The sequence below is a fragment of the Lepidochelys olivacea genome (genome assembly GCF_965140295.1).
Source record: "Lepidochelys olivacea isolate rLepOli2 genome assembly, chromosome: 1".
Lineage (NCBI taxonomy): Eukaryota > Metazoa > Chordata > Testudines > Cheloniidae > Lepidochelys > Lepidochelys olivacea.
The window spans coordinates 29,166,642-29,310,820 of record NC_140411.1 but is presented as its reverse complement, the minus strand read 5'-3'; the positions used below and the strand labels follow the sequence as shown (position 1 = coordinate 29,310,820).

General features: G+C 43.2%; 2 protein-coding genes across 6 annotated transcripts; both read right to left on the bottom strand.

Annotated features, from left to right (window-relative positions):
- Window positions 1–22,817: 22,817 nt before the first annotated feature.
- PANX1 (pannexin 1) lies at window positions 22,818–74,399 on the bottom strand. Of its 3 annotated transcripts, none has more exons than XM_084637033.1 (6): window positions 74,314–74,399; window positions 52,534–52,673; window positions 46,487–46,670; window positions 35,111–35,334; window positions 33,327–33,994; window positions 22,818–29,845 (listed from the first exon to the last, which is right to left on the bottom strand). In XM_084637033.1, the coding sequence occupies exons 2-6, from the start codon at window positions 52,617–52,619 to the stop codon at window positions 29,757–29,759; spliced, it is 1,251 nt and encodes a 416-aa protein (XP_084493159.1). In that variant the 5' UTR covers window positions 52,620–52,673; window positions 74,314–74,399; the 3' UTR covers window positions 22,818–29,756. The 3 variants fall into 3 exon arrangements, with proteins under 3 accessions (XP_084493159.1, XP_084493158.1, XP_084493157.1); XM_084637032.1 differs by lacking the exon at window positions 74,314–74,399 and adding an exon at window positions 68,235–68,360; XM_084637031.1 differs by lacking the exons at window positions 46,487–46,670; window positions 74,314–74,399 and adding an exon at window positions 68,235–68,634.
- HEPHL1 (hephaestin like 1) lies at window positions 71,329–137,862 on the bottom strand. 3 transcript variants are annotated; one of them, XM_084637008.1, is made up of 20 exons: window positions 137,641–137,862; window positions 120,888–121,132; window positions 116,374–116,586; window positions 114,552–114,731; window positions 112,717–112,971; window positions 111,378–111,546; window positions 105,540–105,679; window positions 105,226–105,357; window positions 102,709–102,920; window positions 101,863–102,013; window positions 100,476–100,688; window positions 96,797–96,995; window positions 94,238–94,377; window positions 91,739–91,879; window positions 84,873–84,979; window positions 81,071–81,293; window positions 79,556–79,695; window positions 78,578–78,737; window positions 74,557–74,637; window positions 71,329–74,473 (listed from the first exon to the last, which is right to left on the bottom strand). In XM_084637008.1, exons 1-20 carry the CDS (start codon window positions 137,808–137,810, stop codon window positions 74,271–74,273), a joined length of 3,474 nt encoding a protein of 1,157 aa, XP_084493134.1. In that variant the 5' UTR covers window positions 137,811–137,862; the 3' UTR covers window positions 71,329–74,270. The 3 variants fall into 3 exon arrangements, 1 of the variants encoding a protein (XP_084493134.1); XR_014712699.1 differs by lacking the exon at window positions 74,557–74,637 and having other exon boundaries at window positions 74,348–74,473; window positions 78,578–78,733; XR_014712700.1 differs by lacking the exon at window positions 71,329–74,473 and having other exon boundaries at window positions 78,578–78,733.
- Between the last annotated feature and the right edge of the window lie 6,317 nt (window positions 137,863–144,179).

The following is a 144,179-nucleotide window of genomic DNA, read 5'->3' as shown; positions in this document are numbered from 1 at the left end:
GGGTAACATGTTTTTATTTAGCCAGTTTTATCCAAGTGCAAAAATTAATGATTCATAATGTATAACAGTGGAAACACAGGACCCCTCTTCCATTCCGTACCCAGGAATGATATGCTGTGGGATGAATCAGCATTGTGTAGTGTGGGAGGCTTGTCTGTAGGACCCCTTCCTCATTCGCTGTAGAAGTTGGAAGGTGTATAATGAATGAAGCAGGGGATTGCCGGTACCGAATGGATGGTCTCATGGTAAATGCAATTCATTGCTATCCTGGAGAACTGGATTCTGTTCCTGCCTGCACCATAGAGTTCCTAGGTGATGCTTTTTACAGAAGGTCCCTAACTGCATGTTCCTCATTTTCTGGATGTCTGACTTGAGACCATAGACTATAATTTGCAGAAATGCTGAGCACTCACAGCTGCAAGTGAACTTAGCTGGAGCTGCGCTTTGAATATGTGACATGCTATATGCAGATCCTAGGTGTCTCAAAGTGGGCACTCAGAATTAGCAGATACTTTTGACCTCAATCTCTGTGCCTCAATTCCCCCCTCTGTAAAATGTGAATAATATCATCGTGACACTTCCTGGGGGTACTCAAGCTGTGAGGCACCTTGCTACCACCTGCCCTCAGTGTAGAGAAGCCTTGTCTGTGCCTGCAGTGGGTCAGCACCCTGGCCCTAGGCAACACAAGCACTGCAGTCCTCCACAGGCCCTGATGTCACTCTACAGATTAGCTTGAGCCCTCTGAGCCCTCCCTGGAGTGTTTCAGCCCCTGGTCCACTGGACACTTGCTGTGTTCACAGATTTGCTGCCTCCAAAGAATCAGGGCAACGCAGCTCACTGCTTCACTTACCTCAGTGCACATATACTTGATTTCACTGTAATCAAATCACAGTTTACTGAACAAAGCAGGTTCAAGTAGTAACAAGTAGAAGCACCGGAAACAAACCGTTCCATATAAAATAAAATCATAACACACATTCTAGAGCCTAGACCTAATTAAAGGGTACTCTCATGCCTAGTAGAGTGTTGCTCACCCAAAATCTTTGCAGAGCTTTACAGCCAGGCTACTTGTGACCCTCTTTTTACGAGACACTCACAGAGTCAGTTTGTGTCCTAGGTGAAGGATTCCATGTGTCACTCTGTACTTCAAGAGTTACTAGAACAATCTTTTGCCTTTATTCATAAACAGGACACCTCTGCCTCCTCCCCCAGCTGTTTTTTAATGCCTGTAGATTTCCTTTCTTGTAGATTTCACAATCTCTCAAAAGCCAAGACCTTAAGAACAAAAATTTTAGTATAAATACATATATCCTTAAATATTATCCATCCATACATTTTGCAATGATTATGATGACTGGTGGGCTATGGGCTCTCAGTAAAGACCTCACATGCCACCTTGGGTATGCATATATCTGACTCAAGGGCTCCCTGTAAAATCCTATGCACCCCCTGTGTCCTCTGCCTGTTGGCATCAAGGGCATCTGTGGGCCACAACCATTTCATCTCACAAGGCTGTTGTGAAAATAAATTCATTCATGTTTATGAAGCATTCAGCTACTAGAGTGATGAGCCCCAAAGAAAAGCCCATAAGGAAGTTATTCTGTCTTCAGAGCACACTTTGAATACTGTGCATTAAATAAGCCCTAGGGCCACACACTGACCCACAAGGAAGACAAATAGTGAATAGCTGACCATTAAGTGAGCACTGTTCATCCTGTGCACTGAATGGAGGTGGGCCTCTGTGGAAAAATAATTAAATAATTAAATATTCATGTAATTAAAGACTGTAGCATAAAGGGCAAAGGAGCTGAATTAAGGATGCACAGGCAACCTTAATTCAGGCATGTCTGAACTTTTGAATGCTTGACTCGCAACATTAATTCTTTAATGTAGTTTTCACTATGTACTAGTATTGTATTTAAAAGAGGAGTTATGTCTCATGATAAGGCTAATTTCTTCCTTCTCAAGTTCCTCATAAAATGTTCTTTTGGATGCTGGACCACTGAAAATTAAGTTACAGCTCCAGAATTCAGCTGCTCTTGCTCCTAATGGGTATTCATTCCCTATCTTAAAACCTATATCCTGAGAGTTTTGTTCATCTTCATACAGAATTATATGGCAAACAAAGGAACAAAGACTGTGGTAGCAACTGGCTGATGCGGGTTGTGAGTGGCAGCTCGCTCTAGCCTGAATGCTCAACAAGAAAAAAAATAGTGTCTTCGAAATGTCTCCTTAGTGCCTGTCAGGCTTGTTGTTTAAAAAGTGCAAAAGTTAATCAAACCAGGAGTGGAAATGTGTTCATTTCAATGGGTAAAAGCAGCAAATGTTGAAATGGGAGGCGTAATGGCTGAGGTGTTAGTGAAAGACATGACTGGTGCTGTGCTAAGGATGCTGCCTTCTTCTGAAGGGTGAGGCCTCGTAAAGGACAGGCAAGTCTTTACTAATAAGCACATGGATTAATGCTCTTCGTCACTCTGGCAACGCCTTTCAAGTGGCTGGTTTTGGGCCGCCCAACCCGAGACACTCAGGGGCCTGACTTTCAGAGGGCGGGTGCTCAGCACTTCTTAAAAAATCAGGCCCTTTGAGGTGTCTCAGGGTGAGCAAACAAAAATGGAAGCATCCAAAAATCACTTCTTTCCCTTGAAAATTTTGAGCCAGCTGCATTTTCCCCGGCCTCAATCTCTTCCATTCACTCTACATAATTCAATTAAAAGTAAAGTAAATCTGGTATGTAAAGTTTTTCCATCAGTATCCCTGATGTCTTTCTATAATGAGCACTTTTAACATTGCTCGGCCATAACTTTCTTAAATTATACCAATTTAGCTCTAGCTTCACGTGGGCCGTGGTATCCTCTGATTCTAGGATCTTCCCTTTTTTGATAGATCTGCTACATCTTTCATTTTCTTAGTATTATTTTTCTATGCAACCGTTCAGTCAAGTTACTACCAAAGATAAGGAACACACCTATGCCTAAGAACCTTGACGAATCAAATGTTCTTTTCAAATGCCAGATAAGCCTCAGTTAAGACACAACAACAGTGGTAGCAGGATGTGGCATAATTGGCCCATATTGAGCCAATGCACAGAGACTACAGTGTTTCTCAGCAATAGGAGAAAGTTACAAATATAGCTGTCTCATTGCGATAGTTAAAGCAAAGGAATAGGCCTTACTGACAATGTTTTCCCAACCCATTCTAGCTGTCTCATTAAAAGGAAGGTATAAAAGAGTTTCTGCTAGGGTGGGCTCCACGAAGAATCTTAGGTGCCTAAGTCCAGTTTTTAGGTACCACTGTGATCCACAGAACTCCTGCTCAGCTGTCTCCTAACCCTGTAGACATTAAACTTGCTCAGCACCTACTTTTCCCCTCTGGGCTCATGCATGGCAGCATCACGCCAGGCGCCTGGATGCCTATCTCCCACCTAAGCCCCACAGTGGGTCACAAACCAGGGAAGATAGGTTGTGGCGCTCTAAGTCACGGCCTCTGAGCATGCCTATGGGGATTGGGCCCCTCAGACAAGTTCACACAGATCAATTGTTGGGGAGAGGAGAAGTTGATGGCCTTTCCTTATAATTTTCAGCGTAGTGGATAGGAGGATGTGGGAGACTGCTGGGTTCAAGTCCCCCTTCCTCCTGAGGCAGAGAAGGGGTTTGAACAGGGATCTGCAACTGCCGCAAAAGAGGGATTTGGTGTTGCTAAACTGTGTGACAGCTCCCTGTCAGCCAAACGGACTCCACCAGTTAACTTTGCCTTGCAGGTTAACCCTGGGTGTAGTTCAGTTCCCAAACTTTCCAGCAGCATCTCCCTGCAACATATGGCCCCTGTCACAGGACACTCACAGCAATTACCAAGTCTGGTGTCTCCACAGAGACAATGTACACACCAGCCTGTTGGTTCAGCTGTGTGGTCACACCCTATTTTAACATGACAGCCCTGAGATGAATTTATAATAAATCAAGAATAAGTTTATTAAGAAAGAACAGAGATGTAAGTGACAGAAATGGTTACCAATAAAACAAAAGTATACCATATATCTAAGAGACGACATATAACCTGAGCACACTCCAAGCTTTGTCTACAGCCTACAGCCACTTCTCCGCATCACCAACCCATGCGGTTGGGGATCCACTATTCATAGATGCAAAAAGCGCTGACTTCTTTGTTCCCTCGGCGACGGATAACAAAGGGATGCTCTTCCCCTCTTCGTATAGTCCAGTAACCCTTTGACGTGTATTCTTTTGAAGTGTGTCCCCAGATAAAGCTTTTCCCCTCCGCTGTTTGTGCTCCAGTGTGCTGGCACCACGCTGTTTTCTCGTTCCCCTGAAAACTTGCTTTTCCTGTTGACTTAAAATGCAGATGCTGCATCCTTTGTGTTGGTTTTACAGTACTTGATTCACAGTGGGTACTTAGGCAGGCAAGTAACTCAACATCACTTTGTCTGGGGCAGAATTGTTTGTCAACCCAGTTTGGTTACATGGTTTTAAACATTTCCAGTATACACCTACCACTTTTTAATTAACATACATACACACATCACACAATACCTGTGATGACCAGTACAATATACATTTTCATTTGACACCTTGCATGACATTCTTTATAAATACCCTGACTGTGATATGTTAGGTGCAGTGAGTTTGTCAGGCTTAACAGGAGGTGCTGTGACATGGCAGAGAACCCTTTGTCAGTGGGCATTGAGGGCCACTTAGGGTTACAGCCCCACTTAGCTGAGTGCCCTAATCACTAGGCTATACAGTCTTTCTAACTCTTTCTCTGGCCCAAGTAACATTTAAGTATTCCATTGTTTAATTCAAGTGGAACAACTTCAACAGGAGAGCTTGAGGGAGCCCCAAATCAGACTATTCCCTAGCCTAGTGGTTAAGGCACTTACCACAGAGATGGCAGAGCCCTTTTCAAATCCCTTCTTTTCCTCTCAGGAGGAAGGGGAATTTGAGCTGGGGGAAGGTCTCCCACACCCTGGGTAAGTATTCTGCCTAGTAGGATAAATGTTATATGGGAGCTCCCCCTCCCTGATTGGTGGTTTCTTTGTGGGGGGGGTCCTGCACACAACTTTGGCAGCCAACCACCTATCTTCCCTCAGTTTGTGGATGACTATCAGAGCTAGAGACCTCTGTGCAGCTTGGACTTAGATGCCTGTCTCCAACAGAGGGGCCGGGCTTAGCACACATCCTTCTGGTCAGTGTCTCCCATTGGCTAGTTTAGGTGGCTGTCCGCCTAGTGCGCTGGCTTTGTGGATTGCAATCTGTAAGGTGCTCATCTCTTCCCATTCATTGTGTAGGGAGCCTCGGTGTCTAGTTCAGATTTTGTGGATTGCTGTGTTGTTCCTGTGATTTTCTAAGTGCCTATAAGTTATGTACTGTGATGCTCAGTGTTGCAATGCTTAAGTCCCTTTGCTGAGCCCACGTTTGTCCCAGTGGTTGGCAGCTCAGATGAAATGAGCCCTGGATATAAACAACCTCTGGATTTGCAAAAAGAAAAGGAGGACTTGTGGCACCTTAGAGACTAACCAATTTGTCTGAGCATGAGCTTTTGTGAGCTACAGCTCACTTCATCGGAGGCATGCTGTAGCTCACGAAAGCTTATGCCCAAATAAATTGGTTAGTCTCTAAGGTGCCACAAGGACTCCTTTTCTTTTTGTCGATACAGACTAACACGGCTGCTACTCTGAAACCTCCGGATTTGGTTTCACTGGCTCATCTCCATTTATATTAAAATAATACTTTGTACTTCTATTGCTCATTTCATCTGAGGGTCTAAGGCCTTTAACAAAATTAATACTTAATCCTGTGAAAAGTGCCAGGAGGCCTTTAACAACAGCGCTCAAGACTTATAGTTTGTCTCATTCAAATGATGTCTGCACAGCAGCTGGAGCATTATAGCTGCATCTAATGGAGACTGGGATATCTAATAGTGTAGACCAGATGTGGGCAAACTATGGCCTGTGGGACCATCCTGCCCGGCCCCTGAGCTCCTGGCCGGGGAGGCTAGCCCCCAGCCCTTCCCCTGCTGGCCCCTCCTCCGCAGCCTCAGCTCACCGTACCACCAGTGCTCTGGCCCACCGCTCCTGTCGGGCAGCACAACAGTGTGACTGGCTCTGGATGGGTGGCAGGGCTGCGAGCTCCTGCTGCTCTGACCGGTGTGGTAAGGGAGCGGGGAGCGGGGGGGTTGGATAAGGGGCAGGGGATGCTAGGGGGGCAGTCAGGGGACAGGGAGAAGGGGGCGGTTGGATGGGATGAAGGTTCTGGAAGGGGGGCAGTTGGGACGGGGAGCAGGGGGTGGTTGGATAGGTGTGGGAGTCCCGGGGAGCCCTGTCAGGTGGTGGGGGTATATATAGGGGTCAGGGCAGTCAGTGGACAGGGAGCGGGGGGGATTGGATAGAGAGTGGAGTCCAGGGGGGCAGTTAGGGGCAGGGGGTCCTGGGAGGGGACAGTCAGGGGACAAGGAGTGGGGCGGGGGTTGGATGGGTTGGTGATTCTGAGGGGGGCAGTCAGGGGGCAGGAAGTTGGGAGGAGGCAGATAGGGGGCAGGGGCCAGGCTGTTTGGGGAAGCACAGCCTTCCCTACCTGCCCTCCATACAGTTTCGCAACTCCAATGTGACCCTTGGGCCAAAAAAGTTTTCCCACCCCTGGTGTAGACAAAACTGACAATGCATACTATGTAATGATCATACTATAATAATACTGAAGACAGACAAAACCTACATGGGCCACCCTGAGGAATATCCACTAATCGAAGGGGGTATAATTTACCTAGACAGACCAGAGAAAGAAATGAGAATGACATCACATATTTTTTTACATTCAATTTGGCTGCGTGAGATTAAACTCACTCTCAATACATTCCTTGCCCAGCCCAGGGAAACAAGGCCAATGTCTCTGCAATATGGAGAATTAACTATTAGGGCAGAGAAATGGCCTGGATTGCCCAGATTTAAAATATATGAAATTTCACATCATTTTTCAGTGGAATGTAAGTGTCCTGGATATTTAATGTGTGGGAATCACTGAGGGCCAGATTGTGATTCCCTGACTATCTAAGGGCTTCATACTGCCACCCATCACCACAGTATGTGTGCACTTTCAACGTAAAAATCAATAGCAATAGCAAATCCTTAGTGTACTTCATGGAATCTCTGACACTTCTCCCTTACTGACACCAAGTAGCACCTTTCTCCTCAAGTAGTTCCATTGAAGATTGGCCTTAAAAACAGTAAAAAGAAGCAAGCAGGTGCTGAAAACTGGCAGGTATAGAAATGAGATGCAAGAAGCAGGAAATCTTCTCAAACAACATGTATCCATTCTCCCTATACTCAAAGGCTTGCCTGCATTCTGAGTTCAGGGCATTCTCTTATCAAGAAATTCTGGATTCCCAAAGGGAATCTCGACCCAAGACTTGGAATCCCACCCAAACACTTCTTGGCTTGTCGAAAGGTTATGAGCAATTGGTGCCACTCCTGATCTGAAATAGCCAATGCTTTAGTCAGAGACAGAATCTTCCTTTCCACCTTCAAAACACACAACAGTCCAACCAACACTGAAGAAACCTACCCTGGATAAAACTGGTTCTTGCCGTTCCCCCACGTCAGATAGCTTGAGAAGCACTGGTCTAGGAGATTCCACCCCTTCCAGATAGATGACCTGGCCTCAGTTATTCACACTACAGCAATGTGATATACCTGGGTAAGAAGCCTTCAACACTTGGGAAACTCTAACTAGTACAGAACATTGCAGCACATCTCAGCAACACAGGGAATTGCGGAAACATCAGACCTGACCTATGCTCGCTGGCTTTTCGTAGAATGAGTCAAGTTCAGGGTATCAGACCTTATTTTCAAGGCGCTCCATGACCTGAGCTCTGGATATCTAAAAGATAGCCTAAAACTCTGGGATGAAGACCGTGCTTGACAATTTTGCTCCTCAGGCCCAATGGAACTCCTCTATAATAAGGGTAAAGTTCATCTGTGGTGGAGACAGAACTTTCTGGGGGCCAGTAAGAGTGTGAAATGAACACTCACAGGAACTAAGGACCATCACAAACCTCACTGCCTTCTTCTCCAAGTGCAAGGCGCAGTTCTTCGACCAGCCTTCTCCAACATAAGTACATAGAAACAAGTACAACAAAACCTAACACACCTACCAAGACAAGACACTCCAGTGCTTGTGCCTCCCCCTGAGGAGAGGATGAGAAAACAAACACCACATGACAGATGTCAGTCATGTTGCTTAATGCGCGACTGGCAGGTGCTCAGATACTACAGCGCTGAGCACAATATAAGAAATTATATAGAGCAGAAAGAGCTTCAAGGACATTTTACTCTTCCAAATAGGTTGTCCTGTGCCCAGTGACCTGATAGAGCACTAACATGATTGTCCTAGTCTTCTGGAAAAGATGGAAACTACATCATTATTCAGCAACCCCTGGATCTGGCTAGAACGTGAATTTTTATGCCAAATCCTCTGCTGGTGTAAACTGGTAGCATTCCACTGAAGTCAATGGAACTATGACAAATTTCACCAGCTGAGGATCTGGCACAATTCAGTAGGACTCAAAGGTCTGGCTGAAGGAACCACAATCACAATCCAGCACACTTAGTACTATTTTCAAAGCCACATTTAATTGGCATGTGTTTTTTTCAGCTGTTCCTTTCCCCTTGCTAAGGGCTAGATTCTGCCTTGCCCTTATGCAGGTGGCTAGTTGGAGACAGGTAGGTGAGTAAGACTTCTCCCCCTGCTTGCACACTGCATGTAAGAGCCAAGCAGAATGGTAGTCCTTGACCACAGAAGAGTTCAGGGATTGATCCCTCACTACTTCCATGGGAGTACAGGGGTCCCAAAGAGGCTGGGAGGGGTGTAAAGTAGCTGGAGCCATAGCTCTGTGCCCCCTGCAGCCAGCTGTGCTGGCTGTCCTCACTGGAACATATTTATCATAGGCTGTATCCCATTAAGGGGTGTAACATTGTGTTGTACGGGGAGACTTTGGCAAACCAGTAAAATGCCTGAAACCACTATGACTTATTGCTAAAAGCAGGTAAGTCAGCAGGCTGTAAATTGGCCAAGTCAGCAGGCTTAGCTTAACCAAGGCAGGAAGGGAGAGGGGTCTTTGGGTGCCACAGAGAGGGCAGCTTGACCCCATATCCTTCCTGATAAGAATTGTGTTGAAGTGGCTGATACCTGCATTTTCGAAGAGCAAGATGTGCCCCAGAAATATCTATTGGAGCCTCAAGGCTGCAAACTCTGGAAAAAAAACACACCTGGTTAATTGATAATCAGAAGGAACTTCTTGCTTGACTATTGAAACTGCTTACTTAACAAGTTTTCTTTAAGGGACATGTCATTCTGTTACTAAAGTATAAATAAGGGGGGAAAGTTTGAGGTAGTAGGACTCTTTTTGGACTCTCCCTCTGGATACATCTCGAGTCCCCACTGGCAGACGGAAGATTTGGCCACCGGAAGCCTGCCACTGTGTCACTTGAGAGCCACACTCAGCTTTGGTAATTATCAAGGGTTGGGGTGTTTTACTAACCTTTTGCCAACGTGCCTAAGTGCTTGAGACTAAGTAAAGTTTAGCTTTAAGTGAAAGCACTCTTGTGTTGTCCTGCTTGTGCCCGCCACCTATCGGTCTGATGGCCGTGTCTCCCCCGATTTATTTCTGACACCACCTCGCACAGAGTAAAAGTTACCAGCGGCTTTGGGTTGAAAGAACCCCGGGTAACAGCGTGTGCTCCTCCTCCATGTACTGATGGGCTCCAAGAGAAATTCTGTCCCTTTGAGACAGAAGGACTCTGGTGCCTTGCCGTAGGCAGTGAAGCTGCACATTTTCCCAACACGGCTGAGTCTATCTCAGTGGGTTTTAACCTTTTTTCATTTGCAAACCCCTAAAAAATGTCTAATGCAGGTGCAGACCCCTTTGGAAATCTTAGGCATAGTTTGTAGACCCCATTGGTCCATGGACTAGAGGTTGAAAATCACTGTTCTATGGTAACAGCAATCTTTCGTGGACCTATTAGCAGGGCTTAAATTCAGTCGGATCTGTCCGGAACGGCGACCTAAATCTTCTGACTCCCAGTCCTGCGGCCTACATTGCCTGAATCACTGCTGATTAGTTTAGAAGATAGAATAGTTCTATGTAAATAGGAATGTTCAAGTAATCCACTGTGATGGAATACAAAACTGCATGCATTTTGCTTTAAGTTTTTCAGACGGGGCCTTCTGCTTCTGGGATGCAGAGGACAGGGTGTGGCTGGAAAAGGAACAGCTGTACACAGAGTCTACAGATTTCAGAGTAACAGCAAAAAGAAAAGGAGTACTTGTGGCACCTTAGAGACTAACCAATTTATTTGAGCATGAGCTTTCGTGAGCTACAGCTCACTTCATAGGATGCATGCTGTGGAAACTGCAGAAGACATTATATACACAGAGACCATGAAACAATACCCCCTCCCACCCCACTCTCCTGCTGGTAACTCCAGTGACCCCAAAGCACCCCTCACCATGGAAACACTTGGAATTTGCTCTGTACATTGATGTAGCTACAGTAGATGCTAAAAGTTGGCCTTTGGGGTTGTAGAAGTATTGATGTGAAAAATCAATCGTCAGCACTGTGAGGAGGGGGCTCATAGGCAGGGATAGATTTTTACAGTTCACGTGGTTAGAATTTAGGCAAAGGTTGATTCATTTAACCCATCAGCCAAAGTAGCAAAATAATCAGAATTCAGAGTCCGTTGTGTGCAAAGTCATGGGCACCTCCAAGGTTCTGAGAGCTCTTAACACCCCCCCTTACCACCCTAACTCCCTTTAAGAGCGCACAGTCGTCCCCCCCCGCCAAAAGAGGGGGAGCTCCCCCCACAGCTCCTCCTCCTCCATTTGGCATAGTGAGAGCTCTCAATCTGCTTTAACCATTGCTATTTACTGTGACTTTGGGCCCAACTCTCATCCCTGCTCTGGCTCCGTTGTCCCAGTCTGTTGACTCTCAACTGGCAAAAGACACAGCAGCCCCCACACTGCTCTATGCCAAGACCCAGCAGATAAATCAGCCCACAGAATCAGAAAGCCATAACCAGCTCCTGACAGCTTTCCCTGCCCCTTCAATCCATTCTCCTGTGTACAGGTGCTAATTTTCCCCAAGGGTGTTCAGCCCCTGTTCATCCCCAGGCCCCTCTGCCACTCTACCTGTTCCCCCAACCTCCCGCCCCTGCCCAGCTCTTCCTGCCCCCGCTCCACCCCCACCCCCCACTCCACCTCTTCCCCCAAGGCCCCACCCTCACCCCACCTCTTCCTGCCCCAACCCTGCCTCTTCCTCACCTCTTTCTGCCCCCTCCCCAAGCCACCCCATCCCTGCTCCATGTGGGGTGGCAAGCTGTGTGTGTATTGTTTCTAGTATTGTATTAAAGTTATTGTCCAGGAAAGGGCTGGGCAGTACACGCCATGAATTTCTGGGGGCGAAATCTAGGACTAGGAGCATGTGGAGGTCACCCTGAATATAACCACGGCCAGTAAGAACCAAGGTGTGGCTGGCTGGCTGCAGCACAAACACAGACATAACTGGGAGTGACTTACATGCTGGAGGCTGTTTGTGAGCAGAGCAGGCTGGGGGCTATGGCAGCAAAGCATTGCAAAGGGCATGCCATGCACGAGGGATCCACTTGGATCCATCGTTATTTTTAATGCTTTTCATACATACGTAATTTGGATGATATCCTCAGCTGATGTAAGACATAACTCCAATGAAAAGCTGACCCTTCTACTGTTATATTATTTGTAATTGTGGATTGCTTTATTTCTACATTCATAACATTGTCAATAAGTTTTAAACATTAAAAAAAAAGCAAAAACCTGAAAGAGAATCTTTCCAGATACGCCCTCGTATGCAGGCTAAGCATATAATATAATAGCTACTTATAGGAAATGAAGTTGGAACCTGATAGAAATTATGAACCCTGAGGATTAAACCTCTGGTCTCTCCTGTACATTAAGGTGCAGGGAAATCAATGATTCTGAAAGAACTTGTATAAAGTGCCCACTGGTATTAAAAAGCTAAGCATTCCCTTGTCTCAACTGAGAGTTTTTGCAAAGAACAAAAGACCCTTTTCATGTAGAAATGGAATAATGCATCCTGCATTAAGGTTCCTTCCTTTAATACTGAATTCTCCATAATACATACCTGATCTAATTAATTTTTAAAAAGCCTACATAAAATTCTCAGGGTCTCCCCTAATTCAGTTTTTGGTCTAGCCTTTTTGTTGCTCATACTTTAAATTCTGTTATGTTGACCAGAGCCTCTTCAGTGGGCACAGTGAGTCATGCTACACTGCTCTGCTGAGTACAATTAAATTCCCATCCATCAATCTGAAAGACAGATAAACACAAAAGCTGTTTTCTGATTAAAATTCTCCACCTTGAGTCACTGCTGAATGCAAAAAGGAATTAGATTGGCTTGCTTGTTTTCCCACAGTGTCTCCTGCCCTCATACAACTCCATATAAAAGCCTTTGAATGACAACTGGCACGTCTGCTGAGAAGGTGCAGATTTTCTTTCACTGAAGTTGCACTAGATCGATTTCAGGGGGTTACTTTACTGTGGGACAGTAACATTGGGGAATTGCTACATTACTGTGCTGCTGATGGCAAAGACTTACTCTTCCTGTTTTCCTTTGGGGAGTGATGTTTATTTTGTGGAGAAACTTTTAGGCAATAGCAGGCTGAGCAAAATAAAAAGAATGGCTTTAAAATCCAGTTTCCTTTAAAGAACCTGGTCACAGTTCAGAGCAACTACACCCATATTTCCCCTCAGTGGTCCAGCAAGGGCACGCACTCACAGCCTCCCAGTTCCCCTGCCGGTACCCCTGTTGGGTGGAGATCTTTGTCTCTCTCCCTCCTGACTGGGGTATTTCCAGGCTCCCCAGCAAAGTCAAACTGCCTAAGCCAGCATGCTTTACTTTTTCTTCACAGATGGTACATGTCAAGTCAAGTCAAGTTACCACCCAGCTCTTTCTAAGCACATTTATTCTTAACATAAATGCTCTACAGAAAACACATATAAAATACAACAAAAGAACCTACATGCATGTTAATAAGCTTACCAGAGATAACCCCCACCTCCAGCATGGGCTCTGGCTGGCGAACAGTCCTTCATATCCCACCCAGGGGTTGTCCAGTGGCCACAAGTCCACCACAGCTTCAGCTCCAAATAAGCACCCCTGTCTTATTGGGCCTCAGTAGGCCAAACTCTTTCCAACCCTTCCCTAAGGATGGTGGCCCCCCCTTTGGACCTGAGGTGCTGTCCATTTGCTGGATCTGAAAGAAGGCCCTGAGTCCGTTTGCATTCAGGCATTAATGTGCTGCACTGGACTGTGCTCTGGGCCTGACGGTTTGGGTGCTGCTAAGAATTCAGCAGTGCTTGGTGGATAGCTATAATAATTCCCCGTCTCTGGGTTGTACTGAACCTGTGAATTCTGTGGTGCTTGCTCACATGCACACACACAACTGGGTGTTTTCTTGAACCTGTGAGTTCCAGGGTGCTGTACATTTACAAGCACGGGATGCTCTGCGTACTGCTAGGCATGCTGCAGTATGTGTGGTGAACTAATAAAGATAATGTATCACTGGATTTACAGTCAAAATGGAAAGAGAAAGAGAAGTTTCCAAACTCCCTTCCCTTAGTCCCATAAAATGTTTAGTAAGACATGCTTACGGGTATTTCAGCTTTGGCGCATGTCTACACAGTACTGCTCTTGAGCCCCAGCCATGGTGAGTATGGCCCACCAGGGGGGTGGGGTGGGGTGGGAGCAAAAGGGCGTTAAGACTTCTGGTTGCATAAAACAAAATTTTGGTCCCTATTTCCATGGGTAGAAGCATGGGGCAGGGGCACTAAATACTGGCACCATTTTCCACAGGCGGTGGTGAGGTTAGCGGATGTCTCACTCCTGAGGGTAGCAGCCATAGAAAGCACAGCTGCTCCTCCCTGCTATGCCTGCCGCAATTCCTTCGCTTTTACGTGGCACTGCTGCTAATCCCCGTCTTCCCTCTGTGCAACTTTTTCTGAGATGTCCACATTTCTATAGCTGGTCCAGAGCTGTGTTTGCACAGCCTCCGCTCCCCACAGGCCCCGCACAGCCGGGTCTGTCTACTCCAGGCAGGAGTGCAGCTACAGCATGTTGTCAGTGGCGTGCAAGTCTTTTCTTTCCATATGCTGTACCAGCCCTTACCGACAGCCAGCCTAGCAGACCTCAAGAGTACTACCCAGAAAGACCACAGCTTTGGTTCCGTGGCAAAGGCCCTCGGTCAGGTATTGCCGACGAAGCACGGTCCTAGCACCCCATAGGAGCTACAGGTAACTAACACATGTATTCCTGTGACAGTGGCTTCAGCTCAGTCAACAGCAGGACTTTCTGCTGCCCCCCCTAGGCTGGACAAAGGTGCTCCTCCTATGAGCTCTCTTTTATACAGCGATTAAAAACAAGTTACGCATTACACTCCTGACATAATTCCCAAACCTATGGACCTACTGGTTCAAACAAAACATCTCCATCCATCATCCTGTCCTCCCCTCCTTGTCTTACTTGGTGTCAGTGTGTTCCTGTACCATCTCCCAGGGTTGTGTTTATGCCATAACTCTATGCTGGGGTGTACCTGGAATAGCCTTCTGGAATGTGTTTACATGAATACCCAGTATCTAGTACTTCTTAGAGTGCTTGTGTTTTAGCAATGCTAACCATGCTTTTGCCAAGTTCATGCACTGGACAGTGACGTTGTAAGCAAGCATCTCTTTCATGACAGGGCCTGAATTTTGCTCATAGCATGGCTTTTGCTGATTTTGGTTCAAGCCTTGCACCAGGCCCCATGTTCCGGGCTCTCTCTCTACTACAGAGAGTGCAGCCAGAATGGTAAGTTGAGCAGCTGCAGAGAACAAGGGAGAGCTCTTAGGTGTGCTCACCAAGCTGGGTAGTCAGAGTAAGGCATTTCAGAAATACACAGTGTTTTTTAAGGGTGGGATAGCTTCCACTTTCCATGACTCCTGGGCAAGGGGCTTAACAACAATGTGACCAGAGCGGTCACTGTTGCCAGAAACAGGACGTTGTGTTGGACAGCAGTTGGAGGACTGAGTCAACATAGATCACACTCACACTGTGTCAACCTCAGTAGCTTGACAATGCCTCCATGCTGTTCGGGAAGGTGACGTTGCTGTAACAGGATGCTCCCATTGCTTAGAGACAAATTTAAGTGTAGACACATGCACAAACAGGTCAACGCAAGGTGACCGAAATCAACATAATTTTGCAGTGTAGACCAGGCCAAAGTCACAGGAGTAGCCTTACTGACTTCATTGGGACTCTTTCTCTGAGAAAATGCTCACATTGTGAGTAAGGCTTTTATAATCTAGCATTCTAGCCCTTACTGAATATACAAAGAGTAAGAATCTATAACTTTTGCACATACCCTTTGCAAGACTGGCCAGAGGATCGGCTCATTAATCCAATAACCTGCCTCTGGGAGCAACCTGTGACTGATTCTTCATAAAAGGGTAAGATTCCCCCCATTCTTAATGCACTAAGACAAGTGTGCACAGCTGACTAAACACAGGACAGATTTCCAAAAGTATTTAGGAGCTTAAGGATGCTGATAGGTACCAAAAGCATCTAGATGTTTATCTGCATCATTAGGCTCCTAAATACCTTTGAAATCCTGGCAAAGCTCATTTGTAGTCTATCGACATGTACCTTATGTAATGTCATGCTGAAAGAGCAATTACATTTATTAGAAGGAACATGGCTTTCAAACTCTATTCCCAGAACATAAGGCTACCTAGATAACTAAAATATGCACTCTGATCCTAATATTGAAGTTCTTCTCTTTTAAAATGTTCTGATTTGTTTTATATTCTTTGAAATCTGTTTGGCCATTTCCCCTATGTATGAATTAAGATGTAGCCTGTCTTACAGGTTTTATTTTTTATGCCTGTGCGGAAAATACAGCACTTTTCATTCATTATGCAGCTGACAAACCATGATTTCTCTGTAATTTATGTTATTTTCTCCAGCGTTTTTGTTTAATCAAGAGATGCCAGACGGGAACACACACACACACACAAAAATCTAAGAAAGTGCATGTGTATGAATAATGAGCCGCAAATGTCCTGCTGCTGTAATTAATTTTGTTTTGGAACCCAAATGCCAGAGGCACTTTAATTTCACACTATTCATACCCACCCTCCTACATCATCCCTTCAACTCTCTCCCCTTGCCATGCAATCTCTCCCAGACTTCCAGCCAGCTCCCACTCTGTGATCCTTCCAATCCCAGCAACCCCATGCCCAGCCCCTCCACCCCGCAGATTTTCGGGGAACTCTCCTCAAGCTTCTGGAAATACCCTTCTGTGATGTGGTTTCCCCTCTCCTCTTGCTGCCAGCATAGCCTTGGCACTTCAGTGGGAGATGAGGATACTCAGCACCACTCAACACCCTGAAGAATCAGGGCCATAGGGAGTGGCATTTGAAAAAAAAAAGAGAGAGAGAGAGAGAGAGAGAGAGAAATGGGGGTGAAATTCTGGCTCCAGTGAAGTAGCAAACCTCCCATTGACTTTAATGGTGCCAGGATTTCACTCATGAGATCACGAGTAGGATATTCACTTTGGTGTCCCAAATTTCACAAGGTCCTATAAGTAAAATATACTTGGACTACACAATGTAAAATTGCCTCCCCCACCCCAGTTTCATTTCATTTGGTACCAGAATTGCACTGCATAATCCAGAAAAAGAAAACGTTTGGAAAGTCTCTTTTTGTAACCTTAGGATGTAGCTCACAAATTCCACTTTAGCTCAGTGGTTTGAGCATTGGCCTGCTAAACCCAGAGTCGTGAGCTCAATCCTTGAGGGGGCCATTTAGGGATCTGGGCCAAAAATTGGGGATTGGTCCTGCTTTGAGCAGGGGGGGTGGACTAGATGACCTCCTGAGGTCCTTTCCAACCCTATGATTCTATGAACACTTGCTCTGAAATCTCTGTTACCAGGCAATTGCATGAAATTACTTCTCATCTCTTAAAGAACGACAAGTGTGCACTCAGGGCTATACAGACTGTTCAGTCCTGTCCATGAGTCTAAAGTTATCTGAAAGTTTCCACGTGAGTATTCCATCATTGCACCGTACTTCGGCTATGTAGTAAGATTTAGCTAAACTTCTACAATTGCAGGATGCAGACTCTTCCCAAACTCTCCCAGACTCTTCCCTCTCACAAAACCAAAAAATAAAAGCTTAGTACATACTAAGGTCCACATTTTCAAGAGTGATCTTTAATTTTTGCTGCCTCAAATTTTACACCATTTTATGGCCTGATTTTCAGAGGTGTTGAGCCCCCAGATTTTGAAGAAAGGGAGGTGAGATTGAGGTGGAGTAAAGAAGAAATGAAAAGAACATGGGGAAGAGCAGAGTGACCACAACTAAGAGAAAGAAAGAGGGAACTGGTGGGGATTGGAGATGAGGAACACAGCAAAACAATCACATTTTGTCAAGTAGTAGCCTATTCCATATCAAATTTTAATAATCCGATTTGGGTTTGGAAGGAGTTTCAGGAGATTAACACCTATGAAAATGAGATTCTAGGGCCCAGGTCCAGGAAGGTATTTAGGCTTCTAACTTCTCTATGAAAGAAAGAGAAGAAAGAGTGAGAACAGCATACACATTAACATGTTCCTTTTTGAAAGGGTGTTAAATGTCAGTCTTCTAGCTGAGACCTCAGATGTCAGGTAAGTACTCTTGAGATAACAATGGGCACTTCTGCACTCTGGTCATCTGGCAAATTATATGGCCAGTGTTATGCGGGAGGTCAGACTGGGTGGTCACAATGGTCCCTTCTGACCTGAGATATTTTCGTTGATTTTTTTTTTAAACATCCAAAGTAATTTGATACAGGTATATAATTTTCTATCAAAGTCTATAGGATGGCTTAAAAAACCCTTGCAAAGGGAATCATTCTGTATTCAATTCTGTAGGACTCTTCCATAAGGGTAAAATCTTATTTAGAACTTAGAGGCGAAAGGAAGCGAGTACTTGTTTGCTTTATAATCAAAACTGGTTTATATAATTAAATCTATGTACTCTACTCCTTTGCACTGTTCATTGAAAATGTGGATGCCATATAATGTGTACTAACATCTGCTTTCTCATTTGGGAATTGTGCTCTTTGAGATCAGCTTGCTATTTCCCACTGTCTGATGTTGCAACTGAGGAGAGAGGCCACATTCCTGACCCTGAAAAAACCTTTCGAATTTCCTCTCTCTTCAGGGAAGCACGCATCTTTCGGACGAGACCTCAAATATGAGGTGATGGACAGTAAAGATCCCATGACTACAGTCTGTGAATGTATCAATTTGCCATGGTATCATTGCCCCAAATTTCCTCCCTTCTACTCTTAGATTCCTGGCCACAGTCCTGTCACTCCAGAGGCAGCTGGTAGATGATGGTGGGGGGAGACACAAGGCAGGGGGAACAGGGGAAATTACAATGGGGTCATAGGAGCGACAAAAGGGAAATTAGAGGGGGAATCAGCTCAACCTCTTAGATGGATATACACAAATGCAAGTACTATGGTGAATAAACAAGGAGAATTGGAAATATTAGTATGTAAGCTAAACTGTGAGTTAATTGGCATTGCAGAGTCTTGGTGGGATAAGTCTCATGACTGGAATATTGCTATAGAAGGATATAGCATGTTCAGGAAGGGCAGGTAAGATGAAAAGGGGGGTGGTGTTGCATTATACTTCAAGAATATATACTCTTGTTCTGAGGTCCGGAAGGAGGCAGGAGGAGACCAATTGAAAGTCTGTGGGTAAAGATAACTGGGGTAAAAAAATAGGGATGATGTCATAGTAGGGGTCTTCTGTAGACTACTAAATCAGGAAGAGGAGGTAGATGAGACACTTCTAGAACAAATAACAGAACTACCCAAAATATGAGATCTGATAGTAATGGGGGATTTTAACCATCCAGACATCTGTTGGAAAAGTAATACAGCAAAGCACAAAACTTCCAATAAGTTCTTGGAATGTACTGAGGACAACTTTTTGTTTCAGAAAGTGGAACGTAACCGGGGGTGAGGAAGGGTGAGGGAGAAAGCCATTTTAGACTTAATTCTTTCCAAGAGGGAGGAATTAGTAGCGAATGTGGAGGTGAAAGGAAGCCATTTTAGACTTAATTCTTTCCAAGAGGGAGGAATTAGTAGCGAATGTGGAGGTGAAAGGCAAGTTTGGTGAAAGTGATCATGAGATGGTAGATTTCATGATTCTAAAGAAAGGAAGGAATGATAGCAGCAGAATAAGGACTGTGCACTTCAAAAATAGCAGACTTCAACAAACTCAGAATTTGTAGAGAAGAAAATAGCGTGGGGGAAATCTAAGAGAAAGTGGGTGTTCAGGAGCGCTGAAGGTTTCTCAAGGAGACAGTATTAAAGGCACAATGGTAAACTATCCTGACACACACAACGCACAGTCAACCTGTGGAACTCTTTGCTAGAGGATGTTGTGAAGGCCAAGACTATAACAGGGTTCAAAAAAGACCTAGATAAATTCATGGAGAATAGGTCCATCAATGGCTATTAGCCAGGATGGGCAGGGATGGTGTCCCTAGCCTTTGTTTGCCAGAAGCTGGGAATGGGTGACAGGGGATGGATCACTTGATGATTACCCGTTCTGTTCATTCCCTCTGGGGCACCACGCCTTGGCCACTGTCGGAAGACAGGATACTGGGCTAGATGGACCTTTGGTCTGACCCAGTGTGGCCACTCTTATGTTCTTATGATACTAAAACACTGTGTGATTTAATTATTAACCAATCAGGATGCTTTTACTATGTTGTTAACTAATTGTAGAATACTTAGTCAGCCATTTTGCTGTGAGGATAATATATTTATAAATAGTAAACATGGAGGTTTGATCATTATTGTGCTTTCTTCCCTGGGAGTCAATGGGAATTTTGTCATTTCCTGACTTCAGCAGGAGCAGGATCTGTCCCAGGAGTGTAACCTCCTTTTTATCTCTCATGCTGGTACTAAAGAACGAGACTCTGTTTCTGAAAGACAGATTGCCTAGCAACCATCAGCTAATCAGCCCCCACCACAATCACTATAAATATCTTCTTTGATAAGAGTCCAAATAAGACAGTCAGGGATCAGCAACCTTTGGCATGTGGCCAGTCAGGGAAATCCGCTGGGAGGCCAGGACAGTTTGTTTACCTGCAGCGTCCGCAGGTTCGGCCAATCACAGCTTCCACTGGCGGCTGGCCCGTGCTGCTTCCCGCAGCCCCCATTGACCTGGAACGGCGAACCGCAGTGGAATTGGCCTGGGGCTCCCCACAGTGCCCGGAGCCCTTTAAATCGCCCCTGAGCCCCGGGGTTCCCAGCCGCCTCTGTAGCTGGTAGCTCTGGGGGTGATTTAAAGGCCCCAGGCCTCTCAGAGGCAGCCAGAGCCCTGCGGCCTTTAAATCTTGATTTAAAGGCCTGGGTATTTAAAGGCCCCACCTCTTCCAGTTGAGGCCATGCCGCCCTGCTCAGTACTCTGGAATACTGGTAAGTCCTTTAAGTTACTTTCACCCTGTACAATTGGTCTGATGATCCCGGACCTCAATTGACCTGATGATCAATTGGAATTGATGACATCCCTGACATCAGTTGACAGATGGAGCAAGCAGAGTGCAAATATGCTACAGTTATTTTTGTTCTGAGCCCATTACGTTTTTCATTCCCCAATTTTTGTGTTTAAATTCATAACCTTATATTTGCACTAACATAGTTCTAGGCATTTTGAATTTTCTTTCTTTCTTACATTTTCTTTGTTTGACGGAAAGAGGCCAACATTTTCCAACCTCTGGTGTAAAGCTAGGCCCCTAAATCCATAGTTCAGTTCTTGACTAAAAATGGCCTGATTTTGATTTGATTACATGGCCATTGACAGCTGGATTCTGCCACTCTTATTCATGTTGTATAAATCCTTCCTCTGTGAGCAGCCCCACCCATTTCAGTAGGAGTACTATGCAGCATAAGATACTAATCAACTTGAATACGGTGGCAGAATACAGCTCTAAACAGCCTTTTAAGCCCTAATAGTCAATCTTATTGCAGTACCGGAAGGGTGCTGAATTCACACCTCTGCTCTTGCTATTGTTTCAATTAAGGGAGTTTTCTGTAAAACCAGTTTAAGAGCATGATAGCAAATGTACACTCGGCCACAATACTGTCACAAGAGAAAAAAATTAAATGTACTTAGAACAAAATTATAGCAGTTCTTAGGCCTGGTCTACACTAGCAAATTAGGTCGTTTTAACTATATCGGTCAGGAGTCTGAAAAATCCACATACGTGACTGACACGTTTAAGATGATCTAAGTCCCTGTGCAGACCATGCTAGGTTGATGGAAGAATTCTTCCATAGGGTAGATTAGTTCTAACTATTTACATATGACAGGTTTCAGAGTAACAGCCGTGTTAGTCTGTATTCGCAAAAAGAAAAGGAGTACTTGTGGCACCTTAGAGACTAACCAATTTATTAGAGCATAAGCTTTCGTGAGCTACAGCTCTAATAGCTCTGTCCACTCAGAGATATCCTTGGTGTTGTGGCTGAGTAACTGATTATCCTCTCCAGGAAAGGATCAGCCCACTGCTCAAGGCTGATAGGGGTGCATGTAAGTTTCATGCTGAGGCACTTACACAGGTGGGTTGGGTAGGAGAGATCACCTAAATAAAACTTTCCAGTTCCTCATAGGGTCTCTGAACCTTGCCCTTGGTCCTCCTCCTCCATCTTTAACTGAACAACCCATAGGCTTGTGGTCAGCCAAACTCTGCTCACATGCCAACAGGTGCTTCCAGATTTCCCATTGTCATGTGTGGAGTGCTTATATAGTGAACTCACCAACTGGTGATGCTGCTGGTACTGAAATTTAATAGCGAAGGACAATTCAACCTTTCCATGTATACAGTGACTGATTGCTCTAAAAAGGACATATCAGTTATAAATTGTTAACATATTTTTGGTGATGTTTTGGGTTTCCAGAAGGACTTTACACCATATTCATCCAAAGAACAGAAAAGATCACTGCCCGTGACTGTAACGAGGCTTGTTGATCCAGCTAACAAAAGCAACTTGTGTGTCTGATGTATTGTGGGGAACGTGTCTTTCAAGATTACAGTCAAGTAAGTCTGACAGCATTGTAACGGAGTTAATCTCTCTGTGCATTTCAGTATATAACGTATTCACCCATGCCCATCCTGCCATGAAAATAAATCACATAAAAACAGTGATATTCATGTAATTAAAATGACAAAGGCCAAAGACTTTCCTTTTTCCAGACAGCACATTTTAATTTGGACTGACATTGAAGGAGTGCAATATACATCACTACTTTATCTTGCTGTTTGTACATTTAGCAACTGTTAATTTCCAGCCTCCATGTGCTAGTGATGTTTTAATGGCAGCCAATATGATTGCAATACACAGACTAGCCAATTTGTTTAGGGCCCAGTCCTGAAGTCAAGTTTACATGTTTACAAGTAAATGGATGAACAGGTCTGGGTTCTTAATTTAGAAATCAATTGAGAAACTACATCAGTAACATCAAAATATGGAGCATTTGTTGTTTTCAGAAGAACATTTTCAAGTATTATCACATGTTTGGGGACTTTTATTGTTTTTACTTGTGTGTAAGAGGGTGTATTTTTTTGAGCTTAAAATTTGGAAGGTCAACTGAATGCTCAGAGGTTTCAGAGTGGTAGCCGTGTTAGTCTGTATCAGCAGAAAAAATGAGGAGGACTTGTGGCACTTTAGAGACTAACAAATTTATTTGATCATAAGCTTTCGTGGGCTAAAGCCCACTTCATCAGATGCATGCAGTGGAAAATACAGTAGGAATTATATATACATACACATATACACTCACATATATACAGAGAACATGAAAAAATGGGGGTTGCCATACCAACTCTGAATGAAACCAATCAATTAAGGTAGGCTATTATCAGCAAGAGAAAAAAAAACTTTTGTAGTGATAATCAGGATGGCCTATTTCAAACAGTTGACAAGAAGGTGTGAGGAACAGTAGGGGGAAAATTAGCAAGGGGAAATAGTTTTTAGTTAGTGTAATGACTCATCCACTCCCAGTCTTTAGTCAAGCCTAATTTAATGGTGTCCAGTTTGCAGATTAATTCCAGTTCTGCTGTTTCTCATTGGAGTCTGTTTTTGAAGTTTTTCTGTTGAAGAATTGCCACTTTTAGGTCTGTAATTGAGTGTCCAGGGAGGCTGAAGTGTTCTCCGACTGGTTTTTGAATGTTATAATTCTTGATGTCTGATTTGTATCCATTTATTCTTTTGCATAGAGACTGTCCGGTTTGGCCAATGTACATGGCAGAGGGGCATTGCTGGCACATTGGTAGATGTGCAGGTGAATGAGCCTCTGATAGTGTGGCTGATGTGATTAGGTCTCATGATGGTGTCCCTTGAATAGATATGTGGACAGAGTTGGCAACGGGCTTTGTTGCAAGGATAGGTTCCTGGGTTAGTGTTTTTGTTGTGTGGTATGTGGTTGCTGGTGAGTTTTTGCTTCAGATTGGGGGATGAGTCATTACACTGCCTGTAAGCGACGACTGTCCTGTCTCCCAAGATCTGGGAGAGTGAGGGATCGTCCTTCAGGATAGGTTGTAGATCTTTGATGATGCACTGGAGAGGTTTTAGTTGGGGACTGAAGGTGATGGCTAGTGGCGTTCTGTTACTTTCTTTGTTGCCCAGTTGCAGAGTGACTGTCCCCTGAATCATCACCAAAATATCTCATGAAGCTATTCCAGTCTGCAAAATTGTGTTTAAATCAACCTGGAAGTGTCCCTTTAAAGAACCACTGCACTGTACCATTCAGTTTAAAAACAAACATCCACAAGCATCTCTCCAATCATGCTTTCACAAACAAAGACTTTTACTACACTGCACTAATACTCATGTTGCTAAAGAAATGGACACAAAGTTATACACCACAAAAATACTTGACTTTCGTGAGTTTCAAGTTTTAAGGAATAAAAACCTACTAACTATTCCATCCAATGCTAATACATTACAAGATCTTACATCTCATTACTTTGGAAGTAAATATGCAACACACAATTTTAACATTTGACATGCTTCATTTAAATACACTATTCATAGATTCTAAGGCCAGAAGGAACCACTATGCTAATCTAGTCTGACTTCCTGTAAAACACAAATAATTCCTACAGCAGAGCTTTTAGAAAAAAACATCCAATCTTAGTTTAAAAATGGTCAATGATGGATCGTCCACCATGGACCTTGGTAAATTGTTGCAATGGCTATTTCCTGTGTGAATTTGTCTAGCTTCAGCTTCCAGCCATTGGGTCGTGTTCTACCTTTCTTTGCTGGATTGAAGAGCCCATTATTAAATATTTGTTCCCCATGTAGGTATTTATAGACTGTAAAGAAGTCATCCCTTGATCTTCTCTTTGTTAAGCTAAATAGAAAGACTCAAGGAGCTCAATCACTACAAGGCATATTTCTAATCCTTTAATCAGTCTTGTGGCTTTTCTCTGAATTCTCTCCAATTTATCAACATCCTTCCTGAATTGTGGGTACCAGAACTGGACACAGCATTCCAGCAGTGGTTGCACCAGTACCAAATACAGAGGTAAAATAACCTCTCTGCTGCTACTTGAGATTTGCATTTATACGTCCCAGTATCACATTAGCTCTTGTGGCCACAGTGTCACATTGGGAGCTCTGCTGATCATCCATCATGAGCCGCCAATCTTTGTTTAGAGTCACTGCTTCCTAGTATAAGGATCCTCTAAGTATTGCCTACATTCTGTTCCTAGATCAATATTTACATTTAGCTGTATTAAATGCACATTGTTTGCTTGTGCTCAGTTTACCAACTGATCCTGATCATTCTGAATCAGGGACCTGTCCTCGTCTAGGTACATTAAGTCAACGCTATTACGTCTGTTGTTGTACCTCTTCAATAGGGATTTGGAGGGCCTCAGCCATCCTTTTCAGTAGTTTTTGAAATCCCTTATAGTTGCCCATCTGTGGGGCCATCAGCCTCACAGCCCCTCATCAGCCTCTTTGTCCTCTGCTTGAGGCTGTGTTGGAACCAGGAAGGGTTACTGGGGTGTTCATCTGTGCGGTGCCGTGGAGGAGACAGTCTTCTGCTCCCTCAGCTCACAGTTGCTCTGAGCTGACCATAGTCCCCAACAAGGGCACCATGGGCAGTGGTGAGTAAGAATCTGGTAGCCGGGGATTAGAGAACCATTAGTTTGGGTTCAGTGGATCCCAATATCATTCTTATAGGGAGTTCTGACACTCCTCACAAGATGTAAAGGGCTGTGGTGAGAAGCTGGGTGAGTCAAGATGATGCTGGTACAGATATTCCTTGACCGCCAGTTTCGAAGATCAAGCTGAGGAGAATGTGCATGCTGGATCCACGGGCAATGCAGTGGACCCATGGTGCTGCACGAGTGGATAGTCGGTGCCGAATGAAATGCTTATAGCTGACCAGGGGAAGATTGGGGTTCTGCAGAGCCATCAGTGCTAAGAATCTGAATGGTGCCGTGTGAGGTGGCATAGACAGGTGACCTGGAACCAGGTTTTCCCACAGCGGTATTGCAGTCTCCACTAGAGTCATGGTACAGGTGCCCTGATCAGCCTGGTTCTGGTGCCAAGAGAGTCTGTGCCATGGCCACTGAGGTAGACAACATTGGGGTTTCATGCCAAACTTTTTCCCAAAATCCTGGATTTTGGTGCTGGGCATTACAATACCGTATGGTCAGACTCAGCTCAAGACTGAGCTTCAATAGGAACCATTCCAGACTGTGGAGTCTCAGATAATTATTGGTATCATGGGAAGCTTTCTTTAGAAGAAACCATGGTAGGCAATCTACCTCTGGGACTTCTGGCTCCCTGCTGTCTGTTGGAGGACAATGTTGTGGTTCTAGTCAGACAATAAGCCTGCATTTATGATCTGGGGCTCTGAAGATCCTCATGTGGAGGGGGGTGGGGGGTGTCTAATGAGCCTGGTTTGGAAGCGTATATCATGGGCGTAGTCATTAGGAAGACCTGATGGCGGGCCTCCCTGTTCTTTCTAGCCTGACAGCTGAAGGTCTCACAAAGGGTGTATTTACTGGGACTGTGATTCTCCCAGACAGGGGCATGACAATTATCCATCAGAGGCTGGGATAGCTTCCTTGCATGAGGGGCAGCATTTGAATTCGGTAGAACTGGATGACACCATACTGGTGATGAATAAGATTCTAACAACTAAAAAGGGTCGCAACAGTCACCCTAATGACTAAAACACTAACACTATAAACACTATGAGCTATAAATAATAAGAGAGAGGCTGGCCATCTCTGAGAGTCAGGCTCCATCTCTAAGCCCTGAGATGGTGAGAAGAACTGAATAGTGGATAGCGTGCCTCAACCTTGAAACATGAAGACTGAGGAGTGCATGTGCGTTCTAAGGGTACTGTAGGCCGAAAGACTCCAATCTCTGGCAGATGCACACCATCAGAGGAATGTACATATGGATGATCAGTGGCTTTTACGGTTTTTTACAGAGGGGTTGTTTAATTAAAGAGGGTCAGATGGCCATTTAGAAAAATCTCAGCTCCAATTTAAGAACAAACAAGGAGTACCGATTTCAGAGTTAAATAGACATATTTCTGGATAAAACTATTTTAGAAATAGCCTTTTAAGGCTTATCTTGGCCATAAGGTATAAAATACCCAAGTAGTTCTTATTGTACTATCCTAGCACCTAGGTTGTTCATTAATAATTTTGAGTGAAAGGTTTAACACTAATTACTTACTGGTTATCCCATTCATACTATCAACAAATCTTTTTTGCAGTGTTGATTCTACATATGTTAAAAGGAACCCAGTGAATAAGCTAAATGGGAAAGCAAATGTTAAGACTTATTTAGATACTGCTAGGCACTGTCACTAATGTTCTGTTTAAGTGTTTTTTAAACTGCATTTTTGGACAAAAGTTATAGCTGACACTAATCAGTTAAAAGGTCATTCTCATGCCAGACCATATGATAAAACCAGTGACTATTTAAAAGCTGTGAAAGATATGCATTACTATTCTGGTAATTAAGAAAAAAATCTCTTCCCTCTACAGTAGAACGTCAGAGTTACAAACACCCAAGTTACGAACTGATCGGTCAACCACAGTGGCGGATTAAAGATTTTGCTGCCCCTAGGCCCTGAAATAATTGCCGCCCCAGCTCACCTCCACTCCGCCTCCTCCCCTGAGCACGCTGCCGGGTCCTGCTTCTCCCCGCTCCCTGCCAGTGCTAGTGCGCGAAACAGCTTCGCGAAGAAGGGGGGGGAATGCAGCTCGCTTAGGAGAGGAGGCGGGGCCGGGGCGGGGATTTGGGGAAGGGGACCAATAGGGGCAGGGAGGGGACGGGGACTGGGTGGAGTTGGGGCGGGGCCAGGGGTGGAGGGCGTGAACCAGCGCCAGGGGAAGCAGCCTCTGGCTGCTATTATAAATTTGCCGCCCCTGCAAATTTGTCGGCCTAGGCGTTAATACGCCGCTGGTCAACCACACACCTCATTTGGAACAGGAAGTGTGCAATCAGGCAGCAGAGACAAAAAAAAAAAAAAAAAAAGAAGCAAATACTGTACAGTACTGTGTTAAATGTAAACTAGTAACACAAAGGGAAAGTTAAAAAAAAGATTTGACAAAGTCAGGAAACTGTTTCTGTGCTTGTTTCATTTAAATTAGGATGGTTAAAACCAGAATTTCTCTTCTGCACAGTAAAGTTTCAAAGCTGTATTAAGTCAATGTTCAGTTGTAAACTTTTGAAAGAACAACCATAATGTTTTGTTCAGAGTTACGAATAACCTCCATTCCCAAGGTGTTCGTAACTCTGAGGTTCTACTGTATATTCAAGAGTTCCATGGTAATTAGGCTTAATTTGCCATTTGAAAGAAATGCCAGGATGCTGACATGAACCCCCATTTGGAACATTGTTACAAATTGAATGAAATGCCCCCACAGCAATTAAAAAAACACACCACATGAACGAATTATGGCAGTACCTTTCTGAATTACAAAATGCCTCTGTGGATCAATGATTTTGCCACAAAATATGTCCATATTTCTATCACCACATCATCGTCCTCTTCTGTTCGGTTTGTTTCAATTACCCTTTGTATCAGATCTTTAACTAAGATTGCAAATTCTGAGGCAGGGACTGTCTTCTTCTGTATCCTGCCTAGCCCAGTGGGCCCTGACCTGAGGCCTGTAGTTGTTACTGTAATATAACTGAGAATGTCATGCATGCTTTTCTTATAAGGCGTGTCATGGAAGATGTGCGTTCTATACTGTATTTGAGACCCAATAAATGTTAAAAAGTGGCTACTTTAAACACAATGGATATAAAATACAGGTTCTTGACATCAGCATAGACAAGACAAACCCCTGTAATAGGGGTTATCACTGTTGTTCAGCCCCTAGTCTTTAGAATCCATTATTCAGAGGGACAAGTTAATATCAGTTAAGAAATAGAATTAAGGATTGAAATCTTGCAGTCCATACTCAAATAAAACTCCCATTAACTTTACAGGCTAGGGAGCCAAGAACACTTTAGTTCTAAACCCAGATCTAACACATCTCCTTTGATACCCACTGCAATGAATGGGATATTTTACCTTAACATAGTGTGATACAGGAGGGCCAAGGAACAGTGAGGGAGTGCTAGAGGGGAAATATATAAGCTCAAGGCTAATGTGGTTCCCTGTAGACTAGGGAAGGTGGCTTCAGGTTAATTGGAGCACCTGTGTCAGTTAAGGCCCTTTTAGGAACCTAATAAAACCCCCTGTGTCAGGCAGACAAGGGAGGAGGAGGAAGGACTGGAGCTTGGAGTGTGTTGAAAGATTTGGAAGACCTGAGAATTGAAGTAAGGGAGACCCTGCCCAGCAGGACAGGTAGACTCCCTCCCCCACCAGCATCTAAGGACTGAGCGTAATCCCACCTAAGGGGGACGAGGGTGAGAAACCCACAGGGGTTGAGAGGGGCTGGGACTCAGAGCGAGGAGCAAACCCAGATCCCTCCCCTGCTTCCCTCCTCTACCACCTTCCCAGGCTAGTAGCGGGGCTCTCGGCACCCAAGAGTAGGGGCAAAGGGGGGCATCTTAGCTCCCCGCCAAGAAAAGCACAGGACCCACCAGACTAAAATCGGCCATCTTGCCACAATAGATGGAGTAAGAACTGCAGAACTGGACTCTAGGTGGCAAGTAACAAAGTCTGGCATTTCCAGCACTCTGTTACACACACCTCAATACCATGCCATCTCAGGATGGAATCTGTCCATCTGTTTCTAGTGTCTATACAATTCAGTGTTTTGTCGCTGTAAGCACACTTCTACTGTTTAAATGGTCTCAGCTTCAACTGCTGCTTCTGGTAATTCATTCTGCATGCTAATTACCCGATGGATTTCACTTTTCCATAATTCATATTTAAGTGGTTTTGTAAATAGTCAAACTCTAGATGATGCCTTTTGTGATACGAGGTTAACTGTACAATACATAAACAGTCTGCAAACTGGTTTATCCTCTCTTGTGAACTGCTAGGACCCCAAATCCAGTCTATTCGTTGAGAAAGGCAGTGCCCTGTGTTCGGCGTGGCTTGTGTTGGAGGTAGGGAGAGAGGGCAGTTGTCCTGTGCTATAACCCTCAAAAGAGGAGCGTGCAGGAGCCATCAGCATGAAGAATCTATAAGTCTTTGACGAACCTTCTTATCTTCGTTGCTTGAGCTTGTATCACAACTTGGGAGCAGATCTGTTAAAACTAAACAAAAGCAAACGCTTGTTACAATGAAAATCCATCACACCATTTCGTCATAAGCAAATATTCCTGCTTTCCTTACAACAAAATACCAGCCTCAGAGATTTAAAAAACACAAACCCGCAACCTATTTTCACCTTTGCTTTGTACTATAGCGAGGCTAGTGTGTGGCTTTGTACAGGGACATACTCAAAGGGCACCCTCCTAGTGGCACTACCTGTCAAATGCTGAGCCTGAGGAGCACCTTACAGCTTCCTTTTGGAAATGCAGAACCCAGAGCTGGTGTAGAACCACGAGCTGGTGCATGGGGTTCTGGAGCCATCCCCCAGGCCTATCTCCACTTCTAGGATGGTCCATAGTGCTAGGATTCTGGCTGTTCCTGTCCTCTGAGGTGTGGGAAAGAAGTCTTCTTGGCGCCCCCTTTTTGTTCTTGTGCAAAGGAACTAGAATCAGTACCTCGGTTTGTAAAATCTTTTATTAAATCCTGCTAATATCACTATAGGCAGGAGAAAATGTGGGGGCAGTTAAATGCGACCCTTAGTCCTCCTAGTGCAGATCAAAGACCACAATCATCATACTCAACCTTCATACAAAACCTATAAAAATGAGAGCTGACTGGTGAACCATACATCCATTTCATGACACCTTTTGAGTTTCAACATTTGTTTTCATTCCACATCGGAACACAACAAAAACCTCTTGAACACTTTCACAAAACAGAATCAAGTTGAAAGATCAGTTTTCAGATTCAAAAAGGTCAGGTTTTCAATAAGTTACTCCCTCTCAGCGACTGGAGAATCCACCATGAACCTCAGAAACTTTCCTGTTGATATCGATACATTTTAGCTTTGACAAAACAGCACATGCCAGCAACAAACAGTCACCAGTGTTCTGACCAACTCTAATAAAAACATTCCTGTCATTAGGGCATCTTGGATTTTTTATTTTATTTTGCAAGTGTTTATATGGGGGAGGGGAGTGACTTAGAATACTACATCATGAACATTTCTCTTAAGCTGATGCTTCCTCCATTATATTAGGCAGAAGAGACAGTATCACTACTGTGCTGAAAAATTATTTAAGTATCCCCTGCCTTGGACACTGTTCTTTGACTTAATCTCAGTGTTCTCCAGTGCTAACATAGTATCTTTCATGAACTTCTTATGCAGGCTAACGATGAGTTGTCACTGATGAACATTTTACAAAGAATTCCTAAAAATGTTAGCGCATGCTTCTAAAACATATTGGTTAAGGGGATATTGGCAGCAGGTTCCTGATGTTTCCATTATTGTTCCACAGCTGCATCTGCAGTTCCCTCCTATCTGAGCTAAATATGGTCAGAGTTCCCAGCCATTCCCGCCACTGCAGGAAGAGGCTCTCTCTCTCTCTCTCTCTCCATGTACAACATGACTGGTAATTTCCTTCAAACAGCGATTTGGAATCACAATCAACACCATAAGTGGAAAGAGCATTATCTGAAGCCAGGTTATGTTTCTGTAGAAAGAGCAGGATCTGAGTGAGTGCTCTGTAATATAAAATATGCTACCCTCATTACCATAGTATCTGAACACTTATTCTCGTATTATCATGATTGCTCAATAGAATTAACCAGGTCTGGGCAGGGGATGGACTATTATGGTTTAAGTGCTCTATTCTGGATTCTGACACCCTATGATCCTGGTGAAATCACTTAGGGACAGATTTTCCCCTCTCCTCTGTGACCAAGTAAGGCCCCACTGCAGTAGAACTGGAGTGGTCCCTCTGCATGTGGCAATGGTCATGAAGGAGTTGTAGACATAGCTGCTGGAGCTAGGGATGGGGTGGGGGTGCTGCCACACCCCCAGGCTTGAAGTGGTTTCCATTATATACAAGGTTTACAGTTTGGTTCAATGACTCTCAGCACCCCCACTCTACAAATTGTTCCTGCATTCCAGCTTGTAGATCACAAACCAAGAAGGGACTGCTGTGACCATCTAGTCTGACTGACTGTTTAACTCAGGCCACAGAACCACCCTGAATTAATTCCTATTTGAACTAGAGTATATCCTTTAGAAGCATATCCAATTGTGATTTAACAAATGCCAGTCATATGATCCTTGGTAAATTGTTCCAACTAGGTTCTCTGATAAAAATGTGTGCCTTATTTCCTGTGTGAGGCCCTGCGTACATTACAGGGCCTTTGGCAGCATAGCTATGCCTGTGTAGCCCCCTAGCATAGATGCAGTGTATAGCGACAGAAGGAGGAGATCTGACAGTACAGGAATCCCACCTCCCCTACTGATGTTAGCTATGCTGACAGAATCCCTCTAACTGTATCTACACTGGGGGATTTGTCAGCATACCTATGTCGGTCAGAAATGTGGGTTTTTTTCATATTCCTGGCTGTCATAACCATGTTGCTGTAAGTTTTAACTGTAGATCAAGCCTTAGGAATCCTTTGGTGCAGAGTACTACCCCCCTTAATGGGCTCCCTCCACCCCTGGACAGGGGAGGTTTGGACAGGGAGCATGAGAGAAGTCTAGCTGGCTTAGTGGCTTATACATAAATAGTTTCCCTTGCCACACAGAGTAGACAGCCAGCAATAATGGGGCTCTGCTGCTACCCTGGCACTAAAAGGAGTCCCTTCCCCAACACCACCCCATCGGATCTCGCGTGTGTGTGAGAGAGAAGAGGGAGGATTAACTTCTATGCATCTTTGTTCCTGTAGCCTGAAGAATACCAGCCTTTCACACCGTCTTTAAAACAAAATCATGACACCACTAACTTCCCCATCTTATCTTAGTTCTATCTCTAAATGCAAACACATTGTACAGTGACTGTACACTTTACTACTTTGTTCTTAGTCCTTTGGATCAATCACTCAGTAACCAACAGCTGCTACCACCACTTCTGCTAGGCTTAAAGCTGATGAGACCTGAAGTCAGGAAGGGCTAACACAGATCTAAGAGCCTCTTCTGGCTCTAGCCCTCTGCCACAGGTTAGACCCCTACCCACAAATCATGCAGGAGAGCTAAGACAGGCACATGACTTCCTTACTTTTTTCCTTACCCATCAGTTCAAATTACCCAAGTAATATTATTGCACAAACACCATATTAATTGGAAGTGACATTTCTCAAAAGCAAGTGCCTAAGCTGTAGGTGGAAAAATTGCATCTTTGCTTATATATTTTGCAGGCACATTTTAGGCATCTATTTTTGAAAATTTGGTCTATTATGACAAACAAATAAAAATACTACAATAGCTTTCAACAACATAACCCTCCTGTGGTTTAATTGAAGTTATAAGAATATAAGCAGACTGTATTGTTAGGTATAAGCTAGTCAATTTTCTTATACAGCACATTTAAGTCTTTGCACACAATAATTCTAAGGCTTCTATTTGCTTAGATGCAGAATTCCATAATATAAGAAACAATTTTTCTTCTTATTCAGGCCTATATTAATGGATACACCATTTAAACACAACAAGCAGCCCAACTTTACCTTGTAGTTCTGCTGTATTCCTTTCTGGTTCTTCTGTAATTTTCTCTTCAGGCTTCTCTTTTACAGCTGCTGGCTTCCCATCTACAGTATCTGTCATCTTAATCGTACCAAGGTTTGGCAACAGATGGATTATGTTACATTTCCCAGGGCCTGCAATATTCTCCAGCACTTTGAGGCACTTGTATGATTTAAGCTCACTTACATTTTCCTCAATGAAGAGGAGGTAGAGGCTTAAATCATCATAATTTGACTTGAGTTTCAGAACATCAAACGTTGGCAGAATTTCATATACTTTAAGAATGTCTGAGCTTCGCCTGAATGGGACGAGCATGGCATACATTACAAGAGGCATCACCAAAAGATACACAATTAAGTTAATGTAACTGAGTAGCTGGAAGACACCAACAGCAATAAGCTTACATTGAATTAGTTCTGGAACTGTTGTGTCATTCTTTAAGATTCCAGTTTTGATGGTGCACAAAAACTCATCAGTCATAGAGGACAGACTGATATAATAGCCCAGATAGAGGCATGCAAACAGGATAATTGCTAGTGTTAGTAAACGGCAAACAACATATTTGATTATTAAGTTTTTGGAGATTTTCTTTGTCTTCAGGTATTGTTCCACAATGGGGTATTTAAAGTGGCTTTCAGATATCTCCCACAAACTGGAAAAAGAAAAAAAAAACCAGACCAATCATTGCAAGAATCATTTTGCCATATTAAATAAACCAAACACTTTGACACACACAAACAAAAAAAACAGGCCTGATTCTGATCTCACAGACACTTGTAAATCACGAGTTACTCTACTGAAATCAATGAAGTAGCACTTGTGTAAAACAGATGTGAGGGCAATCTCAAAACCAGAATTCCGGTACATTCATTAGGACTGAATACAACTGTTTACAAGACAAGTAGAAAGGTCAACAGGAAAAATGCCCAAGCCTCAAACAGAATAAGTAAAATACTAAAAAGAAATTTTTAAATGCAACTCAAGCATTGATACTCAAATCCAACCTAAGTGACTAAGAGAAAGAACGGACACAGCTGCAGCATGTCTTACATTAAGATGAAAATGGCATTTTACCTGCCAGGACCTAACTTCAGAGATCCATGCCTACTCACTATTAAAGAAACAATTTTCAGTTCTTATTTGTAATTTTTATTTCGTCTGAAGAAAGAGAAGAGGAGAAACTGCTGCACTGTCCAGGGAGACTGTGAAACTGAGGTTGGTTAGAACAGTGCAGCAACTAATTCAAGAGAGGGAGACTGGAAAAGACAAATATTTTAAAAAGAAGAAAAAGAAAAAAAGGAGTCTTTGCAGAAACAACTCTGAGAAGAACAGCATGGCAGGGGAGCCCAGTAGTGGCTTTCCACATCAAAGGATGTGAAAAATAACTATACCGGTAGGTAAGGAATGCAGCCACCAGCACTTCCTAATGCTGTTTTAGGCAATACTGACATCCATTGTAGCAAAGGAAACACAGAGCCACCTCAGGCTGGGACTGGTCTACAAAGGGAGAGGAAGAAGACCTGATTTTCAAGTATTTTGTTTGAAAAAAGTAGCTATTTGTAAGTTCTAACTCCACACACACATTTTATCATCAATTTGGGATCTTAAATTTTTAATCACAGTTTTAAAAAAACATTTCAGCTCATCTTTAAAATGTCTGCTATAAATTTACAGTATGTGTCTGTGATTTACAAGTGTTCCAAACATATTATACTTATTAAAGGCTAAAAGAAATAAAGGCCAGAAATACCAAGCTACAGCACCTTACCTCTGTGTCAAGTTTTCATTAACAGCTGGAGGCAGGCTACCGGGGTCTCTAGTGTCTCCACTGTGAAAGCTGTTAGCTGCTTTGATTGCCCTGTTGTAGGCCTTGTCAAGTTCTTCCATAATAAATTTCAGATCTGAGCAAAGATGAGGTGCTGCAGTGAAGCGCCAGAACAAGCATGGTAGATACAACAGGATAGCAACTAGTAGCAGGATATATGGGAAAAACTGGAAGAGAAAAATAGCATTAAAAGTTGTTAGATTAGAATCAATCTGTAACAAAACAAGCCAAATAAGAATATTTTCTTGGGCAAGGCACTCTGTCTTATAAAACCCATTCTCACGCTAACCAGGGTGAGTAGGAAACTTTCTTAGTGGGTTGGGGGAAGGGGGAAGCCAAAAATGTATGCAGAATTTAAGCTTTTGTTCTTTTTTAAAGAAAGAAAAAGAAACGAAACCAGGAAATAGTCCTATAGCTACAAAGAAAAGCTCCCATTGAGAACTAATGCAGAGCCATCTTCCTGAGTGTGCAGACAGACAGATCCACTGCCTCTGCTGCTGCTCAGAGTTTGCCAAACAGAAGCAGAGTGAACGTAACAAAATTCGGGACCACATTTTCACCATGGCTATTCAGAACTGTGTGGGCCAGTGTGAAACTGACAAGAACGTCATTTGATGTGGACACAGTGGCAAAATGAGGACAGACACATGCATGGCATTAAACAGCTGGCCGCACCTTTTATTAAGCTTTAACACAAGGGAGGGGCACTACCTTCCCATCACTCATACTCTCCTATACCAGGCATTTAATTGGATCCAGTGCAGGGGTTACAGAGCTCTGACCATATACCATGGTGTAGGCTCTCCTCAGCCTACTCCCCCAACGCCCAGGATTCAGTTCTCTGAGTCGTAGCACCCTTTGTTATGGCGAGGGAGACAGAGGGTGTAGAGGGATGGGGACCTTGGCCATGGGAGCGACAAAGTCTCACCTTATCCCATGAGCCCAAGGGCCAACACCAAAATCCCAGGTCTTCTACCTCAGCGAACTATTCATTTTATTTTTTGACTGCACTGGAAACAGGCTGCAAGTTGTGAGGAATTAACAACTCAACCCAAGAACCTCAGTTAAGTACTAAGCACCTTTGTACTTAACCAATTGTGGCTCGAAGGTGCTGCGAGGAAGGCGAAAAACTCCCTAATTCTCAGTCAACTGGCCCCAGGAGAAAAAAATTCCTTCCTGATCCCCAAATTGGAGATTGGCTAGACCCGCAGCACCTGTCAGGCCGGGTTCCCATTCCTAGTTCAGGATGGGTAGGGTGGGCTGCTGGAACGGAGCAGAAGAGGATCCACATGGCCCCAGTTCCAGGTTGAATCCTGGGAGCTGGGAAATGTAGGCCAATCAGCAGCCCACCCTACCTGGGAGTTGGTCAATTGCAGGGCTCTACATATTGGTCTCTTGGTAGTAATTGTTTTATAAAACTTTCAAACCTGATTAAGTGTTACTACTTTCTTCCCATATAAGGATGGTTATAAAACACATGTACTGCAAGCTTATAACACTATTCATGCCAGTATAGCCTACTCAATGCATGCTCTTATCACGTGTAAATAAATCATATAATAATGGCAATACATTCTCAAGGCTGTTTGTAGTAGTGCTGTAGCTGCACTGGTCCCAGGATGAGACAGAGACAAGTTGGGGGAGGTATTGTCTTTTATTGGACCAACTTCTGTTGGTGGATGGGACAAGCTTTCGAGCGTCCCAGAGCTCTTCTTCTGGTCTGCTCGTCCCTTCCACCAATCTCACCCACTTTGTCCCTCTCAATATATTCTCAAGGCACATTTATATTAAATGTATAATGTATAAAGCAGCAATAATATCTGAAAATCCTTTCAAATGCATATATTGTCTAATTCTACCAAACATAATTATCCATCTTATTCATCCATGAACTTCTAAATTACCATGCTTTAACTTTTAGTTCAAAGCATATTCTAATGAACTCCAGTATCAGAACCCAGGGAATTGTATTTATAGTCATGATGACCAAAATTCATTTGGTTTTAAATTATAAATTTTTTTTCCCCTCAACGCATACATTTGAAAGTCCATGAAGAGATCATCAGCTGGTTCAAATGGATGATGTAGTTCTACTGAAATCAACGGATCTACACAGATTTCACCAGCTGAGGATCTGGCCCACTCAGTTGGTCACTGTGGCTAGTAGCTTTCTTCTCTTGCATTTTCAGCAAAGATAAAGATGCTACCTGAATCTGCTCTGTGTTACCTGATGCACATACGCCTATGGAGGAAAGCTGCTTCCAACATCTAACACAACTGTGACAAAATCCTGTGAATTGCCTCGACTCTTACTCACTCTCTTAGCATACCTTTATACATATACCTTAGGAAACAATGTCTCTCAACAGCAGGAGACGATACATACTCTGACTACAATTAACATGCCAATCAGGAAACGTGCCGTGTTCTAAAACGGTAACAGCCAAGTCAAAAATTTACAAGCATTAATCATAGTAAATAACAAATTTGTGAAGCATTAATTGCTGATTAAAACCTGAAATTGCTGTGCTACGTGTGGCATGGGAAGCTTAACTACTTCAGCTTCTATTGCTGGCCACTACTTATATTGCTTGATCCCATCACAGTTATATGTGGGCAAAGACACTGGTTCAGTTTTCCAAGTCCTCAAGAAAAATAGTGCCATTGTGCACGCATTTTATAATCGGAACAGATGCAAGGGTGCAAGGGGGACTAGCCCAGACACAAATTAGTTTTCGAAAACTCATCATGATTAGGAAGTGAGGAAGACTGTGATTTGGGTGGGTGGGGGACTTTCTAGCCAGCAAGGACCCAGTGCTGGGCTGGGGGCCATGCTGCTTTTGCAAAGCAGCCTGTCCCTACCCCTTCACACCCAAAAAGGGGATGGCTACAGGGGGGAGTGGCCTCTAACAGTGTCAATGACCCTTCTTAGCCAGCAGGGACTCAGCTGCTGGGCTGGGCACATACCTTTACACCTCCTGGGTTGTGGGCTGGTTGTGGAATTTATTTACTTTGAAATCTTGTCCTTCTGCCACCCATCCACAGCTCTCACCACATCCATCTTCTGCCTCATAGCATCAGTTATCCTCCCTTTGCCCCACTGGCTCCATCACCCCTTCCTGGTTTCTCTCACCCCTCTACAGTTGCTCATCACCTCTATCTAGTCCTCTTCCCCTTTCCACCTCAATCTTCTCCCTCTTCTCAGCCACAGCCATACCCCCTTCCTCACCTCTCATGATATTTACACAGCTGTGGCCCTCCCTCCATTCCCCACCTCCTGCACCCGTCCCAGACCCCACCTCTGCCCCTCTTGTGCCTCCATTCCTAACCTCATGCCTATCCCCCTCCTTCCCCCTCTCTTGATGTCTCTGGATCACCCACTCCATCTCTTATTTAAAAAAAAATTACATCAATCCAGAACCTCTTCCTATCTTGCTTCTTTCAGCTCCTGCTCTCACAGAGACCTGGATCCCTTTGTTCAACATTGCCTCTTTAGCTGCCCTCCTACAGAGAGGCCTTTCCTTCTCTCACACTCCCCACCATGGATCAGACCATGAGGTGGAGGTGAGGGTCACAAAAGCAGAAGTTTCTTGTCTGCTCTCCTCCTCTAACCCCTCCATGTGCCTCTTCATTTCCTGCTCTCCCTCATACCCACTTTCATCCCCTCCCCTACTCTTCTCCTTAACCTCATTCTCCTGTGGCTCTTTCACCTCACAATACAAGCATGTTCCAGTCTCTCCCATCTTTAAAAAACCCCAACATGTTTGACCGCATTTGCCCCCCCTCCCCCAGTCTCCTTTTCATCTCTAAGCTCATTGAACACACTTCAGAATCACTATCTGGAGTTCCTCTCCTCCAGTTCCATTCTAGACCCTCTCCAATCCGGCTTCCACCACTTGCACTCAAATGATATTGCTCTCACCAGAGTCTCTAATGACCTCTTCCTAGCCGGAGCTCAGAACCAGTACTCCATCCTCATCCTCCATGACCTATCAACTGCCTTCTACACAGTCAACCATGCTTTTCTTCTTGAAATCTTTTCCTCCCTGGGCTTCCACAGCACTGTCCTCTCTTGGTTCTCTCTCATCTCTCCTTCACTGTGTCCTTCAGGGGATCCTCCTCATCCCCCATCCTGCTTTTTGTGGAGTTTCCACTGCGATCTTTCCGGGATCCCCTTCTTTTCTCCCTCTACACCTTATCTCTGGGTAAACTCATCTTCAAACACAAATTCAATTACCAATCGCTGTACTGATGACTCACAGATCTACCTCTCTGCTCCAGACCTGTCTCCTTCTGTTCAAACTAAAACCTCTGCCTGTCTCTCTGACACCTTCTGCATGTCTGGTCACCAGCTGAAATTCAAAATGACTAAAACACAGCATTCAATCTACCACCTTCAATTCCTTTCCCTCCACCTCTTTTCTCAACCATTGTGCACACCACCACCACCCTGCCTGTCATGCAGCCAAATAACCTGGTTGTCATCTTCAACTTGATCCTCTCTTTAGGTCCACACATCCAGACTATGTCTAAATATTGCAGATTATTTCTGTATAACATCTGTAAGATACAGCCTTTCCTATCCATTCACACAGCTAAAACTCGCACCCAGTCTCTCATCATCTCAAGTCTCAATTACTGCAACATTATTCTCTCTGACCTTGACAAATGCAATCTTGTCCCTGCATCCATTCAGAATGCAGTTGCAAATTTCATTTTCCTAACCCACTGCTTTGACTATGTCATGCCCCTCTTTTTGCATTCCTCCACTGCCTCCCTTTTCTCTATCAAATTAAACATAAGCTTCTTGCCTTCACTGTTAATGTCCTTTACCATCAATCTGCACCCCACTTATCTTTCATTCACTGTCGAGATGCTGACTCCCACCTCTGGTGAGACAATGATGCCAGCCTCCCTCCTCCACTTATTACATTTTCAAACAAGAATATTTGTGCTTTCTCCCAGGCTACCCCTCATGCTTGGGAGGTGCTCCCCACGAACCTCCACAAACCTACCTCATTATCCTCCTTCAAATCCTCCTTTGCCATGACACCTACAAAAATCCAGACCACTGATTTGTTGAACCTACTGCCTATCTTGCTGACCAATATCATTCCATTGTTTCTTGGTACTCCTCCATCTGTTGTCTCTTATCTTATACCTAGATTGTAAATCCCTTGATGTAGAGACTTTTTGTTCTGTGTTTGTAGAGTGTGTGGCACAATGGGGTCCGGGTCCATGACTAGGGCAGGTGCTGGGCTAATTAATGATAATATTAATGAGAACATAAGGGGAACCTTGCAGATGTTTGTTTTTTGTTCCACACCTGGAAAGAAACAGCATTTGTGCCTGTTTTATTTGGAAGCAGCAGTCTTCATTTACCAAGCATTCCATGATGTTTTCAAGGTCTGGTTCATAACCCTCTTTCCTCATCTCATTATCCTCATCAGTTTTTCTTTACGTGTGTTAACTTGTGAACAGAAGATAATTTCCACATTAAACTTCTGATATGAACACAGAAGCAGAGAAGAAAAGCAAAAGATGATCGGACAGTAGAATCATAGGAATCAGAATGGAAAGGATTTATTAAATTATCCAGCTCATCTAACCAATATTTAAATAATCTTATTTATACTGCCATACCGATCTTTTAAAAAGAACAGTGGGCAAAATAAGTCTTCACTTTAAAAAAAAAAAAATTCATGACAGTTGTACCTGGATAAACAACTGGCGCTTGGTGTATGGATCAAAGCATGCAATTTGCCTTTCAAAAAAATTTATTTCAATGTCTCACAATTCACAAGGTGGCAGCATTACATCAAGGAGTGGAGAGATGTCTCTGGGATAGTTTGCATTACATTAGCCATGTTTCTTGTTGGTGCTAAAGATTTATATGGTCAAATAAATTGAAGAGTTTTACTATCCCTTAAATGAAATTCAGTTTTGCCCCAGAGTGCTTTAGTTCTAAGATTATGAGTAGGGCCTCTTTTAACAGCCTTTTGTGAAGTTTATAATGCTGGATGTGAACTAGTAAATATGAATACAGTATACTCCTGTTTATCCGAAACCCTATTGTTGGATCATATTAAAGAAGTTCTGTATTAAAATCACAAATGAGTTTGATTCCCCAGAGTTTAAATTCCAGGGTATTACTAATTAAGAGGTCTCTTGGTTTTTGGTACTGTTTCTCTCCCTCTGTGTGTGAAACTTGCAAGCTGCTAATTGTGTTAGTACATTCTAAGACAGAGTCTGTTCTCAAAGCAATTCACAGAGAGAGAGACTCAAAGCAATACTCGAACAACAGAAACAACACCCAGAGACTCCCCGCCCTTTTGTTGTATTAACAATTGTCATTAAAATAGAGATAGAGGATGTATGTGGATGGATGCTTGGTGTGGATAATAAATGAATGATCAGGGAGGTGCCAGCCTAAGAATCCAGTGTCCATCGGCTGAAGAAGGCATCAAGTGGAAATAACCAGAGGACCTCCCGGAGGGCAGACTGGAATCTACCCAACAGCCTCAAGGATGGGAGAACCAAAGAACAAGATAACATCTTGGAGCCGTCAGGAATGTGCTATCTGCTGATTGATTCAGCAACAGCATGATGAAGCAATTCCCATAGACTGGCATAGGAAGAAATTCCTATAAAAATAGACTCTAAAAAGTGAGAACTTTGGGGTCTGATTCTGCAAACCAACTTCCAGGAGCATCAGATGAGCATCTGACAAGGCCCTGCTCCCGCCTCATGTCCAGGCCACCTGGCCAGTGGCTTGGCATGAGCAACTCTAAAGCTGGTAACTATGATAACAACCTTGCAGAACCTGTGGGTGTGGGTGTGTATGTGTGTGTGTGTTTGTATGAATGAATGTGTGAATAAATATGAGATTGAATGGAATGTTATAGCTATAACTAACTGCTTACTATGATTCTTTCTGTATTCACAATAAATGTGGTATTTTGCCTTTTTCCCTTTAATAAGATCCTGCTGGTTTTTATTTTATTGGTACAACACTATTATCTGAACCTCCATGTTATCCAAATCCCTTCCTTGTCCCCCAGCATGAGATATGTGCTGCAGAAGGCACGTATGTTGTGCAGCTCACGATAGGGGAAAAGGAGGGGATTCGGATAATGCAGAGGTTCAGGTAATAGAGCAGAGACTCCCAGCCAGGACTGCGAGGAGGAGGAGGAAGAGGACGCGTCCCTGGCCATAGGGGAGACCATACTGCCGCTGAACAGCTCCTGTGGCAGTGCAGGTTACGATCCTGATGGGGCAGAGCAGAGAGCCCCCCGCCCCCCAGCCAGAACAGAGAGAAGAACAAGCCCCTGGCCATGGGGAAGGCCAACCTGCTGCTGAATGGCACTCGCCTTTTCAATTATCCGAACGCCTGATTATCCAAATAAAGTCCATCCCCCCCATGCTATTTGGATAATCTGGAGTTTAAAAAGAGCTCTCCAACCTGGAGACTCTCATAAATAACCAACCTTCCATACAAATGGACTTTACGAAATAAGACAGGAGATCTACATTACACACTTCACCTCTCTACAAAGGAAAAAGGAATGTAAGCTGTCTAAAACCCTACCTGCCACTTGGAGCCACAACAGTGGTACCCCTAACTCACCCAGCAATATCATCAATCTATCCAGCTACACACTCAGCCCGGCAGATGAGTCTGTCCTATCTCAGGGACTCTCTTTCTGCCCCGCCACCCCCAAAAACATGAGACAGTTCTGCGGTGATCTGGAAGCCTACTTCCGCCGTCTCTGACTCAAAGAATACTTTCAGGATAACACTGAACAGCACACTGATACACAGACACCCTCCCACCAACAGCACAAGAAGAAAAACTCCACAGGGACTCCTCCTGAGGGTCAAAATGACAGTCTGGACCTATACATAAGGTGCTTCCGCCATCGTGCACAGGTAGAAATTGTGGAAAAACAACATTGCTTGCCTCATAACCTAAGTTGTGCAGAACGCAATGCCATCCACAGCCTCAGAAACAACCCTGACATTATAATCAAAGAGGCTGATAAAGGAGGTGCTGTTGTCATCATGAACAGGTCTGACTACCAAAAGGAGGCTGCCAGACAACTCTCCAATACCAAATTCTACAGGCCACTTTCCTCAGATCCCACTGAGGAATACACTAAGAAACTGCACCATCTACTCAGGACACTCCCTACACTAACACAGGAACAAATCAACATACCCTTAGAGTCCCGAGCAGGGTTTTTCTATCTACTACCCAAGATCCACAAACCTGGAAATCCTGGATGCCCCATCATCTCGGGCATTGGCACTCTCACTAAAGGACTGTCTGGATATGTGGACTCTCTACTCAGACTCTATACCACCAGCACTCCCAGCTATCTCCGTGACACCACTGATTTTCTGAAAAAACTACAATGCATTGGTGATCTTCCAGAAAACACCATCCTAGCCACCATGGATGTAGAGGCTCTCTACACAAACATCCCACACACAGATGGAATACAAGCTGTCAGGAACAGTATCCCTGATGATGCCACAGCCCAACTGTTTGCTGAACTCTGTGACTTTATCCTCACGCACAATTATTTCAAATTTGGTGACAATTTATTTACCTCCAGACCAGTGGCACCGCTATGGGCACCCGCATGGCCCCACAATATGCCAACATTTTTATGGCTGACCTGGAACAACGCTTCCTCAGCTCTTGTCCACTCACGCCCCTTCTCTACCTACACTACATTGATGACATCTTCATCATCTGGACCCATGGGAAGGAAACTCTGGAAGAATTCCACCATGATTTCAATAGCTTCCACCCCACCATCAACCTCAGCCTGGACCAATCTACACGGGAGGTCCACTTCCTAGGCACCACGGTGCAAATAAGTGACGGTCACATTAATAGCACCCTATACCGAAAACCCACTGACCACTATGCTTACCTTCATGCCTCCAGCTTCCATCCTGGACACACCACACGATCCATTGTCTACAGCCAAGCGCTGAGGTACAACTGCATTTGCTCCAACCCCTCAGACAGAGACCAACACCTACAAGATCTTCATCAAGCATTCTCAAATATACGATACCCATACGAGGAAATAAGGAAACAGATCAACATGTACCCAGAAGCCAGACGTGTACCCAGAAGCCTCCTGCTGCAAGACAAGCCCAAGAAAGAAACCAACAGAACTCCACTGGCCATCACATACAGTCCTCAGCTAAAACCTCTCCAACGCATCATCAGTGATCTACAACCCATCCTGGACAATGATCCCGCACTTTCACAGGCTTTGGGAGGCAGGCCAGTCCTCACCCACAGACAACCCGCCAACCTGAAGCATATTATCACCAGCAACTACACACCACACCATAGTAACTCTAACTCAGGAACCAATCCATGCAACAAACATCGATGCCAACTCTGCCCACATATCTACACCAGCAACACCATCACAGGACCTAACCAGATCAGCCACACCATCACCGGTTCATTCACCTGAATGTCCACCAATGTAATATACGCCATCACGTGCCTGCAATGCCCCAATGCTATGTACGTCGGCCAAACTGGACAGTCCCTACGTAAAAGGATAAATGGACACAAATCAGATATTAGGAATGGCAATATACAAAAACCTGTAGAACACTACTTCAACCTCACTGGACACACAATAGCAGATGTAAAGGTAGCCATCCTGCAGCAAAAAAACTTCAGGACCAGACTTCAACGAGAAACTGCTGAGTTTCAGTTCATTTACAAATTTGACACCATCAGCTCAGGATTAAACAAAGACTGTGAATGGCTAGCCAACTACAAAAGCAGCTTCTCCTCCCTTGGTATTCACACCTCAACTGCTAGAAGAGGGCCTCATCCTCCCCGACTGAACTAACCTCGTTATCCCTAGCCTGATTCTTGCTTGCATATTTATACCTGCCTCTGGAAATTTCCACTACATGCATCCGACGAAGTGGGTATTCACCCACGAAAGCTTATGCTCCATTACGTCTGTTAGTCTATAAGGTGCCACAGGACTCTTTGCTGCTTTTACAGATCCAGACTAACACGGCTACCCCTGTGATACTGGAGTTTACTGTACATGCAAAAGGCCCTTCCTTCGTGATTAGGATTCAGATAACCAAAGCCATTTGTAGGAAGTGTTCAAATTCTGAACATCACCAGCTAAAGTCTACCTGTCAATACGCTATTAGAACGATCAGGGTCCAGACACCCCAAGGGAAGAACAGAAGGTTCAAACCCCAAAAATGAGCAGTTGAACCAACTGACTGCATATTGTATTATTGTACCATAAAAGTATAATGAGAAAGGTCTTTTATGAAAACTTATAATGTTCTGAACTTGATGATCATTGTGAGATATGTAGATGTCATACAGTGTCTATCTCAGACTGTGGTTATAAATTTATGTATTTATGTATGCAGAAAACTGTTCATAACCTGTATTACAACTTCAAGTACACCTCATGGCAGGGAGGAGTACCTCACAAAAAAATCAAACTTCAAATACCCATCCATTGTCCAGCCCAGGAGAAGACAATGATGAATTATTAGACACACCCATCCTAGATTATCCCCCATGCTGAATAATCATGAGTCACCACAACAGGAAAGGAAAAAGAAAAGTTCTAGAGAAAGAGCTCAAAGGGCTGAAACAGGAGGAGAATAGGAGAGCCAAGAGCCTTGTCTACATGAGAAAATTAATTCGGCTTAACTATGTCACTCGAGGGTGTGAAAAATCCACACTCCTGAGTGGTGTAGTTAAGCCAACCTAACTCCCAGTGTAGACAGCACTAGGCAATGGAAGAATTCTTCTGTCCAGCAAGTTACCACCTCTCAGGGAGGTGGATTTCCCATGCAAATGGGAAAACTGCTCCCGTCAGTGTATGAAGTGTTTACACTGAGGCGCTACAGTGGCAGAGCGGAAGCTGTGCCTCTTTAGCACTTCAAGCATAAATAAGCCCTAAGGTGTGTGCTTCCCTTTCTCTGGGTCTTTGGCAGCAGCTCAGCGTAAATGCTGTGTGATTGTTACTCTGGGTGTCTGGGATGGGCATCTTGGGGTATCATGGGTGGAACTGGGAGCAAACATTACATATACATAGCATGTTCCCGTCCAAGCTGAGCAATATTTCTGCCTGACAAGCCAATGGAAGTTAAGGATGCTAGAAGCAACATTACTTGTCATTCTGTGCTAATTATTCCCTCGGATAAGGGTGCAGGTGGCTAGCTCCTGGAGTAGCCCCTTTTCAAGGAGACAAGCAGAGTCCAAGCAAATAAGGTGAATAAAGTAAAACAATGTACCTGGCTCCATATGGCTGGAGCTGGTTTTCCTGGTGGATCCTTGAGCTCTGCAGTGTTTGGAGACCACTCCCTCTGACCCCTCTGGGAAACTACAAACCCCTCACACATGTGAACAGGGCAGCTGTCAGCAATTCCCAAAGGTGAGTTTTCTGAGTCTTTGTTCTCGTTTCCAAGAGTTTGTACTCTGAGAAAGTACAATGTCAGCCATGTTATTAAAGAAACATTGAAATCAATGGTCCCACTTATGGAGTAAGGTCCTACTCAGTGCAAGTTAGAGCGGCAGAACTGGAAACTAAGTATAGCTTCCACAGCCAGGCTACGAATGTCCTGTGATTAACATTATTAAACCAGAACGATAAACTGAAATATTAACACATGACTTCAAAAACAATACAGTATAAAAGGGATTAGTCTTGCAGCACCATCTGCCTGTATTTTGTGAGTAAGACTCACAGCAGAGTAATCGAAGATGCAAAATTTGCTCTGGTAATCTTCTGCAGTTCCTATCTGCCACCACACTGTGCAATATATGAGACATCATTTTATATGTTAACGATAGCTCTAGTAACATGATTTATAGTGACATCAGTATTTTAAAGCCTCTCTCACCCTCAGTGATATCACTGACACATTATTTACAAAAGCATTTTCTTATGTTATGTACTTTTCTGAAAAGATATAAAATTAAGTCACAAAATATATTTGATAATCTATGAAAGCCACAAAAGAAATGTATTACTTTCTTACCCTACTGACCACTATTACATGTAAGCCACCAAATCTGACACCAGGTATTAATTCATATTAATTAAAAAGAAAACTTTAAACCAGATTTTCAGCAGAGCTCAGGGCCATATTTTTCCAGTGTTCTGTACCCACACTGGGGCCAGATTTTCATGAGAGCTCATAGGTTGAGCTCTTTTGAAAACACAACCATTTATTTACCTACCTAACTGGAAGTCGAACTTTTTAAAAAATACTAGCCTAAGACTTAGACATGGAAAATATTTATTCCAGTGTGTGTCACAGATCCACAGGGTCTGGTCTCTGAGCAGCCAGTTTGGGCAGGGAGCGTAGGGGGAGTGGGGTAGGGTTAGTTGGCTCCTTTTGGCCTTATATAATCTATGAAAATGCTTATTTCTCAAAATTTGGCCCAAAGAGATTGAGACCTGTCAGTTTGCCAGTTTTTTATCCATTTAATGTGCACCATGTTAATTTTGACAGGTTTCAGAGTAGCAGCTGTGTTAGTCTGTATTCGCAAAAAGAAAAGGAGTACTTGTGGCACCTTAGAGACCAACAAATTTATTTGAGCATAGGCTCACGAAAGCTTATGCTTAAACAAATATGTCAGTCTCTAAGGTGCCACAAGTACTCCTTTTCTTCATGTTAATTTTGTATCATTTTAGTTGTTTTATCAAAACGTCATATGGTACCAAGTCAAATGCCTTACAGAAGTCAGTCTGTTATATCCACCCTATTACCTTTATCAACCAACCTTGAAATCTCATCAAAAAATATATCAAGTTAGTTTGACAGGATCTATTTTCCATAAACACATGTTGATTGGCTGATACAAGAATTAAAGGAAGATAATGTAATTAATGCCACTCCATTGTTTTGTCTACGATCAATATCAGGCTGACAAGCCTATAACTACCTCGGTCATCCAGTTTACCCTTTTAAAATACTGGCATAACAGTGACTTTCTTCCAGTCTCCTGGAACTCCACCAATGTTCCAACTGTTATTGAAAATAAACATTAATGGTCTAGCAACTGCTTCAGCCAATTCTTTTAAAACTCTTAGATGCTAGTTACCCAGAGTTGCTGATTTAAAAATGTCCACTTTCAGCAGCTACTTTTGAACATCCTCCTGAGTTACTACTGGAATGGAAAATGTTTCATTATCAAAATATGATGCACTTTAACTGTGTATGCAAAATGTGTGCATGAGATGAAGTAAAGTTTGTTTTTAAGTTTGTTTGCATACTCAAACACCTATATTCAATATGTGCAGCTGCTTGCTCTGTCTTTCTCTGTAGGTTCTGACACCACATACAATGAATCTCTACAAAATACTCAAAGCCATACTTCAGGGCTCTTTCCCCAATTTGCACAGAGGGCAGCCTGAATCCCAAGCCTGTAATCTCTCTGTTATGCAGATGATACCATTGTCAATTCCTTCAGGAGCTAATAAATAAACTAAAAATAATAAATTAAAAGGGCACTTTAATGTGAGTGATAAACTCATGTTTGGACTGAATTATTTGTTTAAAAGTGGAGGTAATAACAGGTGCGGGGCACCCAATAACAGCGTTGTATAAAGGTGGGGCGCTCAATAAGAGCACTATTAAGGTGGAGGCTGAACTAAGGAAGGCACTCAAGCACCTGGGGAGCCGTGGCATGGGAAGACTCTAGCAACATACAGAAAAGATTGGTTATGGCACGTTCAGCTCTCATTGACTTCTGGATAAATACTTTTCAATAAAATCCAGCAGCACCAGCGGGACCCAAACACTCAGGCTGGTACAGCACTAGTTTAGTGTATTAACTCTAATTTAATAGAGCTGTGAAAACTGCAACCTCAAGACTGAATCAAGCTTTAAGAAAAGTAAATCCTCTGCCATGTAATGAGAAAAGCATTGGGGACAGAAAAAATATAAAATAAGCAAGAATTAGAGCAATATGGGACTAGGACATTTCTCAGGGGGAAGAGAAGGATCAAAAGCTATCAGATATCTTAGGCTAATTGACTACAGGTTCTGAATTACTCTGTCTCGTAGGAGAAAGAGAAAGACTATGCCTGGGAAAACCCCTCCACAGATAGATATGAACTAACAACAATTTCCAGAAGCCAGGAATTAAATTCACTATGGATCCTGTTGAAGTTAATGGGAGTTTTACCATTGGCTTCAGTGGGAAAAAGAGTAGGCATATTACTCATGGAACCCTGAGGGAATGCAATCTGGCTTGGAGATTATCCTGGCCCTAGATCTTAAACTGAATCCCAAACTATTTTCAATACATATGACATTTTCCAACCCACCTGTTTCTTATTTATTTGCTGTTTTATTAATCCATCTCAAAACAGGTCCAAAAAAAGTTCCTGTACTTACTCTGCTTTCATTATTACTTATATACTATTATGATTTGAACTAATTTAACATAATACTAAATGCAATTTTAGCTCTCAAAACTTTGATGGTGTTACTTTGACATAGATCAGAAAACAAGCAGCAGCGAGGAGTATTCATTTCAAAGTGAAATGCGCTTTCTCCCAGCCCCATGCCTTTAACCTAAAAAACACAATGTAGTGCCTCCTTAGCTACTTTAAATGGAGCTCTCCTGCATGCCATTACATCACAGTGGAAAGTGAGTCAGAACAGTAAACAGCACTTGTGGTGCTTTGTAAACAAACGTGTCTCTACAAACCCACAAATATAAACCTGAACACTGTTTTAAAAACTTTGGACCCAAATTTATCTCTGATGTCTCTCTACTGACTTCAGTACCTTGCACTGGGGATGAATTTGGTTAATTTTCCCTTACTTGAACTAAACAAGGTTCCCGTCACTTGTGAATGTCATTGTGCTAACATAAACACAGCGTGCTCTTTTATCTTATCTACACAAAAGGTGCAGGACGATTAGCTTTTACTACTCCATGGCACACAGTGTGTTTTGGGAGACAGCTAAATCCCTTTTCTGATGCGAAAGTGCAATCAATATAGCAAGCAAAGTAACAGGTGCAGCAAGCGGCAGCTAGCCCTGGCAACAACAAATGGGAATCAAACACCTAGAGACACCCCAAAGGGAACTGGAAGGTGCTGTTGACAATTATGATGAGGCTCCTTTCCTGGGACCTCACTAAGCATGAAGGCTAATAAGACAGAAATAGAATGGCATTCATTAACACTGACTTCCCGGCAATGCTTCAGGAGTTCTGTCAAGTATAAATGAGCTCATTTAAGAGTCATTGGGAATAGCGTAACTCAGCCAGCATTCCAGAAGACATGCTTCCATGCTGATGACGCTCGTTAAAAAAAAATGCTTTAATTAAATTTGTGACTGAACTGCTTGGGGGGAGAATTGTATGTCCCCTGCTCTATTTTACCTGCATTCTGCCATATATGTCATGTTGTAGCAGTCTTGGATGATGACTCAGCACATGTTGTTCATTTTAAGAACACTTTCACTGCAGATTTCACAAAACACAAAGAAAGTACCAATGTGAGATTTCTAAAGATAGCTACAGCGCTTGACCCAAGATTTAAGAATCTGAACTGCCTTCCAAAATCTGAGAGGGATGAGGTGTGGAGGGAGCATGCTCTCAGAAGTCTTAAAAAAGCAACACTCTGATGCGGAAACTACAGAACCCGAAACAGCAAAAAAAGAAAGCTCCTTTGGATTGTTATTGTGCAGAACCTGTCACCAGCATGGACACATGTCCCCTGAAATGATGGTTGAAGAATGAAGGGATATATGAATCTTTAGCACATCTGGCATGTAAATATCTTGCGATGCCGGCTACAACAGTGGCATGCCTGTTCTCACTTTCAGGGGACATTGTAAACAAGAAGTGGGCAGCATTGTCTCCTGCAAATGTAAACAAACTTGTCTGTCCGAGCGATTGGCTGAACAAGTAGGACTGAGCGGACTTGAAGGCTCTAAAATTTTACATTGTTTTATTTTTAAATGCAGGGTTTTTTGTGCATAATTCTACATTTGTAAGTTCAAATTTCATGGAAAAGAGAGTGCACTACCATACATGTATGAGGTGAATTGAAATACTATTTCTTTTATTTTTTTTAGAGTGCAAATACTTGTAATCAAAAATAAATATAAAGTGAGCACTGTACACTTTGTATCCTGTGTTGTCATTGAAATCAATACATTTGAAAATGTAGAAAACATCCAAAAATATTTAAATAAATGATATTCAATTATTGTTTAACAGTGTGATTAATTGCGATTAATTTTTTTAATAATTTGACAGCCCTAATTTAAAGTAAACATCTCAAAAAATCATGGGTAATGCTAATTAAACAACTACAGAGAGCATGGTAATAAGGCCATATATCCATCTTTGGGATAGCACCTATTGCCAAAATGACTAAGCCCTTTGGGTAGGGTGACCAGATGTCCCATTTTTAGAGGGACAGTCTCGTTTTTTGGGACTTTTTCTTATATAGGCACCTACTACCCCCACCCCCTGTCCTGTTTTTTCACAGTTGCTATCTGGTAACCCTACCTTTGGGCAAAAATTAAAAACTATGAATGGCTTCAGGTGTTCACCATGGGTAGCATTAAAGGGTCCGCTGCTACATGCAAGAGAGTATCAGTGCCCAATTGTTAGGAACAAAACTAAATAAAGAGAAAGCAAATAACAAAAATTCACCAACTCAAAGGAAAACAAAATAAATACAGACTATTGCTATTAGCTCTGCAATTGGATCTTAGGATCAGATTGTGACAACCTTACTCATGCTAAATGGTCCCATGGACCTCAGCAGGTCTCCAGGAAGAGTCCTACTGAAGCCAGTGGAAGCACGGATAGAGTAAGATACTATGCTACTTGAGTAACGGTGGCAAAATCTGTCCCTTAGTTAATGTCATGAGATGAAACAGAATCCAACTCACTTTCTTATAACTTTGTGGACTGTGCAGTGCTAATAGGAGCAAAAAGGAGTCATTAAAATCAGCAGACATATCTCGGAATTTACACTAGGGACAAATATGTGGAGTATGTTTACTTAGATGTGTTTCAGAGGATAACACTTTAATGTTGCCATTACTTGTAAATCAGATAATTGGCAACATTTACTGGGTATGGCAAGGCAGGAGGGTTTTTTTTAAAGCTAATACTTTTTCCAACAATGCCATATTTGGATACCAGTGAAAGTAAATATACGCTCTAAAAATAAATTGACAAGTGCTATAATAAATGGTTTTGAGTCAATAAGAGAAGTTGGGGATAGGGAGAAGGGAAAGGGAAATACAGACTTCTGCATTGGACCCAGTTTTCAAGAAGAAAATATATCGGTACATACTTTATGAAGCCACAGTGGAATGTGTCCTGAATCGCTCTGTGATAATTGCTTTTGCTGCACAGCTGCCCAGCAGTAGGAATCCACATACGCAGCCTGGCGCCAGGAGAATGAGCTGGGAGGAAAACAGCTTATCTGGGTACCTAAAATGCAAAGCAAAATGTATCAAAAGTCAAAATTTAAAAAGAACAGCTAATGAACATTTCAGTTTTTTCCAATATTAAATCCACGATGTAAGAAAAAATAAATCAGGATTCTCCAATTAGCTATTTAATCTAACTGTTCCCATTTCACCTTCTGGGGTAACAATATTGGTTCTCTGGACTTTTCTGAATGATATACTACCTTTCTCCACCAGCCTAATCATGAGCCTCTGTGCTGTACTCAAGCATGCCACCATTGCCCACCTCATTCAGGGCTCGTCTACACTACAGCTTAGGTCAATGTAACTCATGTCACTCGGGTGTGAATAAGCCACCCCTCTGAGCAAGGCAAGTTACATCAACCTATCAGCTGTTCACACTGGTGCTATGTCGGCGGGAGACGCTCTTCTGCTGACGTAGCTTCCGCCTCTTGCTGAGGTGGGGTAATTATGCTAATGGAAGAGTGCTCTCGTGTTGGCATAGCATGTCTTCCCCAGACACGCTACAATGGCGCAGCTGCACCAATGCAGCTGTGCCGATGTAGCACGGTTGTGTAGACTAGCCCTCAGTTTGCGCATCAATGAAATCCAAGCTCCACTGCAGGGTACAACATATCCCGCTGAATGGGAGGTAACAGGTGCAGTCTGCAAGGACTACGGGTACGTCTACATTCGAGTGGGAGGCGTGATTCCTAGCTCAGGCATACACACACATGCTCGCTCTGATTGAGTTAACACCTAAAAGTTAAAAGTGTAGCTATGGAGGCATGGGCAGCAGAAGTTCGGGTTAGCCACCTCAGTATGTGCCTAGGGTCTTGGACAGGCTCACACAGGCTAGACCCTCCTGCTACCTGTGCCACAGTAGCAGACTTCTAATTTTAGTCATTAGCTCAATCAGACTTAACACAGGCAATCGCACCTCCCAGCTTGAATGTAGCCAGGGCCAAATTCAGACTTGGTCCAGCTCTAATGACTCACGAAACTTTCCCACAGCGGGTTGTACCTCATAAGGATGGGATTATTTGGTGAGCCACATTGTTGACACCCTTCATATAAAGCCAGAACAGGATGAGGACATTAGTTAGCTTATTTTTGCACAATTTTCCAAAAAGGAAAAATAATTTCCTGTGCTCTATTAGAAAATAGTAGTATTGGACCTCCCCAGATTCTAAAATAACTCTGGCTAAATCATCTAAAATTATACATATTGGAGAATGACTTCTAGTAAGTCTGGGAGGATGGCTTCTGTAGGACTGAGCCTTTCATAACCTCCTGCACACAACAGCATTCCACAGCTCTGTTGAAGGGAACACCACCACAAGAAATAAGCTGGATGGGAAAACAGGTGCACTGTACAGGAACTATGAATTCACAGCAGGTTTTGCCAAGTGGCCCTACTATTTGTTCACCATTTATACTTTTGTACATTTTTCTTATTTTGGCTTGCTCATTTATGCACTTTTTAAGGAGAAACTTTTTTTTAAAATTAAGTTGACTGACTTGTAAAAATGAGGCAGAATAAGTTAATCTTTGAAAGCTGCATAGACTATTTTAAAAAAGGAATCACCATTATTTCTGTTGGTATATTCCCCCCCCCCCTCCCAAATTAGTGCTGATGCGGCCCCTGCATTGCCTTAAAAAAATCAACAAAATATTTGCAAGATTACTTCCTGGACTTTGTATCCACTTGCCAATGCAGTTCTTACAAAAGAAGAAGAGCCCCTTTTATAACAAGAACGAAATTCATTAAAACTATAACTATGCCACCTTGTGAACCAAAGATAGTTAGGGGCTCCAAGCACAATATGAACAAAAAGCTTAATTGTGAGTCACTGTTCTCATTATTTATAAGACTGCAGTGACATGACAACATGCTCTGACCAGTCACAAGGCTCCCTCATGAAATCAGTAACACATTTATCAGATTTAACGAAAACTTAAATGGATTTAACAGAGTTGGCACAACCCTCAACAGTTATGCCCTACCAAAACTCCAGGGTGGCTTGTACTTTACAGGCATTTTCCCCACTACCAGTGGAGGGCCCAGAAATACAGTGCAGGCCAGTGCGGCAATTTGTGTGCCCTTCATCATCTGGATATCCAGCAGAACAAATGAGCTTTATGTTCTGCCTTCATTATTTAGCAAGACTCTAGCTGCTGTCAATGGGGGTTTTTGTGTGTGAAATAACAGCAGAATATGACCCTTTCAAACATTCAAGAGGTGAATAACTAGAATTGTGCTGAGCCATGTTTGCCTTAGTAATGCCGGTGTCATCAATGAGAGTAATTGAACGTAATTCAGATGCAGTAGAACCTCATTAATTTGAATTAATCCATGGGAGACCCATTGCAAATGACTACGTTTTTGTGAATTAGTGAAGAAGGGAAAGTGCTGTGTGCCTCCTACGAGGTGCTAGCTATTTTGATTCCCACTACAGTCAAGGAGAGTTAAGTGAGTTCAACATTTTGCAGAATCAGGCCATAAGAAGAAAACAAAGAAAAAATATATGGATCAGAAAATGTATTTTCCCATTTATTTATGGTTTAATTTTAGTGATTGATAATACTTCATAACATGTTAGTGTAAATTTTCCACATTGTTACACCAATTTTATGCCAGTGTAATTCCACTGATCTCAATGGTATAATGAAGGTTCTTTGTATTTATCTAGTTTCAGCAGTGCACCAGATACTGTCACAGAGAAGTATGAAGACAGAGACATCAGTGGAAGTTGAGGGCACTCAGGACCTTGCGGGACTAGGACTTAATTGACATATAAGCATACTGTAGCATTTTTTGTAAGTTATGGATTCTTATTGATAGGAGTCATCATTTCAGATGAGATTGCATTTTTGGGCATGAAGTGGGCAGATTAGCAACGTTCTACTGCATGTTTATTTTCAGTGTTTTCAATTCACTTTTTGCACAGGATTAACACCTATTAAATCAATACAGGCAAAAATATTTTTAATGTAAAGGTATCTTGGGGAGGAAAGTTAAAACCATTAATAAATTATTTTTATTATTTATATTGGGTAGCACCTAAAATCCTCAGTAAATGATCAAGGCCCCGTTGAGGAAGGTGCTGCACACACATGGAATTTTTTTAAAAAGCCAGTGTCCCCCAAAATTAACAATGTTAGCACATGATGAGGGTCTGCAGGTAGATACAACAAATAAAGGTGCAGGGGGAAGATGAGGTAACTGCAAAACTATCATGTTTATTATACTAAGCTGCAATCACAGCACACTTTGCCTAATTTAGAAGAAAAGTTATGTACTGACATCAACAAAATTATATTTGCACTACTTTTAACACAGAGAAGGTAGAGAGAAAACTTAATTAATTTTTATGATACAACAGCATTTTCCTCAACAACAAAGCAAAAGGCAATGAAAAAGCCCCCTCATTTACAAGGCTATCCTAAAGAAAGACTGCATAAGACAGCTGCAGCATGCTATCCATTACAACTAAATACAGACTAGAATGTGAGAGGACAAACATGATAAAAGTGATCTTCATAACCATACTGAAATTATCAGGAAATTCAAGGACGCAGGAAATTACCTAAAGGCATGCAACTCAGGTACATAGTACAAATCTACATTATGGTACATAATGAAAGTCTAAGTCTCAGGGCTGCACTCCTGCCTGAAATTTACACAATCCTGAGGCCCCAGTCCCAACATGCCCCTCCCATCCTCTGCCCACTCCCTACACCAGACCTCGTAAAGGGATCCTGCTCAGAAAGCAGCCTTAAGCAGTCTGCTTCAGTAACTGCTCTAGGGCAATCCTCTCACTGCTGGAACCAAGGCTTTTAGGGTGCCTATATGCTGCTCCAGCCTTTTTACCCAGTGTAAAGAGCCTGGAGCATCAGTGAGGATCTCTTCCCCTGGCTTCTATTACCAGCTCTGCCACCAATCTACTGTCTGACTTTGGGCAAGCCACTTTACCTCTCTGTGCCTCTATTTACATATGGCAGAATCTGTCTGACTACGTTTGTATACAGTGCCTAGCACAACAGGACCCTGACCTTGACTGGGGTTTCTAGTAGGGAAGTAAAATGTTAACGAGTTAACTGGTAAGCATGAGTCTTACTGGTTAATCCACCTTAACCGTTAAACCCTGGACCCCCAGTGGGTCCGCACCAGCTGGTAGGCTGGCCAACCACAGCGGCCCTACGCCAGCCAGAGCGACCACAGCAGCACCGCCCGGAGCAAGCTCACCATGACCCTGGCCTGCCCCAGCCGCTTAATTGGTTAACTGCTTAAACTAAATATTTTTGAATCGTTTAAATGGTTAACTTTTTAAATGGTATTTACATCCCTAATTTCTAGGCACTGCTGCAATACAAACCATAAGTTTGGGTCTCCTCCTATTCTCCTTGAGGTTAATGTGAGTTTTGCCACTGATTTCAAAGGGGAGCGGGATTTAGTCAGATTTCACAAATCATGGCCCTAATACTGGAAAGGAATCTGCAGGCACAAAAACTTATTCCGCTCCCAGAGTCCCAGTGAAAATCCAAGCTGCTGTAAGAATTCATATGAGTGATTCAACAGTTTTGCTGGTGCAGAACAAGAGAAGGCTGCATTTCAGTTCTGCTCCTGGCAAGATTGAGCCCCCCAGAGTAAGTATAATAGAACCTCAGAGTTATGAACACCTTGGGAATGAAGGCTTTTCGTAACTCTGAAATGTTCGTAACTCTGAAAAAAATGTTATAGTTGTTCTTTCAAAAGGTTACAACTGAACATTGATTTAACACAGCTTTGAAATTTTACTATGCAGAAGAATAATGCTGCTTTTAACCAGATTAATTTAAATGAAATAAGCACAGAATCAGTTTCCTTACCTTGTCAAATCTTTTTTTATTTTTAAACTTTCCCTTTATTTTTTTAGAAATGTATTGTATTTGCTTTTTTTTTATTTTGTCTCTGCTGCTGCCTGATTGTGTACTTCCGGTTCCAAATGAGGTGTGTGGTTGACCAGTCAGTTTGTAACTCTGGTGTTTCTAATTCTGAGGTGCTACTGAAATCAGATTGCTTTCCTTTTAAACACTTTCAGACAGGCAGCTATTACTGAGATAAAAGATGACATTTTCATCTAAATCTATGCAAATTATTCTTATTACTGCCCCAATAGTCATGTTTCTCTGGTCAGTCCTCCATGGTGAGTGAAGACTGAATTTCACTGCAAAACTTTGACTTTATAGTTCAGATAAGTAAAAAGAAAATCTTGAAATGGTTGGAATATCAACTGTTACAACAGCTCCAGTCTAAAATGTTTCTCTAGACCAGCGGTGGGCAAACTTTTTGGCCCGAGGGCCACATCTGGGTATGGAAATTGTATGACGGGCCATGAATACTCATGAAATTGGGGGTTGGGGTGTTGGAGGCTCCGGCTGGAGGTACCGGGCTCTGGGGTGGGGCCAGAAATGAGGACTTCAGGGAGTGGGAGGGAGCTCTGGTCTGGGGTAGGGGTGCGAGTGGGGGGGTGAGGGCTCTGGCTGGGGGTGCGGGCTCAAGGGTGCCATAGGGTAGGACCGAGGGGTTTGGAGGGCGGGAGAGTGATCAGGGCTGGGGCAGCGGGTTGGGGCCCTGGAGGGGGTCAGGGGTGCAGGCTGCGGTCAGCGCTTACCTCAAGCGGCTCTCGGAAGCAGCAGCATGTCCCCCCTCTGGCTCCTACGCAGAGGCATGTCGGTTCTGCATGCTCTCCCATCTGCAGGCACCGCCCCTGCAGCTCCCATTGGCCATGGTTGCCGGCCAATGGGGAGCCGTGGGGGCAGCGTGCGGAATCCCGTGGCAACCCCTACACGTAGGAGCGAGAAGGGGCACATGCTACTTCTTTCAGGAGCCACAGCATATGTGGAGCGGGGCAAGCCCTGGAACCTGCTCCCGGCGGGAGCTCGAGGGCCGGATTAAAAGGTCTGAAGGGCTGGATGCAACCCCCGGGCCATAGTTTGCCCACACCTGCTCTAGATAGATAAATCATCATGATGCTGTTCATATTCCTAAAGACACAGACCAGTCAGTAATTCTTCTTTGTTTTCTCACAGTGTAAAAGTCTAGGGCATTCTTTTGCAGAATACACTGGCCCCACTGTACTGCCTGTAAGATATGCCAACCATATCCATGAGCACATGTATTGTGAAAGTCAGATTCACCAGGAGTGTTTACAGTGCTTTTTCAGCATTCACAGTAGGCAACTGCATTAGTACATGCACATTAGCCCACTGATGTCAAATTTAATTACAGCCTCTGGCCTTCTCAGCAATCACAAGATCGATTTTAACAAGACAAAGTTGTGGCTTCATTAATGGCCTCCTTGTTTGCTAAGACACCAGATGTGCATGACTGTAGGAAAAACAGCCTAACCAAGTCCAGAGACCGAATTGTTTCTTAGTGCATGTCTAATGGGTTGGTCCTAGAAATGCTTTTCCCCTTTCTCTAGGGCTTGAGTCTGATCTTTGTTTAGAAGTGTGAATAACTTGGATAAAAAAACAGGGGCATATTTAGACACCATGGGCTAGATTATGCTTAAAGAAATAGTTCTGCAATAGGAAGGGTGAAGAAGCGCACTGCCCTACCAAGAGAACCTGAAGGCATTTATTCTGGCACAGTGCCTCCAGGGACATCAGAGACTCATGGGTCATAGCAGCCACTGCTACACCTTCTTGCAGGGTACACACTGTGCCATTCATTCCCTCACCAGGATCAGCTCTGCCATCTGCCTGCCTCTTGGAGAGCGTTACACCCTGAGCACAGTGACTGGCATCTGGTCCCTCTGAATGGTACAATGTGAGACAAGGCTTCATTCACGTTCACCTACTCGCCCCAAATCCTTGTCCAGCCCTAGTGGCAAGGAACAATCTGGCCCTATAAGAGCAACACAATTTAGCACTCAGCATAGTGATGGGCATGGTAAAAGAACGTAAACAGGAGAGAAAGGAATTAACTGTGTTGTACTCCATTGGTTTTGATAGCTGAGTGTGTGTGTGGATTTGACTGTGGGTAGGTATATTTGCTCCCATCATGGCTACCAAGCAAATATAATCAGGGTTTTACCCACATCTACAGCAAGATCGTATATGGGTTATTTGCATTATTTTGTCTACCTTTTCATGTGCCTCTTTCTGCATGTCCAGAAAAGGTTTCTAAGGTATTTGTTGTTATACATATTTCTTTTATATTATAAAGATCACAATATTAATTGTGACTAGTATTATATGAGCCAGATACAACCATTGGCTGAAACTTTAAAGCCTCAGCTCCCAAGCACTGCGTATGCAGCTCAAGGTAGAAATTTTTCCTCCTCTCTCTACCCTATTGCTTATTTTGCTTATATTCTTTCCACTTACCAACTCCCACAAAAAGCCGTGGTTAATTACTGTATTTTAAACATTCTTCTCGCGGGGATAACCTCATGGGAAATGCTTTTATTCCATGAGGGCATCAGGGGATCAGCAGCTGAGCTTTAAATTCATTTGTGTGTCGTAAGTGTCCTCCCTCTGCCTTGCCTTTCCTTTCCCCTACCATCTTCAGGTGTTACTACTGAAGTGGCTTTTCTATATCAGCACAGAGGCCAACTACTGAGCACTACTGAGACACAGAGCTGCAAAAGGTGGGCAATGGTTAAGCTTATCCCTTAGCAGCAGCACCCTTTCTCCTTCCCACTCACATCGCTGCAGGCCAGCCTAGAGTGAAGGGTAGATGGGAGGTCATTTTCCACTGTCCACCCAGCAAAGTTTGAATGGGATGCATCTGAGTCTTCACTTGACAAGTTCACTACTCAGAAGAGCTGCATCACCACAGGGACGAGGTGTTCTTATACCATTCTCTCCCCTGCATTCCATGTAAAACTCACTGACCAAAGCACTGTTCAGGGCTGATTAACTGAAGGCACCATTCAGCAAATGCTCAACTGGCCACTTTCAGACTGGGAGTCTTCTGCTTTGAGGATATGGAATCTGTGAGGGCACTCGGTGTGGAGGGCAATTCCTATGACTGCAGTCTGCAGAACACTCCTACTTCTTTGAGAAGCAATTCCTGTACAGCTATTTTCATGTTCAGACTCATCACTGGCACTGCTTTCACATCTAGCTAATCCTTTCTATCTATTTTAAATATTCTATTACTCTTCTTCAGAGCTGAAATAGGATCAAACCATTGTCTCCCATTTTGGCAGCATTTAACTTTTAAACAATCCAAGTACAGTCACACAAGGAAACGTTTGAATCCAGTACTAGTTTTCCTATATGAGCGCTCACAGAATTATGTTCCTTTAGAGAAATTCAGTATTAAAATAGTTCAGATCATTCAATTAAGTAACGTTTGGTTATTTAAGCAATAAGACTTGTGACAACTGTTCAATATTAATACACCAACAGGTTATGATACCATGCAGTATCACCACATTAGAGAGCCCTAAAATGGTTAATTTAAAACCAGAATTCTTCCATTCAGAGAATCAAAAGCCATGTGTTTCCTTTGGATTCTTAGAATTCCAAGGATCAATAATATCACCTGGGCATAGAATGTTGGTGATCAAGCTAATGTTTGCTTTGTCAGTGTAGTTTTATAATTTCAATTATTATCTATTCAAATTATTTTCACATTCAGGGATGTATTTTATATACATTTGTGTGCTTGAAGCCAAATCATTTTTCCACTGAAGCAGATGTGAGTTTTGCCATTGATTTCATAGAATCATAGAATATCAAGGTTGGAAGGGATCTCGGGAGGTCATCTAGTCCAACCCCCTGCTCAAAGCAGGACCAATCCCCACCTAAATCATCCCAGACAGGGCTTTGTCAAGCCTGACCTTAAAAACCTCAAAGGAAGGAGATTCCACCACCTCCCTAGGTAACGCATTCCAGTGTTTCACCACTCTCCTAGTGAAAAAGTTTTTCCTAATATCCAACCTAAACCTCCCCCACTGCAACTTGAGACCATTACTCCTTGTTCCGTCATCTGCTACCACTGAGAACAGTCTAGATCCATCCTCTTTGGAACTCCCTTTCAGGTAGTTGAAAGCAGCTATCAAATCCTCCCTCATTCTTCTCTTCCGCAGACTAAATAATCCCAGTTCCCTCAGTCTCTCTTCATAAGTCATGTGCTCCAGCCCCCTAATCATTTTTGTTGCCCTCCGCTGGACGTCTTCCAATTTTTCCACATCCTTCTTGTAGTGTGGGGCCCAAAACTGGACACAGTACTCCACATGAGGCCTCACCAATGCCGAATAGAGGGGAATGATCACGTACCTCAATCTGCTGGCAAAGCTCCTACTTATACAGCCAAAAATGCCGTTACCCTTCTTGGCAACAAGGGCACACTGTTGACTCATATCCAGCTTCTCATCCACTGTAACCCCTAGGTCCTTTTCCGCAGAACTGCTGCCTAGCTGCTCGGTCCCTAGTCTGTAGAAGTGCATGGGATTCTTCCGTCCTAAGTGCAGGACTCTGCACCTGTCTTTGTTGAACCTCATCAGATTTCTTTTGGCCCAATCCTCCAATTTGTCTTGGTCCCTCTGTATCCTATCCCTACCCTCCAGCATATCTACCACTCCTCCCAGTTTAGTGTCATCTGCAAACTTGCTGAGGGTGCAATCTACACCATCCTCCAGATCATTAATGAAGATATTGAACAAAACCGGCCCCATGACCAACCCTTGGGGCACTCCGCTTGATACCGGCTGCCAACTAGGCATGGAGCCATTGATCATTTACCCGTTGAGCCGGACAATCTAGCCAGCTTTCTATCCACCTTATAGTCCATTCATCCAGCCCATACTTCTTTATTTGCTGGCAAGAATACTGCGGGAGACCGTACCAAAAGCTTTGCTGAAGTCAAGGAATAATATGTCCACTGCTTTTCCTTCATCCACAGAGCCAGTTGTCTCATCATAGAAGGCAATTAGGTTAGTCGGACACGACTTAGAATCATAGAATAGAATAACAGGGTTGGAAGGGACCTCAGGAGGTCATCTAGTCCAACACCCTGCTCAAAGCAGGACCAATCCCCAATTTTTTTTTCTTGCCATTGGTGAATCCATGCTGACTTTTCCTGATCACTTTCCTCTCTTCTAAGTGCTTCAGAATTGATTCCTTGAGGACCTGCTCCATGATTTTTTCAGGGACTGAGGTGAGGTTGACTGGCCTGTAGTTCCCCGGATCCTCCTCCTTCCCTTTTTTAAAGGTGGGCACTACATTAGCCTTTTTCCAGTCATCTGGGACCTCCCGCACTCACCATGATTTCAGCGGGCCCAGCCATTGTGGGACCACTCTCTCCAGCAATCATCCTGTGCAACTGTTCTGTGCACTGGGGTTCTCTGCATGGAAGGAATGAAGAAAAGGAATTCTTCCCCAGAGATTTGGGGGGGGGGGGGGAATCAATCTGCAGCCAATACTCCAGCTTAATGACTGACGTAGACTCCATCATCCTAAAGTTCTTCCTACAGGAGAAGAGGAGCTGGAGGAAGAGCAGGAGGATCTATGTAGTGGCAAATCCTCCATCCCACCCTACCCCACCTATACCCAACCCCTATGCAATCTCCTGAAAGGGGTCCCTTTGAAATAGGAGAGGAGCAGTATGTCACTCAAAGTGTTTAAAACCAGGAAAAGCATGAATAAATGGATATCAGGAACAGGTACATCTCTCTTCAATCTGTGACTGGTAAGAAAACTTTGCCTCATCCTATCAGACTCAGACCTAGTCATGGTGACTTTAACTCATGTGTTCATGACTTCTTGATTATTGCAACTCATTATACTTAGGAATGAAGCCACACAGACTGGAAGAGCTGCAACTGGAACAGAGTATGGCAGTCCACCTGATAGGCAACACACGTGAGCACCATGAGTACATCCCCCAATACTTCAATTTCTGCAGAGGCTCTCCATTGAATTCAAAATCTAATTCAGGCTCTCAATGATTACAGATTGAGTTGTGGTTGCTCAACACTTCCGAAATTTAGGCTCTAGGAGTCTAAAGCTGGGGACCCAGAACTGAGGCACTCACTGATACAGGCCACTTTTGGAATAAACTTTTTTTCTGATGCAGTTTCCTAATCTGCAGAGGTGGATAATAATACTTAAGCACACTCTGCCACGCATTTTGTAACCAAAAACTACATACTTTTTAAACTGTAAGTTAATGTTATCCTTACGACTTGGAAAGCCCCTCAGTCATTTCTTGGAAATTAAAAGAATCTGCTGTTAAAATAGCAAGAATGAAGAAGCAGAAAATTATCACTTAAAGATTCTTGAAAAGGAGATTCAAAAATATGGACCCATGAAGCATGTTTGTGAGCTGTCTTGTTCTGACATGGATCTGTCCATTACAAACTTCAAATAAACAATACATAAAATTTTCTCAGAATGCAGGTTTCATAATTCTGGGAAATCTGTGAGATAATCAGAAAATTTCGCCTTTGTAATGCAGGAGCCAGATTAATATTCTCAAATAATACCATTTCTTCAGAAAATACTGACTTCAGTGGGAAATTTGACGTGAATTTACTAAATACACTTGTTCACTGACACCAGGTCATCTCTACACTATGGGTGCTACACATGGGCAGCAGGTGAACCCCTGCTTTGGGGAGGCTAGCCCGCTGGCCATGCTCCTTCCGCCCGAGGCCCGCCCGTAACAGGAGGAGCCCTGAGGGCCCCACCCCAGCCATGCTGCCGCCCCCACTGAGCCGAGCTGCCACTCCCCCCTCCCCCGCAGCTGCTGGCATCCTTGAGCCGCTGGGCGAAACTGCTCCCCGGGACGGGCCGAGAGCCCGGCCCTGCCAAGCACGGGTCCGAGCCGCTGGCCCCTGTGAGCTGGGATGCTGGGTCGAGCCTCCAGCCCTGCCAGGCCGAGCCATCCCCCTATCCTCCATGAACTGATCTAGTTCTTTTTTGAACCCTGTTATAGTCTTCACCTTCACAACATCCTCTGGCAAAGAGTTCTACAGATTGACTGTGCGTTGTGTGAAGAGATACTTCCTTTTGCTTGTTTTAAACTTGCTGCCTATTAATTTCATTTGGTGACCTGTAGTTTTAAAAATAGATAGAATAGCTAGCCCTTTCGCCACTAAAGCCTAGAATGACTTTCTGGAAGGCTCAGGCTTATGGCCCACTTACGACATTATAGTGAATAAAGCCTAGGGGCAGAGTGCTTAGTACCGTGAGTGGCTCCATGACTTTCAGTGGGATTACTCACAGAAGTAAAGTTACTCACATGAGCATTTGCAGGATCAGGCCTTCAACTATTACCAGTAACTGAGCACAAGTTTGTCCAATTAACAGCTTTGCTTAAGACCAGATTGCACCTTGCCCTTGTGGGGGGATGTTGGTAGAGGCACAAAAGCTTTCCCCAATGAAGCCCTGCCAATGGCCAGCCATAGTCACTGCATTTGAGGGACCACAGAGACCGATCCCTCTGTGCACACCCCAGGAAGAGAAATCTCCTCAAAGGAAGAGGAGAAGGAGGAAGGACTAGAGCAGGCTAAGCACAGGATTAGGGATAGCATGCTTATCTGGAAGTTCAGGGATGGATGGATTGTGTCTCCCCATGGTGAAATCCCTTGCTGAGCTCCCATCGGGGTATCAGCTCTATGAATCTACTCAAGACTGAGTTATAAAGGTATAATATAGCCCTTCATAGCCAAATGTTGTAAATTAATAGATTAGTATCTGTTGCCCTTTCATCAATCTGAGGAACATCTCATTCAATGAGAAGAGTAACATGGGGCCTGTAGAAATCAATAGCAGAGAGTGTGTTGTTAAAAAAAAGAGGTGGCAGTTATTTCAGTGCACTGCGCTACTAAAATCTTGTTTAGAAGAATATTACATTAATGTCAGACAGTGAAAGTAAGGAGAGTCACAGATTAGGATGAAACATAAAAGAGAGACGATGGTCCAGTGGTTAAGGTGCTAGCATAGGACTTGGGAGACCCAGCTTCTCTCTTCCATTACAGACCTTGGTCAAGCCACTTAAGGCCCAGATCCTCAAAGGTAAATAAGCACCTAACTACCATTGATTTTAATGGGAGTTAAGTGCCTAAATACCTTTGAGGAGCTGGGCCTTAGGGAACTGATGCACAGAGAGGCTATCTGTAAAATGGGGATATTAGCACTTCCCTGCCTCAGAGGGGAGTTGTGAGGATAAATATGTTAAAGATTGTGGAGAGAGTCCAGAGAAGAGCAACAACAATGATTAAAGGTCTAGAAAACATGACGTATGAGGGAAGATTGAAAAAATTGGGTTTGTTTAGTCTGGAGAAGGGAAGACTGAGAGGGGACATGATAACAGTTTTCAAGTACATAAAACATTGTTACAAGGAGGAGGGAGAATTGTTTTTCTTAACCTCTGAGGAAAGGACAAGAAGCAATGGGCTTAAATTGCAGCAAGGGTGGTTTAGGTTGGACATTAAGAGTAGAGAGGTTATTTTATCTCTGTATTTGGCACTGGTGCAACCACTGCTGGAATACTGTGTCCAATTCCTAACTGTCAGAGTGATTAAGCACTGGAATAAATTGCCTAGGGATGCTGTGGAAATCTCCATCATTGGGGATTTTTAAGAGCAGGTTGGACAAATACCTGTCAGGGATGGTATAGATAATACTTAGTCCTGCCTTGAGTGCAGGGGACTGGACTAGATGACCTCTTGAGGTCCCTTCCAGTTCTATGATTCTATGATTGTGAGATGCACAGATACCATAGTAATGAAGGTCATAAGAATACCCATGACAGTTTACCAAAGTCCAACAGGGAACATTAATAAGGCTGTAAATCTAATTTACAATATTTTTCCAAGAGTGAGCACAATAAAGTGTTATATTTGAATTAAACAGAAAGAAAACAAAGGAGCAGAGATTACAACCTATCTAGATTGCCATTTAATGAATCAGACATAGGCACACATTCCAGTGTCTGAGATATGCACAAATATTAGATAATCTTTCTTCAGCAGTGTAATAAAGCCCCATGTCTGCCTCTGTCAGTGTGTAAATTGTGGGCCATCTCCAGGCGTCATTATATGCATGGAATGCCTATTGAATTCAATGAGAATTTTTCATGTGAATTGATATACCTAGTTCAGAGATTATAAAGCCAGAAGGGACCCTGTAATCACCTGGTCTCACCTCCTGTATAGCACAGACACAGAACATCTAATCTTGATTTAAAAATGGTCAGTAATGGAGAATCCACCACAACCCTTAGTATACTGTTCCAACGGTTAATTACTCTGACCATTAAAAGGTATGCCTTATATCCAGTCTGAATTTGTCTAGCTTCAACTTCCAGTCCTTGGATCATGCTCTACCTCTCTCTGCTAGATTGAAGTGCCCATTATTAACTATTTGTTCCCCATGTACATACTTACAGTCTATAACCAAGTCACTTCTTAACCTTCTTTTTGTTAAGCTAAATAGATTGAGGTCCTGGAGTCTACCACTATAAGGCATGTTTTATAATCCTTTAATCAGTCTTGTGACTCTTCTTTGAACACTCGCCAATTTATCAATATCCTTCTTAAATTGTGCAAACTAGAATTGGACACAGTATTCCAGCAGTGGTTGCACCAGTGCCAAATACAGAGATAAAATAACCTTTCTACTCCTGCTTGAGCTTCCCCTATTTAGGCATCCCAGAATTGCATTAGCTCTTTTGGTCACACCATCACATGTTCAGCTGATTATCCACCACAACCCCCAAATCTTTGTCAGAATCACTTACTGCTTCCCTTTTGTAACCATATGTAACCTTCAGCCCTTCTGAGTGACAAAAACTTATCAGTCTAGGAAGTATTTTGATGGAACAATACAAAGGCTGACAAACCAAAAATTTCACCATGTTCCTAAAAATGACATTTCTATCAGCATTTTCTGAAGCCTGAAGTGCAGTGCACTTGTAGTCATCCACACCTATTTACATCAAAGCCAAACTATTAGTTTTAATTATTCAGAGACATTCCTCTCCCATGCTCCCTGAAGAGTCTCACGTCTGGGTACAGACAGTAACAAAGAAACCGCTCAATTTCCTATTGTGATACAGAGAAGTTTTAGTTTCTCTCTCCCCCCGGTTATTTCCTTAGGAAGGGTACTTTAATTTTATACAGCACGTGTTTACTCTGACCTCTGACCAGCGAATGTCTGGCGCTGGATACAATTTGTATGAAATAAACTCGGTTCTTAATTATTGTGGGTGAGGCATCACCAGCGCCTGCAGTACGCCAGGAAAGACGAACTGACTGAACAGCATCATTCCCTAAAACCCACTGAGGGGTTCCTAATATGGAGACAAAACCAAACCTGCTGCAGACCGGGAGAAAGGCCAGCGGCTTGGTGCTGAATCCCCGGTCAGCAGGACCATCAGACCCAGCATAACCCAGAGCTGTCAACACACACACACGAGGTTTCCGAAGGGCCAAGCAAGCCCCCGCAGCCTTCCCAACGCAGCGGGGCTCCGCCCGCGCGGCTGCAGCCCAGGCGCTCCGCGGGGCCGCGGCGGGGCTGCGAGCGCCGCTGGCCCGGCGCCAGGCTGCGGGGCCGGCCCGGCCGGGGGCGCGGTTACCTATGGAGATCTCCTGCGCGAAGGCCAGCGAGATGAGCAGCAGGGGCAGCCCCACGGCGACGCAGGTGACCAGCTTGTCCAGCGCCAGCTCCAGCCGCAGCCCCTTGTACTTGGGCTCGGAGGGCTCCTTCAGCAGGAAGTCGGAGAAGACGTACTCGGTGGCGATGTGGGCGATGGCCATGGCGAGCACGGGCCGGGCCGGGCCGGGCCGGGCCGGACAGGGGGCGCCCTCCGCACCCCGCGGGCCTGGGAGCGCCCGGCACGCAGCCGGCCCCGCTCCTTTCGCTTTGCTTCCTGCTCCCGCCTGCCCCCGGCGCCCCGCCCGGCTCCCGCTCTTTGTCCGGCTCGCGTCCCCCCTCCCTCCGAGTGGGGCCGCGGCGCCGCCTGCCCCTCCCCGGGCAGCGCGCCCGGCTCTCGGGCCCTGGCGCCGCGGCCGGCCCAGGGCGGGAAGGAGGCGGGGCCGGGGGTAGCTCCGGGTGTGGCCCTCAGAAAGGGGGCGGGCGGTGGCAGGATTGGGCCCCGCTGGCTGGGCGCAGGGGTAGGGGCGGTGGCAGGATTGGGCCCACCCAGGAGTGGCCCGGGCAATATCTGGTCCATGCCCTAGAACCGTCCCCGTGGCCCTAACTTAGATAGGAGCGTCTGGGTTGGTGGCGTGGGTGCCCCAAGCCCCATCCCTCCACCCAAACAATCTTGTGAATCTTCCTCCTTGTGGTTATGGGGATGAGGGCCTCCCTGCCTGTCCCATCTTGTAGAAAGATGCAGTATCAGAGGCCAATGGGCCTGATGCTCCAGTCACAATGGTTTTAAGCCAAGGTAGTTTCCACTGATTTTGGTGAAGTTACTCCTGGTTTATAGCAGTGGGAGCGGAGAAGCAAGCCAGAGATCTCATGTGGGGGAGAGTAGAGTAGAGCTCTGAGGGCCAGATTCATTCTCCACAGATAAATTGTGGCAGCCTGCACTGAATTTAGGCTAAAAGGTGCTGAGCCTCAGCACCGCTACACTTGGCAGTTCAGAGCCCCAGCACCTCTAGGCGTGCTGCATCAGTTATGAATGTAGAAAAATTACTTGAGCCCCAGCACCTCTGTCATGACAAATTAAACCCTGGGTTACTCCCAGTGCTTCTTACAAGTTGCATCCTGTATTTGTACTGCCACCTGGCTACTCTCCAGCCTGTAATACCCAGTAGAAAGTATGTGGAATGGCAACTAGCTATGACTGAATGTTAATATCTTATTTGTACAGGGAGAGAAAAGAAAATTCTCCCATCTAAACCATCTGATCTCTGGCTTCAAAGGTCCACTAACTTTCTGTGGGAATTTTTGTTTTTGGATTGAATCCAGTGAACTCCTTTCCCTTGTGTTTATGGGATAACTCCTGCTTTCTGCACAGCCAGAGGGCCCAGGAGGCAATGGAACCAGACTGCATGTGTTACCGGTTCATTGATTTTTAAGGGGCAACCCACTTTCACATAATAAAAATCTCAGAAATTAATGATGAAAATGACCAAGATGTCAAGTGCTCTGGCATGCAGAACCCTATTCACTTCAACTGAAGTTCCACACACAGAATGTTTGTGGGATCAAGGTCCTAACAAGACAGCTAACCCACCCTCCTTGTCAGTGTAGGATTGTAGCATCCACTACAAGGCAGGGATGGTATCTATCTCTGCTTTTGTTTGGAAAGAGCCTTGCACATTTTGGGTATTACCACAAGCTAAACAATGAATAGGTAAATAAATATTCTCCAGTTCAGCTATAAATGATTTGGTGAGAGGGGCTTCTTCCTAACGTCTGACAGAACTTAGCATTAAAACATTTTCCGGATATTCAGCCTAAAATTTGAAGGTACAGGGAGACCTGCTGTCCTTGAGGGCTTGTTTGGGATTTGCATCTGAAGTGAGAATGCTATGCTATTCTAACAAAGCTCCTGGAGAAAATTGGGGCAGTCAACCCTATATTGCTAGGTGCAGTACACACATGCAATAAAAAGTCAGACTCTGCCACTAAAAGCTTACACTCTTAGCATATGGTGAGAGAGAAAAAATAAGCAGGGAGGGAAAGTGGGGAAGGACAAGGTAACAGTGAAACTATAATGTTTGGTACACTAACAGCATGAAGCTTTGCAGTTATGTTGAAGACATTTTGGAATACCTCATCTCTGTTCCACCACAACCACCCAATTCAAATAAAAAAGAGTTTCTGTATTAAAGAAGCTGTCAGAAGGTTCATACAAATGGTAATTGTTTTATTATTAATACATTAAAATTTTAAACCTTATATAAAAGGCTAAATTATACCATTCAGATATTTTATTATTCTGTTTTAAACATCAAACACATATACGGAAAACAGAAATAAAAATACCAAAATAATGTTGATTTATTTATGGTGCATGATGGGTGAAAGCCTTAACTCTATTTGTATATAGTACGCAAGAATTCTGGACACATGAATAGTATTTAACAAAGAACAAGACACCTCAATGCTAGTGGTTACATAGTGGAAAGAAACTAGTGTTTAGAATGTCTGTGGTTCCCTGAATGGTATTAGGTTTAGCCAGCTATAAAGGAAGCTTTAAAAGTAATGATTGAAGGAGTGTTTGTGGTACAATGTACAGTAAAAGCTGTTTTATCCGGCACTTCACCAGCTGGAAAGCTCTATAAACCAGCATTTCTGATCCTCAGTGAAATTCTGGTTTATAGTCCAGTTGGCGTGGAGACGGCAGGGGGTTGGGGTGCAGGAGGGGGTGTGGAGCGCAGGCTCTGGGAGGGAGTTTGGGCGTGGGAAGGGGCTCGGGGCAAAGGGTTAGGGCATGGGATGCGGTGCAGGGTGCCAGATCTGGGAGGCGCTCATCTCGTGTGGCTCCCCACAAGCGGCGACCTGTCCCAGCTGCTCCTAGGTGGAGGCGCAGGAGGCAGCTCTGTGCACTGCTTCCGCCCACAGGTGCTGCCCCCGCAACTCCCATTGGCTGTGGTTCCCAGCCAATAGGAGCTGCAGAGCTAGTGCTCGGGGCAGGATGGAGGCAGCACGCGGAGCTGCCTTCCGTGTCTCCGCCTACGAGCAGCCAGGACTGGTTGCCACTTGTGGCGAGCTGCTTGAGGTGAGCATCCCCTAGATCTAGCACCCAGCACCCCGCACCCCATCCTGTGCTCCACCCCACTGCACTGAGCCATCTCCCATGCCCCAACCCCTGCCCTGAGCCCCCTCCCGCACCCAAATTCCCTCCCAGCGCCCGCACCCTGCACCCCCCTCCCACACCCAAACTCCCTCCCTCTTATTTAACCCTCATTTTTCACTTACCAGCACCTCCCATTTCCCCAACATGCCGGATAAAACAGCTTTGACTATAATTGCTATCCTAATTCTGAGCCCAGTCCTGTAACTTTAACTCACACAAGTCATTGTTCTTGCAGGACTTCTTGAATGAGTAATGGTTGCAAGATCAGACCTCTTATCTAGAAAGCTTTTTGTTTTGCTTTTAAAGAACCAGAAGAAAACAAAAGAATCAAGGAAACACTGAGAAATACCCCACACCTCAAGGATTTTGTTTAACACCTTTTATCTGTTGGTGATCTTGGCATTAATCCAGAACACCATTAACCTATGTTCAAAGTGACTGTCGGTAAAGTTCCCTACAAGGGAATTATGACATTATGCACCAACTCGAGTTTATGCTGAAAATCAAACTCAGTTAAATTATTTCACAGATAAAAGATTGCTTTAGTTTTGGAGTTCATCCACCAAGGTTGTAAGTGATATGAACATCCTTGTGGCAGAAATAAACAATAGGTCATTCAAAATGAGCTGTAAACATTAAAGTATCACTATATATAAGGCCTGATTCTATGCCCTTATTAACACTGAGGGCTTGTCTACATTACCCGCTAGATCGACAGCGGGGATTGATTTATCATGTCTAGTTTAGACGCGATAAATCAACCGCCGAGCACTCTCCCGTCGACTCCGCTTCCGCTTCTCACTCCGGCGGAGTACCGGTGTCGACGGGGGAGTGTCAGCCGTCTACTTACCACAGTGAAGACACCGCGGTAAGTAGATCTAAGTATGTTGACTTCAGCTATGTTTTTCACGTAGCTGAAGGTGCATAACTTAGATCGATCGCCCTCCTGCCCAGTGTAGACCGGGCCTGAGTAAGTACTTGACTTCCTGAGTAATCTCATTGAAATCAGGGAGTAAGCTACTACTCAGTGTAAGTATAGGTCACAGAATCAAGCCCACAATAAGAAGTAGTTATAAAACCAGATGACTTTCTCTTTAGTAACCCAAGGCCAGATTTTTGCTGTGTTTTGGGGGCCAGAATTTTAAAGGTATTTAGGTACCTAAAGATGCAGATAGGCACCTTGCTACCTAATTCAATGGTAGTTAGGCTGCTAAATGCTTTTAAAAAAATCCCAGATGCCTATCTGCATCATTAGATGCCTAAAAACCTTTAAAATTTTGGCCCCCAAAACAGAAATCTCATTTAATAGGGTAAAGGAAGAGAACTCCTAAACTTTTGGTAGATTCAGTGGGCCAGATTCTGTTCTCAGATTGTGTCAATCCATAGTATCTCCAGTGAATCAATTGATTTGTTCCAGATTTACACTAGCTCACGCAGAATCTGGCACACTGAAAATAGTTCAACATAGCACTACCCAATAGAGATCCCATTAAGCAACTGTTTTATCACAGAGGCTATGGGCCAAATTCTGCCCTCACATACACCCATGCAAACCCATTGCACTCAGTGGAAACGCAAAGATGATGTACTGAACTTGAGAGCATAAAAAGTAATACGCAGGACCAAATTAAGCACAAGATTCTGTTAAAATCTCTTTAAAGTCAATAGGTTTGTACACATATTTGAGAGTAATTCTGCAAATTAGAGCTGTGTAAAATTTTCATTACAAAACCAAGGCCATGCAAATCTCACCTGTTTTGGATTCATTAAGAGTTACTGTCTGTGGCCTGATCCAAAGCTATTGAAGTCAATAAGAGTCTTTACATAGACTTCAGTGGGCTTTGGATCAGGCTCCTCCTCCTGCTCACATTGACTATAGGGGAAGTCCAGTGAGCCCTAGAAAGTAAACCCAGGTGGGTTAACATGTTCACTGATGCTTGTCCATCTTTTGAGGGAATCTAGGGCCAATAATAGGTTTGCATAAAAAGAAATGTCTGGGCTTTATTGTGGGTTTGACTAGGTTTCTCAGTGTGTTTTACTGTTTATTTGAACCAGAATCTCCAAGCACAATGAACATGAACTGAAACTGGAGAAAAGGTTTGCATAAACCCTCTACCCTGTTGAGTTTCTCATTGCTCCAGTCGCAACTCAATTCAAATTCTAAAAATAATATTGTTTGGCTACACTTTACAGCATTAAAAGAATCAGAAGCCGAATGCATTTTATCAGCTCTCAAAGCCAAATCCTGCTTGCCTAACTCAAGTGAGCAATCTCATTGATATCAGTGGGACCTCTCAAGTATAAGGGCAGGTCTACACTACTGCTTATGTTGATATAACTTACGTTGCTCAGGGGTGTGAAAAAGCCACCCCCCCGAGTGATGCAAGTTAGACCAATCTAAGCGCCGGTGTGTCCTGAAATTAAGCAGGTAACACTACATTGATGGGAAACGCTCTCCCGCCAACATAGCTCTCACGGAGGTGGAGTAATTCTGCCGACAAGAGAGCGCTCTCCCGTTGGCATAGAGCATCGTCACCAGACGCGCTACAGCAACAGAGCTGCATTGATGCAGCTGTGCCGATGTAGCACTTCTAGTGTACACTAGCCCTAAGTCTGAGCCTGCTCCCATTGAATTCAATGGCACAACTCACACTGACTTCAACAGAGCAGAATCAGGCTGCAAAGACAAGCAGTGTACGGTCATCAGGTCCTAAGCCTGCAGTCTGTGTCACACGTGACTTACGGCTACAGGATTGGGCTCTCTCTTTGTAAACTTCACAAACATATCTTGCCTCAAATATACCAACAATATACAATGAAATCCAACAGAGCTCTAGAAAGGGTCCCCAAAATACAGATTTACAGGGAATCAGTTGGGAGCGCACACTGGGGTTGCACAGACCTGTAGTATGTCCTTTTTCTCTGACAAGTGATGAGGATGATGAGGGTTAATACTGTTGCCAGAAGAACAAGTCCAACAGAAAAAAGGGCTATGAGTGTTGAGCTAGCTTCTCCTGCACCCAGAGCTTTGCCTAAGAATTTTATTCCTTCTCTGTCACCACCTGTCAAAACGAGAAATAGCGTATGAGAAGTCTGTACATCCATCGGCTTAAGTTTATATTATTTAAATAAAATGGATCCATACCCTTTACAGTATCCTGGTGTTTTACATTAATTGAGTCATATGCTGTGGTTGTTACTCCTCCTTCTAAAGGAACGTTGTTGTCTGTGTAAAAAAATTAAAGCTTACCTAGGCTGAAAATAGGATAAAGCAGCAGATTTTAGTGGTCTGAAAAAACAGTGAATGCGTCATTTATTCTACGTGGGTAACTCAAATAGAATTTCTGATTAGGCCAACAAAATTTCGTGCAGAGCTCAAGGGTAGTTGGATAGTTTTAAGGGCAAAATTTCCCTTTCTTATGTAAGCAGGAAGAGGACTTCAGTAGCTGATCTAGGTGAGCCTGGGTGCTCAGCATGATGGGACTGCTTGCCCAAATGATCACTTTTGGCTGGTGTTGGATCCCCAGACCCCTTGTTATTGGGGCAGGAGTAATAAAGGGTTGTTATCTTTGCTTGAATCGAGGACAGCAGAACTGTACTTGGCATAGCCCTATGGATGGAGTCACCCTGAACTAAATGGCACTCACTAGGTAGGGGACATGGGTTCCACAGCCCAGTGAGTTAAGAAAAAGTGGATATAGACATTTGTATCTGGTGGTGTGGGCCTTGCTTAGTGGCCATTGATATTATTTGACTGTTCTTTTCTCCATTATGTAATAAAAGAGCTAATTTAGACTTACTTGAGAGTCTTGTTACATGCTGCAGAACTGAAATCACTGATATCTAGGTCTAAGTATTAGATCTGCTTTGGGATAGTGTCTCTGATGCAAGAGACTGCTCAGTGTACAACAGCAGTGAGGGTCCCTCACCAAGAATTGCAATTGTTGAGAGCTGTGTTAAGTGGTGGGCTGTGAAGACATTTTGGTGATGGCCAGCAGGTTAGCTGGTGGAGAGGTGCAGTGATTGGCAGAGTGGCTCGTGGAGAGGGCCAGAGCAGAGCCCTCCAGAGAGGCTTGGTGATTGAGCAGCTGGCAGAGAGAGGTGGTGCGTGAGTGCCTGAGCAGCAGAGCATGTAAAGTACCTCCTTGCCCTCCCACTCCAATCAGGGCAGGAGATGAACTCTGCAGATGCACCTCTGAACTCTGAGCCTGCGCTGACCAAGGACAGCAACTGTGAGTGGGGTGCAGAGAAGGGATGGGCATGTTAAAGGGACTTTTGGGTTGTTGGACTTAAGAACCTGAGGAGAAAAGGACACTGCCCAACTTACCTGGGGTTGCGTCTTTTGCTCATGGTCTATGTTTATGAACCCTGTTTGCGGTGCTTCCCCAATTTAATGCTGAGTTACTTCCCTCCTTTTATTTATTTATTTTTTTGCTACACTCAGACTCTGTGCTTGCGAGAGAGGAAATATTGCCTCTTAGAGGCACCCAGGGCGTGGTGTGTAATTGTCCCAGGTCACTGGGTGGGGGCTCAAGACCGTTTTGTGTTGTATTGTTGAAAAGGAACCCCTAGATACTGAACCCAGCCCTTGTTGTTGCCAGCTCTGACTTATAAACAGCAGAGATCTCTGTTGCATTAGTTCTGCATGCTTTCACTCAGATCAAGAGAAGTTTCACACCCAGAATAAGTGCAAATTACAGAATGGTTTCACATTCGACAGTGAAGGGGAATTTCGGCTTAACCCTTACAATTGCTATTGGCAAAATCCATTGTGTATTCCTCCATCTCCTACGGAGGAGGGGTACAGGAGCCACTGAATGTGCTGTAGCAGCTGTGGAGCACCAGGTCAGGGGAGACTTTCTTTCCCAAGCCCCTGTGGACATTCCCAGAGCACAGTATCATTACCCCAGCTGTGGGCAGGATTTGCCTGATAAACATATTTCCATGTAAGAATGTGCCCCCTGAGAAGAGTTTATAAATTGTCTTTTTACCAGAAATGAAATGAAAATGTTCTCCGCGTGTAAGATTTCCAAATGACTTGATGGGAAAATCTCTCAAGCACAACATGCATTAAATGGGCTTGCTTTTGCATGAGCTGTGTACTCACAATTCCCACTGGAATCAATGGGCATTATTCACTGGCAGGACTGGGTCCAATGTCTGTATCTAATATTCTTCATCACCCTCCCCAGTTATTCCAACTCACCTGCTATAGGTTTTTACTTCATTTTTTCTAATTTTCTTTTGTTTTAAGACAGCCTTTAAAGAGCAGACAGCTTTTCTTTAGGGCTATATTTTCAGAGAAGCTCAACACTAGAGATGGTTGGAAAATATTTGCTTTTTCCTCCTGTGGAAAGTTTTAAGTTTTGGGCAAGTAACTTGACACTAATTTGTCCCTGCACCAAAACATTTCAATTCTAAAATGCCCCTAGAGTGCCTCATGCTCTCATTCTCCTCTATATGCTGGGCTACCTGGTAGGGCTACATCTTCCATGATGCACCTTGGTATCCCTTCTAGATGAGGGGAGACAGTGCCTCATAAAAGTCACCTTGCCATGGTACAATATGGTAGATGAAGTCTGGCAGGAAAACCCCCCAGGGTCACAGACAATGGGAACATGAAGCAGCTGGACTACAATTCCCATGAGGCAGTGCGGCAGCATTTCAGAATAAAAATATTTTTATGTTTGACTGAAAACAGGTGTTCAGTTTGTCGATAAAAGAACGGAACTTTTCTATGTAAAACAGATACCTCGAAAAAAATTAATTTAGTCAAAACCCCAATTTTCCATAAAAAAACAGTTTTGACAATAAATTTTCAGTCAGCCTAATCAACATACAACAGCTCCCATTAGTAGCTAAATGTACCATGTTCTATTGGTGTTGAAACAGGAAGCTCTCAGTCTAGCCACAACTCTAGGATCTCAGCATCTACCTAAGGATGATTCCAAAACTCAAAGCTGACCTACACAGTCAAATGGCAACTCTTCGCTGTGCTAACAGCCCAGGCCAACACTGGATGAACTTGTACCACACCTTATGAGAGCTTGATCAGACTGACATTTAGGCTACATTTGCCAGGTATGAAGTCAACATTCCAGAACAATCACTTTGTGTCATAAGCTGTGACAATGATTTATAAAAATAGGCTATTAATGTGCGTAAAGAGGCGTTTAAAAGAGTATGACTTTAGAGCAGAAGTACAATGTACTGAAGCTGCGCCTCCTCCCATTTGACATAAAGATAGTGCTGTGCATTTACAGGGATTCTCCTCAGAAAGGCTCAAAAGACTCCAGTTACTGAGGACCCGATTCTGCCAGCCTTATTCACAGGAGTCGTAACTTACTCTAACAATCCCCTGCTCTAATTAAAGAGCCACACTCAATCCAGTATAAAATACTCCCTAGTTTTAAGGGCTGCAGTAATGCTTAAAATTGTCATGTGTCCATTAATTTTTGGTGCCTCTGTTTCTGGGACCCCAACTTGAGAAACCTGGGCCCAGGTCCACAAAAGTATTTAAGCTCCAAGCTTCCACTGATTTCAATGGAAGTTAGGTATCTAAATACCTTTGTATATCTGGGCCCGGGTGCCTGATTTTAAGTGCTGAGCACCTACATCTTCAGCTGACTTCAACAGAAGCTGAGGAAGCTAACTGGGTTACCATAGAGCTCAGTCTTAGATCTCACTTTTGCGTGATCTAATAGATCTTGTTCATCTCTAATTCTAACACTTTATGCGCCATATTCACTAGTTGCTTATCTGGTTTAGGCTAGCAGAAATTCTTGTGATAATCCCTGGTGGCAAGACTTGTTGCAGGAGCAGGTTATGGTGACAGAAAGCAACTTCAGTTCCACCTACAGGAGATATAACATCAGCACAATCCCAAGAGTGGTTCCCTTCAAGCACTACCCATTCGAGGAGCTCTTGTGGATCTCCAAGAGGTTTAAAATCTGCAGAAAGCAGCAGTGATAACACTGCCTGTTCACACTGCAGTGTAGGTCCGCTCCCTGGAACCAGACATTGATGGAGCATGGAAGCATACAGTAATTTACAGATCCCTACACTAGCAGTGCTGATCCAAGCCTTATGTTTCTACCCATCTGCTGTTTATCTGAACAACTGTAATACAGCGCACAGTCACGAAATGGCATTTTCAAATACTATACCTGATTTGCTGATGGTAAAAGTTGTCTCCATGCCAGCATGAATGTGGTCAGCTACGTGACAGTGCAGAAGCCATGTTCCAGGGTTATCTGCTATGAGTTCGATTGTTTGAAACGTCCCAGGGAAAAGGTCATACACATCTGCTCTGTGATCATTATCTGTCTGGGGCAGGACAAAACAGCATCATGAAGACTTCCGTTACTACACCTGAAACAATGCATTCATGTTCTGACTAAACTGTAAGCTTTTTGGAGCAAGGCTGTCCTTGTTATGTGTTTGTACAGTGCCTAGCCCAATGAGGATGGGGCCCCGGAGCAATACAGATTAATACAAATGATTTCACGTGCTACATTAGCAGTATCAATGATGCCCTAAAACACCACACAATGGTATTTGTTTTAAATCAAGCTCTTTAAATAGTTCTTTCAACACATAAATACAGAACACGAGGCTTCACTGAACCCTACAATAAGCAGGTAAAATTCCCACTGACTTCAATTTGTGTAAACCATCCTCTATTGTCCTGTAGTACATACATACCTTAGCTATTGATATTCATTTATATTTTACCATACAAAGGCATATGAACCATGAGCTTTACAAAATTCTAACTAATTCTGCAGTATTCACATGCAAATCTCCCTATGGTATGTGTGTGTGTACAAAGGCTGTGGGATCAGGCTAGAAGCTAGAAGTTTTTGCAAAAGTTTTCCATCAAAATGTAGAATCATAGAATATCAGGGTTGGAAGGGACCTCATGAGGTCATCTAGTCCAACCCCCTGCTCAAAGCAGAACCAATCCTCAAGTAAATCATCCCATCCAGGACTTTGTCAAGCCTGACCTTAAAAACCTCTAAGGAAGGAGATTCCACCACTTTCCTAGGTAACCCATTCCAGTGCTTCACCACCCTCCTAGTGAAAAAGTTTTTCCTAATATCCAACCTAAACCTCCCACACAGCAAAGTAAAGATTTTACCAACCTTGAAGATGAAGGTCTCTGCATGGAAATGGACTGTATGGATATCGATTTCATTTCCCATTCCTATCAAGTACCAGTTTGTGTTTGCACCTTCTTTCATTGTTAGCCCATGGAGATTGTCATAGACCCTTCCATTAATTGCTGAAAGAAGTACAAAGTGAGAGTGATTCACACTAGTGGACTAAATGTGCCGAATAAAGAGACAGAATGCTGAGGGTGCTGAAGAGAAACACTTGTTCTTGCTTTCTCTTTGCAGAGACCAAGGACTGGGTTTTCCATTGCCATGAATCATTACTTACATCTGTGTGAAGTGGGTGAAAATGGGAAGTAAAACATTACCAAATCAGACTTCTGCCCTCACTTAGGTCACTGGTAGTGTTTTACACCCACTTTTCACTCACTGGGCCTGATTCATAAATGCATTACTCCAGTTTTGTACCAATGTAAGTCTATTTAAATCCAATGGAGTTATTCCAGCATAAAACAAAAAGAAAAGGAGTACTAGTGGCACCTTATAGACTAACCAATTTATTTGAGCATAAGCTTTCGTGAGCTACACCTCACTTCATCGGATGCATAAAACAAGTAACAAAGTGGTGAATCAGGGTCACTTTGCAACAGTGCAAATGGCTGCACAAGAAACAAGAAGGTGGAGAATCAGACCCAGGCCTTTAAATGTAAAGGATTCCTAAAGTTGTTGTTCACATCTCAAAGGTTACAGGCAAAGAGACAGTTTGCGTTTCAATTTCAACACAGCACCATAAGCAGTTTTTTGCAATGCAGAAGGCAAGTTTTAACCTGTCTTAATATAAAGTGCTTAGTGAGTGGGCTTTGTGCAGGGGACCTACGTGGGGGATGTGGGGATGGAATCCCATTCCAACTGGGAGTAATGTGCAGAAACACAAACTTGGCTTTTCTATGGCTGGTACTACAGCATCCAGTCTGTTCTCTCCCCCACCCAGAGGTTTGGCCAGTCGGTTCTTGCCACTTGGCCCCCAGTTCCCAAACGTCATGATCATGCTGTTGCAAAGTATGCCAACATGGAGCACAACTCTGCAATAACAGGAAGTTATGGAATGGCCTCTCCACATACACTGGTAGTTTGGCTGATTTTTCTGCCCTGAGAACTCTCACAAGGGTGGTGGAAGAGGATTTGGCCCTTAAATAAAAACTACAAAACAAAGTTAACGAGTGACCCAAGACCAAGAATATATATCTGAATGCTCCAGCTATCAGGGTCTTGAGCCATTCAGCACTAACTCTTAAGAAAACTTCTTTCAAAGTCCTCCAAAGTCTGCTGGATGATTCCAGGTTTGTTGACGCCCAGAATGCACCTTCATTCCTTAGTAGCCATCCAGCCCAATAATGACCTGGTCTACTTCATTTGTGAAGACTGTACAGCAAGATTGTGTAATTGCAAGCCAATTTGACAGTTTTCTGAAAGGATTATATTAAAAAAAAAGAATTCATTAGTCTCTTGGATAAACTGCTGCTACCACCAATGAAACCTACATACCATGCATGATGTTACCCTCCAGAAAGTCCTCGGTGTGATTAAAGTCATCAGGACACTTATGCAGATACTTTTCAATATTTTCATTCAAATACCAGGACTCATTTTCATCAAAGACCATGAACAGAAGAGCAAATTCACGATCAATCTCTCTCCTTAAACCCTTTTCATTTAGTATTCCTTTTCTGCAAATTACTAGCGGCCCAACCAAACCACTGTAAGTGTCCTGCAATTAGATTTTAAAAAAAAGACATTATACACAGTACATAATATTGCTATTAACTATAACATTGAGCTATGGTTAAATTAATAATTGTTGATAGTTCACATAACATAACTGAGAAATAAATACAGATATATATCAGTTAGAGCAGAACCTTATATTTTCCCATGGGATAAAGAAATGACTGACAATGACTATGCTTCCTAGAGTTCAGGCATTATATTTCACAGTCAGGACTGTAACATAGTTTTCTACTATAAACTCAAACTTCCAATTTATCTCTGTTTTATAAAACCTTTTAAATAATAGACATAAAAATAATTATTCCAACTCCAGGAGTTGTAACTGCCACCATCTTGTAAGAAGTAAATGAAAAATCTAGTTTCCATTCCTCACACCCAAAATGGATAATAAAGTTTTCTACTACCCAGTTTTTTACTATCCAATTTTGTTTCAATTCAATGTGCACATGGGAGAGCCAGGCAAGAATGCCTGGAGATATCTGCATGCGGAGCACACATCAGTTCAAAAGAATCAAAGCTCTCTCTACACTGCAATCAGAGGTATGACTGCAGCACCCAAAGACATTCCTGAGCTAGTGAACAGTAGTGAAACTGTGGCAGCACACGCTGTTCGAGCCCACCTGGGACATTGGGTACGTACTTGAGCCGCTAGCCTGTGCTGCTGTGGCTTCACTGCTATTGTTCTTTGAGCCAGTTAGCTGCAGTCACACTTCTGATTGTAGACACAGCCTAAGAGACAGAATTTCACAAGAGCATTGAGAGGTTCTGAGTCCTAAACCACTTCATCAAGGTGCCTAAATGGTGCCTAAGCTCTTCTGAAAATCCAACCCCTGCCATGCAACAGGGTCAAGGTGCTGAAAGGAGAATGGGGATCGTCTGCACTGGGAATCCAAATTTCCACCTGATTACTAATCAGTAAACCACAAGCCCTTCTTCCTCTTGGCTTCATGTTATTCTGTGCATAGGCGCCGACTCCATAGGTGCTCTGGGGCTGGAGCACCCAGGGGGAAAAATTAGTGGGTGCTCTGCACCCACTGGCAGCCAAGCTCTCCTCCTCCCTGCCCCACCTCCTCCTCTGCCTCCTTCCCTGAGCGCGCCGCGTCCCCACTCCTCCGCCTACCACCCAGCGCTTCCTGCCCGGCTGCCGCCAAACAGCTGTTTGGCCGCTCTGGGAGCTGGCGGGGAGAGGAGCAGGAATGTGGTGCACTCAGGGAAGGAGGTGGGGAAGAGGCAGGGCCGGGGCAGGGATTTGGGGAAGGAGTTGGAATAGGGGCAAGGAGGGGGCGGAGTTGGGGTGGGGACTTTGGGGAAGGCGTTGGAATGGGGGCGGGACCTCATGGAAAAGGGTGGAGTCGGGGTGGGGTCAGGGGCAGAGGTGGGTCAAGCACCCACCAGCAGGAGCACAAGTCAGCGCGTATGATTCTGTGTGCTATTTATGCCTGTCTGTTGCTGCATTTAGTCGACTCAAAAGTCTAACATGGTAACAATGACTTTCTAAGGATTTTCATGAAGTAAAGCAAAGGTCACACCTCCACCCAAACTGCCCTAAAGTTTTCCTTGAAAAGGACCAAATTTAGTCCTGATGTAACTCCCCTGATTTCAATGGACTGTACATGGAGATGAATTTGGCCTTACTCATGCATCATCAGTAAGGCTGCGAGTCTGTTACAGAGGTCATGGAAGTCACGGATTCCATGACTTTCCGTGACCTCGGTGACTTTTGCAGCAGCAGCAGTTTGGGTGTGTGGGAGGGGGCTCAGGGCTAGGGGCAGGAGGGTGCGGGGGGGCATTTACCTTGGGGTGGAGGGCTCCCACTGGCATGGCCCCGCAGCTCCTAGGTGGCAGAAGGGCCAGGGCGGGGCTCTGCACCGTGCGCTGCCTGCACCCACAGGCCCTGTGCCCGCATTTCCCATTGGCTGCAGCTCCCGGCCAATGGGAGCTGTGGAAGCCGGCGCTTGCGCCCCTCCGCTGCCTAGGAACTGCAGGGACACGGAGCCGGGTAGGGAGCCCCTGCCAGCTCCCCCAACCCTCCCACCCAGCACCAGTGGGGTCCTTGGCCATGTTCCAACCTCCCCCCAGTACCCACAGTACCTCCAGACCCTCCCCTCCTGAGCACCCCCCCGCCCCCTGCCCAAGTTTTGATCTCAGGTATTTTTAATAAAAGTCATGGATAGGTCACAGGCCATGAATTTGTGTTTATTGCCTGTAACCTGTCCATGACTTTTACTAAAAATACCTGTGACTAAAACATAGCCTTACTCATCAGCTGTCATCTTCAAAAGCATGAATTACCCAGTCCTTTAAACCCTTCCTCATGCCAGTAGTCCTCACACAAGTATCAGGGTGGATGTAGTCCACTCCCAATAATAGATGAGGAGGTGTCAATTCCAGGAGAGACAAAGCTGCTTTTGTAATGAGCCAGCCACTCCCAGTCCCTATTCAGGCTCAAATTAATGGTGTTAAATTTGCAAATCAATTTTAGTTCCGCTATTTTATCAAGCATTCTTAAAACTACAATCCCCACCTGGGGAAGTGAGTAAACAGATTGACAGAGCGAGACGGGTACCCAGAAATCACCTACTACAGCACAGGCCCAACAAGGAAAATAACAGAACACCACTAGCCATCACGTACAGCCCCCAGCTAAAACCTCTCCAGCACATTATCAACGATCTACAACCTATCCTGGAAAATGATCCCTCACTCTCACAGACCTTGGGAGACAGGCCAGTCCTCACTTACAGAGAGCCCCCCAACCTGAAGCAAATACTCACCAGCAACTACACACCACACCACAGAAACACTAACCCAGGAACCAATCCCTGTAGCAAATCTCGTTGCCTACTCTGTCCCCATATCTACTCCAGCAACATCATCAGAGGACCCAACCACATCAGCCACATCATCAGGGACTCATTCACCTGCACATCTACCAATGTGATATATGCCATCATGTGCCAGCAGTGCCCCTCTGCCATGTACATTGGCCAAACCAGACACTCCCTACGTAAAAGAATAAATAGACACAAATCGGACATCAGGAATGGAAACATACAAAAGCCAGTAGGAGAACACTTCAATCTTCCTGGACATTCTATAACAAATTTCAAAGTAGCTATACTTGAACAAAAAAACTTCAGAAACAGACTTCAAAGAGAAACAGCAGAACTAAAATTCATTTGAAAATTTAATATAATTAATTTGGGCCTGATTAGGGACTGGGAGTGGCTATTCGAGTGATCAAATTTGCCCTCTCAACATTGGTTCTCCACTTGTGAGGTAACTCCCTTCTCTTCATGTGTCAGTATAATAATGCCTGCATCTGTAATTTTCACTCCATGCATCTGAAGAAGTGGTTTTTTACCCACGAAAGCTTATGCCCAAATAAATCTTTTAATCTTTAAGGTGCCACCAGACTCCTTATTGTTTTTGTGGATCCAGACTAACACGGCTACCCCTGATACCTCACACAAGTAGTGAGTAAAGGTTTGCAGGATCCAGCTCCAGTTTAGGAAGCCATACATAAAATAACAACCTTTAGTTACTACTTCCCAGTTACCTTGACAAAATTCACTGTTGAATAATAAACCCAACTGATGCAGTTTGGATCAGAAGAACCCGGACCTGACCTTTCTGGGACATTCCATCTGTATGTATTTATTTCCCCTGAAACAGTAGAGAGAAAACAGTTTTACTAGTTTTGTAGGTGACAAATCTGAGGAATTGTCACAGATTGAAGTGTCATTAGAGGAGGTTTTGGAATTAATTGAGAAATTTAACAGTAACAAGTCACCGGGATCAAATGACATTCACCCAAGAGTTCTGAAAGAACTCAAATGTGCAATTGCGGAACTATTAACTATGATTTGTAACCTGTCCTTTAAATCAGCTTCTGTACCCAATGACAGGAAGATAGCTAATGTAACGTCAATATTTAAAACGGGCTCTAGAGGTGATCCCAGCAATTACAGATCGGTAAGTCTAACGTCAGTACCTGGCAAATTAGTTGAAAGAATAGTAAAGAATAAAATTGTCAGACACACAGAAGAACATAAATTGTTGGGCAAAAGTCAACATGGTTTCTGTAAAGGGAAATCACATCTTACTAATCTATTAGAGTTCTTTGAAGGGGTCAACAAACATGTGGACAAGGGGGATCCAGTAGACATGGTGTACTTAGATTTCCAGAAAGCCTTTGACAAGGTCCCTCACCAAGGCTCTTACATAAATTAAGTTGTCATGGGATAAGAGGGAAGATCCTTTCATGGACTGAGAACTGGTTAAAAGACAGGGAAGAAAGGGTAGGAATAAATGGTAAATTTTCAGAATGGAGAGGGGGAACTAGTGGTGTTTTCTATGGGTCAGTCCTGGGACCAATCCCATTCAACTTGTTCATAAATGATCTGGAGAAAGGGGTAAACAGTGAGTGGCGAAGTTTGCAGACGATACTAAACTGCTCAAGATAGTTAAGACCAAAGCAGACTGTGAAGAACTTCAAAAAGATTTCACAAAACTAAGTGACTGGGCAACAAAATGGTAAATGAAATTCAATGTGGATAAATGTAAAGTAATGCACATTGGAAAAAATAACCCCAACTATACATACAATATGATGGGGGCTAATTTAGCTACAACTAATCAGGAAAGAGATCTTGGAGTCATCGAGGCTAGTTCTCTGAAGACATCCACGCAGCGTACAGCGGCAGTCAAAAAAGCGAACAGGATGTTCAGAATAATTTAAAAAGAGATAGAGAGTAAGACTGAGAATATCTTATTGCCCTTATATAAACCCATGGTACTCCCACTTCTTGAATACTGCATACAGATGTGGTCTCCTCATCTCAAAAAATATATACTGGCATTAGAAAAAGTTCAGAGAAGGGCAACTAAAATGATTAGGGATTTGGAATGGGTCCCGCATGGAGAGATTAAAGAGACTAGGACTTTTCATCTGGGAAAAGAGGAGACTAAGGGAGAATATGATAGTGGTATATAAAATCATGAGTGGTATGGAGAAAGTGAATAAGGAAGTTATTTACTTGTTCCCATAATATAAGAACTAGGGGCCACCAAATGAAATTAACGGGCAGCAGATTTAAAACAAATAAAAGGAAGTTCCTCACACAGCACACAGTCAACCTGTGGAACTCCTTGCCCGAGGAGGTTGTGAAGGCTAGACTATAACAGGGTTTAAAAGAGAACTGGATAATTCATGGAGGTTAATTCCATTAATGGCTATTAGCCAGGATGGGTGAGGAATGGTGTCCCTCGCCTCTGTTTGTCAGAGGGTGGAGATGGATGGCAGGAGAGAGATCACTTGATCATTACCCGCTAGGTTCACTCCCTCTGGGGCACCTGGCATTGGCCACTGTTGGCAGACAGGATACTGGGCTGGATGGATCTTTGGTCTGACCCAGTATGGCCATTCTTATGTTCTTACCAACAACTGTTGCATGTTATGAGTTTTTAAAATAGAATTCAGATCTTACGGTCTCATAACCAGAAATGTAAAGAACCAAATGTGCACCATATGCATTGAGGAGAAGCTGTGTTATAATAGGCTGAGGCCCACGAAAATAAGCTCTGATAACGATGCTGAAAACATTTCTGTTTTTTATTAGAGGTTAGAGACAAACTGGAAGATTCTTATAAAGATTATGTAGCATGAAATGATCAAGAACTGTATTAGTATAAGATTAATGTCTCCAGTTGTGTGTTGATCCCTGATTTTACAAAACAAAATAATTTGACTGAAGAAACTGTTGTGACCACATTAAATTCTCTATATTTTAAAAAATAATACAGCAGATTAATTATTTTCCTTGTGTACTACTGCTTTTATTAATATTTTCTATTTGTGTTTTCACAGCGCCTAGGAGTTCCAGTCATGGACCAAGACCTGACTGTGCTAGATGCTGTACAAATACAGAATGAAAAGATGGTCCATGGCCCAGAGAGCTTACAATCCACGTATAAGACAAGAGACAACATATTAATACAGTAGAGAGATGGGGGAGTACTGGTCAGCATGTTAGGCTTTGGTCTCAGCACACCACAACATCAAGATTATTAGTAGGCATCACAGCAAAGGACGGTTTTAAAGTTTAAAATGGGCAAGATTTATTTATATCTGTGTTTAGGGTATGGGCAAACAGAAACCCCATTTACTACTATGTTTAGTTGTATATACTGTTTTATAATATAAATGTATACTAAAAAATGGTGACTCTCAAATATGGCTCCGACCTTTATGAATATCACACAAATGCTGCATTACCACTACTATTTTAAATTTATGGGACAAAACCTTGCTGTTCATTACCGTATTGATTTATTTATTTATGCAGGGCAGACATGCCAAACCTGCAGAAAAAAAAATGCAGAAATTGGGCTTGTTTTTGGCTTAATTGGCTTGTGAGTTGCTTGTTGGCTAGTTTTTGGCTTGTAGCTTGTTTGGTTTGTAGCTTGTTGCTTCTTGTTTTTTTTAATCAGCTCCTGGCAAGCAGGGGGAAAAGGGGCGCAAACAGGGGCAAAGGGCAAGCAGGGACAAGGTGGGGAGAGAGTCAGGGGTGCACAGCGGGCCCACCACAGTCCCAGACTGCACGCCGGGGGGGGGGGGGAAATCGAGTCACATAGAGCGTTGGAGTATTTAGGGATTGGCTTGTTTTGGCCTGGTTTTGAAACGGGATTCGCTTGATTTTTGAATTGTTGTGAAAGTCGGGGTGCTTATTGACTGCGTGAAAGTTGGCAATTTTAGTTGGGGATTGGTCCTGCTTTGAGCAGGGGCTTGGACTAGATGACCTCCTGAGGTCCCTTCCCACCCGGATACATTCTAGGATTCTATGAACTGTGAATTGCAGGGCCAGGGAGGCTTTTAAAGGCACAACCCTGGACTTAGGAGAGGACATGGAACTACAGGTGCTCTGGCAAGCATTCTGCCCCCCCCCCCCCCGGGACATGGACAGGCAAAGTGCAGCCACTACTACAGTCTTTGTGGGGCACCGCATTATTCCTCTCCCTGGGTTGAGCCTGCTGGGTGGGCTGTTGAGGAGGGAGGGCATGGCCATAGCCCTGCCTCATCCACCTCTTTTTTTACCTTCCCACCCCACTTGGGATGCTGTGGGACTTACGGAGTGAGGAGTTTCTGTGCTACACTGAGCTCAGGAACGATTGTGCCCGTCACCCATGCAGGCCATGCAAGACCCTTCCCTCCCTCCCCTGCCCTGCACACCTCTGCAAGGGCCAGGCACAGTCTAGTCCACATTTATTTCTCATGTGCAAGAATGTTGTTCAGCAACCCTTCAGTTCACATGGCCTGTGGGTAAGTCGCCTGTGCGGAACAGCAGGTAACATCCACAGTGAGACCAAATTAAAAGACAACAAGTTTTAACGGATACTGTTTGGGACAATGCAGCCATATGCATGTCAGTACAATGCACGGGGTAGAAATGATGTGAGCCAGTCTGTACTGCTGCAAGCAGGGTCTGCGTGAGCGCTCTCCTGACATCTAACGATCAGCTAGGGAAAAAGACTTCAGGAACAGTCCGTGTTTGCACAGGTTCTATGCTGACTCTGCCTAGGTCCTCAGCATGATGGCGCAGCTTTGCCAAAATGATCACTTTTGTCTGGTGCTGGGTTACAAATCATTTTAGCAATGAGTACAGAGGTAGTAAAATATTGTTACCCTTACTGTATGGGTAAAGGGCAGCTGAACTGTGCTTAGCCTACCCTGATTGAGGGAGTCACCCTAAACTGAACCTCACATGCTAAGCAGAGGGTAGAAATGCCAAATCCCAGCCAGGAGAGAGGGGGTGGGAACAGTTGTTTGTATCTGGTGGTATGACTCTGCCCAAAGAGTTCTAGTGACCAATTAACCTTCCCCATCTCCAGTGAGTCTTCGCTAACCAAGGCCAGCCAACTGTGAGTGGGGTAGAGGAGAGTGATGTGTTAGACTTTCCCACCAGAGGGTGGGAAACTGAGGCAAAGGACACGTGCCCAACACACTGTAGGGTTGGGTTTTTGCTTAGAACTGCATGCTTTTGAATGTGGTTGTGATGTTTTCCCAAACTAATGCTTGGTTTCCTTTCCCTTTTATTAAAAGTTCTCTTTTGACATATACAGACTCAGTGCTTGGAAGAGGGAAAGTATTGCGTCTTAGAAACACCCATGGGTGGTGTTAAGTTTTCCCAGATAACCGGATAGGGGCTTGAGCAGGTTCTGCTTTGTATTGTTAAGAGGAACTCCTAGATATTGAACCTGACCCTTGTTGCTGCCGAATCCATCTGGCAGAAGGGTTACACTGCAAAAGGGTTAAGAATCACAGGGAAATAGGTAATTAGGAATGACTGCAGACCCCTATGCTCCCCCACTGTCATGGGGAACCAAACCAATGGAAAGACAGAGACAAGGGGAAAAGTGGCTATAAAGGATATTGCCTCTCTGTGTAGTTCTCCTCCCCCCCTCCCCCCATCCTTTCACCAACAAGAGTCAAGGAAAGATGTGAAGGGAGGACCCTGCAACCATACACTTCAAGAGGCATGGTCCCCTGCTCCATAGATTAAAGTGATGGGCATTTTAGACTCTTTTTAGACATTTAGCTCTAGGCTAATTTTCTTTAATTTTCTTTGTTTTTGAAAAATCAGAGTGTGGTGATCTGAATTAGGGTGACCATATGTCCTGATTTTACAGGGACAGTCCCAATATTCAGGGCCTTTTCTGATGTAGGCACCTATTACCTCCTACCCCCTGTCCAGATTTTTCACACTTGCTATCTGGTCACCTTAATCTGAATGCAAAGTTCAGGCTGAGATTTTAATAATCTAACAGTCATGAAAATCAGGGTTACCTTTCCTACAACTTTACTGTAACCCGACCCCAGTGTGCCCATTACAGGCATTACAACAATGTCTATCATTATAACACTGCAATGCTGGACAACGTATATACTATCTAGCAACTAACAGAACAAAAAGGAATCATACAAAGGAGCTGCAATGTATTAAATAATAAACATGCAGCATTTGGAACCTCTGTATTATATGCATTTTTGTCAGCTGTGTGAAAGATAGAAATTCCATTCTGTGAAGGATTTTGAGATTTCAGAATTTGTTTTGATTTTGAACAACACACCAAAATTTCACAATTCTCCATGAAAGAAAATTCTCGGGGGGGGGGGGGGAAGGGGAGGAATCACATTGATCAAAACATGTAGTTTAGTTTCAACTTCAACTTTTATTATTATATTATAATATATAATACACCGTTTAAAAGACTGAAATAGCAAATGGTTTCAAAACAAAAAATTGAAACATTTCATTATGAAAATGTTGAAACATCCTGGAACTTTTCCCCCTCCAATTTTTTTTCTGAAACAAAATTTTAGCAAAATCAACATGATTTCAGTTTTGATGGAACTGAATTTTCCGGTGGAAAACGGTTCTGCATAAGCTTTTTTAGCCAACTCTGAAGGAAGGTTCCATTTGTAATGCTGATGCACAAAGAAGCAGAGTTAATGTTGTTGGAAACCTTAACTCTGAATTCCTTGATTTTTTTTTTTTTTAAGTTATTAAAATCTCAGCCTTTGGCCAAATGCAGCACAGGTATAAACTCTACTGACTCCAGTTAATTTGGGCCTGCTTCTGCCTATTCAGAGTTTGGCCTACTAAATTACATCACTGTTTCCATATATCACATAAAATGCCAGTTGTAACCCCTTCTTTCAGTTAAACATCACGTTTGGGCAGTATTACTGATCTTGATTTTGCAGCCTTTACCTAGGCAAAACTCCTTGTGGCTTTGGGCCTAATCCAAAACTCACTGAAGTCAATGGGAAGTCTTTCTGTTGGCTTTGCTATGGATTAGGCCCTTAGGCCCTGATCGGATTCCTGTTTAAGTAAATGGAAAGACTCCTATTGATTTCAGTGGGAGTTGGATCAGGCCCCTATTGATTTCCGTTTGAGTTTGCCTGAGCATGGGATCAAACGAAAATGGAAATATATTGTATACCGATTCCCATATGTTCAAGAGATCTCTTCTGCTCGAGCCTGATATCTATTGTTTTATTGAGTAGAATTTTTAGTTCTGTGTGCCTAAAGTAAAGTTGCTAAATCTATGTTTAGGCACCTAATTTTAAAGTCTGAGCCATTGGTAGTATTAATTATTGTTTCTGAGTGTCCAGAAGTGTCTCAGAAACAAGTGAAGACAAAGTCCCTGCCCTAACAAGCTTACACAATCTAGAGCCTACTAATAATAAGAACCTAGCTAGACAGACACATAGACGGATAAATCTAGAATTTACTGTGCCCAAAAATATGTGTAGGTGTCAGAAAGTTTGAAAAAAGGAATGTCATTTGATTTTTAAAATGATTTCTTCATATAAGATTTAAGGAGCTCTTCTGTTGCTCAAGAATAAATGATCATACTTACCAGGCATAGTGATTAGCGTTCCAGGTCTTTCTCCACTACCCACTTCCTCTATGCCATGTGCAGTTATTGAATAGGGCCTGTTAGCTTTATTCTTAAATATAACCAGTATGGAGTCACCAACCTCTGCATGGATTAAGGGCCCTAAATGAAAACAACACACTATGGTGACTAATGTTGCTCTTTTAAAATAAAGAAAACTGGAGTTTGTCCAGAAGTCAGCTCAGAAATGGATATTTAATAATATTTTTTACAAGTTGTAGAATTTGCTAGCGTTTAACTTGGAAGCTTACTTTTGTGACATGTCTAGGGTGACCAGACAGCAAGTATGAAAAATCGGGACAGAGTGTGGGGGGTAATAGATGCCCATATAAGAAAAAGCCCCAAATATTGGGACTGTCCCTATAAAATTGGGACATCTGGTCACCCTAGACTTGTCACTGCTGCTCATAATGAAAGTAAAGAGAAATCAGTGTAAATCCACATGCGAAATGCTGTGAGACCAAAGCTGTAAAGAGGAGTGCTAACAAGTAGTTAAGGTTGAACAATAATTTCATAAGCGATGTCTATACTAGAGACCTTTCAGCAGCACAGGTGTACCGATGCAGCTGTAAGATCTCTCGTGTAGCCGCCCTATGCCAACAGGAGAGAGCTCTCCTGTCAACATAATTAAACCACACCCCTGAGCAACATAAGTTTTGCCAACATAAATGGTAGTGTAGACATGGCCTTAGGGAAACAATATTCTTCCTCAGAGCCCATCAGAAATGCTCAGATTCCATTAGCCTCCAAGGACAGAACACCAAAACAGGTCCCTAACCCCAGCAGATATGGGGTATCCCAAATATGGCCAGTCAAAAGTCAATTTTTTTTCCAGTGAAAAATGGTTGGGGGGTGGGGGGGTTGGGGATTTTTTAAACAAATGAAAATGTTAATGAAAAATTTTTCAGAAACTGAAAACTGATTATTTCTCGTGGTTTAATAATTCAAACCTATTTTTGGTTTTCAGTTTTTCTTTGGGGAAAAAAGGAAAGTTTCCATGAACCTTTTAAAAAAAAAAGGAATTGTTTTCATTACTTTCAAAAATGTTCACAGAAAATCCATAGCATTTTATGACCAGGTCTAGCCCCACCCCTAAACCACAGGAGGTGATGATCATTCCATAGGACACAGGTAACATTTCCAATTCTCCAACCCCTAATCCCAATCCAAACACCTAACATCCAGTCCAACCTGCCTGCCCACAAGAACATCGCAAAAAAAAACACTGTGCATATGAAGCTAAGGTGGATGCCGGAAATGTCTGTTTGTCCATCCTAGCTGGATGAACTTTTTACCAGGGTCAGGCGCTGGGATAGTTTTATTAAATTTAGCACCCAAAAAACACCCCACACGTAATCTGCACGTGCCCAAATTGTGGTTGAGTCCAAATTCGGAGCACACCATACTCTTTTGTTGCAACCACACCCTGCTCCCCAGAGCTTTTCCCACTGACCTGTTCAGCATATCTTCAATCTTTAAAGGGATAGGTAAATCTTAAACCTGGCACTCTTATATGTGTTACATACTTCCAACAAACTGCTTCCTGTTTGACAATATCTGTCTTTACAATCACATGATTGTTCCCCTCTATTCAACATTGGTGAGGCCTCATCTGGAGTAGTGTGTCCAGTTTTGGGCCCCACACACTATAAGAAGGATGTGGAAAAACTGGAAAGCGTCCAGTGGAGGGCAACAAAAATTATTAGGGGACTGGAACACATGATTTATGAAACTGGGATTATTTAGTCTGCAGAAGAATGAGGGGGGCATTTGATAGCTGCTTTCAACTACCTGAAAAGGGGTTCCAAAGAGGATGGATCGAGACTGTTCTCAGTGGTAGCAGATGACAGAACAAGGAGTAATGGTCTCAAACTGCAGAGGAGGAGGTTTAGGTTGGATATTAGGAAAAACTCTCTCACTAAGAGGGTGGTGAAACACTGGAATGCGTTACCTAGGGAGGTGGTAGAATCTCCTTCCTTAGAGGTTTTTAAGGTCAGGCTTGACAAAGCCCTGGCTGGGATGATTTAACTGGGAATTGGTCCTGCTTTGAGCAGGGGGTTGGACTAGATGACCTTCTGGGGTCCCTTCCAACCCTGATATTCTATGATTCTATGATTCTATGGTGAAGCACTGGAATGCGTTACCTACGGAGGTGGTGGAATCTCCTTCCTTTGAGGTTTTTACGGTCAGGCTTGACAAAGCCCTGTCTGGGATGATTTAGGTGGGGATTGGTCCTGCTTTGAGCAGGGGGTTGGACTAGATGACCTCCTGAGGTCCCTTCCAACCCTGATATTCTATGATTCTATCATTCAAATCTGTGCAAAAATGTGTGAAAAATCACTGAAAAATCTGGGACCGATCCAAGTGTTCATCGTTTCCTTCTACAACAAAACTGACACAACCTATTTGGTTTTGGAAAGAGATGCTCTCTTGCATTTGTGAGTTATAAGAGCTACTCGCCTAGGATTGCTAAGTGTTCCTCGTGTGCTGATCTCACTTTGTGCTCTGTAAATTCTCCATTTGTGTACTCTCTGTAAACCACCTTCTTGTATTTTGAACCAATCCGATCTTCACCTGGGCTTACAAAAATTTTCCCGTAACTGAAAATTAAAAAAGACAAAAGTTAAAAGTGCAAAACTATTTAACTATCTAAAGTGCTAATGAAAGATTTGCTTTATTACTACTTGCTGGGGAACACCTCTTTAGCATTCAGTTTAAGGCTTTTACATCTTACGTGTGACAGATGTGTGAATACCTTCATATTCATCACTGTGACCATTTGGGCTTAACAGCAACAGTAAGGTGATAACTCAGAGCCTTTTACTGCAGTAGCTTTACCTAAACAAAATATGGCCAGTCAAAACCAGTATTGGAGCCTGACACACACACAATGAGCAGTTCTGATTCTATCCATAAGAGGGCAGTGATACACACTAGCCACTGATGCGTTTTAATATATGTTACACATTTCTGGCTCTGACCATAATGCCAGTATGTATGAGATTCTCCTTTTGGGAATACCAATCATCTAGTCCTCCTACTCCAGGTTTACATAATCACACTGCTTCTCCCCCCCACCCCAACCCAGCATCTTGGACTAAACACTAGAAAAAGAGTGGATTGGTCAGAAGGGGGCACTCAAAAACAAACTAGATTAGGGAGCATTGGTCTTTCATTACAATGTCACCTTCAAGGCGTACTCTGGGAGGGGAGTCTCTAGGTTGGCTCACATGTGCCAAGGGTGGAGCGGACATTGTTTTAATCAAATTCCTTGTTAGGAGAAAGTGCCTCTTTCTGGGATTCTTCCACATGGTTACATGACATACTGCCAATGGTTCTCAATAAATCTATCTTTGTTGGCTCCTTTGTACTCCTCACTTTTTTTTTTTTTTTTTTTTTTGAACGGGTACATTTTGCCAGACTGGCACATATTTCTGAAGTGATTTGTCTTTTTGAAGTTGCCAGGTTCAAACTCCCTTATGTTCTTTGGAGGCTTGGAAGTAAATGGGCACTGCACATAGATGCCTCAGAAATTCCTTGCAGAGTCCAAATTTCCCTAGAACAGCACAGTTCAGGAGAACAGTTAAAAAAAATGGCTTGGCTGTGGCTATACTGGAAGCCCAAACTGTGTTTTAACTATGTGGGGGGCTACTGTGCTGCAACCAGGGGTTGATTTTCCATAGACCTGAGCTACTTCATCTTCAATAAGGTCTTGTTCCTAGCAGTGGCTGAGTGACTCAGACTTAATTGGGAGTTGAGAGTGCTCAGAATCTTGCAGGATCGAGCTCTAAGGTCCTGATCCAAAGCCACCTGATGTCAACAGGAGTTCTTCTATTAACTATAATGGTAACTGAATCAGGCCTTAAATGAGCCAGTAAAATCATCAGATTTGCCTGAATTCTCGTACTTTGTAGTTCTAGTCCTGTGGCAGACTAACTTATCTGTCCAAGAATATAAAGAACTGGGTAAAGCAAAATACTTATTGCTGGCAAAACTAGCTTAAAAAAATTTTTTTTTTTAAAGTTTGTGGAAAAGGTAAATACTTTTCTTATCCCTAAATATAAGAAAAAATGGAGAGACAAGGTGGGTGGACCAGTAACAGATATTATCTCCCCACTGTATTCCACTGAATGCATCCGATGAAGTGAGCTGTAGCTCACGAAAGCTTATGCTCAAATAAATTTGTTAGTCTCTAAGGTGCCACAAGTCCTCCTTTTCAATAACTAGAGTTCAGGCTGGTGCTGCCCCTATAATGGGGTGAAACAATACCCTGGATCCACCCCTTTGCTACCTCAGCCCCACATTTTGAGAAAGTTCAGATAAGGATCTGAACGCTGTGTCCCAACCCCAAGTTATAACGCACTACAGTATTAAACTCAAAGTGATGATATCCTATTTAGCCACCAGATGCCACTGTTACACCCTTTGGTCTGTGTTTATCTATCTGTAGCCCAACAGAAAGGGCTCAGGAAGCAGGGGAAAGGGCACTGGAAAGAGAAATGCAAGGCCAAAACATTGCCAGGGAATCCAAAACCTCAGCAGCACCAGCTCACAGGGGAATGTCAGCCAGAGAACAGAGCTGAAATTTAAAATCTAAAAATACAGAACAACATTTTCAAAAGTGCCTAGCTGAATTAGGAGACCGAGTTCCCTTTCAAAAGTAACGCAGGTGCCTAACTCCTGTGGGAGCTAGGCGCCTCATACCTTTGAGGAGAGAAGCTAGGCACTTAATTCCCTTTGATGATCTGGGTCTTAGGAGCCCCCCATGCCACTGACTTTCAATGAGACCTAGGTTCTTAAGTCACTTAAGCACTTTTGAAATTTTTACCCAGAAACCACATTATTCAGTAAGAAATAAACATATTATAATTTCTTTGCAGAAAATACCTGCTTTAGCAAACATCTAACACATTCCAAAAGTATTAGCTAGCTTTTCTGAAACCCAAAACACATTTAGGTTTTGCCATAAGAGCATGTATGAATACCCATGAATACAGTTTGTTAATTGGACTTCAGTACCTTGCATCTTTGCCACTCAGCGCCCAGGTCTTATTAGGTGCATAATCCCATTCCAGTTCTTCCGCAGCAACGTAATATGTTCTCATGGTTCCATAGGGCTGCCCCGGGCGAGCTGTACTGCTACACCTATTCACTTCATATGTCTGTTTCATTCCAGCCACAAAGTGATCAAATGTTCTGCAAACCACTTTAAAAATGCCTGCAAGGAAAAGCACTGGGGATTTATATAAAGGATAAAATGACAGGATTAAAGATAAAACCCCATTCCTCATACTTTAGTAACCTGTCCCCAAAGCAAACTAGATCTGCTTTCGCATTGAGAGCCATGCAGCCAGACACTTGTTCTCACACAGAGCCCCACTGAGATAAGTAGAGATCCTCACAGGTGCAGCTGCACGCCCATGTGGTTTTCAGGATGGTCAGTGAAATGGACATACACCACTTTTCTCCTTTTGCCATTTACAAACTATGGTCTTGATCCTGCAATGTAAGTCTTTTCACGATCAATGGGAGCATTCATTCACTGGTATTTAATAACCAAAACGTGACCACTGACATAAATGTATCCATGAGAAAGCAAGTAACTTTGCTACCTCATGAGAGCTGACATAATCTTCTCTAGAAATCCCTAAACATCATCCTTGATATTTTTCTCATTTAAACCTGGATAAGCTCTCTTAGCTGAGGGAGTACTGATTTACGGTCAACTGTCAATAAGATGGCTGGCCTTTAGAAATGAGCTGGCCAGCAAACCCTCACTACCCTTAAGTACCATCCAGGTAGCTGTGTTATCTATCTAAGTTTATCACACTTCCAACTGCAGAGTTTCAGGAGTAACATTTTTCTAATACTATAGTGCCATTTCTTTTCCTGCAGATGTTCCTTCAAAGAATATAACGGGGATAGTAGGGCATCCTACCCACTTTGTTAGGTGGGATCGGGCAGCAAATCCAACTGCAGGCTGCTGAACACCACTTTGCTGAGAGATAATGGACTCTTGCTTAGAAGTTTCGGCTCCATTTTAGTTGGCATTCAGCTTCTGCTGACGTTGGCTTGTGTTTTAGGCACCTATCCAGATCCAGAGCTTTAATGTTATTACCTGATCAACTGTGCAGCTGTGAAATCATTGATCAAATAGTAAAGTTAGGAACAAGAACATAGCACCCTTTTATCGAAGAGTCTCAAAGTGCTTTGCAAACATCAATACTTGTATTAACAGACAGATTGCACTGTGAAGGCCCAGCCCAGAAGAGTAGCTAGGGCAGAGCAGTCTTGCCCCAGGGAACGTTCTGGAAGGCACTGTGCCACAATGACTCCCAGAGCTCCTGAGAGCACAGCTGTTGTGCCATTCCTCAGGGCTTGTGTACACTACAGGTTATGTCAGTGTAACTTACGTTGCTCAGCAGTGTGAATAAGCCACCCCGAGCGACATCAGTGACACTGACCTTAGCGCTGGTGTGGACAGCGCTAAGTCAGCAGGAGAGTTTCTCCCACAGACATAGCTACTGCCTCTCACCGAGGTGGTTTTATTATGCTGACGGAAGAGCTCTCTCCTGTCAGCAGGGAGTGTCTTCAATGCAGCTGCGCTGTTGTGGTGCTTCTAGTATAGACTAGCCCTTAGAGTGTAAACTCTTCAGGGAAGGGACGACTCTTACTAGGTGTTTGTACAGCACCTGGCATAATGGGCCCTGATCTGACTGGGAATTACTGCAATACATAGGGGCCAGTTGTGCCACACACGTATTCACCAGCATGAATCAGGAATGAATGCTTGAGCCTATACTAAGTAGGAGGGTGCAGCATTTGATCGTCCCCACTGGCAAGTGCAAAGAGAATTAGGTGAAGCCATGACTCCTCTTTCTCCTTCCCAGAGAGGTTCCCACCCACAGGGGCCTAGCTCTGAGCAGCTTTTGCTTTCAGGGCTTACAAGGACAGTGGTGGCTTCCCATAAAATGTGTGAAAGATGGGCAAGGCTTCTTGTATCCTCCTTCTTGTGCACCCAAGCAGAGGCTGACCACAATCTGGCTCTGAATAATTACATCTTGCAATACCCATGTGAGGTAGGTAAATGTTTTCAGATCCATTTGTTGCTGGGCAAGCTGAGGCACAGAGAAGTTAAGTGATGTATTCAAGACCAACTCAGTGGCTCAGTGGTTGAGCCAGAAGTAGAAGTAGAGTACTAACTCTCAGTACCTTACTCTACATACTAGATTCCAATCCCACCCTACTGCTTATAAAGCAAAGGTTATGGAAAATTAAAACATCCTTTAATTAAGATGAATCACAGATGTTAAAGACTGAAAAAAATCCATTAAGCCATTCACTCCAGCTTCTTGTTAGTGCAGGATCAAGAGAAAGGCAGATTGTTTGTTCAGATGCCCAAATTCTGGCCTGATTTATACTCTGTAATTCCATTGTAGATGATAGCATTGCATAGGATGCATGCTGGAACAGAATTTTCTTTCTAGTCCATACTTATACTCATCACACAATGGACCAAATCCAGCTTGCTAATAAACATACATAACTCCCATTGATGTCACATCGCCTATGTCTACACTATAGCTACACACAGCTGTAATGGCTGAGCAGTTAAGGCATTGGAACTGAAATCCAGTGGGGTTTCCCTACTCAGCTTTGAATCCTGCTCACAGCAAGAGCTGTGTTTTAGTTAAGCACTTGAATAAACTACCTAGGGAGGTTTCGAATCTTCATCATTGGAGGTTTTTAAAAACAGGTTAGACAATCACCTGTCAGGGATGGTTTAGATAATACTTAGTCCTGCCTTAATGCAGGGGACTGGACTAGAAGACCTCTTGTGGTCCCTTCCAGCCCTATGATTCTATGAGCTAGGGGTGTGATTTTGGTGCTCATATACACATACTCATGAGAGCTCATCTAAATAGCAGTGTAGCCATGGTAGAGGCAGAACAGGCACAGCTGAGCCACGGAGAGTACAGACCCTCCTGAAACTGGCGGGTATGAGAGCCGGCACAATTGTGTGTACATGAGCTGGGGAATTACACCCCTAGCTCATAGTGCAGGTGTTTGTTAAATGCTCTGGCCAAATTCTTCTCTCAGCTACACTGTTGCAAAACTAACAACTCCACTGGAGTTACACCAGTGTAAAGGAAAACAACACTGGACCCTAATGTTTGCAAAGCCTCTCTCAGGGCAGGATTTGTCCCATATTAATTTTGAAATCACATCACTGGATGACTAATGGAGAAATGGGAACATCTTTTATGCACACTCTCTAGGTGAAATGGAGCCCAGTACAGAGGCTCAAGGCTATGCCTCACTTCAGTCCCACCCAAGATGTCACTACAGATCTTAAGTCGTGCTGGCCTTGTTCATGGGGGTGAATTTTACCTTTAATCAAAATGCTGTATTTAGAGTTATGGAACATTTTATGATGATCCTCTCTGCCTGCCTGTCAGTCTGTCCCACGCCCATTGATGTGGGGGTGCTGTCTTTTGTTCCTTGGTGTACATACTTACCTGAATTCTAGCATCTTAGCAATAAAGAACTTTGGCCTGAAGTAAGGCTCCTAGATTCACATGCACTTTATGACCCCTTCACATTGCCAGAGAAGTGTAAATGGACCTTAACATAAGTGATAATCAAGCGGTTTGATTCCTCTAAACAGAGCAATATTGAAATAAATTCAAAAACATACCCACGTGGTCTGGCTGCATGAGCGCTGTCCCCGACGAGTGGGGAAACAAGGCCAGAGTATCCCTTGTCGTCCCGCTCAAATGGATGGTGTTTCCTTGGAAATGAACTCCATGCATGTCCGTGAAGGTACCTAAGCCAATCATATGCCAAGAAACGTTGTCATCCTTGCACATCACCAATCCTGGCAGATTACCGAACAAGTAGCCATTTACAGCTGAAGGAGAAGACAGTCCAGTTAGTAAGATATGTCATAATTCTGCAGATACTCTGCTAGCATGTCTAACCAGGGAACTCTGACTGAGTAGGTCACATTAATTAATTAAGTGAAGCACTGCACAGGTGGTATCTATCAACAACAAGTACGGAAGATTAATTGCCTTAATGCTGTTCCTATAAACCCCTGTCTGGGTATCTGACCTACTGTTAGATTTCAGTCTTAGTCTGTGAAATGGGATCTCTTAATTCTTTACACTGCAATGGCAGCTTTCATCCAAGCATTTCAAAGTGCTTTCCTAACATTAATTAAGCCTCACAGCAACCCTATTAGAAGCGCCAATGCACTCATGGTTAAGGCAAAGGAGTGGGCATAAGGAGACCTAGATTATAGTCTCAGCTGTGACTCAGCCTTCTCGTGTTACATAGACCAAGTCACTTAACCATATTTGGCCTCAATTTCCATTTTTATATAATTAAGATAGTAATCCCTCTTTATTTCCCAGAGGTGTTGTGGAGCTAACTTCAGTAAGGTTTGTAAAGCACTCTGCAATACTTGGTACTTTTTGTCCATGTCAGCATAAGGAACTATTAAGAGATACTGCCTCATACTGTAAGAATTAAATATAATCATCTGAACAAACCCAATTCTGAGTTTATAGGAAATGAATTAAGACAGGCATAATTAATCTAAAGTATGTGATACTGAAAGACACCACATGCCTAGTATTTCACAATATTTCCTTTATAATTAAACTGATGTAACATGAGCAGTTGACGGCATAGGTGTAATAGATTATTTTCATTTTACAGACAGGGAAACTGAGGCACAGAGAGGTTAAGTGAGTTGATCCAGGTCACACAGCTAGTCAGGCACTATCCTGATGGGACCAAGACATTCTGACTAAGAGCCAGATTCTGATCCCCATACACATGCGGAGATGCAGAATGAGATGTAGTCTTATTTACTGCAATGGGACCAAAGTACTATTCAGTGAGAGTTAGGGAATCAGAATCCGGCCCTAAATCAGAATAGCCAATCCCAGAGCACGTTCCCTCACAAAGAAAAGCATTGTAACCGCAGCGACGAATGATGACAAAAATTGGTAAGTCTTACACATTCACTATTCATCTGCTTAAATATCTCTGGAAAGTCTTATTTACAGATTCCATACCGTGCATTTTGTTGGATTCCTGGAAATCCTCATCTTCATTGTTTACCTTTGAGGGGTCCCCAGTAAACACCTTAATATTTTTGTCAAGATACCAGCTGAGATTCTCATCAAAGACTGTGAAGAGCAGATAAAATTCCTTGTCTATTCCTTTCTACAGTCAGGGAGGAAGCAAATGCGTTAAAACGAAAGGTGCCTGCAGAATTACACATGTAAAGACTTTTTTTCTCATGAACTTCATGACAGCAAAATAAATACTCTGCTTCAGTCGTTCTCTACCTTCTCCATACCGGCACCCCATGCCACACCAGGACCTTTTCCACTCAGCCATAAAGAAAGGCAGGTTGTTCATGACCCCCAGATTGAGGGCTCATGTTCTACTTTAGTCTGTATAGCTTCTTATACCGCACTCACCACCACGCTATCTGAATTACATATTAATCGGTACACAGAGACTGACACACACCAAAGCCCCTGATCTGAACACCCAGGAACTATGACAATGTTCAGATGCGGATCTGGATCCAAACTTTGTATATGGGGAAATTCAGAGTCTGATCAGAACTTCATAGCTTAGGTCCAGCTCTAGTCTGTATGAAAAATGTAATGCCTCAGGGAAAATGGAAAAAACAAAGATACGACTATAACACACTTAGCTTAGCGGGCAATGCCAATTTCTTCCTGACTTCCACTGATGAGCTTCCACTCTTAATAATGAAATTTGTTTACCCTTTCAAATATTTTATTAATTGGGCTGAGCCCATGTTGTGCAATTCAGACCTGGATGTGAACTTCTCCAGATCACCAAATCATGCCATTCAGGATAGGTAAACACGTCACATTTAGTACCTGTGTTCCATCACGATTCAAAGTGTTCTTTCTACAAACTATCAAAGGTCCCACAAGGCCAGAGTTGGTGTCCATGACTGGATCAGATGCTGAGTAGTACAGGTAAGTCAGGCACGGTGGATCGCTGGTGGTTGGGCCTACGTTTTCAGGCACTCTCCATTTGTATGTGAAGGTCTCACAGGGTTTAACATGGGCTCCCAACTTCCAATGTCCTTAAAATACAAAACCAATAAAAGCACCTCCCCAAAAATTACACTTTTCTTCCATTTCCCAGAAAATAAGCAATAGTTGGAGATCAGTCACAGTCATTAGTTTCTGAGAACACGTTCTCCGTTCTAAGCAAAAAAGCAGCACAAACACTGTCCAAATATTCACTGCTTTTTTCCCAAGGGGATTGGCATGCCCAACTCCCATTGACTGCAGTTGGAGCTGTGGGTACTTAACAATTCAGACTCTGTTATCTGTTTCTTTCTGGCTCTGCAACAGCACACCAGAAACTTTGTTATGGTCTCAGGAGTGTTGCTTGCTGTTTATATGTTATGACTTATTTGGAAGGGGGTAGTGTCATGCAAAGGTTTGGTATATTGCTCCTCACAGGAAACTCAGGGACAATGTTAAACTAGTAACACACCAGCCACGGAGAATGTCAGTATCACTGTGTGAAGACTTACAAAAGGGACTTTCTAGGACGGTTAGAAAAAGGAGTCGATTCTGCACCCTTCAAACACAATGGTAAAACATCCACTGGCAGCAATGTGAGCAAGAACAGGCCCAAAATGTGCTTTAAGATTGAAGAAATCATTGATTGGGCTGGTTGTCTCACTGCAGTTAAATGTGTCTGCCACTGGCATTTTATTCTCTCTGTGGCAGTTTATTTCAACTGAGCTCCTGAAATATTTCACAGGACCACAGAGGATACATTTGAAAGCTTAGATGGACTATGAACAAGTATATTGACATTATTACTTGGGATTACAATATGTGCTACAAACCACACGATAAAGAATGAAGAAGCAGAGAGTTATACTGAAGAATGAAAAATGACAGCTCTTAGTAAACAAAAGAGCATTGCTTTGGAGATAAATAACCCTCTGCCACAGGATAGGAGTGAGCTGCAGGATGGGAGAATACGTCTAGACCTCATAAGAAAAAAAGCTATATAATGCACCCAAGGTACAGTTAGTGTTTGGCCAATCCATGCCAAGCATGGCCACAGGAATGAGTGCATCGCTTAGAGCCCTATTACTAGAGAACTCCCACTGAGGTCAGAACATGAATGTGAGCAGACAGAGCAGAAGCACACTTCAATCCGGGGATGTCTGCTGATGTTGGTGGCAGCAGGGTCTTTACCGACGACATCAAGGCTGGCCTCAGGGTGGTCTTGTTTCAGGAAAAGAACATGGCTGGCTGCCTGCCTGGATGCCCACATTACACGCTGGGAGATCAGGGATTGAACGTGTAACAGAGGGTGCTGCTGCGGTTTGTATTGATTTCATTAGTTTGTTTACATTTTCCCTTTACTAGCCCTGCACAACTCCCTGCTGGGAATCTGTCCTGTGCCTTAGTTCCAAGTGCTGCCAGGGCAGTCGAAACAAAGCAGGTCGGCCAACAAGCGACTTCCCCTTCTGCTGAATGCTTTAAATGAGACAAAGTGCTACAGAGCCTATGCAGAAATATTCTCAGATTAGGGAACTAGAACGTTTAGGCCTAATTTATACGGTGGGAGATTTCATATCAACATTTATGTATTTACAAGGCTTAACTGCTTTGCTGCTTTCCAGTTACATTGGGCAAAAGGTACCTGCAGTGCTGCTCAGTGTTCCAGGTGTATCACATCAGAACATCAAAACAATGCTACCAATACAGCTGGGGGGGGCTGGGGGAGAAGAGGCGGAGAGGACGTAGCTCAGATCAGATCCTAAATTATTAGCTGCAATATCCTAAACAGCAGCAATAGTTAAAGATCCAAGACGAACAAAGAGATATGTACCAGATTCTAATATCAGGTAGCTCCATTGACTTATTCTAGATTTCCACTTGTATAACGGAGATCAAAATCTGGCCCATGATTTTCATATGACATTACAAAATGGGAAAATATCTATTGGTCTCCAATGCATTGCCTGGTGCAAATCCAAGTGGAGGATCCAACACAGAGTAACTGAAAGTATTTCTATGGCCTGTGTTATACAGAAGGTCAGAATAGATCAGTGGCGGGGGGCGCCGCTTCCCGCAGCTCCCATTGGCCGGGAATGGCGAACCGCAGACACTGGGAGCTGTGGGTGGCGGTGCAAATGTAAACGGTCTGGTGGCCCACCAGCGGATTACGCTGACAGGCTGCATGGAGGCCGCAGGTTGCCCACCACTGGACTAAATGATCTAAGGATACCTTCTGGCCTTAAAATCTATGACTATCTGAAGCAGACAAAGCTATAATGCTACAGATAAGGAGAGTTAGCTTCACGTAAACCAGATGGCAGCAATCCTACCTTCATTACTCACACAGCTGAAACTTACCATCTAAATAGGACGTTCCTTCTGATTGCTTGCTATAGCTCACACCATGTGGCATAATGCTATAGTTCTTCTCAGCTCTGTTGGCAAAGGTAACTAACAAAGTATCTCCCACTTCAGCCTTGATAACTGGGCCTTAAAAACAGAGCAGGAAAGGAGTCACTTAGAAAAACTGCCAAGCCGAAAAATACTTCCCCCTCTACAGAATGGGGGCTGATTTTTCGAATAGCTATGTGCACAAAATTCCCACTGAAGTGGATTGGAACTGCATGCTCACAAATGAGGCAAGTGATAGGACCTGAAAATATTTACTGTACCAAGTATTCCAAGGTGCATTGTAGCCTCAGTTCGGTTCTTCTTTCTGGTAAACTTGTCATCAGTGTATTCCACATACTGAACTTTCCAGTACTGTCCTCCTATTCTATCTGTCCCTTGTGTAAAGAATGGTGCAGACTCACTATGAAATAAACAAATCAGACTGATTACATAGTAGCATATACATTTATAACACTTCACTTTGGGCAAAAGTCCTTCTCCCAAATGAGACAGAACACAAGACTAGATGGACAATGGATCTATCCAGTATGGCCATTCTTATTATCTATGGATAAAAAAAACACTATATAAAAGCTAGGTATATTATTATTGTTGTTGTTGTCATGTTGTTATGGAATTATGTCCCAGAATTCACGTGCCATCATATGCTGAGCCTGTATCATGAGTGGAATTCCCATGGTTAGAAATGGGTGCTCTGTGTGAAGATTAACCAACAAAAAATGTTCATTATAGAGAACAGAAATGAACTGCAGATACATAACCACCCCTAGAGATTGGTCTAATAGTTTGTCTGAAACTTCTTGCCTTGGCAGGTTATACATTCCAGAATTAAGTGACAGTCATCTGATTTCAAATTCTGGAAAGGTGGAGTGTGGCTGTTAGAAATGACAGGAGGGGAGTGTGAAGAACAGGATCATAGAACCACAGGGTTAGATAGGACAGTAAGGGTCATGTAGTCTAACCCCCTACCAAAATGCAGGATTTGCTGGGTCTAAACCATCCAAGACAGATGGCTATCCAGCCTCCTTTTGAAACCTCCACTGAAGGAGATTCCACAACTAGGGTGACCAGATGTCCTGATTTTATAGGGACAGTCCTGATTTTTGGGTCTTTCTTATACAGGGTCCTATTACCCCCCACCCCCATCCCGATTTTTCACATTTGCTGTCTGGTCACCCTATCCACAACCTCTCTAGGCAGTCTGATCCATTGTCCTGCTCCTCTTACAGTTAGGAAGATTTTCCTGAGATTTAACCTAAATCTGCTGTGTTGTAGTTTGAACCCATTGCCTCTTGTCCTGCCAACTGTGGCAAGAGAGAACAACTTTTCTCTATCTTCTTTAAAGGTAGCCTTTCAAGTATTCGAAGCCTGCTATCATGTCCCACTTAATCTCTTCTTTTCCAAACTAAACATAGCCAGTTCCCTCAGCTTTTGCTCATATGGCTTGCATTCCATCCCTTTCATCATCTTTGCTGCTCGCCTCTAGATCCTTCCAGTTTTTCTACATCCCTTCTATACACTGGTGACCAAAACTGGACACAGTACTCCAGCTGAGACCTAACCAGCACTGAGTGGAGTGGTACTATCACCTCCTGTGACTTGCATGCTATGCCTCTGTTAATGCAACCTAAAATTGCATTTGCTTTTTTTGCAACAGCATCGCATTTCTGACTCCTGTTGAGGTTGTGATTCACCACAACTCCTTCCCAGCAGTGCTGCTGCCAAGCCAGTTATCCTCCATTTTGTATTTGTGCATTTGGTTTTTCTTCCCAAAGAGTAGCAACTTACATTTGTCTTTGCTGAATTTCATTTTGTTGGCTATAGCCCAGTTCTCCAATTTAATCAAAATCCCTCTGAATTTTAGCTCTATCCTCCAAAGTGCTGACAACACCCTCCTTTATGTCATCTGCAAATTTGGTCAATATGCTCTCTATTCCTTCACACAGGTCATTAATAAAGATATTAAACACGGGACGCAGAACAGATCCCTAAGGAACCTCACTTGGGACCTACCTCCAATCTGACACCATTCCACTAATAGTTACTCTTTGTTTGTGGTTGTTTAACGAATTATGTATCCATTTAATGGTAGTTCTGTCAAGCCTGCATTTCTCTAGCTTATCAGAATCTCATGTGGGACTGTGTCAGAAGCCTTGCTGAAGGCCAGGTATATTATGTCCACCACATCCCCCCCATCCACCAAACTAATTACCCTCTCAAAGAAGGAAATCAAGCTGGGTTGGCATGATTTGTTCTTAATAAATCCATGCTGGCTGCTCACCTTCTCTAGTGAGCAGCTGACCCACACCATCCTTGATTTTTCTTTTATGTCTGACATATTTGAAGACTCCCTCCTAGTTGTCTCCAACATTTCTTGCCAGCTATAACTCATTCTTTGCCTTGGCTTTCCTAATTTTTTCCCCTACACATTCATGCTATTCCCATGTACACTTCCTTGGTGACATGCCCCTTTTATTTCCTGTATGTGTCCCTTTTGGCTTCTGGAAAGCTAAAAAGCTCCTTGTGCAGCCACATTGGCCTCCTATGATGCTTCTTATCTTTTCTCTGCATAAGACTAGCTTGATGTTGAGCCTCCAGTATTACATCTTTTAGGAACTGCCAGCCTTGGCAGCCAGCCGCCTTCGACTCCTTTTTTTTTCCTAATTGGTGTTTCCATGGGAACTTGCCTACTATTTCTCTGAATTGGTTGAAATCCACCATTTTGAATTCCAGTGTCCTTGTTTTGCTGTTCTCATGTCCTCCTTTCCATAGGATCTTGAATTCTATCAGATCATGATCACTTCCTCCCAAGTTCCTGACCACCTTCACGTTCGCAACTAATTCTTCTCTGTTGGTCAAAATGGATGACCCCTAGTTGTTTCCTCAATTTTCTAAATGAGAAAGTTCTCCCTGGCATATGCTAAGAATTTGCAGGACATGTTTTTTGCTGTAATAGTCTTCCAACAGATATCAGGAAAGTGAAAATCTCCCATTAATACTAGCTCATGTGTGTTAGTCCTGTTGCCTGCTTATAGACTGACTCATCCACTTTCTCTTCCTGATTGGGTGATCTATAACAGATCCCCACCAATAGCATTGCTGCTGTCCTTTCCCTTTTTATCCTCACCCAGAGACTCTCAGTAGGTCTGTCGCTCACTTCCTCTTGGACCTTGGAGCAAGTGTTTACATTCTTGATGTACAATGCAACACTTCCTCCCTTTGTCCCATACCTATCCCTTAAGAACAAGCTATATCCCTCAATGCTGGTACTCAAATCATGGGAATTGTCCCACCAAGTCACTGTAATGCCAATTATGTCATAATTTTATTCATATACCATGACTTAGTTCATCCGGCTTGTTTCCCATACTGCTTGCATTTGTATACAGGCATCAAAGATATTTTGCAGACTGACCTTTTGCTTTTCCTCTTGTCTTTTTAATGCAGTTGAGATTTCTAGTCTCTTCTCCAGAAATTAGCCCCTTTCCCTTGTCATTCATTATTTGAGCCTGGATGCACATTAGATGGATTTTTGTCACCATCCCCTGTAGGAACTAATTTAAAGCTCTCCTTATCAAGTTTGCAGTACTCTGCCACTGAGTAACAGAGTGCCAAGGCTAAACTGTGTAACGTTTGGGCATTGGCATCCCATGTTGCTCTGGTCAGTTTTCCAAGCTGGTTGTTGTGCGTTTTGATCTTCATTGTGATAATCTTAAAAAGACAGCGACTAAGGTCAAAACGCACAACAACCTGCTCATAAAACTGGCCAAAATGACATAGGGCGCCAACACTATGCACTTCAGCCTTGGCACTCAGTTACTCAGTGGCAGAGTAGTGTGCTCCAGTATGGGCTAGCTCATCTCACACAAGGATGATTGATGTATAACTTAATTTCACTGTGTGTATTATTTCAGGCACACTTAAATCTACTCCTCTACCATGGTTACCAGTTCTCTGCAATATTGCTCCATCCAATGTTTGCAGAGAGGAAAGTGCAACAAAGCTCATGACAAAATTGTGTAATATGCCACATCTGCTGTTAACTAAAGACTTGTTTAATCCATCATATGGCTGTCTGCCTTCATAGCGCCTGTTGTGGATAAATTTACTAAATAAGGGATTTACGGTAGAGGATGTGTGGTGAGCTTCATGGTGCGCAGAGAAAGTGACAAATAATTATCTTGTCTTGGACCCCACTCAATATTAACCCATGTTTGATTTACCATGAAGGCAATGGAGCCTTCTCAACTGATTTTGTATTGGACATGGAATTTGTGTTGCAGCAGAATTTCAGTGGCATTTTAGAGACAGTCCACCATGTCAATGTGGGCAGCCACAAACCATAACATGGTTTGGAGAGGACTGCAAAATGACTCCACTTCCTGGAGGCCTTCATGCCTTGAACACTGTTGATAAGAATGCTGTGGCTTGGCTTGACCAGATTGCATATGCCAAATAAAATAATCAGCTTAGCCAGACAATGTCCAAAGATGCGCTTACCAGTATTTGATAGATGGAGCCCATCCCATCACAGTAATCCTCCTTCCCGGAACATCAGCTCATTGTCAAAGAAGCCAAAACCCTCTCACCAACACAACCTGAGTAGCCACATATTTACTTCCACTATTCGATAGTCCCTGCCCAGGCCTTTTCCTTCAGCAACATGTGTGCACTGAACCAGTACTGCAGTGTTGCACTGGGCTGCAGTGCAACTAGAGGAGTCACTTTTTAGAGGAGAGGTGTAGTGATGTGGTAGCTTACAGAGCACTCCCTCATGGCCAGGGGTCCCATTACAGGTACCCTGTCCTTACTGGCCCCATCTTACAGGCCCCTTACCTTAGGGCAGCGGTAGGCAACCTGCGGGCCATACACAGCCCATCAGGGTAGTCCACTGGCGGGCCGTGAGACAGTTAGTTTACGTTGACTGTCTGCAGGCACGGCTGCCCGCAGCTCCCAGTGGCCGCGGTTCGTGGCCCACGGGAGCTGTGGGAAGCAGCGCGGACCACAAGTTGCCCACCACTGCCTTACAGTATGTCTACATTGCAATCAAAACTCCATGGCTGGCCCGTGGCAGCTGACTCAGGCTCATGGGGCTCAGGCTATGGGGTTGTTCCCACTGCAGTGTAGACTTCTGGGCTCGGGGTAGAGCCCAGGCTGTAGGACCCTGAGACGCAGGATGGTCCCAGAACTGAATGTCTACACTGCAGTTAAACTGCCTCTTAGCCCAAGCCACGTAAGCCCAAGCCAGTTGGCACGGGTCAGCTGTGGGTGTCTAATTCCAGTGCAGACATACCCTTACGCGCTCCAGACAGTCTCTGTTGTGGCTCACAGCACCCCTTTCTGGGACTGATTTAATGTCAAATAAAGTTCACACAAACCTCAAGAGTCCTTAATCACAAACAAATCCAAAAAGTCTTCAATGAGTCCCCCAGACAGAGTCCAAAATCATAAGCCCCACCCATCTAGCTGGAGCTCGGGCACTGCTCTCGTACTCTCTCAGCCCGACACTGCTGCAGCTTCCAGCGACCTTTTACCCTGGGATCACCTGATTCAACCCAGGTGTGGCTCATCAGGGCTTCACCTGCTTACATGTCATGGGTGCGCGAGGTTTGCATATAAATTGGGTTTGTAACACAAAGGAGTTAGATACACATTATTTAGCATGAAAGGGCCAGTTACATGTATTAATATATCTAGAAAACCAAATTCACAAATCTGTGCTCACTCTGTGTTACATTGTAACTCAAGGCAAGACATTAGTGAGTGTAAATATTAAAGGGCAGGACCTGTGTCATCCTAAGTGTCCATATAGCACCTAGCACAATAGGCCCTTGATCCAGATTAGGGTCTCTGAGCAATATCCTAATATAAAATCTCATCAGCAGCAGCAGCATCATCATCAACAGAAATTAAAAAAAAAAAAAAGATTTCACATTATGGCAACCTATGACAACAGTTGAGATTTTCAAAGGCACTCAAGGGATTTGGACGCCCATTTTTAATGAATGATAATCCAACGTACAAATCTGCTAGGGTGGTGTGAAAATCCACCCATACTCTTTACATTAAAAGTAGGAATGAAAGGCTGGGACACGTACCTGCCAGTGGTATTCAAGGCCTGCCCCGTGAATTTGTCATAGCCTTCAGGGCCGTAATTCCATAACACGGCTTCAGCAGCAATAAAATATCTTCTTTCCTGACCAGTCAATGAAGGCTGAGAAACATTTTTATGGCAGATCTGAACATTATACAGCCCCTTCATACCAGCTAAAATGTAGACAGAATCCACAAACAGTTCTTAAGACAGTGCAAATTTCACCATTTCAGGCATCTCTTTGGTGCAAAGTTAATGTACATTAGCTTTGGTAGAGGAAGGTGAACTACATGGACTGGGAGAAATGACTTGGATTGTTTGGACAAATTTACATTTTTAAAGAGTTCCCCAATTTATATGGGGTTGAATTCTGCCACCCTTACTCTTTTTAGCATGGCACATTATTTCACAAGTAATACCACTGAAATCAAAGGGACTACTCATGGAGCAAGGTACTAGTCAAGGCCTAGATCCTCAAAGGTATATTTATGCGCTTAACTCCCATTGATTTCAGTAAGAATGGCAGAATCTGGCTGTTAGGGTCCGGTCCTTTGAGGCACTGAGCACCTCCTGAAAGGTATGAAGTATCCTCACCTCTCACTGACTTCAACAGGAGTAGAGAGGGTGGGCAGCATCTTGTGGGAGGCACTCAGCACCTTGCAGAATCAAGCCTGGATTGCCTGATCCAAAGTTCATAGAAGTCAATGGGAGTCTCTGGATCAGACTCTGAGATTATAAATTCTTTGGAACAGGGACTCTCTCTTATATTTGGTCTGTACAATGCTGGGACAATGAGACCCAGAGCTGGGTATTGTATTATTAAACAGTACTTAATAATAATAGTAAGTTCTTTCATGCAAAGGCCCCTCGCTGGCCTTTTAGAAACAGACAGGTTTTTTTAGATTTCTTTAAAAAGAAAAAGTGTGAAATGTTTTACCTGACATGACTTTAAGAGTCTATATTCCACAAGACAGTGCAAAGAAAGGGCCTGACCCTTCATTCATTGCTCACCAAAAGCCCCAATATACACAACAAGTACTGAGCTAGGGCTGGATCTTGTGTGAATAACCCTTCTTGTGTGACTCATCCTCACTCACATGAATCAGTGAAGTTTTACACTCGCTGATGATTTGGCCTCATATAGCTTTTTGTCAATGACTGAAATAAGACTCACAAGATTTATTTGATGAAACAAGTGTAAGATATTAACGTCCTCGGAAAATGTAGGCCCCCCAATTCTGTGCCTGCTCATTGAGTTCCTCTTTTTGAGTCTGAAATATGTACTGTAGATAATCTAACTTGGCATCTTCCTGGAAGGATTTGCCAGATCTGTATCACTGTACCTTGTAAATGTTCATTTACTTGACAGGTTAACAGCCACTTCCCAACATTCCCTGCAATCATTTCCACTGTAATGAAGGTTGCTGGAAACAGGTTGACGACGTCTGCCCTGTGGCCTCTGTTAATGATGGTATGGCCATAGAAATATGCAGAGTGGATGTCTATCTCATTACCCATTCCAATCAAATACCAGGACACGGATTGACCAGCACACATCTCCAAGGTGGGGAGATTTCCAAAAATGTAGCCATTAATAGCTAAAAGCAAAACAAAACACAGCCCATAAGATACAAAGTAGAAGCACAGATTGCTAGTGACTCTTATTTAAAGAATGTAAATGCCTGGTCCTTAAAATAAACCCTCAGAATGTCCATGCTGAGACCATATCCAAGTTAGGCAATTAAACCCCCCCTCAAAACTCTCCTTTTCCATGTCTCCAAAAAGTTGACAACGGTTAGGCCGCTAGTGTGCAGAGATTGTACCAGTATTGTCTCATTTCTTTGTGCCGTCCTATCTGTGCGTCTATATCCATCTAGTCTATTATTTCTTATACTTAGATAATGAGCTCTTTAGGGCAGGGATTGTCTGTTTGGTTTATGTTTATACAGCACCTACCACAGCGGGGTCCTGGTCCATGACTAGTCACTACGATCATACAGATATAAATAATTAATAGCATGTATTAGTTGCAGATGAAGAACAGTTCTGAAAGGATGAGCGGCTGCTGCGCCTGAAAACCAGAGTGCAAACGTTGCAGCAATGGTTCCAGGTGAGAAAGAGGAAGGAGCACTTTGCAGTCAGATCACAGGCCTGGGCATCCAGAGACCTGGATTTCTATCGCTACTTGTTACCAACTTCCTAGGTGATCTTGGGAAGTCACTTACGCCAAGTTTTCACTGAAATCTGTCGTTAAGTACCTAAATAAATGGCCTGATTTTGAAGTTAATGGACACTGTGGGTATGCAACACCTCTGAAAATCACAGAATAATAGAAATGTAAAGCTGAACAGGACCTTGAGAGTTCCATCCCCCTGTATTCAGAAAGGACCCAGTATACCTACCCCATCCTTGACAAGAGTTTGTCTAACCTGTTCTTAAAAGCCTCCATTGATGGAGATTCCACATTTCTGTTACTTCAAAATCTGGCCATTTATTTAGGTGTGAAAACATGGATTTAGGTGCCTAACTGTAGGCACTCAGATTTGAAAATGATTAAGTTAAATCTCTCTCTACCTCAGACTCTCCACATGCAAAGTGACTACAGTACCACCTACCTACATTGCAGGGAGCGAAGAGGCTAACTTCATTGGACCAGATCTTTAGCTGATACAAAAGGGTGTAGTTCTACTGTCTGCAATAGCGCAATGCCAATTTATACCAGCTGAGGATCTGGCCCATTATTTGTAAAGCACTTTTGAGCCTTGGACACTCTCCACTTCCAGTAGTGTTTTTATGCAGTACATCTCACAGTGCTTTACGAAAGGTCAGTCTCATCATTTCTCTTTTGCAGGTGGGGAAACTGAGGCACCAAGGGTTTAAGCAATTTGCCAAAGTTCAAATAGCAAACTAGTGGCTGAGATGGGCACAGGAGCCAGGCTTCCTTCTTCGGATCCTGTGCCCTACATACCATGCTGCTTATAGACTTGAGGGGAGGCTTTCTGTAAGTACAATGGGGTAATAGTCTGGCCCACCCACAGCCTATGCTTTCATTTCTTCCCAATTGAAGAGAAAGGAAAGACATTTAAAAGGCATTTATAAGGAACAGCAATATATTACAGACATGAAAACAGTCTAGGCGCTATTGTAGGACAGGTTGTACTTGATAGTGGCTGCTCACCATGCATTTTGTTACTGTTCTTGAAACCTTCTTCCTCTTTGTCAACCGTGGCTGGGTCCAAGCAGAAAGCTTTTATATTTGCATCAATATACCAGCTGAGATTTTCATCTACAATGCTATACATCAGGGCAAAGCCTTTAGCAGCATCAGTGCCTTGTATCAAGGTATCATCTAAACTTCCTAAACAGCAAACAAGAAAGTACTAAAAAATAAACTCAGCGTTAATTAAATTTAAATGTTTCCTCTTCCAGTAAGTCTGAATGTACAATATTTCTGAAGTACTTTATTAAGCTGCAAGACTTTTACAGACCAATTTCAGCATAATTATTTGAATGAATGACGATACTGGGAATAAGAAAAGGAGTACTTGTGGAACCTTAGAGACGAACAAATTTATTTGAGCATAAGCTTTCTTGAGCTACAGCTCACTTCATCGGATGCATTCAGTGGAAAATACAGTGAGGAGATTTATATACACACAGAGAACATGAAATAATGGGTGTTTCATTACAGTGTGTATGGTAACACCCATTGTTTCATGTTCTCTGTGTGTATATAAATCTCCCCACTGTATTTTCCACTGAATGCATCCGATGAAGTGAATTGTAGCTCACGAAAGCTTATGCTCAAATAAATTGTTAGTCTAAGGCGCCACAAGTACTCCTTTTCTTTTTGCAGATACAGACTAACATGGCTGCTACTCTGATACTGGGAATGTTAATTCAGCTTCATATATACAGGTAGATGGGACGATTTCATAGGCTCCCCTATGAAGAATGACTCTGAGGCACTCTAATGAGGCAGGCTGGGTTTGAGATTAGGTTAGCCCCTTTCATAGCAAAGTCTCCCTCTTCCTCAGGAAATACAAAGATTGCCCTAAGGTAGGCATACATTTTGTATGTAAAATACATGGGCCCGGTTATCATTTCAGATGTATGGAGCACATTCCCGTACACTGAAGATTCGACATGCATGAACATATAAAGATATATTCCATACAAAAAAGCCTGAATTAGAAAAACATTAAGGTTCCTAACTGAAGCACACTTATAAGTCTGTAAATGCCAATGTTAAGGTTGCCTGCACAACTTAACACTTGTCCCTTGTACAACAGTCATAGGTGCCAACTCCGTGGGTGCTCCAGGGCTGGAGCACCCATGAAAAAAAAAAATAGTGAATGCACCCACCAGCTACCTGCTGACCAGCTGTTCAGTGGCAGGTAGGAGGTGCGGAGAGGAGGGAGCGGAGTGGGGGCAGGGCGCACTCAGGGGAAGGACGGAGCAGGGGCGAGAAGAAACAGAGTGAGGGTGGGGACTTGGGGGAAGAGGTGGAGCACCCACCCAGAAAGAAGAAAGTCAGCGCCTGTGATGACAGCCTTTCATGACATGATCACATGCCATTTTTCCACAGAACCACTGCCCGGTTCAGCTGGCAGACTGGATGGTATTCTGTGAATGAGGCAGCTGTTTATAAATATTATAAATAATATTTATTTTGGTCCTCATTTTTTGACATGTGGTCTCATCTGCAATGCACTACACACTATGCAACCTCTGCCCTAACTGAAGCAAGGATCCTGTGGATGTATAGGCTAGTCACACATTACTGTCCTCTAGAGCAAGAGGGAAGTAGCAAGGGAATTGTCCCTGAGCCACAATTCCAAGCCTGGGGTGCTCCTAGAGTGGTACAACTATAAACTGCCCCTTACTATGAGCTACGTACCGACACAATCAAGCCTGTAACATTTACACCTATAAACAAAAACGATTATTAAGATGCCAAAACAGGCAGAGGGGCTTTCTCGGTATTTTCAGCGCTGTACCTTTTTTACAAACCAGCAATGGTCCGATTAACCCAGAACTGATATCTCGAGGTGTATCAATGTGCGAATGGTAAATCCAAGTCAGGCAGGTTGGGTCTGCCAAAGTGGGGGCATACTCTTTCTTCACTGGCCATGTATATGTATAATTTCCACCAGGAACAACAATATCATCCTCTTTGCTTTTGCCACTTGTTCCATCTGGGTAGAGGGCTCCTAATGTGAAAAAAAGGGAGTTTAAGGCCAAACATATTGGAAAAATGGGTTACACTAGATAAGTATGGAACTACTTCTTTTTGTTACATTTTTGGTAAATAACCTAACAAAGTATTTCACAAACAGACCAATGACAGCAGCAATTGCAAACACAGAATCATTAAATCAAGACATAATTCTGAGATTAGCCTTCCGCAATATTAATAAGTATAATTTTCAAAAGACATCACGTTCAACAGACTGGTAATGTTGATTTACGCCTGATCTGTTTTGAGAGGTTGGCTCCACAGATCAAAGAGTAAAAGATAAAAGAAGCATACACAATGCAGAAAGATACATCAAAGAAACGGTCTGCTTCCATCCTAGTAGCTGTGCCTGCTGCTAGGATAAAAATCTGCACAAGCTACCTGAGACATGCTACCTGACATACCTGCGATGGCAGCTCTTCAGCTGACAGCAGGACTGGCCCGTGCGCCTGGCTCCCACACCCAAATGAATGCATACCTTCCCAGGAGGCATCCTACTCCCAACCATTTAATTTGGGGTATTTAAATCTGGGGTTTTGGCTCAGCCTGCTATCATAGATGTGATTTACTGAGGCACAATACAGACTAATAAGTAGCTGTGTAACCTAAGGTGCCCTTTACAAGTAATGGTCCATCAGCCTTGTTTACTCCTGGCTGAGCTGTCAGCCTGCCCCTTGTCTCTGAGAAACTGGTTTGGTCACTTCCCAGACTTATCTGGAAAACATACTTTTAGTCATCTCATCTTATGTTTATAACTTCACATATACAATGCTGCTATGTGCATTTTGCCATGGTATTACTGATCAGCAAATTACAAGTTTTTAAATGATACCTCACATGGCATACCTCACCCAAACATTATTACAATAGGATGTAGGGTGTGAGCACAGGGGTATATTCCATCACAATAGATAGGGGCCATTTTCAAAATTTATCTACAGAGTTGGGTTTTGAATTCAAAGACTTTCAAAATGTTGCTGTTGGGTGGGGAGTTTTGATTCAGGCCCATCTTTACCCAAAATTTGCTAAAAAGTTCACAAAACTTTTTGGTGAACCTGGCACAACTTTGGGGTTTCATGATTAAAGTTTTGCACACATTGTTCCCCTGTTCACTGTGATACAGAGACAGTCTCTAGCTAAACTCAACATCTTTCAGTTTCTCACTGGAACTGTCCAAGGAAGCCAGGTCAGGTCTCATATACTTCTGTGATGCTGAATGTGAATGATTTTCTTTCTTTCAGTTATAAATGAGGGCTGTCAAACAATTAAAAAAAATAATCTCAATTAACCATAAGATTAAAAAAATAGTTGTGATTAGTCGCAATTTTAATCACAGAGTAACAGAATTCCAATATAAATTTATTATACATATTTTTGGATATTTTTCTACCTTTTCAAATATATTGATTTCAATTACAACACAGAATACAAAGTATACAGTGCTTACTTTATATTATTTTGATTACAAATATTTGCACTGTAAAAAAGATAAAATAAATAGTATTTTTCAATTCACCTCGTACAAGTACGGTAGTGCAATCTCTTTATTGTGAAAGTCCAACTTACAAATGTAGAATTTTTTTTTTTTACATAACTGCACTCAAAAACAAAACAATGTAAAACTTTAGAGCCTACAAGTCGAAGCATGAAGCGGCATATGAATGTTTAGCATATCTGAAAAGTAAATACTTTGCAACGCTGGTTACAACAGTGCCATGTGAAAGCCTGTTCTCACTTTCAGGTGACATTGTAAATAAGAAGCGGGCAGCATTATCTCCTGTAAATGTAAACAAACTTGTTTATTTTAGTGATTGGCTGAACACGAAGTAGGAAAGACCTGTATGAGATGAACTGAAAAATATATTTCTTTTATTTTTTTTTTTACAGTGCAAATATTTGTAATCAAAATAATATAAAGTGAGCACTGTACACTTTGTAATCTGTGTTGTAATTGAAGTCATATTTGAAAATGTAGAAAAACATCCCAAAATATTTATAATAAATTTAAATTGGAATTCTATTATTGTTTAACAGTGTCATTAAAACTCTGATTAATCGTGACTTTTTTTAACCTAGTTAATTTGTTTTGTGTGAATCATATGCATGAACTGCAATTAATTGACAGCTCAAGTGTCAACCCATGCAAATACACAATTGTGTCAGAGAAGAAAATGGCTGCAGCCAGTACAGGGTGAGTCCTTTGAACTGGCTGCCATTGCACATGTATACATTGTGGGAGGACATAGAGACATACACACAAATATGATGTATTATTACATACAGTATGTCTTCACTGCAATCAAAGGTGTGACTGGGACTGACCCCATGTAGACATACCCAATTTTGCTTTAATCTACTAGCTCAAATAACAATAGCAGTGAAGCCATGGCCATATGAGCAGCAGCATGGGCCAGAGGCTTGAGTACATACCCAGGATCCTGGGCAAGGTTGTACAGCCCTTGTTATTTGAGCTAGCTAGACCAAACCTAGTTCAGATATGTCTACATGTGCTGCAGTTACACCTTTAATTGCAGTGCACACATACCCATAGATGTTGCAATAATTAAATATATGCATTGTGTTCTGTCCAATATTGATATAATTACATAGTTTAATATACTTTGGAACCTTATAGAACCCTTGGAACCTTGAAAATCCCTTAAAACTTGTATTTGTTTATTTAGAATTTTAGTCCTTACTTAATTTAACTAACTTACTTAATGCAGAATGAGTATCTGCGTACTAATTAAACCACCGGTTTCGGAGTAGCAGCCGTGTTAGTCTGTATCCGCAAAAACAACAGGAGGACTTGTGGCACCTTATAAACCACCAATATTCAGATAATACCATGATGGGCATCAATATCAACACTTAGCTAGCCAGATGTGGGGGGGGGGGGGGGTACGACACACACACACACACACACGTATCCTCAGCTGGTATATATCATTGTAGCTCCATTGCCTTAACTGGCATAACTCCACTAAAGACAATGGAGCTACACTGATTTACATCAGCTGAGGAGCTGGCCCAAAACGTACACTGCTTTAAGCACTGAAATGAGAAGAATAAAAACTCGGGGTGAAATCCTGACATGACTGAAGGCAATGGCAAAGCTCCCATTGACTTCAGCAGGGCCAGGATATCCCCCTAGAACTCCCACCTGCAAATTAAAAACAAAAATATCTGACACTAAAGAAAGATGCGGGGCTGAGACAGGGCCCTGAGCTAGCACTGGGGTGCACACAGTGCTTCTCCTAAGGGACGGGCTGTAGTTCAGCCACAAATTATTGAGCTTGGTGCAGAAAGTACTGGGTGATCTTCTATGGTGTGTGTTATGCGAGGTCAGACTAGGTGATGGTAATTATCCCTGCTGGCCTTAAAATTGTTGAAAGTGTTGATGACAGCGGTGAGGAGAAAATGCACACAGCATGTAATTTTGCATTCAAATCAATATCCCTCCTTGTGCAAATGACATCGCATGTTGTAGCCCCACAAAGAGCTATAGAAGCCTAGTCATTTGCCCCTGGGAGCTGTGTATAGAGAGAACACATCATTGCAGCCAAGATCTCTCATATGGATTAGAGAGGAGGATTTAGACGGTCACATTTTTACTAAGAAAAGCAAGCAAGGCAGGAAGAAGCTAATTATCCTAAAAATTAAAAACATAATAAATGAGAATGTTCCTTTTTTAAGTTACTGGTTAACAATACTGGTCAGTTTATTAGGAACTGATACAAAGTTTATTAAGGTCAATGGAAAGTTCCCCATTCACTTCAATCAGCTTTGGACAGGGCCCTTATCCAGTATATTCACTCCACAAAGGGAAGGGGGTAGAAAAAGAGAAATGAGACAGAACAACAATTATTTATTTACTTATTATTTGCATGAAGCACCTCGGAGCCCCAGTCATGGACCATTGTGCACAGAACAAAAGGATAGTCCCTGCCCCAAAGAGCTTGCAATTTAAATATAAGAAATAAGCAAAGACAGGGGAATACAAAGAAACAATGAGACAATATTGCTGAAATAGACAAGGCAGATAACTGGGTGGGGGAAGGGGTATAACACATAAACAGTGAATAATGTGATGGTGGCAAATGTCAGGTTAGCGCCATAGGGTTTTTTGGGGTGGGGTGGGGACAGGGGTTACTTTAGGAGGAGATTAGCTAAATAGAAAGAAAAAAGAGAGGGGAAGCAGAGTGAGGAGAGCAGGGCAAGGGAGGAGAGGTCAGAAGGGGCAGGTATGGAGTGAAGCTGAGAACTGGTTTTTACCTTCAGAATCTTTGTCATAAAAGAGACCATGTGGATGCAAAGAATATGGACGGAAAGCAAAGTTCTTTAAGTGAACAACAAAGATATCCTCTTCTTGAGCCTTCATCACTGGACCGAGGAACCCCAACCAGGATGGCTTAGGAATCTCCTGCATGTAGGTACCATCTGTGAACTGTTTATAAACAGCTTTCTTGTAAATACGTCCTATTCTGTTGGCTCCTCTCTTCACAAACCCACTCGCATGTCTATAGAATGGAGGGGGAAACAGTTTAAAGACAAAAGTTTAAAGACAGAAATACTCTTTTAAAGTTACGCAAAAGTTGGTACTTACCAACTCATGCAAGTGGTTCCACTGAACTCAATGGGACAAGTCACAGAGCTACTCAACCTGAATAAAGGCTGAGGAGTCAGGTCCTATATTACTGTACTACACTGATGAAAGTCCCCTCCTATGCAACAGTAGTGGTCATGCTATCAGGGTTGGCCTTAAGCACAAGCAAGACAAACAACTGCTTAAGGTCCTGCCATTTAGGTGTTTGTGTGTAGTGCCAGCAGCTCATCACTCAATTCCCGCTTTGGCAAAAAGACCAGAAGGAAGAAAGCTCACAGCTTAATCCCCATCTGCTCAGGAGCCCAAAAAGAAGGCAAGCAAAGCACAGTCCCCACTCTAGCAATGGAAAAAGAGAATGAATTAATTCAGGCACCAGTTTAATAGATTTCAAGGCCCGAAGAGGCCATTATGATCATCTGGTCTGACCTCCTGCATAACACAAGTTAAACAACCTCAGCAATAATTTCCCCTTCAAGCCCATAACTTCCATTTGATCTACAGAATATCTTTTAGAAAGATATGCAGACTTGACCTGAAGACTTCAAGTGCTGGAAAGTCTACCACATCCCTAGGTAAATTGTTGCTATAATTAATTATCCTCCCTTAAAATTTTGTGCTTTAATTCTAGTCTGAATTTGTCTAGCTTCAACTTCCAACAACTGGATCTCATTATGCCCTTTTCAAGTATATTAAAGAGACATCTACAATCAGAAATCTCTTCTCTATGTAGATCATGATCAAGTGAGCTCTGAACCTTCTCTTGGATAAACTAAATAGATTGAGCTTCTTTAGTCTCTCTCTAGAAGGCATGTTTTCCAGAACTCAAATGATTCTTGTAGCTCTTTTTTGAAACCCTTCCAATATTTCAATAACCTTTATGAAGTGTGGACACTAGAACTGGACACAGTATTCCAGTAATGGTCTCATTAATGCTATATACAAAGGTAATACCATCTTTCTACTCCTTGATCTTTCCCTGCCTATACATCCAAGAACTGCATTAATCATCTTAGCTACAACATTGCACTGGGAGCTCGTGTTCAACTGGTTAACTACCATGACCCCTAAATCTTTTTCAGGGTCATTGTTTTTCAGGATATAGTCCCCCCTCCCCACACATCTTTTAAGGACAACCTACATTCTTTGTTCCTAGACTAGGGTGACCCTACAGCAAGTGTGAAAAATTGGGGTGGGTAAGGGCTAACAGGTGCCTATATAAGACAAAGCCCCAAATATCAGGACTATCACTATAAATCAGAAAAAAGAAAAGGAGGACTTGTGGCACCTTAGAGACTAACCAATTTATTAGAGCATAAGCTTTCGTGAGCTACAGCTCACTTCCTCAGATGCATATCGTGGAAACTGCAGCAGGCTTTATATATACACAGAGAATATGAAACAATACCTATTCCCACCCCACTGTCCTGCTGGTAATAGCTTATCTAAAGTGATTTCCAGCACAAATCCAGGTTTTCTCACCCTCCACCCCCCCACACAAATTCACTCTCCTGCTGGTGCTGGAAATCACTTTAGATAAGCTATTACCAGCAGGACAGTGGGGTGGGAATAGGTATTGTTTCATATTCTCTGTGTATATATAAAGCCTGCTGCAGTTTCCACGATATGCATCTGAGGAAGTGAGCTGTAGCTCACGAAAGCTTATGCTCTAATAAATTGGTTAGTCTCTAAGGTGCCACAAGTCCTCCTTTTCTTTTTGCGAATACAGACTAACACGGCTGTTACTCTGAAACCTGTCACTATAAATCAGGACATCTGATCACCCTGTCCTAGACGTATAACCTTGCATTTGGTATTAACACACAGTTTGTTCAAATGATTCACCTTGCCAAGTGTCAAGGTTCCTCCCCCACTCTGAACTCTAGGGTACAGATGTGGGGACCTGCATGAAAAACCTCCTAAGCTTATCTTTACCAGCTTAGGTCAAAACTTCCCCAAGGTACAAAATATTCCACCCATTGTCCTTGGACTGGCCGCTACCACCACCAAACTAATACTGGTTACTGGGGAAGAGCTGTTTGGACGCGTCCTTCCCCCCAAAATACTTCCCAAAACATTGCACCCCACTTCCTGGACAAGGTTTGGTAAAAAGCCTCACCAATTTGCCTAGGTGACTACAGACCCAGACCCTTGGATCTTAAGAACAATGAACAATCCTCCCAACACTTGCACCCCCCTTTTCCTGGGAAATGTTGGATAAAAAGCCTCACCAATTTGCATAGGTGACCACAGACCCAAACCCTTGGATCTGAGAACAATGAAAAAGCATTCAGTTTTCTTACAAGAAGACTTTTAATAAAAATAGAAGGAAATAGAAATAAAGAAATCCCCCCTGTAAAATCAGGATGGTAGATATCTTACAGGGTAATTAGATTCAAAAACATAGAGAACCCCTCTAGGCAAAACTTTAAGTTACAAAAAAGATACACAGACAGAAATAGTTATTCTATTCAGCACAATTCTTTTCTCAGCCATTTAAAGAAATCATAATCTAACACATACCTAGCTAGATTACTTACTAAAAGTTCTAAGACTCCATTCCTGGTCTATCCCCGGCAAAGACCAGCATACAGACAGACACAGACCCTTTGTTTCTCTCCCTCCTCCCAGCTTTTGAAAGTATCTTGTCTCCTCATTGGTCATTTTGGTCAGGTGCCAGCGAGGTTACCTTTAGCTTCTTAACCCTTTACAGGTGAGAGGAGCTTTCCCCTGGCCAGGAGGGATTTCAAAGGGGTTTACCCTTCCCTTTATATTTATGACACCAAGTGATCTAGGTTAGTCTGTATAACTGACCTGTCTCCATAATTATTTATTACTCCAACAATTTTTGTGTCATCTGCAAATTTAACAGGAATTATATTTTCTTCCAGATCATTGATAAAGATAGTGAATAGCCCTGGGCCAAGTACAGATCCCAGCAGGCCCCCACTATAAAAGTCCCGATAGGATGATATCCCTATTTACAGTTATTTTTTGTGATCTATCAGTTGACTAGTTTTAATGTAATATGGGCTGCAGTGATTTTGTCTAGTGCTAATGTAATGAACAGTATACAGTGCAGAATGTCATGTAGGACTAAGTCAAATGTAGGGCTGGTCTAAAATATTCTGTCAAAGCAGTTTTTAAGGAAAACTGGATGTTCGATTAAACAAGTATTTTTGTAAAAAGTGTCTACTTTCCACATGGAATTTTGATTTTTCTGGGGAAAAAAAAAAACCATACCCAAACCCTAAAATATTTCAATTTGGAAATGCTGAAGTGATGCCTTATGGAATTTGTAGTTTGGTTGCCTCATGACCACATTCTTCTTTTCGGTCTGGGCTCCTTGTCCAGACTACATCTGCCCTGATGCATTGCCTTCCCTCTCCAAAGGTGGTGTAAATGGGAGATGTAGTCTGATGAGGGAGCCCAGCCTATGGATGAGAATAGGAGGATGAGAGACCTGAATTACAACTCCCATGAAGCACTGCAGCAGTATTTACAAATTGAAATATTTTGGGTTTTGGCTGAAATTTTTCAGTAGTCTAATTTCTGTCAAACAATCCAAATTTTGCACGGAAAAAAGAACACAATTTTTGACCAATGCTAGTCAACTGGGTTACCGAAATCTAAATATATTGTGTCAACCCAGTTACCTTTGTTGCCGGCACCCAGTGCCGAGAGGCAAAACAACAACAGGGGTTGGTTTGCTACCTGGTGTGCTTCACCCAATAATCACTGTTAGGATATACATATTCAGGCCTGTCTGTAAAGGCCTATACTCTAAGAATTTAGGTGTATTCTTATCACTTGGCTAATTATAGAGGTATAAAAGAAAGAATCAAAATCACTATCTGCTGGTGTAAGGGTCTTCTCTTACTGTGACAGTCTGAGACCCTGTTCTTAGGCTAAGGCCTTTGGCTAAGCAGCAGAGGCAGCCATAAGCTAGGAAGTGAACAGTCCCATCCTCACATTCCAAACTAGTCACATTGAAATAAGGTGCTATTGGGCTGTTAGGCACTATCAGGACAGGATTGTATTCCTATCACCTCCAGAGAAAGGGAAGTGCCTAGAAAATGTAAAAGGAAACTTAGTTTGATAGCATCCCGTCTGGCAAGAACTCACTTATCAATAGCTGGGATGTGAAATCCTCACTTCTGTATTGTCTTGTCATTATAGTTCCCACTTTGCTATTGTTTGTCTGTATAAGCTGTCTGGTTCTGTGATTGTTCCTGTCTGCTGTATAATTAATTTTGCTGGGTGTAAACTAATTAAGGTGGTGGGATATTCTTGGTTACATAATCATGTTACAATATGTTAGGATTGGTTAGTTAAATTTCAGGAAAATGATTGGTTAAGGTATAGCTAAGCAGAACTCAAGTTTTACTATATAATCTGTAGTCAATGAGGAAGTGGGGGTGGGGGTGAGGGTGGGAGATGGGAACAGGGAATGGGGGTAAGGAAATTGCAATCATGTTTTGCTAAAGGGGGAAATGGGAACAGGGAATGGGAGTAAGGAAGGAATCATGTTTGGCTAAGGGTAGGAATGGGAACAGGGACACAGGTGTAAGGCTCTGTGGTGTCAGAGCTGGGAAGGAGGATACTAAGGAAGGAAACTAGAATCATGCTTGCTGGAAGTTCACCCCAATAAACATCGAATTGTTTGCACCTTTGGACTTCGGGTATTGTTGCTCTCTGTTCATGCGAGAAGGACCAGGAATAAGCCCCCTAACAATCACAATGGGGTGGAGAAGCAGAAAAGTTTATTTGAAGCTTCAAAAAGGTACAGGGAGAATAGAATCTCAAATCCTGCACACAGAGCAGGAAGTTACACAGGTTTTTATACATCCTTTCTTCAGCATACTTATCCAATAGCAAGCTGCCCTAAGTATCCATATAGCCAGCCAATCCAGTTACCAGCTAGTTCCCTTGTTTTTTGTATCATTTGTTAAACTATACATAAAGCTGCTTTATTCAGCATTTTTCTTCCATATTTGCCCTGTTTGGCCTTGTTTAGTTTCAGGCAGTCTGACTCTGCAACATATTGTTGCAGATCCTCAGCATAACTGCTGTGAGTGCCTCCAGGCGGGGGGGCCAAGGACACTTGGGCCTAGTACACAGAGCTGCTGCGAGTGCCTCCAGGCAGGAGGGAGGGGGCTCCATCAACACTCGTGGTCTTCCATCCCTCGAGTTACCTAGTGGCCATGCCCCAGTGTCCCCAACACTTTATTTGCCAAAAATGATATCTGTTTAACAAGACCTGTTTTCCATAAAACCATATTAACTAGCATTAATTATGCCATCTTTTAAATTTTTACTGATTGCATCCCATATAAGCCTTTCCATGATTTTGCCCAGAATCTATGCTAACTCACCTATTAGTTTCCCCGGTCATCTGATTTACTCCTTTTAAAATACTGGAACAACATTAGCTTTTTCCAGTCCTCAGGAACTCTCCCAGTGTACCATGATTTGTTAAAAATCATTAAAGTGCTCCTTGGCCAATCTTTTACTACTCTTATGTGAAAGTTATTTGATCCTGCAAATTTAAACATGTTTAGCAGTTGCTATTTACCAGCCTTCATAGCTACTGATGGAATAGAAAGTATTTCATTATCGCTGTATAATATTAATACATCATTCTTCTTTTTAAATATAGAAGAGAAGCATATGTTGAATACTTCTGCCTTTTCTACACCATGATTGATAATTTTATCATCTTTGTCTAGATCGAACCTATACCATTCATTGAAACTAGGGGTAGCATCAGACCTCGAGTATATGTCACACAGACTGAAATCTCCCACAATAACAATTTTTCTTTCTACATGTTATACATAGATGTTTAAAGAACTGCTCATCTGATTTGAGGTTTATAGCACACCCCTGGTAGTGCCCCCATCCTGTGATTTATCAGTTAGTACATGATGCATAAACATTTCAGATCCTGTCCTTCTGAACTATCAGTAACTCTAAAGCCAGTAATGGTATCTTTAATGTAAAGTACCACCACCCCTATTCTCTTCTACCCACTCTATCCTTTCTGAATAGAATGAATCCAGTGATTCTGACAAACCAGTCACATGAATGGTCCCACCATTTCAGGTTTCAGTAAGACCAGTCTTATCAAATTTCTTTTAATAAATTAGTATTTAATTCCTCTTTATTACCCTAACATTGGTGTGTAGACAACTGAAGAATTTCTTCTCTTTACATCCTTTGATGCCTTGATTCTTTACATTCATGGTATCCTGAGTATGAGTTTTATGCTTGAGTGTACCTACTGTGTTTTCCTCCTTAGTACCCTGTCCTGTAGATCCTAGTTTGATATTCTCCTACCTACTATAGTTGGTCTGCTACCCAGAAGATTGGTTCCCCTTCTATTCAGATGGAGATAGCTCAAGTCACATATCCTCCTTTCCCCGTAAGTGGGCCAATGTTCCATAAAACCACACTGCTCTATTTTACACCACATACGTAGCCAACAGTTTATATCCAGCATCTTCTTGCTGTCTGTCTTCTCAGGGATCTTTCCTGTCCTGTGAATGAGAGAAGATCAGACCTTTCCTCTTCTTTCTAAGATCCTGGATGCTTTCGATGCTCCATGAAGCAGTGTCATTCATGCCAATGTATATCATCATAACCAATGGATTCTTTCCCAGTCTTCAGAATCCCATCCAGTTTTTCAGTGATGTGTATGGTCCTTGCTGCAGGAAGACAGCAGACCATCTTGCTGTCCTTCTGTCCCCTGCAGAATGTTTTGTCCACTCTCCTTAATACCAAGTCCTCAGTGCGGTTTGTATGTCTTCTTTGGAAAGTCTGTGTTCTTCATTTGGGTATGCCTGACATCCTCAACAGCTGGGCTGAGCATCCATCCTCAGGTATGTGCTGTGGAGATCCCTGTTCTTTCCCTTCAGTTAAATCTTCCAATATATTATTTGTGGCTACTGCACGAAGTGCCTGAAAGTTAGATGCCTCTACATGCATTGAATTTTACCTACTCCTCTTTCTTCTGGTGGGCACAGACTGCCCTTCTACTTCTGACTGTGTAAAATGTCTCCTGCTTCTCTGTCTTTGCTTGGTTACAAACAGCTAATTCTCCTCTGTTTTCCACTCTTCTGTTTCCTGAAACCTATTCATTCTACAGGGAGATCTGCAGTGGTGCTGCCTCAGTCTGGATGTCCAAGAACTCTTGCTTCTCTAAGGCTAAACAGGCTCAATAGCTGCCTTTCCAGATCTTGACTCTTTTCCTCCGATACAGCCATCACCTTGCACTTTTTGCAAAGGACATCTCTTTCTTCAGGCAGGACCACAACATGGCACATCCCTTGAAGATCATGATAACATTCCGTTATGGGCAATCCCTTGTTGGGAATGTAGAGTTGTCCCTGTAGACAAAAATTCCTATACTCCCTGTAGAAAAAATATCCTGCATTCCCTCCTGAAAACATCCTCAAGAACTTCCCTATTAGCCTCTCCTGTTTGCCTGCTCAGGTGTTTGCTTGGCAACTGACTTCCACTAATAGTCCCATTGACTTCCATTGGGCCATTCACTTATTTAAAGTTATGCACATGCTTAAGTGCCTTACTAAATAAGCCTAAAGGCCTTGTTCAGACTCTTGCCGCTTGGGCTCCATGCAAATCTTTAGACCATCCCAGATTTTCCCAATTTATCATTTCTAGCAATTCTTAAGCCCCAGCAGATAACTTCTGTTTACACACATGGATGGAGGAGGAGAGTGTAAGTTCAAGGAGTTATCAAAAGGGAACAAAATGCAGCCCTTTACAGTTATTACTGATTTAATTTCAGCTTCCCATTCCCCCATAATAAGTGCTATAATTGATATATTAATTCCAAAAGGAGTTGTAGAGTAAAACGCTACAGCAATGCATATTCCACCCTGAGGACACTAAGACTAGCCATGCTGATAATCAGGCCATACAGTAAATGTATGTGTTACGTGTAATTTCTACACCTATTTCCTCCATCAGTCCCAAAGAGTATTTTGCCAAGGATTGTCACCTTAAATGATATTTATGTTGCCTTTGATCTTAAGAGTCATAATACTTGATTTAAGATTGGCAAGTTTCACAATCACAGTACAGGAACCATCTGTTAACTCAGTGAAACAACCGCACCAGCACAGATATGTATTAAACAGGCATTTACATGGAGGGAGTTTTGAGTATGTAAGTGCTCAGCATGAGGACCTTAATTTGTTAGCATTTTTCTTATATAAAATGTCAACTTTTATGGTAGCAAAAATCATCTGGATTTCAGTTATGCTGTTCATTGTATCTAGCACAGTGAATCGTGCTATAGAAAACCCTAAGAGTGACAGGCCTTGAACAGGACAAAAAACAGGACTAGCCCAGTATAGATACAATAGCTTCTAGAGATTTGGAGCAAGATTCCTCTCTGGTGCAATTCCAATGGCTCTTTGAGTTTATGCTGCCACTTGAAGTTACAGTGATCTCCACTGAAATGTCAACATTTCTCATTATTATATATTGTTTATATTACTGTAGCACATAGGAGCCCCAGTCATGGACCAGGACCCCATTGTGCTAGGTGATGTACAAACACAGAACAAAAATACAGTCTCTGCCCCAAGGACCTTACAATTTAAAGTACAAGACAAGAGATAATGGATGCATACAAACAGATGGGGAAGTAAGGGTAAACACTGAGACCATATTGGTAAGCATGACAGGCAGCAGAATCCGCACAAAAACAGCCTAACCATTGTCAAGATTTGCTGGCATCATTTGCCAACAGTTACCAGACAAGAGGTTGAGTTTCCCCCTATACTTAATCTAGGGACTAACTGCAGCTAAATGTGGATTTTTAATGGCCACCATACAACTAGCTTCACAAAGGTTGAACATTAGTCTTCGTTTAAAAACCACCATTTTCTGGGTTTTGCCCTCCCATATAACTTTCACTTTCTCTATAGTTGTGTCTCTGCTAGGCTTTGTTTCCTTAAAATTCCCCACTCTTGCAACGATTGGTGGTAGCTATGGAAGTAGCACCAGAGTAGACAGGCTGCTGCTGACATTGTAACCTGTGTGTTGTGTAACCCTGCTCGGAGCACTTCTCTATGGTACAGTGGTTAAAATGCCAGCAGCTACCAGAACAGCCTCTGCGCGATTGCTACTGCTAGGAGAGCTGAACCAGTAGTGGGGGAACTTAAACACAGACAAGGCCTAAGATCACACAGCATCAAATCAAATGGGGTGGCGGTGTCTTTTTAAGAAGGTTCAAAAACATTTAGCACTTTCCCTCCATATATTGATACATTTGGGGTTCAGGGAATCCCTAAAACCTTAGGAGAACCCCCAGTTTGTTGCTGGTTGAATGTGGTTATAGCGGGTACATCCCTGAGGTGAAGTTTTGGCTCCATTGAAGTCAAATCACAAGACTCCCACTGGCTTCAGTAGGAAGCCGATTTCACCTCTGGCCTTCTGACACCCAGCTGTTGCTGACCCATGCCACAGTGATTGTTTTGGTGATGCAGATGGGTCATTTGGTCACCTAAAGCTTTAGCTATTAGTTTAGCATCTATGATCAATGTATTGTCTTCATTTAGCTGGACAGGATCAGCCAGTTGGCACATTTCATAAATTATGTTTGATTCTCTGGTAACGAAGGCTGCCCCTTGGTGTGGCTGGATGCAGCTGAGGGCAGGTCTTGGCCCACAGCTCCGGTGGCCTGCTGTGAGAGACTAGATTCACCTCAATTAATGCCTAAATACTGTCAAAACTCAGCAGAGATTTAAAAGATTTATGAGCTGCAGAATTAATTTGGATGGATCAGGGCACTTCATAATCAGCTAAGCCTTATCCTGAGGCATACTGAAGACAGGGAGGAGTTTCACTGAAGAACCAATGCCTGGAGGTATTTTTTCTTTCAAAGGTATAATGCTTACTGTGGCAATGAAGGGAGCAATGCATTGAGTGTATCCTGAGCTCTCCCCAGCACAGCCAGATGGGCCCCATTCGTGTCCCACTCCCTGTTGGGGTCTCTAAGGGTATGTCTACACAGGGATAAAAGACCCATGGCATGGCCACGGCTGGCTTAGGTCAGCTGACTCAGGCTTGCAGGGCTTGAGCCTACTGGGCTAAAAATTGCCATGTAGATGTTTGAGTTCAGACTAAAGCCCAAGCTCTGGGACCCTCTACCCGCATGGGGCCTCAGACCTCAGTCTTAAGTGGAGCTCAGGATCTGGTCCATGAGATTAATATAGCTGAACCGCTTGATAATAGAAAGCATAATATAATTAAATTTAACATTTGGGGGCGAGGGGAATACCAAAGAAGCCCACCATTTACCTTCAAAAAGGGGAACTACACAAAAGTGAGGAAGCTTGTTAAATGGAACAGTCACAAGAGTAAAATGCCTGCAAGCTGCAGGGAAACTTTTTAAAAACATCATAACAGAGACTCAAATTAAATACCCCAAATTAAAAATATATAGTAAGCGGATCCAACAAATGCCACCATAACTAAACAGAGTAAAAGAGGCAGTTAGAGGCAAAAAGGCATTAAAATTGGAAGTGAAATCCTACTCAGGAAAATAGAAAGGAGCATAAATTGTGGCGAGCCAGGTGTAAAAGAATGATTAGGCACGCCAAACAGAAATTGAAGCGCAACTAGCAAAAGTCTCAAAAATTAACAGCAAAATTTTTTCAAGTACATCAGAAGAGCAAGCCTGCCAAAAAATCAGTGGGGCCACTGAACAATCGAGGCACTAAAGGAGCACTCAAGAAAGACTAGGCTATTGCAGAAAAGTGAAATTAATTCTTTGCATCAGTCTTCACTGCAGAGAATGTGAGGAAGATTCCCACACCTGAGCCATTCTTTTTAGGTGACAAATCTGAGGACCTGTCTCAGATTGAGGTGTCAATAGGAAGTTTTGGACAACCTGATCAATTAAAAAAACAACAACTCACCAGGTCTAACTGGTATTCACCCAAGAGTTCTGAAGGAACTCAGATGTGAAACTGCAGAGCTACTAGCTGTGGTATGTATCGTATCCCTTAAATCAGTGCCAGTAACAGCTGGAGGACAGCTAATATGATGCCATTTTTTAAAAAAGGCTCTGGAGGCGATCCTGACAATTACAGGCCAGGAAACCTAACTTCAGTACCAGGCAAACAGGGTGAAACTGTACGAAAGAACAGAATGATCAAACACACAGGTGAACACGATTTGTTGGGGAAGAGTCACATGGCTTGTGTAAAGGCCTCACCAATCTCTTAGAATTCTCTGAGGGGGGTCAACAAACATGTGAACAAGGGTGATCCAGCAGATCTAGTATACTTGAACCTTCAGAAAGCCTTTGACAAGGTCCCTCACAAAAGGCTCTTAAGCAAAGTAAGCAGTCATGGGATAAGAGGAAATGTCCTTTCATGGATCAGTAACTGGTTAAAAGATAAAAATAAAGGGTAGGTGTAAACAGTCAATTTTAGCATGGAGAGAGGTAAATGATGTCCACAAGGGATCTGTACTGGGACCACTGCTGTTCAGCATATTCATAAATGGTCTGGAAAAAGGGGTAAACAGTGAGGGCATAGTTTGCAGATGATACAAAATTACTCAAGATAGTTACGTCCAAATAGCTACAAAGGGATCTCACAAAACTGGGTGACTGGGCAACAAAATGGCAGATGAAATTCCCTATTGATAAATGCAAAGTAATGCACATGGCAAAATATCATCTCAATTATACATACAAAACAATGGGGTCTAAATTAGTTGCTACCACTCAAAGAAGATGTTGGAGTCATTGTGGATAGTTCTCTGAAAACATCCTCTCAATGTGCAGCAGCAGCCAAAAAAATAAACAAAATGTTAGGAACCATTTGGAAAGGTATAGATAATAAAACAGTAAATATCATAATGTAACTATATAAATCCATAGCACACTCAATACTGCATGTAGTTCTGATTGCCCCATCTCAAAAAAGATGCATTAGAAATGGAAAAGGTACAGAAAAGGGCAACAAAAATTATCAAAGGTATGGAACAGCTTCCATATCAGGAGAGATTAAAAAGACTGGGACTGTTCAACTGGGGAAAGGGATGACTAAGAGGGGATAGGATAGAAGTCTACAAATTCAGAAATGGCACAGAGAAAGTGAGTAAGGAAGTTTTATTTACCCCTTCACATAACATAAGAACCAGGGGTCACCAATGAAATTAATAGGCAGCAGGTTTAAAAAACAAAAGGAAGTACTTCACACAACGTACAGTCAACCTGTGGAACTTGCTGCTAGGGGTGTTGTGAAAGCCAAAACTATAACCGTGTTAAAAAAATATTTAGTTAAGTTCATGGAGGACAGGTCCATCAATGGCTATTAGCCAAGATGGACAGGGATGGAACCCCATGCTCTGCCCTAAGCCTCTGACTGCCAGATGCTGGGACTGGATCATGGGGGATGGATCACTTGATAATTGTCCTGTTCTTTGAAGCAACTGACATTGGCCAGTGTCGGAAGGCAGGATACTGGGCTAGACTGACCTTTGGTCTGGTCCAGTATGGCAGTTCTTATGTTCTCAGAGCTGTGCTGGATGAGAATTCAGACCAGCTAGCTTCAAAAGGAACATTCCTTAATTTCTGTGCACTAGCTCCTTTAAAGAGAACCATCTTAGGTTGCCTCCTCTATGTCTTAGATTCCCCATCAATAAAATTGGGGTAATAATACTTACCTACCTACATCAGAGGGATTTTGTGAGGATTGCCACAGTGTGCCCTTGTTGCCAAGAAGGCCAATGGCATTTTGGGATGTATATTTAGGGGCATTGCCAGCAGATCGAGGGATGTGATCGTTCCCCTCTATTCGACATTGGTGAGGCCTCATCTGGAGTACTGTGTCCAGTTTTGAGCCCCACACTACAAGAAGGATGTGGAAAAATTGGAAAGAGTCCAGCGGAGGGCAACAAAAATGATTAGGGGACTGGAACACATGACTTATGAGGAGAGGCTGAGGGAACTGGGATTGTTTAGTCTGCGGAAGAGAAGAATGAGGGGGGATTTGATAGCTGCTTTCAACTACCTGAAAGAGGGTTCCAAAGAGGATGGATCTAGACTGTTCTCAGTGGTAGCTGATGACAGAACAAGGAGTAATGGTCTCAAGTTGCAGTGGGGGAGGTTTAGGTTGGATATTAGGAAAAACTTTTTCACTAGGAGGGTGGTGAAACACTGGAATGCGTTACCTAGGGAGATGGTGGAATCTCCTTCCTTAGATATTTTTAAGGTCAGGCTTGACAAAGCCCTGTCTGGAATGATTTAGGTGGGGATTGGTCCTGCTTTGAGCATGGGGTTGGACTAGATGACCTCCTGAGGTCCCTTCCAACCCTGATATTCTAGGATTAATCAGTCATGGTTTGAAAATGAAAATTACTGTGTATTGTAATACTAAGCATTATTATTTGCAGAATGCTGCCTTTTCAAAGAGTATTGCCCTGTTGTCCCGGTCATCTGGAATGGCATGAATCCAAAGGTTTTATGGAACTAGATTATCCTGCATGGCTTAATGCCTTTAGCAATCAATTTCTTATTTAAAAGATTTAACAATTACTTGTAGGAAGTAATGTCCTGTAAAAATTAGACTATAAAAATAAGCAAAGAGTTAATTTAAAATCATTAATGAAAATTTTCTCTGTCTATGAAATAGGCATGTGAATTAATGTCACTGACTTTAAAGTACATGCAATCAAATTCAGAGAGTGCTGTGTGTGAATGAGCATGCTGGTCCAAACAGCAAACTGTTCAGCTTAGTATTCAAATAGTCCAAAGGGCAGCCCAGAAAAATACCATTACCATCACATTCTGTAGGACAGATACAAACTCAAAGTTTGGATGCCCATAAGCAGAGTGGGGTGAAATGGCTGCAGTACAGTTCTAAGCACTCAAGATCTGAACATTTTGGTGCTAAATCAAAACTGGTCCTGTTTTCCCAAAATGCTCACAGGAATATGGGACCATTTTCAGTTCTATGAGCCTAGCATTATTATTTTTTCCTCACTAAAATGTCAGTAATTTTCTGAGTGAAAAAGTCCACTTTTCAGTGAAGTTGCTGTTTGAAAACGTGTAGTTTTATAGTTTTGCTGTAAAACTGTTTTACACAATTCTGCAAAATGGAGAGATTTCTGGGAGTGTGAATGAATTTGCACATTTTCTTCACAAGTTTGCACAGCTCCATTTGTTAGTCATTCCTTTTTTTTTTTTAAAGCAGAAACAGTGGTTATAGAATGTTATGCCATTTCTTCACTCCTTCTCCGTAACCATCATATCCACGCTAAAACAAAAAGTGAGAAGTCCATTCATTTCACTTGCTAATACTGCATTTTTGGTACTTTTATCGTAATTATCTGCAAAGCTGTGTATGGTTTTCACCTGAAGTTATTTTAAAAAAAATACTTCTTGTATTGCTTGAGACTTTTCAAACTATCATGAACATATCAGTAGGGATGTATGGAACAATCCTGCATTGGATTGGTGTTGCCTAGATAGCCATATAGGTCTTTCCCATTTCTAACTTCTAGGACAATACAAAGTTCTGAACTTTATCACGATCTGCTAGTGAGGACTCCTACATCTGGGCAGGATCCTATTTTCTCCCAAACCCTACCCCCATCCCTGTGCATAGTCCCATACCGGCTCTCTACAGTAGGTGGAAGGTCCCTTAATTTTCTTAATAAAACTGAAACTTTAAAACATCCCCATGTGGGCCTCAATGAACACACAATGTTCAGAAGTATAGCCGTTATGCCAGTTCCCAGGGCTACAGGGATACCTGCTCCTCTAGAGGTCTTCCATGGAGTGTAACGGATGGAGAATCAAGCTTAGCTGTGTGTGTAAGAAGAACATACACATCACAATACTGTGGTCACAGCTCAGAAAGGTACTTAGGCACATGTCTAAATTTAAGTACATGCATGTCAGTGGAAATACTCACGTGCTTAAATTTAAGCACTGACTTCTGTGGCTCCCTGAACCGAGGCCTATATGTGCAGTATACAGTATGTTTGTATGGACCATCTTCTTCTCATCCCACTCGTACATGTGTATTTGAATCTTGAATAAGTCTTTCCCATCTCTAACTTCTGTGGTTCCACATAGAATCATAAAAATGTAGGTTTGGAAGGGACCTTGAGAAGTCAAGTCCAGCCTCCTGCACTCAGCCAGCACCAAATAAAACTAGACCACCCCTGACAGATGTTTGTCCAGTCTTTTCTTAAAAACCTCCAATAATGGGGATTTCACAACCTCCTTTGGAAGCCTATTCCAGAATTTATCTACCCATATAGTTAGAAAGATTTTCCTAATATCTAACCTAAATCTCCCTTGCTGCAGATTATGCCTATTACTTCTTGTCCTACTTTCAGTGGACATGGAGAATTCATCAGTCCCCTTTATAACAGCCTATAAAATATCTGAACACTCTTATCAGGTCTCTCCTCAATTTTCTTTTCTCAAGAGTAAACATGCCCAGTTTGTTAACCTTTCCTCATAGGTCAGGTTCCCTAAACTTTTTATTCCTCTCCTTTGGAATCTCTCCAATTTGTCCACATCTTTCCTAAAGTGTGACGCCCAGAACTGGACACAGTAGTCCAGATCAGCCCTCACCAGTACCAAGCAGAGCAAGACAAATACCTTCTGTGTCTTTCTTATCATATCCCTGTTAATACACTCCAGAATATTAGCCTTCTGGGCAACCGCATCACATTCTAGACTCGTATTCAGTTAGTGATCCACGATAACCCCCAGATCCTTTTCAGCAGCAGTATTACCACCTAGCCAGTTATTTCTCATTTTGTGGTTGTGCATCTGCTTTTTCCTTCTTAAGTGAAGTACTTTGCACTTGTTCTTATTGATTTCAAACCAGTTTTCCCAATTTGTCAAATTTCACCAGTTTACAAGAGATTCTCTTCAGTTTTCATTGTGGAAAAGCTGTGCTTAGTGGTGACAGAACTGTGATGTCACCTTGGGCCAGCACTCACAGAAATACCTGATTTCCCACATGAATCCTGCTAAAGCAAAGCTGCAATTAAAAAAAAACAAAAAAAACTTTTAATCCTTTGAGAACTAACACCTGAAATTCACCCTTCAATAAGTGTCACAGCAAGTATCCAGTCCTTGCACCCCACCCCTATTTTATCAGTACTAAGGAAGAGAAGCCATTTTAAACAGCAGAGGCCTGATCCAACTCCCATTCAATTCAGTGGGAGTCCCTCAACTGACTTGAATAGAAGTCATATCCAGCCTTAAATGTATATTGCAGCCATACTAGCAAAACTTTTTTTTAAAACTAAAGTCCAGTGACGGCACAAACTTAAGACATTAAGACAATATGGGTGACCTAAGGATTTTTCTCTCGAGACATGAGATCTGATTTACCAGAAACCTGAGGGACTTACTCATCTTCTGTGAGGCTTTGTCCTGTAATCAGATTCTTCCCAGTTGGTGCATAGTCCCAGTTCTCCTCCACAATCCCAACATAATAGGTTCTGGTAGTTGCTTCTAACACCACAAACAGCCAAAGGAATTTAAGAGCCAGAATGCAGCCACCATACAACACAGAAGGCATTTGGAGGTGTAATTGCAACTCAGGCAGCAGAGATGGCTCACCCCTCCCTCCCTTTAGCTCTCAACAAGTTACAAATAAGGAATGGACAAAGCAAAGCTCCTCCTATTCAGCAATTTGGGGCTGGGATAGGCAAGAAAGCTTGTGCAAGCAAAACAGGCCTATTGAGGGGTTGCTATGGTGACAGGACTTTTGCCAGCCCTTCAATGAATGTGTAACTGGCTTATTTTTGTTTGCCTTTCAGACTACAACAAATCAGTGTTTTGGGAAGTTTGGATGCTTGTAAGTCCTTCCTCCTCTTTTACCAGAAAGTGTGGTTTGTAATGTTAGGCCAGGATTTTTTGGTCCTCATCACATCCACATATTTTTTTAATATTTGCTTTTCATCATTTCTTTATACCTTAAAAGCTAGACTCTTAGACTTTGCTTAGTAACTTTAAGTCACTGGAAACTAGGGTGACCAGGTAGCAAGTGTGAAAAATCAGGACAGAGGCTGAGGGGGTAATAGGTGCCTATATAAAAGACAAAGCCCTGAATATCAGGACTGTCCCTGTAAAATCAGGACATCTGGTCACCCTACTAGCCACTGCACAGTTGAGAACAATCAGCACTTTCTAAAAATCAGGCCCCTTAAAATTCTTTCAATTTGGACACCTAAAAAATGGAGGCACCTGGCATAGGGTTGCCAACGTTCTAATCATGGAAAACCAAACGCCCTTCCCCTTCCCTTCCCTGAGATCCCACCCCCACTCACTCCATCTCCCCTCTCCATCACTCACTCTCCCCCACCCTCGCTCACTTTCACCGGGCTGGGGTAGGGGGTTGGGGTGTAGGAGGGGGTACAGGCTCTGGGTTGAGGCCAGAAATGAGGGGCTCAGGGTGCGGGAGGTGGCTCTGGTCTCGGGCACAGAGTTGGGGTGTAGGAGGGGGTGCGGGCTCCGGGAGGGAGTTTGGGTGCAGGAAGGGGCTCAGGGCTGGGGCATGGTGTTGGAAGTTGGAGCTCAGGTGCTGAGCGGTGCTTACCTCAGGCAGCTCCCGGAAGCAGCTGGCAGGTGCCTCCAGCTCCTTGGGGGAGGGACGGCCACAGGGACTCCACACGCTGCCTCCACCCTGAGCTCCAGCTCCACAGCTCCCATTGGCCAGTGGAGCCAGCGCTCGGGATGGGGGCAGCACGCAGAGCCCCTGTGGCCCTCCCTCTGCCTAGGAGCTGGAGGGACGCTTCCAGGAGCTGTGCTGGGAGCCTGCCAGTCCCACTGCACCAGCAGTGCCACCAACTGGACTTTTAACGGCCCAGTCAGCAGTGCTGAGAGGAAGCGCCAGGGTCCCTTTTCAACCAGATGCTCTGATAGAAAACCAGACACCTGGCAACCCTAATCTAATATCATTAGTCACTTTTGAACATCCAGGCCTAATTGTCTAGAAAAGAAGACTACACACAATTATATATGCAAAGTATATTTGGAATACAAATACAAACAATGTTAAAAGGACATTATTAAGATTGCAATGACAAGCACTCAAATTAGGAAATGTCAGAATTAAGATTGGTTGTTCTCCTTTAATTTAGCCCCTTTTGCATATTCATTTTGATACAATCTTTAATTACATGATCACCTATTTTCCATAGATGGCTTATTCTGTGTGCAGGGTGGATGATGCTCATTTAATGCACAGCTGTTGAATATTTCGTTTTTCCCCCCCCCATTATTCAGCGTTTGGTCCCATGCCTTATTTACTGCACACTATTCAAACTCCTCCCTGAAAACAGAATTATTAATTTCCTCCTGGGATTTTCTGTAGTGCTCAACACCATGGTACCGGAATGGTTTACTAACATTAATGAATTTATATTTACAACACACCTGTGAGATGAGGGTGGTCTTATTATCCCCATTAGACAGATGGGGAACTGAAGCACAGAAAGTGATTTTGGGTGCTGCATCTGAGACTCCCATGACCTGATTTTTCAAAGGAGTTAACATTAAATAGTATTTCATATGTTCAAAGTGCAACTTTCATTGCAGACATGAGTACTCAGCACTTCTACAAATCAGTCCTCAGGGTCTCAAGTTGGGCAACCAGAAAATAAGGTGCACACAATGAGTGACCACCTGGTAACAGTTTGTTTTGCCCAGCATCACATCTAGGACTCTGGGGCAAAGACAGGGACAGAATCCAATTCTCCAGGTCAGCATTCAACTGCCTTAATCATGAAATCATAGGTGCCGTGTTTCTAATCTGTCGGGGGGTGCTCCCCCTGGCTCTGCCGAGGCCCTGCCCCCACTCTACCCATTCCCCCCAATGCCTCACCCAACCTCTTTCCTGCCCTGTTCTGCTCCCTCCCCCAAGTGCACTGCACCCTCACTTCTCTCCCTTCCCCTGCAGTGCCTCCAGATGCCACGAAAACTCTGATCCACAGCAGGAGGTAGGCGCTGGGAGGGAAAGGGATGCACTGATTGGTGGGACCCGCCAGCAGGCAGGAGGCACTGCGGGGAGGGAGAGGTGTTGATGGGGGGCTGCCGGTGCATTTTTTCCCCTGTGGGTGCGCCAGCCCCTGAGCACCCACAGAGCGGCCTATTCATGAAATCTTTTCTCCTAGCAATCACCTTCCTCAGTCATGACACACCTTCCAGCTTCTGCAACAAATTAAACACGAGTCCTACAGACAACAGTATCCTTCACTGCACAACCCTGAGTCATACGTAGAGCAGGTATCCTGTACTGAATGAGGCAGGGTCCTGTCGAAAATATGGTATGGGAGCACGTAATTATGTTGCCAACATTGTATGTCAAAAACAAGGGCTGTTTTCATAAACCCCCGCCTCAACCCTCCTCCTGATAGGATGATGATAATAAATGAATGAATAATAATACAATAATAAATAAGAATAATAAGCAGTACTCATGTATTCACCAGGGGTATTTCTTTCTGCTTTTTGCAGCACTCAGCAACTTACAATCTGGATGAAGAAATAACGGACATCCCTTCTAATAAGGGACTGTTGGCAACCCTAGGGCTCTCCCGCAAAGATGCACCCATGAGTACTAGCCCCCTGCTGTTGAAATACTGGATAAAAGGTGTCCTGTGCTGATTTAGTACAAGACAGGCAATTTTCTATTTAAATAAGGGATGTCCCTTGTAATATGAGACTGTTGCCAACCCTACATGTAATTAAAGTCTGTATCACAATGCATAAATGCAAAGGGGCCAAAGTGAGATTGCATAAGCAGCTTGAATTCTTAAGTTTCCTTATTTCTGAGTGCTAGACTTTGCAGTCTTAATAGTGTTCTTTTAATGCGTTTGTGTGTGTGTATACAATTTCCTTGGTTTTCAAACAAGCAAACTGAAAAACCAGAAATGCCCTCATATGTTATCATATTGACAACAAAATGGTTCATCAGCGGGTTGGAACATTTTAGATCCTCCTCACAGATCTTTACCACTTGAGCTAATGACGTAACTGATAGTAGTAGGTTGTCATCCTCTATATGGACCAGCACGGAACCATGCATTGAGACGGGGGTTTCACAGAGAGTTGCTGACAGCAGAAGAATGGTGCGATTCAGGAATCTTGAATTCCATTCTATACTTGGGGGAGAGAAGGGGGTGAAGTGTTCTCTAGGGGTCACAGACCCTTCTGCCTATTTGCCCCAAATGTGACCTCTTCTGCCCCATCCCCTCCAACCTGTCCCTGTCCCAGTCCTGTCCATTCCCCACCCCCGGCTCCTCCTCCCAGTCTCATTCTCTTCACCTAGCCATTCCCACTCTCCAATCCTCATACTTCATCCCAGTCCCAATTCACTTGCCCAGCCATCCTCAGATTTGTGTCTCCTCTACCACATTGCCTTAAAAATTCATGCTGAGGCAGACACGTGGCATGCAGAACTTCAGTTCAGTTAAAAATAGGCAAAATGATAAGCACATGAAAACAGGGTCTATAATGGGAAGTTTTGGGCAACCTTAGTAACTGGTGCTACCAGACTCACCTATAAGATATTACCCCCAGTCCTGCCCTGATTTACAACATGTACAACCCCAATGATTGGGCAGAAGTTGGCCCTTTATAGTCTACTTACCCCTTTGTAAGTATGATACATATGTGACCCTTCAGTTAACATTGGTTTTTATGTACACTAAATTACAGCTGTTTACCTCTGCACATACTCAGTGAGCTGTGGCCATTGCAGTACCATTGGAGCTGGCATCTGGGTGGCCCATGATCCCAGACCTACCTGCAACCCTTGTGCATGGTATAGTCTATATAGATCAGTGGTTCTCAAACTTGTTTGATCATGCCCCCTTCTTTCTGTCTGTAGTAGTTTATGCCTCTCCCCCTGCACCTGCCACACAAGTACACATACCAATTAAAAATAATCAACATGCAACTCTCACTAAATATTAAAAACAGCAAAGCATTGATTCAAACAGAGCCATTCAAGTATATAGTAAGGTAGGTAATTTTAAGTGAGATACTGCTTACTGGCATCACACTGCTACTAGTGTGATGGGTGCGCCTGTTTTCTGGAGCAGAGCAATCTCATGAATTGCAGGAATGAAGCATTGTTTCAGAGTAACAGCCGTATTAGTCTGTATTCGCAAAAAGAAAAGGAGTACTTGTGGCACCTTAGAGACTAACTAATTTATTTGAGCATAAGCTTTCGTAAGCTACAGCTCACTTCATCAGATGCATATCGTGGAAACTGCAGCAGACTTTATATATACACAGAGAATATGAAACAATACCTCCTCCCACCCCACTGTCCTGCTGGTAATGAAGCAACAATCCATTGCAATAAATGTGCACAATGTGTTGTAGCAAACAGATTAACGTTCAGATGGCAACGACTTTGTATAAGGCTAGGCAAGCTTAACAGAAATCTGTCAGAATGCACAGTGCCATCTGAGGACCTGACATGTCTGGAGGAATCAGCTTTGCTAGTTATTCATGGTTGCAGGTAAAATGTGCACAGTATTTGTGACAGGTTCTGCCCAGGGTGCCTTCTGGAACTGGGGTGCCACTGAGCCCTCTGACCCACCAGCCTGGGCTCCCTCTCTCACTGTGCTGCTGTGACAAGCTGCAGACCCGCTCCCAGTCCTACACTTCCACCAGCATTCACACAGGTAGGGACACACCCAGCTGCAGTTCCATGCAGGCTCTCTGACCAGCCACTGCATGAAGCAACAGTAGAAAGGCTACAGCCAAGGTAACTCTCAGCTCCCCAGGCATGCACCCCCTCTGGAGCATAAAGCCAAAATTATACCTTCTTGCACTGCACAGGGATTTGTGGAAAAACACTGACATCCCAAGATGGAGTCCAGAGTCATGTGGCCTGGTCACAGGCCCCTGCATACCTTGCTGAGTCATAGCAGCCATTACTTACAGGCTGTCTGGAATGTTCACAGGAAGGTGAATTTCTTCCAGGGTTCATGGTCTTTGCTTATGGGCCATCAGCACTGTCTGGCTTCTTTGTTGTTGTACCTGAAAGACTGACAGTGGGTGTTTTCCAGAGTAAGCCCATTTGAAATACAGATCCCAAGTCAATATTCATAACTTCAGATACAAAAATGACATGCATACAAATAGGATAATCATATCCAGTAAATTGTAACTTTTTCATTGACACCTCACATGACTTATCTTGTACAAAATGCATCATAATATTACTATAGTAAGTAAATGAGGTGCAGTGTCAATATTTTTTCTAAAACTTCTCACACCCTCCTAGATTACATTCCTTGCCCACAGGTGGATTACGATTTATTGGGGCCCTAGGCACAAAGAACATTGTGGGGGGTGGAGACACACACACCATGGGGCTCTGTCTGCTGCTCTTCCCCTTCCCCCCACGGCCCTACCTCCTAGCCTGGCCAGAAGTCAGGCCGTGGGTAAGAACTGCCCAGGGAGTGTGGACTGCTGTGGGGAGCTCTGGACCCTCCACCTGTCCTAGACGGCATGCCCTGGGGGCAGGGACACGGGCCAGGGGCTGCTCTCGGGTATCCTGGCTCCTTGCCCAGGGCAGGTGGAGGGTCTGGGGCTCTCCACAGCTGCCCGGGCTCCCTGGGCAGCTATTACTACAGTCTAGGGTGACCCTCCATCCTGTTTTGGCCAGGACAGTCCCCTTTTTAAGCCCTGCCCCAGACTTCCCAAACTTTTTGGCAAAACTGGGCATTTGTCCAAAAAGGGACTCGGGGGAGGGGCAGTGTCATTGAGGGGAGGGACGAAAGATGGGGAAGGGGGGCCCCTAGAACTGAAGGTCTGTTTGCTCCCTGTATTTGTAAAGGAGCAATGTGTATTTATTTTAAAAAGAGGGGAAATTCTGGCTGTCTAAAAGACCCATTCAAATAGAGAAGGAATGAATCAAAGAGGGTAA

What these genes read in the sequence shown, in the direction of transcription:
- PANX1 (XM_084637031.1), bottom strand. Translation starts at nt 68,415, where the DNA reads ATGGCCATCGCCCACATCGCCACCGAGTACGTCTTCTCCGACTTCCTG. An exon ending in CGCGCAGGAGATCTCCATAG is followed by an intron (nt 52,674 to 68,234) that starts GTAACCGCGCCC and finishes TTTGCATTTTAG; the next exon opens with GTACCCAGATAAGCTGTTTT. An exon ending in GAATACAGCAGAACTACAAG is followed by an intron (nt 29,846 to 33,326) that starts GTAAAGTTGGGC and finishes GCTTTTGTTTAG; the next exon opens with TTTTAACAGATCTGCTCCCA.
- HEPHL1 (XM_084637008.1), bottom strand. Translation starts at nt 137,810, where the DNA reads ATGCCTTCTGTGTTGTATGGTGGCTGCATTCTGGCTCTTAAATTCCTT. An exon ending in CAAAGCCTCACAGAAGATGA is followed by an intron (nt 121,133 to 137,640) that starts GTAAGTCCCTCA and finishes TCCATTCTATAG; the next exon opens with ACATGCGAGTGGGTTTGTGA. An exon ending in ACACCAGGATACTGTAAAGG is followed by an intron (nt 74,474 to 74,556) that starts GTATGGATCCAT and finishes TCGTTTTGACAG; the next exon opens with GTGGTGACAGAGAAGGAATA.